This window comes from Diplotaxodon limnothrissa, linkage group LG10 (genome assembly GCF_057381915.1).
Source record: "Diplotaxodon limnothrissa isolate DT_005_m linkage group LG10, D_limnothrissa_male_GT1.1, whole genome shotgun sequence".
NCBI lineage: Eukaryota > Metazoa > Chordata > Actinopteri > Cichliformes > Cichlidae > Diplotaxodon > Diplotaxodon limnothrissa.
This window is the reverse complement of record NC_140605.1, coordinates 12,877,512-13,021,690: the sequence shown is the minus strand read 5'-3', so window position 1 is coordinate 13,021,690 and position 144,179 is coordinate 12,877,512. Positions and strand designations below refer to the sequence as shown.

The window sequence follows — 144,179 nt, the reverse complement described above, 5'->3', positions numbered from 1 at the left end:
CTGCTGTAGCCTGCCTTCCAGAGTGCAGAGAAACCCCTCTCCCTCATGCTCCAGCCATAGGTTGACTAACCTGGATACAGAGTCAATTATAACCTCCCGAAGCTCCTTGGGAGGGGCGAATGCCACTGGATCCATAATCTGGCTGGTCCGTACTGTCACGGCGAGTGAGAAGAGCTGTGAGGAAAAATAAAGGAGGATCCAAGTGCAGGCACTCACTGAGATGATTGAAAATAAAGCACACAGTGAAAAATGGCAAAACCGAATAAAAGCTAAACTAAACTGGGACAAAACTAAAACTACAAAGCAGCAAACCAGAACATGAAGGTATGTAGACAAAAGGTACACGATAGTGTGACCGCCAGTGGGCTGGCCTTGTGTTTTGCTTTTTCTTTTACCTGTTTCTTGCAGGTGGGTGGAGCTGACCCAATTATTGATGCAGCACACCTGAGAGGCCAGTCCCAGTGTATATAAAGACACCTTGACTGAACCAGCAGGGCGCTGGCTTTGGGCTCTGGCTCTCTCTGTCTGGCACCCATCATGTTCATTTGGAAGTTTCAGATATGGCTGTTATGTCCTTTAAATTGTCTTTAAGTTGCTTTACCTTATTTTCATTAAATATGTCTTAAAGCCTTTAAAAGCCTGTGTGTGGTCTCCCACTTGATTGTCACTTCCTATGAGCCGGGTTGTGACAATAGTGACAGCAGGGAAAACACACATTAGATACACAGTAGATTCACAGATGGACCAGCGACTACAACAAAAGAAGACTTAAATACACACAGAAGAACACAGGGAGATAACACACAGGTGGGGAACACAGCTGGAAGTATTAAGGGCTAACAAGACGGGGGAGAAGTAAAACTGAACACGCTGACATCACACATAAACATGAACCTTCAAAGTAAAACAGGAAACAGGACACACTTTACTAAGACACGGACTAGACAGAGAGACAGACTAGACACTGAACAAAACCTACACTAAACATGAGACACAACCCTAAGAACTAATCCCTCACCAGAATAACTAAAACATAGATTTATCATAATAATCAAAGCACCAGAGAAACCAAAAACAATTCATAATGCCAATATAAACCAAAACATAAGAACTCAAAATACTGGGTCAAAACTGACCCAGAACCGTGACAGCAAGTAGGGGTGGGGCTGGGAGCCGCTTCCTCTGCTTTGGCCTGCCTCGTATTCCAAGCCAGCTGCCTCCTCTGACTACTTGGCCAGGTGAATCCTCTGCCAATATCTCTTTATATCTCTGTTCATTGTTGCACTGTCATTATGACTGTGTGAACTTTAGCTCTGCATCTCCCTTCTCCAGGTCCCCCAGCAAATTTGTATCTCATGGAGATTTGTACTTTTTGTGATTTCCTTGTTCTTTTCGGTTTTTGTTGCTGTGTATTTTGAACTTTCAGACATAAATGCTAAATGAGATTGACTCCTGCCCCCCATAGTCCCAGACTTTCTTTAAAACTTCTCCACAACAAACATCAGAGCAAAGCCAACATTGCATCTGTAGAGCTCTTTCTCAGCATGAAGCCATACTATTGCTCACTGTTCATCACCTTTTGTCTTAACCTAGCTTCAACAACTTTCCCATATCTTCACTTATTAGTCCTTTATTAATCCAGGTAAAAATCTCATTTACATTAAAATCTCATTACCAAGAGAGACCTGGCATCAAGGCAGCAAAAGTCAAAAACACGTGCATCAGAATAACAATTAAAAAAACAACATTCTGTACAAACATGAAACATATACAATAACAGATCAGGAAGGCTGGCTCTGTGGTCAGCATAAAGCTAGACACTGATGACAATGTCAGAGAAGAGGACACTACAAAAACGGCTAGACATTATGGACAATGTTGGGTATCCTCTGCATATAGTCATAAACAACCAGAGGAGTCTCCTCAGCGAACGATTGGATCTCCCATAATCTGACCAACTGTCATGGTCCTGAGTCCGTGGACTCAGTAATTTTGTGTTTGGTGTATTTATTGTTGTTGTTGTTATTATTATTATTATTATTATTATTATTATTATTATTATTATTATTTGTGGGCTTTTTTGGGATGGTTTGTGTTTTGGGGTTTTGGATACTGGGTTTCTGAGTTTGTGCTCCCTCTGTTGGTCCCTGCTGTTAGTGTTCCCCTGTCTCGTCAGGTTAATCAGGTCCAGCTGTGTCTCCCACCTGTGTGTGATTTCCCAGTGTCCCTCTGTGTATTTAAAGTGTGTGTCTGCCTCTGTTCCTCGTCGCGTTGTCTGTATTAATCCTCTGTGTTCATTCCCTGTGTTTTTCTGCATTACTCCGTCATCTCGGTGAATCCACTGCATGTTCTCCCTGCTGTCCTCCCTTTGTGTTCAGGTTTGTTGTTCTATGGTTTAGTTTCTCACAGTTTAGTTTATCCTTAGTTCTGTTTTGCCATCCCCACTGTATTCTGTTTTCATAATAAACTACGCTCACATCTCAGTAAGTGCTGCCTTCAAGTCCTCTTTTCCACACAACACACGGCTGCTGCCCCAGTCGTGACACCAACAGACTCCTTTGTCCCACTCTGCACTCATGTGTAATTGTCCTCAGCTGTGCTCCTCGCGTGTTCCCACGTCCCTCATTGCCTTCTGTGTATTTATGTCATCCCTCATGCTGTTCCCTAGGGTGCCTCTCTGTGAAGTTTATATTTTCCCAGTCTAGTTTAGTATCTCTCCTTTGAGTTAATAAATAAATCAATCCTTACGTTGGGTGAGTGCTGAGTGTTTGTACATGTGTGCATGAGGGTGGGAATGCATGTTTGTGTCTGTGTATGCCTGTTTGTCTGTGTCTATATGTCAGGTCGGGTCTTAGACTCCACCTCTCTGGGAACTCCCAGGCCCTCCAAGGCCTATCTCCCCTCACCACACTCCCTGCCGGTGACTGATGCCCTCAGGGGTCGGTGCATTGGTGGTTCAATTCAATTCAATTCAATTTTATTTATATAGCGCCAAATCACAACAAAAGTCGCCTCAAGGCGCTTCATAGATACAGAGAAAAACCCAACAATCATATGACCCCCTATGAGCAAGCACTTTGGCGAAAGTGGGAAGGAAAAACTCCCTTTTAACAGGAAGAAACCTCCGGCAGAACCAGGCTCAGGGAGGGGCGGCCATCTGCTGCGACCGGTTGGGGTGAGAGAAGGAAGACAGGATAAAGACATGCTGTGTGTCAAAATATTTTTGCTTTTAAAGGTTTTATTATTCATATAATAATCAGCTAACAGTGTTTATATTTCTGTCTAGTACTCAAACAGATACATATTCTTGTACTCAACCAGCTGCATGTTTTAATTGCTGGCTCCCTACTCTATAACGGAAACTGTTTGCCTTCACATTATCAGTTTTTGCCTTCACATTGTCACTGTTTGCCTTCACACTAGCAGGAAACCGCCACCCAAGAGTAAGAAACAACCTTGTAGAGAACACGAAGTTTTTTGATAAACCACACCTGTTTTCTTGACAAGATAAGCATGATATTTCCTTTTTTGTATGCTTCCTGTTGTGTATAAATAAAGGCAGCGAGCTGCTCCATGGTGTGTGAGTCTCTCCCTGAGTCTCTCACCCGTGCACGTTAAACTGCTAAGTGTCTGAGTGATATTTCATTGCATCTGAGTACTTGTTAAAAGAATATCTCTAACACTGTGGAAGAGAGACAGAGGTTAATAACAGATATGATTCAATGCAGAGAGGTCTATTAATACATAGTGAGTGAGAAAGGTGACTGGAAAGGAAAAACTCAATGCATCATGGGAATCCCCCGGCAGCCTACATCTATTGCAGCATAACTAAGGGAGGATTCAGGGTCACCTGGTCCAGCCCTAACTATATGCTTTAGCAAAAAGGAAAGTTTTAAGCCTAATCTTAAAAGTAGAGATAGTGTCTGTCTCCCGAATCCAAACTGGAAGCTGGTTCCACAGAAGAGGGGCCTGAAAACTGAAGACTCTGCCTCCCATTCTACTTTTAAATACTCTAGGAACAACAAGTAGGCCTGCAGAGCGAGAGCGAAGTGCTCTAATAGGGTGATATGGTACTACAAGGTCATTAAGATAAGATGGGGCCTGATTATTTAAGACCTTGTATGTGAGGAGCAGGATTTTGAATTCTGGATTTAACAGGAAGCCAAAACAGGAGAAATCTGCTCTCTCTTTCTAGTCCCTGTCAGGACTCTTGCTGCAGCATTTTGGATTAGCTGAAGGCTTTTCAGTGAGTTTTTTGGACATCCTGATAATAATGAATTACAGTAGTCCAGCCTTTAAGTAATAAATGCATGAACTAGTTTTTCAGCGTCACTCTGAGACAGGATATTTCTAATTTTAGAGATGTTGCGCAAATGGAAGAAAGCAGTCTTACATATTTGTTTAATATGTGCATTGAAGGACATGTCCTGGTCAAAAATGACTCCAAGGTTCCTCACAGCGTTACTGGAGGCCAAGGTAATGCCATCTAGAGTAAGAATCTGGTTAGATACCATATTTCTAGGCTTTTCAGGGCCGAGTACAATAACCTCAGTTTTATCTGAATTAAGAAGCAGAAAGTTAGCGGCCATCCAGGTCTTTATGTCTTTAAGACATTCCTGCAGTTTAACTAATTGGTGTGTGTTATCTGGCTTCATGGACAGATAGAACTGGGTGTCATCTGCATAGCAGTGAAAATGTATGCTATGTCTTCTAATGATGCTGCCTAAGGGAAGCATGTATAATGTAAACAGAATTGGTCCTAGCACTGAACCCTGTGGAACTCCATAATTAACCTCAGTGTGTGAAGAGGACTCTCCATTTACATGCACAAACTGGAGTCTATTAGATAGATATGATACAAACCACTGCAGTGCAGTACCTGTAATACCTACAGCATGTTCTAATCGCTCTAATAGGATATTATGGTCAACAGTATCGAATGCTGCGCTAAGGTCTAGCACAGGGGTGGGCAATCTCAGTCCACGAGGGCCGGTGTCCCTGCAGGTTTTAGATGTGTCCTCGAACCAACACAGCTGATTTAAAGGGCTAAATTACCTCCTCAACATGTCCTGAAGTTCTCCAGAGGCCTGGTAACAAACTAATCATGCGATTCAGGTGTGTTGACCCAAGGTGAGATCGAAAACCTGCAGGGACACCGGCCCTCGTGGACTGAGATTGCCCACCCCTGGTCTAGCAGGACAAGCACAGAGATGAGTCCACTGTCAGAGGCCATAAGAAGATCATTTGTAACCTTCACTAAAGCTGTTTCTGTGCTGTGATGAGCTCGGAAACCTGACTGAAACTCTTCAAATAAACCATTCCTCTGCAGATGATCTGTTAGCTGTTTGACAACTACTCTTTCAAGGATTTTTGATATGAAAGGAAGGTTGGAGATTGGCCTATAATTAGCTAAGACTGCTGGGTCTAGAGATGGCTTTTTGAGTAAAGGTTTAACTACAGCCAGCTTGAAGGCCTGTGGTACATAGCCGATTATTAGAGATAGGTTGATCATATTTAAGATCGAAGAATTAATTAATGGCAGGACTTCTTTGAGCAGTTTTGTAGGAATGGGATCTAAAAGACACGTTGATGGTTTGGAGGAAGTAATTATTGAAGTTAACTCAGAAAGATCAATTGGAGAAAAAGAGTCTAACTTGGTACTAAGAGTAGCTGTAGATAATATTACATCTGTGGGATGATTATTGGTAATTTTTTCTCTAATGATAAAAATTTTATTTATGAAGAAGTTCATGATGTCATTACTAGTTAACGTTAAAGGGATGGTTGGCTCAAAAGAGCTCCGACTTTTTGTCAGCCTGGCTACAGAGCTGAAGAGAAACCTGGGGTTGTTCTTATTTTCTTCAATCAGTGATGAATAGTAAGATGTTCTGGCTTTGCGGAGGGCTTTCTTATAAAGCAGCAAACTATTTCTCCAGGCTAAATGATGATCCTCTAAATTTGTGACACACCATTTCCTCTCCAGATTACGAGTCATCTGCTTTAGGCTACGTGTTTGAGAATTATACCACGGAAGAGAGTGATATTATACCCCTTTCGTCAAACTGAGTGATTTATGACCCCCCTAATTGATTTATGACCCCTAATAAATTATTCATGAGCTCCGGAAGTAATTAAATTATTCATGAGCTCCGGAAGTAGGAAGTAATTAAGTAATAAAAATATGATATTCATAAAAATATGATATTCATAAAAATATGATATTCATAAAAATATAATTGATTATTTAGAAAGTTTCTTATATATCAAAAAATAGCATTCTTTTATTTCTTTAAGCAATTAAATTTTTTTTTCAATTTTTTTATGCTCAAAAAACGCCATCTGGTGGCGGGTCAGTGTGTGTGTGTGTGTGCGCGCGCCCCCGCGCGCCCGAGGCTGTGTGTCTGGGCGCGCGGGGGCGCGCCCGTGTCTCCGGACCGTGCTCTCTCGGGCTCCGTGCTCATGTGTTTAAAAATGTATTAAACCATATTAAAATTGTTTAGTTAAACTTGTGCTTTTGTAACGTTCAGTATGGCCACAAACACATGCTGCATGCCTTGGGGGAAAACTTTATTTCGATTTATATGCATTTGTAGATTTAGAATAAAACTCATACTCAGAAAAAACTCGCGATCCCCTAACCCTAACCCTCCTTAGAAACATAAGCAGGGAAAACTCCTTAAAAAACCCTCCGCGTTTTCTCCAAAACCCTACAATAACTTGTTAGGGTATCCCCTCTATTCCCAAAACCTTATATTCCATAACAGGGGAAATCCTGAAAAAATCCTTAGTCTTTTTTCTCAAATTCAGCGCCCCGCGGCTCCCTTCATGCTCAGCCAAACAAAGCCAAAACTCCTTTGAAAAAAAAATTCTCCGCGATTTCTCCAAATCCCTAGAATAACTTGTTAGCTACCCCTCTATTCCCAAAACCTTATATTCGATAACAGGGAAAATCCTTAGTCTTTTTTCTTCAAAAACTTCCCTCTTACTAGCAACCTCTAAAATTCAACGCACACTCTAAGTTCTACCTCGCTCTTAATCTCCGATCCACAACTTCTTGCAGAGCACAATTTTTTCCTGCTTGTTCGCTCCCCGCTCTGCTCCCGAATGCGCTGCTTACCTCGTTCGAAATTTGCGCCGGAGACCAACTCCCCCCCCCCTTACTGTCAGGGTTTCTGGGTCTTTGACCCAGTATTCTTAGTTCATGTTCACTGTTTATCTACTGCCTGTTCCACTTCCTGTTTTATTGTGTTAGCCTTGGTCTGTGTGCATTATGTTCAGTCCTCTTCCCATTATCATTAGTTCATTATGTTCAGCTGTGTACTCACCGGTCTCTCATTATCATCATTATCACCAGTCTGTGTATTTAAGCCCTCTGTTCTACCCATTCAATGTCGGGTCATTAATGATGTATGTCTGATGTCAATGTCGTCTGTATGTCCAGTCAGTCAGTCCTTTGTTCATTCAGTCAGCCAGCCATTTCCTCCCTCTGTACTGTTTGCTCACTCCTTCGGCAATAAACATCCACCTTCACCTACCTGCCTGTGAGTCCAGCGTTTGGGTCCTCCTTCTCTCATCCACGACACTACCCTTGACACTTACTTCGCCCCGCTGCCAATCACATAACTATTGCACCGCTCCCTTCGCACCCCGGTTAGCCAATCCGCTCCAGGTCCGATTTTTATGATCTCCCGCTCAGGTTAAGACTACCCCCGAGCTCCCAGAACACATCTGCCTTCAGCCATATCAACAACTGGAACCGCTCAGACTGCTTGCGAGTTCGCATAGGGAGCGGCCGATTTCAACAGCAACTTGCGTCTCTTTCCTTATCCGCATATCATTCGGTAAGTGTTAATCTTCCTCTCTAACTACATTTTTGCATTTTCCTTTTTACCATTCTGTCAATCCTTTCATTTAAAAAAATAAATAAATATCACAATGGTTTGTAACAGGTACAATACACCATCCATCCATCCATTCGCCTCCACTTATCCTTTTCTCAGGCTCGCGCGGTGCGCTGGAGCCTATCCCACTTACAATACACTTTAAAATATATATAAGCTCCACTTTTAACTCCCGTAAAAGTTTATACATTACATGTCTACATCACCTATCATGGCCTCATCGGGTATCTCATATCATCTTGTTGTTATGTTATGCTCCTTTGATATTTTGCTAGTTTGCGTGTTTTAAAACTCTTTTTGTTTTTCTTTATATTTTTAGACCCAGATGTGTTAACCTGATCCCTGCGAAACACCAGCTCTGCGTGGATTTTGACCGCGAGTGACCGGATGTTGTTTCCAGCCTGAGGTTGCCTGAAATGCCTTGAGGCTCGTTTGAAAGATTGCGCCCGAGACCAACTCCGCCTCCAAGGCATGCCTACCTTTAGCTGCCACCAGTGAGATATCAGAGCCGGGCTCCACATATCCAATCAGGAGCACGAGCAAGACAGCTTTTGCAGACTCTCCAGAAATATACAAGTCCTTACCAACTGCTCTGCAACCCAGTGTTTCTGGTCCCCTCACTAACATCGCTTTTTGAGATATTTTTTATGAACCACCAAAAAAGCAATTTTACCCCACAGACTGGGTCTGAGGGCAGCAGCGGGGACAAATGATTGTAATGAAGCGACGGCTGGTCTTGCATAATCGTGAGTTATTATGTCATATGGTGATAAGTACATAGTTTTGCAAGAGGCATACAAGCACTGTGGAAAAAGTAATCATAAAACTGTTTTTGTGAACACCCTACGTTATGCTTTAAAAAATGTGATACATGTAATGTGATCATCAAAGAACATGATTTTAAAAAAAAAAACTTTTATTCTTATGCTTTTAAAGTATGTCAGATTATCTTAAAACACTTATTTGTATGTTATAATGTTTTTCTTACACCATGTGTAATTTTTATAGACACCTTATTCATTGTATCAATGTGTAATTATGTATCTTTGATAAATAAATAAAATATTTAATCTTGTATTTGTGTACTTTCTGGTGATTCAATAAAAAATTAGTCACATATCGCTCTGATAAACACAGATGGCTGAAAGAAATGTTTGATGGAACAAAGGAAACAAGTGTCTTGCTGCTAAACTTTTAAGTCACCATGGTTTAAATGAGAAAGTCTGTATGTAAAACATGAAAAACTCCATATCAGTGATATCTACAAAGGTGTACTCATTTCTTTGTAATGGTACTTTACTGTTCCAATGAAACAAAAAGAAAATCTCATTTTTAAAGTACATTTTTCGGCCACCCTGACCTATTTTCAGGGGCAAGAATGTTGATGTTAGACTGTGTTTTAAATCAGGTTGTGATCTTAAACTAACTATCACAGCACTGATTTCAGTTGTAATCTCAATTAGAATCCCAATTTGGCTTTTCTCCAGTCAGTGTTATGGTGAAATTTAACTTGTTCTTTTGTGTAATTGCACATGGCCCAGCAAAGGACCCCTTAGTAAGCTGTACAGCATAAGTTTTCAATTCACTTTTGTCAGAAAACTTCACAGTATGAGAAGTTACAGCACAGTTTCTCCAAACGTGTGGTTCTTTTTCAGCCAGCGTGCTTTTAGAGCATCTACATTAGCTCATGTAGTAAAAGTACAATCAGTAAGTGTACTTTAACATTTGAGATTCCGAGTCACTCTTGCTTAGATCATGTGAACTACATCATGAACCTTTTTTTGTATAATGCATCAAACATGTTCAAATCAGTTTAGTTAAAATAAATTGAAAATAATCTAGAGACAAGCAACTCCTTTTTAGCTTCTGTTATGTATTTACCTCTCACACCTTAATCTAGATGTTAGTGTTCTCAGAGTTAACATGTCTCATGTTGCCATGTTGTATTTCTAATACCCAGCCTCAGTGTTCGCCCTGTTGACCCTCAAATCCAAACACCAATGATCTAGATATTCACAAAATTCATAAGGAGATTCTTAAGGTCTTAAGTTTTGTTGTTTTTATGTTTTACAAAAAAAAAACTTCACATTTTTTATATTTTTAAACGAAAGTGACATGCAAGGATATTTTTCTTTAGTGATGTTGCTTCAGCAATCTCAAATACTAATTATTCTGGGAATTTTTATGGTCAAACTATGTGATTTTCCAAATGTGTGTGTGTGGAGTAAAATGACCTTGTTCTTATGATGTTGTCCCCGTGAATCATTTAGGATTAACAACACAAATTTTATCGATAGCAGAAACAGTCTTATAACTTATAATTCTCACACGTTACCGCTAGTTTTACAAACGCAGTCTTCTTCAGCTCTGTTTATGTAGCTTTTATGAAACTGATTTTCCATAGTACAAGTAGAATTTAATTTTTCTTTGCTCTCCAGTATAAATGCAATAATTTGCAGGCTTTTTACTGAAACTCTCACAATGCAACACTCAATGCTCAGAGCTTCATATATCAACAGCTCTGAAAATATCTTCTTTTTTAAAGTAATGTAGGACAGGATCTCTCACTCTCTGTGTCTCAAAAAAACCCAACTAAACTGGCAATCACCACTAAACAAATGAAAGTAGTTTATGGCTTTTTTATCAGCTGCATTTCTTTCATTTATGTATTGATCCCATTGTTTATTGGTAATGCTTTTAGGTCACTGTTTTAGCATGTCTGCCTCACACTCCATTTAAACAGTTTAACAGATAGTGGGGTCTGGTAAGGAAGTTGGGGGGAAGCAGACAACTCCACAGGAAGAGTCTTTTTGTCTTTTCTCCACTGTAAAAGATAGCAAGGCAGTGTGAAACCTTTGCGGGAAAGACAAAACTGAGAGCCATGCTAGGCTCAGTGAGAGACTCTGCTCACCCCTCTGCCCCAGCGATGGCAGTCCCTCACCAAGCTTGATTTCTGTTCTTTGTCTTGATTAAAGAATGTTAGCTACCGCCCATCGCTTGTCTGCAGGCTTTATTAAATGGAAAACTTCCACAACAACCTCTAAACAGTGGTTTATGGCTTTTTGTCACCTGCAACACCATGTAACACTTGGATGTTAGATTCTTTTACCAGTCAGTGTTGTTAGCCCCAACCCCCAGGCTCCAGGTGTCTGAGCTCTAACCCTGGCTGCCAAATGTCCCCCTGAGGCCTTTGTGCCTTTTACCACCAGACTAAGTTTGTAGTCCTATCTACTAATATTATTTTATTTTTTTATTATAGCACAAGTTTCAGTTAGGTTACTACTTTGACTTCCTCAATTTGAGCACATTTCTGACCCGATACTTTATCAAGCTTTTACTCGAGTGTTTTTGACACTAGCAGCTGTACTTCTACTTAAGTGAAAATTGCCTGCAATTTTGCCACCTCAGTTGCCACTTTTCTGGAGTTTGTACACTTTTTTATATTGAAACGTTCAACGTTTTACGTGTTATCCTTGATCACAGTTCTAAACAAGTTAACTTTCTTCACTTCAAAGTAACCCAAAAAAGAAACTATATGTCCAGTTCTCTTTACTCCAAACCTGGTTTAAGGCTATGCTGTTGTTGTGATATGGCCATACAAATAATATTAAGTTTAATTAATCTTAAAAAAAAAATGGCTGCTTCATGGCTACCTGTTCAGAGAATTTGCAGACTTTTATGGAAACTGTCACAATGTAACACTCTCACTGTCAAAACATGGTTGATCCATGTTTCTATGAACACTGATTAATATATCAACAGCTCTGAAAATCCTTTTTTTTAAAGTAAAGCAGAGCAGGATCTCTGTATCTTTAAAAATCCCAACAAAACTGGCAATCACCTCTAAACAAATGGAAGTAGTTTATGGATCTTTATCACCTGCAACACCATGTAACACCTAGATGTTAGACTCTTTTACCATCACATTTGCAAGGGTTTATGTGTTATCCTTGATCACAGTTCTAAATAAGTTAACTTTGCTTGACATAAAAGTAGCCCAAAGAAGACAAATATATGTCCAGTTCTTTTTTACTCCAAACCTACTGATCGGAAAACATTATGTGATGCTGGAAGTTTTCATCCTATCCATCTGCAAAACAAGTTTACCTGTAAGCCAACACATTAGACGTAAGCAAATTTGTGAAATTCCTGAACAATGTGCTTTGTGGAGTAGCAGTAGTACTAGAACTAGTACTAGTAGTCCTAGTATTCTGCAGCAACCAGGCTTCAAGAGTGATCACTCTTCTGGCTTTCAAATGGTGAAAACATGTCACAGTCTTAACCGCAAATCAGAAATGTTGGTAAATTTAAAAAGGAATTTAAACGTCAGCTTTGACATAGACACAGACTTTATTAATGCCACACTCAGGAAATTCACATGTTACACATGATTTAGCTCACCTGCTAAATCCCCAGAGCAATAACCCCATCAGCATCATTAGCCTGAGTGTTGATCCTCCAGGTGAGTGAGTGGAGTTGAGTGTGTGTGTGTGTGTGTGTGTGTGTGTGTGTGTGTGTGTGTGTGTGTGTGTGTGTGTGTGTGTGTGTGTGTGTGTGTGTGTGTGTGTGTGTGATCAGAGGTGAAGCTGCTTTCTGCAAAGTCTCATCAACAACATCTTTAGAAACAAACATCAACAACCAGGAAGAGTCTAAAAGCACTAAATATGAAACAGACCATTTACCATACCCAACACTGAGCTCCTGCACAGTCAGATGGAGTGAAACATAATGTCCCAGTGGTGTTCTGTTGGATTTAGCAGGTGAGCGTTGTTGCCAGTCAAAACCTTTTTGGAAACTCTTTACAAGAATCAATGTAATTATTTGTTTTACTTGAATCAAATGTATTGGTTTATATACCTGAAATAAAACTTTTTTTTGGAAACCCGTTACATCAAATAAAACTTTCTTGGAAAAGCATTGCAAGAATCAATCGAGTTATTTGTTTTACCCCATTCAAATCTATTGGTTTCATTACATCAAATTAAATAATTTTGGAAACCCGTTACATCAAATAAAACTTTCTTGGAAAAACTTTACAAGAATCAATGTAATTATTTGTTTTACTTGAATCAAATGTAATGGTTTATATACCTGAAATAAAACTTTTTTGGAAACCCTGTACATGAAGTAAAAGGTTTTTGATCTTGTAAGTTCTGGCTTTAATATTTTCAGCTGATAAAGTGAACTTCATACAAACTCTGTGTTAGAAAAATCAAACTGTGTCTCGTGCGGGTGTATTGTGACTGCTCCATCACAATGTATAATTTGACTTGTGAGGTACACACAACAAGGCCAACAAGAAAAAGTGAATTAGAGATTCATTACAAAATACAAAAAATAAAAATAAATAGTGCACAAATTTAAAACAAGCAAAACACCTATGCAAGAGTAACTACTAATGATTTACAAATACTTGTCATATACAACCAATACACTCAGAGAATTTTACCATATCAGTATAAAGCTCTCTGTAATTCCTGGACAGTTCGTGAAATAATTTAAAATTAAATCTGCACTTCAGTTAACTATTCTTTTTTAACAACAGGTTTATGTCTTAGATCTACGGATACAGCTAAAACACTCTGCTTGTATAATGCTGTATTCTCTCCCAGCTTATCCTTTTCTCACAACAGGGTGATTCCCAAAGTACGAGTCAATAAAACAATCACTCTAAAAACCAGAACAGAAAGATAAAGTTGCAAAATAAAAGATTAAGGATTGTGTTTTTATAGCATGTAGTAAACTATCCCCTTTTTCTAACACAGAGTTTGTATGAAGTTCACTTTATCAGCTGAAAATATTAAAGCCAGAACTTACAAGATCAAAAACCTTTTACTTCATGTACAGGGTTTCCAAAAAAGTTTTATTTCAGGTATATAAACCATTACATTTGATTCAAGTAAAACAAATAATTACATTGATTCTTGTAAAGTTTTTCCAAGAAAGTTTTATTTGATGTAACGGGTTTCCAAAATTATTTAATTTGATGTAATGAAACCAATAGATTTGAATGGGGTAAAACAAATAACTCGATTGATTCTTGCAATGCTTTTCCAAGAAAGTTTTATTTGATGTAACGGGTTTCCAAAAAAAAGTTTTATTTCAGGTATATAAACCAATACATTTGATTCAAGTAAAACAAATAATTACATTGATTCTTGTAAAGAGTTTCCAAAAAGGTTTTGACTGGCAACAACGCTCACCTGCTAAATCCAACAGAACACCACTGGGACATTATGTTTCACTCCATCTGACTGTGCAGGAGCTCAGTGTTGGGTATGGTAAATGGTCTGTTTCATATTTAGTGCTTTTAGACTCTTCCTGGTTGTTGATGTTTGTTTCTAAAGATGTTGTTGATGAGACTTTGCAGAAAGCAGCTTCACCTCTGATCACACACACACACACACACACACACACACACACACACACACACACACACACACACACACACACTCAACTCCACTCACTCACCTGGAGGATCAACACTCAGGCTAATGATGCTGATGGGGTTATTGCTCTGGGGATTTAGCAGGTGAGCTAAATCATGTGTAACATGTGAATTTCCTGAGTGTGGCATTAATAAAGTCTGTGTCTATGTCAAAGCTGACGTTTAAATTCCTTTTTAAATTTACCAACATTTCTGATTTGCGGTTAAGACTGTGACATGTTTTCACCATTTGAAAGCCAGAAGAGTGATCACTCTTGAAGCCTGGTTGCTGCAGAATACTAGGACTACTAGTACTAGTTCTAGTACTACTGCTACTCCACAAAGCACATTGTTCAGGAATTTCACAAATTTGCTTACGTCTAATGTGTTGGCTTACAGGTAAACTTGTTTTGCAGATGGATAGGATGAAAACTTCCAGCATCACATAATGTTTTCCGATCAGTAGGTTTGGAGTAAAAAAGAACTGGACATATATTTGTCTTCTTTGGGCTACTTTTATGTCAAGCAAAGTTAACTTATTTAGAACTGTGATCAAGGATAACACATAAACCCTTGCAAATGTGATGGTAAAAGAGTCTAACATCTAGGTGTTACATGGTGTTGCAGGTGATAAAGATCCATAAACTACTTCCATTTGTTTAGAGGTGATTGCCAGTTTTGTTGGGATTTTTAAAGATACAGAGATCCTGCTCTGCTTTACTTTAAAAAAAAGGATTTTCAGAGCTGTTGATATATTAATCAGTGTTCATAGAAACATGGATCAACCATGTTTTGACAGTGAGAGTGTTACATTGTGACAGTTTCCATAAAAGTCTGCAAATTCTCTGAACAGGTAGCCATGAAGCAGCCATTTTTTTTTAAGATTAATTAAACTTAATATTATTTGTATGGCCATATCACAACAACAGCATAGCCTTAAACCAGGTTTGGAGTAAAGAGAACTGGACATATAGTTTCTTTTTTGGGTTACTTTGAAGTGAAGAAAGTTAACTTGTTTAGAACTGTGATCAAGGATAACACGTAAAACGTTGAACGTTTCAATATAAAAAGTGTACAAACTCCAGAAAAGTGGCAACTGAGGTGGCAAAATTGCAGGCAATTTTCACTTAAGTAGAAGTACAGCTGCTAGTGTCAAAAACACTCGAGTAAAAGCTTGATAAAGTATCGGGTCAGAAATGTGCTCAAATTGAGGAAGTCAAAGTAGTAACCTAACTGAAACTTGTGCTATAATAAAAAAATAAAATAATATTAGTAGATAGGACTACAAACTTAGTCTGGTGGTAAAAGGCACAAAGGCCTCAGGGGGACATTTGGCAGCCAGGGTTAGAGCTCAGACACCTGGAGCCTGGGGGTTGGGGCTAACAACACTGACTGGTAAAAGAATCTAACATCCAAGTGTTACATGGTGTTGCAGGTGACAAAAAGCCATAAACCACTGTTTAGAGGTTGTTGTGGAAGTTTTCCGTTTAATAAAGCCTGCAGACAAGCGATGGGCGGTAGCTAACATTCTTTAATCAAGACAAAGAACAGAAATCAAGCTTGGTGAGGGACTGCCATCGCTGGGGCAGAGGGGTGAGCAGAGTCTCTCACTGAGCCTAGCATGGCTCTCAGTTTTGTCTTTCCCGCAAAGGTTTCACACTGCCTTGCTATCTTTTACAGTGGAGAAAAGACAAAAAGACTCTTCCTGTGGAGTTGTCTGCTTCCCCCCAACTTCCTTACCAGACCCCACTATCTGTTAAACTGTTTAAATGGAGTGTGAGGCAGACATGCTAAAACAGTGACCTAAAAGCATTACCAATAAACAATGGGATCAATACATAAATGAAAGAAATGCAGCTGATAAAAAAGCCATAAACTACTTTCATTTGTTTAGTGGTGATTGCCAGTTTAGTTGGGTTTTTTTTTGAGACACAGAGAGTGAGAGATCCTGTCCTACATTACTTTAAAAAAGAAGATATTTTCAGAGCTGTTGATATATGAAGCTCTGAGCATTGAGTGTTGCATTGTGAGAGTTTCAGTAAAAAGCCTGCAAATTATTGCATTTATACTGGAGAGCAAAGAAAAATTAAATTCTACTTGTACTATGGAAAATCAGTTTCATAAAAGCTACATAAACAGAGCTGAAGAAGACTGCGTTTGTAAAACTAGCGGTAACGTGTGAGAATTATAAGTTATAAGACTGTTTCTGCTATCGATACAATTTGTGTTGTTAATCCTAAATGATTCACGGGGACAACATCATAAGAACAAGGTCATTTTACTCCACACACACACATTTGGAAAATCACATAGTTTGACCATAAAAATTCCCAGAATAATTAGTATTTGAGATTGCTGAAGCAACATCACTAAAGAAAAATATCCTTGCATGTCACTTTCGTTTAAAAATATAAAAAATGTGAAGTTTTTTTTTTGTAAAACATAAAAACAACAAAACTTAAGACCTTAAGAATCTCCTTATGAATTTTGTGAATATCTAGATCATTGGTGTTTGGATTTGAGGGTCAACAGGGCGAACACTGAGGCTGGGTATTAGAAATACAACATGGCAACATGAGACATGTTAACTCTGAGAACACTAACATCTAGATTAAGGTGTGAGAGGTAAATACATAACAGAAGCTAAAAAGGAGTTGCTTGTCTCTAGATTATTTTCAATTTATTTTAACTAAACTGATTTGAACATGTTTGATGCATTATACAAAAAAAGGTTCATGATGTAGTTCACATGATCTAAGCAAGAGTGACTCGGAATCTCAAATGTTAAAGTACACTTACTGATTGTACTTTTACTACATGAGCTAATGTAGATGCTCTAAAAGCACGCTGGCTGAAAAAGAACCACACGTTTGGAGAAACTGTGCTGTAACTTCTCATACTGTGAAGTTTTCTGACAAAAGTGAATTGAAAACTTATGCTGTACAGCTTACTAAGGGGTCCTTTGCTGGGCCATGTGCAATTACACAAAAGAACAAGTTAAATTTCACCATAACACTGACTGGAGAAAAGCCAAATTGGGATTCTAATTGAGATTACAACTGAAATCAGTGCTGTGATAGTTAGTTTAAGATCACAACCTGATTTAAAACACAGTCTAACATCAACATTCTTGCCCCTGAAAATAGGTCAGGGTGGCCGAAAAATGTACTTTAAAAATGAGATTTTCTTTTTGTTTCATTGGAACAGTAAAGTACCATTACAAAGAAATGAGTACACCTTTGTAGATATCACTGATATGGAGTTTTTCATGTTTTACATACAGACTTTCTCATTTAAACCATGGTGACTTAAAAGTTTAGCAGCAAGACACTTGTTTCCTTTGTTCCATCAAACATTTCTTTCAGCCATCTGTGTTTATCAGAGCGATATGTGACTAATTTTTTATTGAATCACCAGAAAGTACACAAATACAAGATTAAATATTTTATTTATTTATCAAAGATACATAATTACACATTGATACAATGAATAAGGTGTCTATAAAAATTACACATGGTGTAAGAAAAACATTATAACATACAAATAAGTGTTTCCGTTTTTTGAGCATAAAAAAATAAAAAAATTTTTTAATTGCTTAAAGAAATAAAAGAATGCTATTTTTTGATATATAAGAAACTTTCTAAATAATCAATTATATTTTTATGAATATCATATTTTTATGAATATCATATTTTTATGAATATCATATTTTTATGAATATCATATTTTTATTACTTAATTACTTCCTACTTCCGGAGCTCATGAGTAATTCAATTACTTCCGGAGCTCATGAATAATTTATTAGGGGTCATAAATCAATTAGGGGGGTCATAAATCACTCAGTTTGACGAAAGGGGTATAATATCACTCTCTCACGGAGTCAGGTACTTCTGATTAGAGACCTTAGTTTTCACAGGAGCTACAGTATCCAGAGTCGTACGTAGTGAGGAGGTGAAATTATTAACAAGATAAACGACCTCTGTTGGAGTAGCGTTCAGATAGCTGCTCTGCTCTGTGTTGGTACAGGGCATTGAAGATGATAACAGTGGGTGGATTATATTCTTAAACTTAGTTACAGCGTTTTCTTAAAGACATCTACTGTGATAAAGTCTACTCTCCACCGCTGTGTAATCAATTATTGTAAATGTAAATGTTATCAGGAAATGATCAGACAGGAGAGGGTTTTCAGGAAATACTGTTAAATGTTCAGTTTCTATGCCATATGTTAAAACAAACAGGAACCTGTTTTGTAAATTGGAATAACTTGAACAACTTTCATTGTTTGAGGAAAAAAACTTTTTTGAAAAGACAAGTTGAAAATGTATTTTAACGCTTTTCCAATACCATAAATAATCAGCAACTCTCTTACTGTTACAACATCAATGTCATTCCAATCTGTACTGGTTTTGTTCTTAAGTCCTCTAACGATGTCATATATTTCATTCTCTTCCACTGCTCTTAGAAACACTGAACTTCTATTCCTTTCAATATTTTCACCAGTGTCCCTTTCTATTCCATCGACCTTTATTTATTTATTTATTTATTTTCTATTTTATTTAGGACAGTGCATGTTAATGAACATAAATGTAAAAAAAAATTACATGAATGTAAACATACCAGATTATAGCCAAGGGCTAATTTCCATCTGTTGTCCTTAAGCATAAAAAATAGACATAATAATTCATAAAAATTCATCATTCATTCATAATAAAAACTCCATCACCAAACTTACACATACACACCATTCTGTTCCCAAATAAAACATTAAAACTGTACAACTCATACATGATCACACACTTGATTTCCTCTGCCAGTTTTGGCCCCATATTTACGAAGAATTCATTAAAACCATTTGCTTTCTCTTTCATTTTGTTAATGTTTTTTGTCCCTTCTATAAAGTACCCAGGGTAATCATTGTTCCTTGATTCATTTTTGATTGTACTGTTTATGACATTTCATATACCTTGTGTTTTCTTTATTGTGTTCTAACCTTTTAATAAAATATTATATATATATATATAAGATATAGGGTGTTCTTTTTTTTGTTGGCATTTTGCAGTCCTTTAGTCATCCATGGTCTTCCTGCATAGTTGTGTTTCCTGTTGATTTCAATCACCTGGCAGTTTTTACCAAGTAATGTGTTACTAATGTGTGTTTAATGTGTTCTTAAAAATGCTTCATAAGGTTTATTAACTTCTTCGTGTTCATAAACATGAACATGAAGAAGTTTCTTGCTTTAAAAGTTCATTTTTAAGACAGTTAAATGTCTTCTCTGTTCGAATTCTTTTGTAAATAATCTTGTGTTCATCTCTGTTAATTTTATAATGGCAATTATAAGATGCAAAGACTGGTAAATGGTCACTTATATCATTGATTATCATTGATTGATTATCATCTCCTTACAGGAAATAAAACTTACTTCCTAGCTTTCAGAAAAAAACATCTCCGATTGGCTTAGAGCAGGCATGGGCAAACTACGGCCCGGGGGCCACGTGCAGCCCGTTAAACATTTTGATCCGGCCCGCCAAACTTGAAAAAAATGTAATAAATTAACCTTGTTAATGTTTTATTTCCCCTGCAATTCTGATGTTTCCTCACTAGATGGCGCACTCTAGATATATAGGCTTTGTTGAGGTGAAGCGTAGGCCTATTAGTCCACGTTTGCACTTTACCCTGTGACCTACCGCCCCTCTGTGAAGATGAGCGGACCCAAGAAAAGGAAAGTGGCCAGAGAATGTCGAGTGTTCAAAAAGGAGTGGACAACTAAATATTTTTTCACTGAACACCGATCATCTGCTGTTTGCCTGATATGCCAAGAAACTGTGGCGGTTTTTAAAGAGTATAATATTAGCCGTCACTTTGCCACAAAGCACGCTAATTATGCTAGCAAGCTCTCAACAAAAGAACGGGAAGCAGCTGCTGAGAAGTTGGCAGCTAATTTGAAGGCTCAGCAAAGTTTTTTTTCACCGTCAAACGGCCATTCAAGAGTCAAGTACCAAGGCCGGTTTTATGCTTTCATTCAAAATAGCAAAGGCCAGCAAACCACTGTCAGAGGGTGAGTTTTTAAAAGAATGTATGGTAGAGACAGCAGGTATTTTGTGCCCGAAGACCACAGACAAATTTGAGAAAATCAGTTTATCACGGCGGACAGTGACTCGCCGTGTAGAACTAATAGATGAAGATATCACCAGCATATTAAACAAAAAGGCGAAGTCATTCACTTTTTATTCTTTAGCACTGGATGAAAGCAACGATGTCAAAGACACTGCTCAGCTCCTCATTTTTATCTGAGGACTCAACGAAACCTTTGAAATAACGGAGGAGTTTTTGAAAATGGAGTCTCTGAAAGGACAAACACGGGGAGAGGACTTGTTTGAACGGGTGTCTGCTGCCATCGAAAACATGAAGCTTCCCTGGAGTAAGCTTGTTAACGTCACCACAGATGGATCTCCCAATTTAACGGGAAAAAACGTTGGCCTGCTGAGGAGAATCCAGAATAAAGTGAAAGATGAAAACCCTGACCAGGATGTCATTTTCCTCCACTGCATCCTCCACCAGGAATCTCTATGTAAATCGGTGTTACAGCTGAATCATGTTGTGAATCCTGTGGTGAAACTTGTCAACTTCATACGCGCACGGGGACTTCAGCACCGTCAGTTCATTGCATTCCTGGAGGAAACTGATGCGGATCACCAGGACCTGCTTTATCACTCCCGTGTCCGCTGGTTGACTTTGGGCAAAGTGTTTCAACGAGTGTGGGAGCTCAAAGAGGAGATTGCCGTGTTTTTGGAGCGGCAGGGGAAGACTGATGAATTTCCTAAGCTGAGCAACAAGAGCTGGATGTGTGACTTCGCGTTTGCTACAGACGTATTTTCACACTTGAATGAGCTCAATGTGAAACTGCAGGGGAAGGAGCAGTTTGTGCATGACATGCACACAAATGTGAAAGCCTTCAAATCCAAGCTGGCTTTATTCTCCAGGCAGATTTTGAACAAGTCATTCACTCATTTTCCTACACTAGCCACGCTGAAAGAGGCCGGAGCAAAAGTAAAGAAATACAGTAAGTCACTGGATGCACTGCACAGAGAATTCTGCCGTCAGTTTTTGGATTTCGATAAAATTGACAAGTCACTTCAATTGGTGGCCTTTCCTCTGTCACAAGACCCCGAAACAGCTCCAGAGGAGCTTCAGCTCGAACTCATCGACCCATTAAAATGTGTGTCTCGCCGTGATACGCACGTTGTTAAAATGAACAGTGCGCGCAGATCAAATATAACGCTTCACAGACTGACTTGCTGCAACTGTTTCATTCTTGCACTGGTCGTTGTTGACTTTTGGCACCGGGGAAACAAATTGAATAAAAGGAACAGGACAAGTTCCGTCCATTCTATCTCCCTCGGGAATTTTCTGCCGTTTACATCTGCGCTGTTTACATTCCACCAGATGCTAATGCTAAGCTAGCGTTAGCACAATTGAGCAGCAGCATCAATAACAGCCTGGTAGCACACCCGGACAGTGTCTTTATTGCGGCTGGGGATTTTAACCACGCGGACCTGAAATCTGTACTTCACAATTTCCACCGTAATGTGAAGTGTGCTACCAGAGGAGATAGAACGTTGGACCAGGTGTACACCAACATGGCGAATGCGTACAGAGCCCAGGCTTATCCCCACCTGGGTCTGTCAGACCATCTCTCCCTTCTGCTACACCCAATATACACACAAAAGATCAAGAGCACTGGGATTACAACCAAAACCGTGAGAACATGGCCGCAGGATGCTATTCCGATGCTTCAGGACTGTTTCCACTGCACAGACTGGGATGTATTCAAGGTGCAGGACACTGACAATCGTGTCGCATTGGACAGTTACACCTCCACTGTCTTGGACTACATCTGTTTCTGTGTGGACAATGTAACAACTTGGAAACGATTCCGTGTGTTCCCTAATAATCCACCCTGGATGACACACGGAGTTCAACAACTTATTCGAACAAGGAACAACGCTTTCAAATCCGGGGACCAGGAGGCATACAGTGCTGCCAGGGCCAACCTGAGAAGAGGCATCAAGACTGCCAAGCAGCAGCACAGGAGGCGTATCGAGGCCAGGTTTGAGAACAACACAAACCCAAGGCAGGTCTGGGAGGGCATCAGGGCTATCACGGACTACAAAAGAAGAACACCATCACCCTCAGCCGACAGTTCTACTCTGGCTGAGGATCTAAATCTCTTTTATGCCCGTTTTGACAGGGAGAACACCGACCCTGTCCTGTCCCCTCTCCCCTCAACCGACCCTGCTCCGGTCCTGAGCACTCATGAGCTGAGGCATGTGTTCCGGAGCATTAACACCAGGAAGGCGGCCGGGCCGGATGGAGTGCTGGGCCGGGTGCTAAAAGACTGTGCTGCGGACCTGGCGGACGTCTTCACCTCTATATATAACACCTCGTTGTCCTGTTCACTGGTACCATCCTGTTTCAAAGCAGCAACCATCGTTCCCATCCCAAAACAGTCAAATGTCACATGTCTGAACGATTTCAGACCTGTGGCACTCACCCCCATTCCCGCCAAATGCCTGGAGAGACTGGTCATTAAACACATCAGAGCTGCTTTTCCACCATCCCTGGACTCGCACCAGTTTGCATACAGGGAGAACCGGTCAACCGAGGATGCGATCGCCACAGTGCTGCACACATTACTGAAGCACTTGGAACACAGGAACACCTATGCACGGCTCCTCTTTGTAGACTACAGCTCGGCTTTTAATACCATCCGGCCATACAAACTCCGTCCCAAACTCCACCAACTGGGACTTAACTCCTCTCTGTGCAACTGGATTGTGGACTTCCTCACTAACCGTAGACAGAGTGTCAGAGTGGGTAAGAACACCTCTTCCACCCTTGTGGTCAACACCGGTGCCCCTCAGGGGTGTGTTCTGAGCCCTCTGCTATACACTCTCTTCACCCATGACTGTATTTCCTCCTGCGCGTCCAATCTCATTGTTAAGTTTGCAGATGACACTACAGTGCTCGGACTTATATCCAACAATGATGAGACAAACTATAGGACAGAGGTGCAACAACTAGAGTCATGGTGCCACGACAATAACTTGGTCTTAAACACCAAAAAGACCAAGGAGATCATTGTAGATTTCCGGAAGAGGGGTCATAACAACCATCTGCCTCTCTTCATTGGCAGTGAGGCGGTGGAGAGGGTGAGCAGTTTTAAATTCTTGGGGGTAACTGTGACCGAGGACCTGTCCTGGGGCAACCATATCACCTCAGTTGTACGGAAGGCCCAACAGCGCCTCTACTACCTGAGGAGACTGCGGAGCGCACACATTCCCAGATCTCTGATGTTGAACTTCTACAACTGTGCCATCAGCAGCGTTCTGACGTATGGATTTCTAGTGCGGTTCCCCAGCTGCACCAAGGCCGATCAGCAAGCACTCCAGCGGGTGGTGAAAGAAGCTGGCAGAATTATTGGAACAAGTCTGCCAGAGATCAGTAATATCTTCCCCACTCGCTGTCTGAGGAGGGTGCACAGTATCCTGCGGGACCAACATCACCCTGCGCGCCACCTTTTCCATCTGCTGCCCTCAGGGAGAAGGTACAGGTCTATACAGGCCAGAACATCCAGACTGGCCAACAGCCTGTATCCACAGGCTGTGAGGCTCCTGAACTCTCTGCCCCCCTCTCCCGGACAATAACCATATCCAACTTCTTAATAGCAATGAACTGGTCTGCATTGGTGCATCATATCTTTATTCTCTTCCCCCTCCTGCCCCCCCCCCCCCTCTTTCTTAAATAGATAACTATCATATCTGATATCATATCTCACAGTACAATAATATTGAATGGGTTGCATTGTTGTATTTTGTCATGTTTCTCAGGTCTTTGTCTGAATTTCTACGAACATTATTGCTAAGGATTGTCTTATTGCATTGGAGTCACACTGGGTTAAATATGTACACTTGGATTTTAAGGGGTATTTATTATTTTCTTCTTTTTTTTGGGTTGTATGGAAGCCCCAAACGCAATTTCATTGTTCTTGACAATGACAATAAATAAGTAAATAAATAAATAAATAAATAAATAAATAAATAAATAAATAAATAAATAAATAAATAAAAATAAATAAATAAATAAATAAGTACATCTGCATCTCCTACCGTTTTTGGGAAAAAAAAAAAAAAAGAGTTAGGAGGAGAGTGATGTGATATCCTAAAGGATAACGGGACTTTCAGTGCTTTAAAATAAAATGTTCATTTATTTGATTTTCAGTGTTTAAAGACTCATTTCGAAGTCAGAGATTTTATTGTAATTCTTTTCTTCATTTTTGTTGGAGCCAAGTCCAGGCCAATATTTTACTCAGTTACATCATGCCATATTTAAGTATTTGTCATGATCTTTAAGTTTTTATTATAATCTTGATCATTTTATGTTATAATGTAATATGCTGTGCTCCATAAATTAATCCTGCTTTATTAGTCTGTTGTTGTTGTAAAGTGTTGGTAGATGTCGTAAAGGGGTGTGTATTTGGCCCGCATGCGGAGGGGTGTGGGTTAAAGGTTAGGTAAGCAAGCAGGACGTGGAGCAACAGTTTTCTGACCGTCGCCGTTTTAATGTTATTTTTTGTTGTAACATAAAGGGAATATAAACGGAGCTCCCACCAGAGGCATTTGTTTTGTACCTTTCGATTTGTATGGAAAATAAATGTTTTGCCCCTTTTTTTCCTTCGTCTCGTTTTTTGCTACCGGAAGGCATCCAAGCGACTTAACAAGAGCACGAGTCAGAAACTTTACGAAGGTTGCCGCTGTAATAGTCAGAAAACTGCTCCGAAAGTGAGAGGATTACGCACGCGTCACCGGCGCTCAGAGGTAATCGGCCCGCTGCGCGGCAAGGGAAAACTGGAAAACGGGACGTGAAAGAGGATGCGCTTCAGTCTTCCCGTGTTTTCCGGATCCTTTCGGCAGTAAGAAAACCCTGCATCTGAAAAGTAAGAGGCTGTGCCTGCTTTACGGTTTGTGAAAATTCCTGTATGGTTAAGTGGTACATGGCCTGTGTAAAGGATTAATTGCATTGAAAGGTTTATGGCAGCGCAATTAATATGGAGCAGCAGGAAAAAAGAGTTTCCAAGCCAACCTTTAAAGCACAAGAGGAAAAGCTTCAGCATCTTAAAGTGACAAGGAAAACCAAGTTGGGTTATCTTACTAGAAAGATAAAAGAGATTGAGGAGCTTATGGAAGATGATGGCAATTTTGAGGAAGTGTCTGTTAAATTAGCCACTGACTTCTCAAAAATATATATCGAGTTTTGTGAAAACAACGATGCAGTTAAAAATCACTTGACTGAGTCGGAACTTCTTCATGATCAGACACAGTGGTATGAGCCAAAGGCTAGCTATTTGAAAAGTTTTGTGGAGAAAGTTGAGAGATGGTTAAAAGGAGTGGAAATGCAAGCAGATGAAGCAAGAATGGTTGATGCTGAAGTTGAGCCTGCAGACAGTGCTTCAGCAATATCGTCCAGACACAGTAAAGCACATCGAAGCAGTCGAACCTCTTCTGTTGTGTCTTTGACCACATATTCTGCCAGGCTAAAGATTGAGGCAGAGAGGGCTGCTCTGGTAGCGCGTGCTGAGGCATTAAAGAAAAAGATGAAGATTGACAGACAAGAAGCTGTTCTTAAGGCAAAAAGGGAGGAATGGGAGTTGCAAACAGCTATTGCTGCAGCTAATGTGGCACTATGTTAAAGACAGAGACATGAAAATAGTAGCCCCCCATTTTATTTGATGCTCAGAGACATTTTCTTTTAGTAAGGCCACTGCAATGTAAGTTTTACTGTTGTATAAGTTCCGCCAGCAGAGGGCGCTCGGTCCTGTACGCATCGGTAGCTGACGCTACAGTAGAAGAAGTAGTGTCAGTGATGAAGAGGCAGCGTACGGCCTGCGCGCCAAAGATAACTGATTGCCTTATTTCTCTGTTTTTACAGGTAAGCTGGGTGGTGGATAATATAAACAGATGTTATAAAAGTGACAGACAGCAGTGGCGATTAATGATAAATGTCTTGTTTGTGGCGAATGTTAAGCTAAAGAGCTAATTTCCAAGTTGGTCCAGTTGTTAGCCTGTGCCGATCAAAGTGTTAGACTGTACCGAAACTCTGTGAGCTCGGTGCAGGTGTGTTTTTGGGTTAAAGCCACAAGATATATATTTTGCACAATAAGAGAAAGTGTGAATTGCTTTATGTTTAGTTCATGAAGAGTGAATGCTATAGAAATATGTTAAGAAAAACGTTTGTTTGAAAGAGATCTAGTTTGTTAAATGCAGTTAAGAAGACAGGTTGATGAATGGATTAAAACAGTGGCAAAAACAAGATAGAGCTGTGGTGAGTTCGCTATGTTGTTCATGTGCATAGTAAAATGTATTTGTGTAATTTAACCAGTTTACAAAGGTGGTGCATGTGAATGTGAAACTGTATAAGTTACTTGTATAAAGTAATGTCAGCTACAGTAGAAGAAGTAGTGTCAGTGATGAAGAGGCAGCGTACGGCCTGCGCGCCAAAGATAACTGATTGCCTTATTTCTCTGTTTTTACAGTTTTCTGTAAAAATAAATATGTTGCACGGGAGATGAGTTGGCCCATCATTTCAACAGTGTAACATATTTTGGCGAGCCAGCCAGGAGGTGGCGCTAGTGAGTCAACACCATCACCAACCACCTTCTTTCCCAAGAGACGAACCTTCAACCAAAAGAAATGGAATCTCTGCAACCTCTGCGTGACGAAGTGAGTGCAGCCTTGTGGCAGTTGGAGAGAGAGCATCTTGTGGATGTCTGCAGGCGACTGAAATGTTCCGGCCTGGACAGCGCAGAGTCTCACAGCAAGACCAAGAGGACACTCATCAGGTTGGCAGAGGGCATGTTTGATGATGTGGAGAAAAGTGAGGAAGAGGATCAAGTGAAACAGTTTTATAAAGACATTGCTGTATACATCCAGAGACTAAGCAAAGGGGAGAGTCAGTCAGAAAGGGAACCCCAAGGCATAGAGTCTATGCAAAAGAAAGATCTTGAGAACACCGCATGTGCTACTCCAGTACATATTGCAGATTACTCACCCAGAGCCCGACCAGAGGCAACGCGAACTCTTCAAGAGGTAACACTGAAGAGGGAGTTTAAAATCTGTGGGCAGATTGGAGAGCATGGGCAGAAGGACAAGCTATCCTATCTCAGCTTGATTCGCCAGATTGAGAATGGGAGTGAAAAAGGGCACTCGGAGACTGAAATTGTGGAAGCGGTAATTAGGGCCATTAGTCCAGGAACACCCCTAAGAGACATGTTGGAGATTAAACGTGGGTTAACACTTAGCAAACTGCTCACCATATTAAAGGGACACTATAGGGTAGACAGCCCCACTGAGCTTTACCATCAGCTCCTCAATATCTCCCAAGAGCCCAAAGAAACTGCTTTAAACTTTGTATTTCGTGCCATTGAACTTAAAGAGAAGTTGTTATGGAAAGCGGCAAATGAGGAGACAGATGAACTGTATAGCAGAGCCACCATCCAGCGCAAATTCCTCCGCTCCATTGAAACTGGGCTGCTCAGTGACTCTATCAAGTATCAGCTACTGCCCCCCCTAAACGACATAACCATAACAGATGAAGAACTGATTGAGAAAGTCAATGAAGCTTCAAAGCTAGAAAATGAAAGATTTGAGAAACGGAAAAGGTCCACTGCAGCCAAGATTCCCAGGGTCCAAGAGCTCCAAACAGAATGCCAAACAGCCCTGACATCTGCTCAGAGCCCCTCCAAACCCAGAGAATCCCCCGCTACAGTGGCCATGACAACAGTGAAAAATAAAGAGACTAAGTCAGACACGCAGCAGATTATAGAAGAACTACGTAAAGAGATGAAACAAATGTTTATGGCTGTTATGGAAACCAGTCCCCGCCCCATGGCACCAAAGCAACGAGAAAAAGGCTGTAAAAAGTGCAAAGAAGAGGGGAAAGGAGAGAACTGCCTGCACTGTTTCAAATGTGGGCGAGAGGGCCACTACTCCCGTGGATGCCGAGCACCGAGACTGCCATCGGGAAACGGGGAGGGACTACTGAGACGGGACCAACAGTAGTCCAAAGCCCACGGTCCCATAATGAACAGTCAAGCCCACCAACATCCTCCAAAGAAACTGCAACTGGTGTCCCATCAGCGATAACTGAGGTTCACTATCTACCCCCTCAACGGAAGTCACGGTTAGTAAGCCTGGTGGGAAACAGATGTACTGTGAACTGTTTTATGGACAATCACCCAGCTAAGGTGTTGTGGGATTCAGGGGCACAGTCCAGCATAGTAAATGAAAACTGGCGGCAAAACCACCTCCCTCACACAGTCGTCAGACCTGTTTCAGAACTGTTAGACAATGAGACGCTCACAGTGTTTGCTGCAAATGACACACCCATTCCCTACATTGGTTGGATAGAAGTCAGCTTCAGACTAGGCAGTGATTTGTCCCCAACCAGTGAGCTGCAAGTTCCAATATTGGTATCCAGTGACCCGGCTGTGGCCAGTGATCCCATCATTGGCTACAATGTCATTGAAGCTATCGTGAACCAGGAAGAAGTAAAGACCAAAGGAGGAAGAAAACAGCTAGCACACTATGTGAGTAAAGCATTTGAAATAACTGTACGCACTGCACATAATGTTGTCAAGCTTGTGCAGAACAGCAGTGAAGGCCCAGAGACAGGTGTGGTAAGGACTGGTGTAAGAAGAGTGCCTTTGTCAGCGAACCAAGTCACTACAGTTTATGTACGGGCACACGTTAGTTCACATGCCCGGGGCCAAGACATGCTCTTTCTACCTGATGGAGCTGACCCACAACCAGAGGGCATAATATTCAGTGATGTACTGGTGAAAATCCCAGACAGAAAAGTACCATATGTGCCCATCCCTGTGACTAACACCACAGACCACACCGTTTATCTGGAGAGCCGTAAAGTGATTGGATACCTTGAACCAGTAAAGACTGTATACACAGCTGGCATCCAGACTAAAGTAAATGAGCTGACACAAGAGAACAAAAATGGTACAGAGCTAAAGTCACACAACCCGAGTAACACACAGACACGAGAGAACCAACAGAGACCAAAGTCATGGGACCCACCAGTGGATCTCCAGCATCTGGATGAAAATCAGCGAGCGGCTGCGAGGAAGATGTTGCGAGAGGAATGTGAGGCGTTTGCATATGACAGTGACGATGTCGGCTGCATACCATCCCTGAGGATGCATATAAGCCTCCATGACACAAATCCTGTGAAAAAGACTTACATGTCCATCCCAAAACCCCTGCACAACGAAGTGAAAGAGTATTTGCAAGACCTGCTTAACAAAGGCTGGATCACACCATCACGGTCCCCCTACTCATCACCTGTGGTGTGTGTCCGCAAGAAAGACGGCACTCTCCGCCTTTGTTGTGACTTTAGGGAGCTCAACCGCAAGTCAGTCCCAGATCGCCATCCAATCCCAAGGATCCAAGACATGTTGGATGCTCTGGGCGGGAGCTCCTGGTTTTCTGTGTTAGACCAGGGTAAGGCGTACCACCAGGGTTTCTTGGATGAAGAAAGCCGCCCCTTAACCGCCTTCATCACACCCTGGGGGCTCTATCAGTGGGTACGCATTCCCTTTGGCCTGAGCTCCGCACCCGCTGAGTTCCAGAGAAGCATGGAGCACTGTATGGCAGGCCTCAGAGACACTATCTGCCTCCCATACCTGGACGACAACCTGGTGCACAGCAGCAGCTTTGATGAACACTTGGAACATATCCGCCTTGTCCTCCAGCGTTACAGAGAGCATGGTGTTAAGCTGACCCCAAAGAAATGTGAACTGTTCAGGCGAAGTGTGAAGTTTCTGGGAAAGCTGGTAACAGGTGAAGGCTACACAATGGACCCGGCAGAGTTGGCCCCGGTAATGGCGTTAAAGGAAAAGACACCTGCAACCGTCGGAGAGGTACGTCAAATGCTTGGTTTCCTCTCTTATTACAGGCCTTTCATCCCCAACTTCTCCCGTGTAGCCCATCCACTCTACAGCCTGCTCAGCCCTCCATCTTCTGAGAACTCTGGTCCAGTCTCAGCCGACAAGTGCAAAAAGGAAGTGAAGAAAAGTAAAGGCCACTTACCATCACGGGCGCCCGTTCAGTGGACGACCTCCCACCAGGAGACATTGAACCAGCTTGTAGATGCACTTACAAGACCCCCCATTCTTGGGTACCCCGACTTCACAGAGCCTTTTGTGTTACATTGTGATGCATCACAGGTTGGGCTAGGTGCTGTTTTGTATCAGCGGCAGCAAGGCAAGATGAGAGTCGTAGCATATGGCTCCCGCACCCTGAGTCCAGCAGAGAAAAAGTACCACCTGCACTCTGGCAAATTAGAGTTTTTGGCTATGAAGTGGGCGATTTGTGAACGTTTCCGGGATTATCTGTACCATGCCCCATCGTTCGTGGTGTACACTGATAATAACCCACTAACATATGTGCTCACTACTGCGAAGCTTAACGCCACAGGTCACAGATGGGTCGCGGAGCTGGCCAGCTACAACTTCACCATCCGCTACCGTCCAGGCAAGACCAACGCAGATGCTGATGGGCTGTCGCGAATGCCGCTGGACATTGACAGCTACATGAAGAGCTGTACAGCTGAAGTTGGACAGGAAGCCATAAGCGCATCAATGGAGTCTGTAACGGTGGAGGAGAGAGACCCTTGCCAAGGCGTTGGAGTTATCCAGGTGAGTGCTCTGAAATTAATCAAAGATTCTGACACTACCCAGTCTTTTACACCAGACCAGATACGCAGAGCCCAGGAAGCAGATGAAGTTCTGGCAAGAGTGCTCTGGTATAAGTCGCTGGGTAGAAGACCAAGTAGAACTGAGGTGAAGTCAGAGCATCCTGCAGTAGCTGCACTACTCAAGCAGTGGTTGAAGCTTCACGTCGACCAGAATGGTGTCCTGCGTCGCCAAACATCACGCCGAGAGCAGCTACTGGTCCCTAAAGCCTATCGTCCCCTGGTTTTTAAAGAACTCCACCAAGACATGGGCCATTTAGGGGTGGAGAGAACGCTCGACCTGATTCGAGACAGGTTCTACTGGCCGCAAATGGCGAAAGAGGTTGAACACTTTGTTACAGAAGAATGTGAGTGTCTTAAGAAGAAGAAACCGAGTAAGCAGACCCGTGCACCTTTGTCCTCGATCCAGTCCACTTACCCATTCCAGCTGGTGTCCATAGACTTCCTTCACCTGGAAAAGTGTAAGCAGGGCTACGAGTATATACTTGTTATCATGGATCACTTCACGAGGTTTGCCCAAGCCTATGCAACGAAGAACAAAGCAGCTAAAACAGTCGCTGACAAGCTCTTCAATGACTTTGCACTCAAGTTTGGCTTCCCGACCAGACTACACCACGACATGGGCAAGGAGTTTGAAAACAAACTCATGGCAAGACTGAAAGAACTCTCTGGTATCCAGGGCTCCCACACGACACCCTACCACCCACAGGGTAATGGACAGGTGGAGAGATTCAACCGCACCCTGCTGTCCATGTTGCGGACCCTGGAGGACAAGGAGAAGGATGATTGGAAAGAGTCGCTAGCTAAAGTCGTCCACGCGTACAACTGTACGAAGAATGAGGCAACAGGCTACGCCCCATATTACCTCATCTTCGGACGTTCCCCACGCCTGCCCATCGACTTGCTCTTCAACCTAAAAAGGGATGAAGCTCATGTGGACTATGATGACTATGTTAGCTGCTGGAAAAAGAGAATGCAGGAGGCGTACACAGTGGCTTCTCAAACTGCTACCAAGGAAGCTGCTCGAGGCAAAGCGTACTACGACAAGAAAGTTAAAGGGAGAGATCTTCAGCCTGGGGATAGAGTGCTCCTCCGAAATCTCACTCCTCGTGGTGGTCCCGCGAAGATCCAGTCCTTTTGGGAAAACCAAGTCTACAAAGTGAAGGAGAGGAAAGCAGATGACAGTCCAGTGTATGTCATCAGCCCTGAAAATGGCCAAGGCAGAGATAAAGTGGTGCACAGAAATCTCCTACTGCCCTGTGACTTCCTACCAAGTGAGAAGCCATCAACACAGACTGTTCAGCCCCAAAAAGACTCTCCGACTGTGACAAGGAAGAAGTTCAGACCTCCGCGTAGACAGCAGCAGCCAGGGAATGGCGACACATCGGATGATGACGACAGTGGCACCTTCCAGTGGTACCTCAGGCCGGTTCCAGGGAGACGACAGAGGCAGACTCCGCTTAACCCTTTGGCAGAGTCCTTCCAGCCTCATCTGAGTCTCCACTGTCAAGAAGAGGATTTGCCACTACAGAGCGAAGAGGATTTGCCACTACAGAGCGAAGAGGATTTGCCACTACAAACTGAAGAGACTGGGCCTGGGCAGATCCAAGGCCCTGACTCTGACAATGACAGGCCATTGAGTGGTGATGCTATGACTGACATTCTAGCTGCAACTGGTGGTGAGACTGACTCTGTGAGGCAGCGGCCTCAAAGACAAAGACAGCAACCAACGGTACTGAGCTATGACACTTTAGGTCAGCCAACTTTGGTTCAGAGGAACTGTACAGTGACTATGGCTCAGGTTATTGACTGTAATGGCTTCTGGAGACCATGGGCTGGGGGAGTGTGTTAAAACTATGGTTGAATAGATGATGCACACAGAAATGTCAGGTGACATTTAATTTTGTGGGGGAGAGTGTGGCACTATGTTAAAGACAGAGACATGAAAATAGTAGCCCCCCATTTTATTTGATGCTCAGAGACATTTTCTTTTAGTAAGGCCACTGCAATGTAAGTTTTACTGTTGTATAAGTTCCGCCAGCAGAGGGCGCTCGGTCCTGTACGCATCGGTAGCTGACGCTACAGTAGAAGAAGTAGTGTCAGTGATGAAGAGGCAGCGTACGGCCTGCGCGCCAAAGATAACTGATTGCCTTATTTCTCTGTTTTTACAGGTAAGCTGGGTGGTGGATAATATAAACAGATGTTATAAAAGTGACAGACAGCAGTGGCGATTAATGATAAATGTCTTGTTTGTGGCGAATGTTAAGCTAAAGAGCTAATTTCCAAGTTGGTCCAGTTGTTAGCCTGTGCCGATCAAAGTGTTAGACTGTACCGAAACTCTGTGAGCTCGGTGCAGGTGTGTTTTTGGGTTAAAGCCACAAGATATATATTTTGCACAATAAGAGAAAGTGTGAATTGCTTTATGTTTAGTTCATGAAGAGTGAATGCTATAGAAATATGTTAAGAAAAACGTTTGTTTGAAAGAGATCTAGTTTGTTAAATGCAGTTAAGAAGACAGGTTGATGAATGGATTAAAACAGTGGCAAAAACAAGATAGAGCTGTGGTGAGTTCGCTATGTTGTTCATGTGCATAGTAAAATGTATTTGTGTAATTTAACCAGTTTACAAAGGTGGTGCATGTGAATGTGAAACTGTATAAGTTACTTGTATAAAGTAATGTCAGCTACAGTAGAAGAAGTAGTGTCAGTGATGAAGAGGCAGCGTACGGCCTGCGCGCCAAAGATAACTGATTGCCTTATTTCTCTGTTTTTACAGTTTTCTGTAAAAATAAATATGTTGCACGGGAGATGAGTTGGCCCATCATTTCAACAGTGTAACACTAACGCAAAGCTTGAGGTGCTGACTGTGAAGGAGCCAGCCCATAACACTTCTGCTGACTTGGTCAACAAAATGGCTACCTGCCAAAGAGCTCCGGGCCAAAGTATTGGGGCCAGTTTTGGTTTGGTTCAGCCAGAACATGGAGATGTCGGTCGAGAATGTGAGTCGGAGGTAATGCAGGGCTCAGAAAGGAGTAGCAGGCTTCCTCATCCATTGAATAAGAAGGATAATAGCCAGTCTATTACTAGTCAAGGCAGGATGGCTGATGTTAAAGACTTGTTGGATGTCATGAAGCGACAAAACGAGATTACAGAGCTCCTAGTAAAACAACAGAAAGCATCCACTCTCCCTCCTTTGGATGTTCCAGTATTCAGTGGGGATCCACTGGAGTTTGGGTTTTTCATGAAAGCGTTCGAGCATGGGATTGAGGAAAGGACGGACAGCAATAGAGATAGGTTGCGCTTCCTGGAGCAGTTCACCCAAGGGAGACCCAGAGAATGCTCTGAAATTCAAGGAGAGGGAAAGCATCTTTGCTACTAATACAGCACCTATGTCAAACAGTGCAGAGCAGACAAAGAGGGAAAGGGAAAATGTAGGCTCTACAGGTGGAAGACGGTGTCTTTTCTGTCATAAGGGAGGGCATAACCTCAGTACCTGCAGACTCCTCAAGCAAAAGCCTCACAGAGAAAGGCTTGATTTCCTCAAATCAAAGAGCTTGTGTTTTGGTTGCCTGTCACAGGGGCATCTGAGCAAAGGCTGCCAGCAAAGACACACGTGTGAGACTTGTTCTCAGAAACATCCCATCATTCTGCATAAGGAGCAGTACTCTTCTCCTGATAGTGACAGTAAAAGTATCAGAGAACCAGCAGCAAGTTTTTCTCCAGCAGCAGGCAGTGAAACATGCGGTTGCACTGGGGCTGGCGAAGCAGTCTGTGCACTCTCAATTGTGCCTGTGAAGGTCAGATGTTCAAAGAGCAACACAACAGTTGAATCATACGCGTTCTTAGACCCAGGAAGCACTGGAACCTTTTGTACAAACGAGCTGATGAGGGATTTACAGGTCACAGGAAAAAAGTCCAACATTCTGCTCCGCACCATGGGAAAGGAAGCGACAATCAGTACTCATGTCGTTAAGGGTCTCGAGGTCAGTGGTTTGGATGAGGACAAATTTTTGAAGATTCCCCAGGTTTTCACACAGGCAGAGATTCCAGTAACAAAGGAGAACATTCCACAACAAAGCGATGTGGACAGATGGCCTTATTTGAAGGAGGTTCAGCTCAAGCAGATTGATGGAAAAATTGGAATGTTAATAGGGACGAATGTACCAAAGGCGCTTGAGCCCTGGAAGGTTATCAACAGTGAGGGCAACGGCCCATATGCTGTAAAAACTGCACTAGGCTGGACGATTAATGGACCTCTGCTAAGAGAAGAGGAGCTGTTGAGTGGTCACCGGTGATGGTGAACAGGATATCGGTGACAAAGCTAGAGGAGCTCTCGCAGCAGCAAATGAAGTATGACTTCCCTGAGCATGAGTTATCTGAAAAAATGGAAATGTCAGCCAGAGACAGACAATTTATGGAGTCTGTGTCACTGTCAGTGAAGCAGGTTCACGGTCACTACACCATTGGCCTTCCTTTAAAGAACAAGGGGGCTGCATTTCCAAACAACCGTGTTGTGGCGGTACAAAGAGCAGAAGGCCTGAAACGGAGGCTGTTAAGAGACAGTGAGTTTCATCAGGAGTACACAAAGTTTATGACAGAGACACTGGAAAGGGGCTATGCCGAAGAAGTTCCTGTGGCAGAAACTTGTAAAAGTGGTAGCAGAATATGGTATCTCCCGCATCATGGGGTCTACCACCCAACCAAGCACAAGTTGAGAGTGGTATTTGACTGTGCATCCACGTATCAAGGCATGTCACTGAACTCACAGCTGTTGCAGGGGCCAGACTTAACCAATTCCCTCATAGGTGTTTTGATGAGGTTCAGGCAGGAACCAGTTGCCTTCATGTCTGATATTGAAGGCATGTTTCATCAAGTCAGGGTTCCCGCTGAAGATGCTGATCTGTTGAGATTCTTGTGGTGGCCACAGGGAGATCTTGGTAAAGGCCTCAAGGAATACAGAATGGTAGTTCACTTGTTCGGTGCAACTTCTTCACCAAGCTGTGCATGCTACGCGCTGAAAAGGTGTGCTGAGGACAATCAGGAGAGGTTCAACCATATTGCAACGAACACTGTTCTAAGGAACTTTTATGTGGATGATTGCCTGAAGTCTGTCAGCACTGAAGAGCAGGCAATCTCATTGATTCGGGACCTCAGGACTTTGTGCGCTGCAGGAGGTTTCAAGCTCACTAAGTGGATTTCCAACAGCAGAGCGGTGCTTGCGTCTATACCTGAGGATGACAGGGCCAAAGAAGTCAAGGAGCTTGATCTTGAAAGGGACTGCCTCCCTATTGAAAGAGCTTTAGGGGTTCAGTGGTGCGTGGGATGATTTCATGCCAGAAGCTCTGTCTCTGCAGTGGCAACAATGGGTCGGCAGTTTGCACCACTTAGCTAGGTTTGAGGTAGACAGGTGTGTGAGACCAGTCAACCTTGGCAAGATCTCTTCAGCTCGACTTCATCACTTTGCCGATGCAAGTGAAAGGGGGTATGGCATAGCCACATACCTGGTTTCAAAAAAACAATCTGAACCAGCCACATAGTGCTTTCATTATTGGTAAAGCCAGGGTTACACCATTGAAGCCAGTTACCATACCACGACTCGAGCTTACTGCTGCAGTGGTGGCAGCAAAGATGGACAGGATGGTAAGAGCCGAACTGGAGTTGGAGTTGGAGGAGTCTGTCTTTTGGACGGACAGCACGTCGGTGATTAAGTACCTCAAGAATTAAACAGCAAGGTTTCGTACGTTTGTTGCCAATCAAGTTGCTGCCATTAAGGATAGATCAGCTGTCTCTCTCAGTGGAGATATGTGAACACCTCGGCCAATCCTGCAGACTTTGCTTCCAGAGGGCTCGGTGTTGGTGCCTTTCTCAAGGCAAAGACATGGATCATGGGTCCAGATTTCATTTTGAAACCAGAAATGGAGTGGCCAGAAATGCCAGACAGTGTATGCCAGCCAATCTGTAATGACCCAGAAGTCAAAGAAGCATCAGTATATGCTCTCGTGGTTGAAGAAGCTGCAGACGCCACCTCTCAGCTCATTCATCATTACTCAAGCTGGCGTCGGGTTAAAAGAGCCGTTGCATGGGTCCTGAGATTAAAAGGTGTGCTGAAGCATCTTGCTCGAAAGAGGAAAGATTTAAAAGCGAATCTCTATGATGGAAGGTTGGAGCAGGAGAAGCAAATGACACACTTCAAGGCTAACCTTCCCATCTTGCCACTTTCTGTGAGTGACATAGCTGAGGTGGAAGTGGAGATAGTGCGCTTCAGTCAAGGGCAGCGGTTTGGCAAAGAGATTGCCAAGCTGCAACAAGGAAAGACAGTGTCTAAGGATAGCCCTCTTTGTCAGTTGTCGCCAGTTGTACAGGATGGCATTCTGAGAGTGGGTGGCAGATTGAGCAGATCTAGCATGCAAGAGGAGTTAAAACACCCTGCAATCTTGGCTAAGGATCAGCATATAGCCACTCTCATTCTCAGATCTACTCACGAGGATCTTGGGCATTGTGGCAGGAATCATGTCCTATCAAAGGTACGGCAGAAGTACTGGATACTAAGATCTCATGCCGCTGTCCGGAAGATTTTGTCCCGGTGCGTCGCCTGCAGACGGCATCCAATGGCGTGTCCAGCGGGGTGGCCTGGGGGGGCACAGGCCACCCCCCCAACCAGACTGGCCACCCCAGGTGCCACCCCAAAGGCAAAACAATAAAATTCAATCAAATATCAAATGTCCGATTATGTTTTCACGGTGAAGCTCAGATATCCGATTGTAAGTGAATGCAGCATCGGCTTCTGCGCTATGTGCATCACGTTAGCAAAGGTAGGAGAGCCAAGCGCGAAAGATGGCACTGCAGGAAACAATTTTTCGGTGAAAGAAAATGAGGACAGAATAAATGTCCCGGTAAGTAATATTAAGTTTGTTGAGTTTAGTAAACTTCGGTGAAATTAGAATACCAAGGAAAAAAATAACACTTAAAGAATTATTGCAGCCGTGGAATATTTCAGACAGTATGCTACTGAGGGCAGCTAACATAAGAGTTATGAGTTATAAGATATAATCTAAGTCGTAACATTGCTGTATGGAGCTGCAGATTTGGTTGCAGGTTAACATCGCTGGACTGGCCATCGGGCTTATTTGACTTATTTTTTATTTTTTTTGTAACGGCATGAACAATGAGAGGTGGTGGATTGGCCAGATGCAGGTCGATGTGTAGAAATAACTCCGTTGTTTGGTGGTGGCTATGGCGGGGCTTCCACAGAGGCCAGCAGGTGGATGAGGGAAGGGGAGGCAGGAGGAGAGAGGCAGCCGCCAGTCCGAGTGTCAGGTGAACTGAACTTCAGGTAAGAAGTTATGACCTGCAGTCTCTCTGGGTCAGATATAAACCAAGTTTAGGTGGAGTTTATTTTAGTTGTGCTGACTTTTTACCGTCAGTTGCAATAACTCATACTGCGTTCTAGCCAGCTTGATGGAGTTTTTAGGTGGGTGGGTGCTATGATGTTACTGATAGTGAACTTTATTTTATTCATAAGGTTAGTTAGTAGAGTTGCCAACGGCTCCTTAAAAAAATGGAATGGTCCCTCATTCAGAGAAAATATTACACGTTTAGTATTGAGCTGAGAAGAGACACAGTTTGTCCCGAACTTCAGCTAGGATGGAAAAAGACACAAAGCTGGATTTATTCTGTCGTTATGCGGCACAGCTGCTTCTTCTCTCATTCTCTCCCCCTGCCTCTCCTGTTGCTACTTCAATCATGAAACTGATCAATGATCAGCTGATCAGCTTTTCTCTCTTGTTTGTTTATCGCCCACTTTGCGCCAGAAAGAGGAAACCAGCGGATGTCGCGCTAAACAACAGCAGCACGTTTAAGCTTGATCAGCTGTTGTTAGAATGTATTTAATATTAATTTCTATTATCAGCTGATGTTTGCTGGAGCCACAGCTGTAAAGCTGCTGGTCATGATGTCAGTTTGGATATGTGGTGAGAGGGAAACATGAAACCAGGAGATGTCCTTACTGAATCATCAGAGCTGAACAGGTGATGGAGAAACAGGTTTACCTTTTAGGTGACATGAATGAGTTGAAGTTATGAACTGTTTCTGAGAGACAAATAACACCAGGATCCTTTTTTATGTAGCTGACAGCTGGTAACTGTGCAGGGGCGGGTCTAGCAAAGTGTTGCCAGGGGGGCAGGTAGGGCATTAACAGGGAGAGGGGGGCACAAAGAAATACTTTTCTTTCTTATTCTCATTTAAAATATCTAGCTTTTATTAAATAATTATCTAAATCTTACAACCAAAGTTTTTATCTGACGTAAAATGTATAGAAATCATACATATACCAACAAGACTGTACATCACTGTCACCACAGCGTTTGTTTTCATTCAAAGGCTTTATGGCTTTAATACCTGGTGGGTCGGTCTGTAGTCAAAATGCCCGATTTTCTGTCCCAGTCCAGCCCTGCAGGTTATACTGGCAGTGTCACCATGCCAGCTGAATGTATTTCATCATCAGCCAGTGTTGTTCTTTATCAATATTACCAAAGTTTACCATAAGGCAGCATAGAAAGTATTTACTTGCTTTCAGGTTTCATTCAAATGTTAGTCTTTTCAGTTGTTTCTCCACTTTTTTCCTGTTTCAAAATCAAACACCAGTTTGTGAGAAGATTATCTTCTTTTTTTAACAGGCAGAGAAAGTTTTGCATTGGCATTGGCTAATTTGTCAATTGTTTGTTACAAATGTTCGTATTTTAATATTCAAAAATGTTTTTGCCCAAAACATATGTGCACTACATGTCAGTAAAAATGCTATGCAAATATTGCTGTCCTTGAATGCTGAGTAAACACTGACAAAGCACTGATTGTATCTCTTGTACTTTATCAACGCAGTATCTAAAAACTTTGCACCGTAGTGGTTAAAATCTCATTCTAATAAGAGTTAAAAGTGCATTTGGTTATTAGGTTTATAGGATTATTGAATTATGGTTAATGGTTGGTAGAATTTTTTTTTTTTAAAAATGTATGGAGCTGCAGATTTGGTTGCAGGTTAACATCGCTGGACTGGCCATCGGGCTTATTTGACTTATTTTTTATTTTTTTTGTAACGGCATGAACAATGAGAGGTGGTGGATTGGCCAGATGCAGGTCGATGTGTAGAAATAACTCCGTTGTTTGGTGGTGGCTATGGCGGGGCTTCCACAGAGGCCAGCAGGTGGATGAGGGAAGGGGAGGCAGGAGGAGAGAGGCAGCCGCCAGTCCGAGTGTCAGGTGAACTGAACTTCAGGTAAGAAGTTATGACCTGCAGTCTCTCTGGGTCAGATATGAACTAAGTTTAGGTGGAGTTTATTTTAGTTGTGCTGACTTTTTACCGTCAGTTGCAATAACTCATACTGCGTTCTAGCCAGCTTGATGGAGTTTTTAGGTGGGTGGGTGCTATGATGTTACTGATAGTGAACTTTATTTTATTCATAAGGTTAGTTAGTAGAGTTGCCAACGGCTCCTTAAAAAAATGGAATGGTCCCTCATTCAGAGAAAATATTACACGTTTCGTATTGAGCTGAGAAGAGACGCAGTTTGTCCCGAACTTCAGCTAGGATGGAAAAAGACACAAAGCTGGATTTATTCTGTCGTTATGCGGCACAGCTACTTCTTCTCTCATTCTCTCCCCCTCCCTCTCCTGTTGCTACTTCAATCATGAAACTGATCAATGATCAGCTGATCAGCTTTTCTCTCTTGTTTATTTATCGCCCACTTTGCGCCAGAAAGAGGAAACCAGCGGATGGCGCGCTAAACAACAGCAGCACGTTTAAGCTTGATCAGCTGTTGTTAGAATGTATTTAATATTAATTTCTAGTATCAGCTGATGTTTGCTGGAGCCACAGCTGTAAAGCTGCTGGTCATGATGTCTGTTTAGATATGTGGTGAGAGGGAAACATGAAACCAGGAGATGTCCTTACTGAATCATCAGAGCTGAACAGGTGATGGAGAAACAGGTTTACCTTTTAGGTGACATGAATGAGTTGAAGTTATGAACTGTTTCTGAGAGACAAATAACACCAGGATCCTTTTTTATGTAGCTGACAGCTGGTAACTGTGCAGGGGCGGGTCTAGCAAAGTGTTGCCAGGGGGGCAGGTAGGGCATTAACAGGGAGAGGGGGGCACAAAGAAATACTTTTCTTTCTTATTCTCATTTAAAATATCTAGCTTTTATTAAATAATTATCTAAATCTTACAACCAAAGTTTTTATCTGACGTAAAATGTATAGAAATCATACATATACCAACAAGACTGTACATCACTGTCACCACAGCGTTTGTTTTCATTCAAAGGCTTTATGGCTTTAATACCTGGTGGGTCGGTCTGTAGTCAAAATGCCCGATTTTCTGTCCCAGTCCAGCCCTGCAGGTTATACTGGCAGTGTCACCATGCCAGCTGAATGTATTTCATCATCAGCCAGTGCTGTTCTTTATCAATATTACCAAAGTTTACCATAAGGCAGCATAGAAAGTATTTACTTGCTTTCAGGTTTTATTCAAATGTTAGTCTTTTCAGTTGTTTCTCCACTTTTTTCCTGTTTCAAAATCAAACACCAGTTTGTGAGAAGATTATCTTCTTTTTTTAACAGGCAGAGAAAGTTTTGCATTGGCATTGGCTAATTTGTCAATTGTTTGTTACAAATGTTCGTATTTTAATATTCAAAAATGTTTTTGCCCAAAACATATGTGCACTACATGTCAGTAAAAATGCTATGCAAATATTGCTGTCCTTGAATGCTGAGTAAACACTGACAAAGCACTGATTGTATCTCTTGTACTTTATCAACGCAGTATCTAAAAACTTTGCACCGTAGTGGTTAAAATCTCATTCTAATAAGAGTTAAAAGTGCATTTGGTTATTAGGTTTATAGGATTATTGAATTATGGTTAATGGTTGGTAGAATTTTTTTTTTTAAAACATTATCTGCCAATTAAATCTGCCACCCTTCTCCAAATCTGTGCCCCTACCTGGCCCCCCCAACAAAAATTTTCTAGACACGCCACTGACGGCATCATGGGAAAGCAGCAAGTCAGATCATGGCAGATCTTCCTACTGAAAGGCTCACGCTCGATGAGCCACCATTCACAAGTGTCGGTGTGGACTACTTTGGTCCCTTCGAAATCAAAAGGGGTAGGTCCATGATCAAACGGTATGGCGTAGTTTTTACCTGCTTGACAGTGAGGGCTGTGCATATTGAGCTGGCAAATTCGTTGGACACGGACTCTTGTATTCATGCATTGCGGAGGTTCGTTGCTAGGAGGGGACAGGTTCAGTTGATGCGTTCTGACAATGGAACAAACTTTGTAAGTGCAGAGAGGGAGCTGCGGGAAGCAGTGCGTGCTTTGGATAATGCAAAGATTCAAGAAGCCTTGTTGGTTAAAGGCATCACATGGATATTCAACCCCCCCAGCTGCCTCGCATTTTGGAGGAGTTTGGGAGCGGCAGATACGGTCCATACGCAAAGTGCTCAGCTCCGTTGTGGAGCAGGAGATCCTTGATGAGGAGGGTCTGCACACACTGCTGTGTGAGGTAGAGGCGATTATCAATAGCCGCCCTATCTCAAGAGTCTCTACCGATCCGAACGACCTGGAGGCCTTGACGCCAAACCATTTGCTTTTGATGAAAGCCAAAACTCCGCTACCTCCTGGAGTATTCAGCAGGAGCGACTTGTACTCGAGGCGTAGATGGCGTCAAGTCCAGTACTTGGCGGATTTGTTTTGGACACGGTGGATCAAGGAGTATCTGCCAGACTTGCAAAGGCGACAAAAGTGGGCCCAGCCACAAAGAAATATCAGTCAAGGTGATATTGTCCTCATCGTGGATGATTCCGGTCCAAGAAATTCATGGCTAATGGGTCGAGTGATTCAGACGTTTGAGGATGCCAAAGGTAGGGTTCGTCAAGCCAAGGTGAAAACCAGCAAAAACATTCTCCTACGACCTGTGGCGAAGCTTTGTGTGCTGCTAGAGTGTGATATGTAGCGCCCCTTCTACATATTACTGAAGAGACAGCGGTAAAGGCTGGTCTCCTACGGTGAATCATGTGCTTGAACCTCTGACTCCATTCCCTAATCTCCCCAACATACACACATACACGCATCCGCGAAGACATGTTCCAGCTTAAGAAGAGTTCCTGCTGTGTTGAAATCTCCCAATTCTTTGAATCTTTGGGCTGAAGGAGGGACAATACTCGGTGTATCAATGCTCAATCAACAATCATTTATTTCCATACAATTCAACAGTCAGAGCATTACAACGTCCGGACGGGAGAGATGCTACCAGAGGGTCAGGCACATGTCTCAAAATGGTGACGGGTTGCTCAGCTTTTTATAGTCTCTAGTGGCCCCCAGCTAGTCGTAAAAGCCAAAACATCACATTCTTTCTCTGTTACAGCGCCTAAGTTATGACCTCGGCAGTTGTTTCTCTGCTTTCTGTAAGGTGGGGGTATGGAATGTGGTCTGTCTATCTCCCCTGTCTTAGACACAGAGTCTCCTGCTTACAATCTTCTCTTCATGATTCAACAATTAAGCATGTCAAGAAAACATTGTAACACATTCCCAGCAGATCAAGGGGTTCTCTGTTAACTCAAAAGTATAACGAGAACTAAACTACATACAGCTCACACACTCTATATTAAAGAGTATAATGTGATCTACAGCAGTATTCTAATTCAACTATTTTGATTACATATATAAGGTAACATATAATAACAGAATAATCTAACAATTCCCCCTTTTGATCTCTGAAAGAGATCACTTATAACATACACTCCAGGGTCACAAGGTCCAGGTCTTCTTGATCCTGAGGCCCTCTGTCCCCTTTAACGGGTGGACCATATGTGGGATGACCTCTGTGTTCACGCAGTTCAGATGCAAGCAAAGTTAGATTTACAACCATAACAGCAGTTACAGATGACACTCCCATCATTCCCAATTTTCCCACAGCTTTATTTTGGTGCTCCAGTTTTCCACCCCCTTTTTAATGCCCCCTTATACCTTTCAAATGTACTTAGACTAGAACCTCTGTCTAAGGAGCTTTTAACCTTTATTTTTTATGGCTGCAGCTACCAGTGTCTTCCAGTTGGGTGATTCTCAGCTTCTTTCTTCGACCTCCGGGGTTAGACCACCCTTTAGTCATTGCACAGTTCTGGGGATTATTCGGCCCTGAGTTCAAACAAAGATCTGTGTGTTTTGGGTTCACTGGCGTGTCCCCCTTTTTGCCAAGAGCCTCTTGAACCTCGTTGGTCTGGTGTTCCTGGTTTTCGCCAACCCCTTCATGGTTATTGCTGTGTTTGTGGGATCCATGTTCTCCAGGAGCCCAAACGCCATGACACTTGACCCCAGTTGCTGTCTCGGCAGTCCCTACATCTGTCCCTGCTGTGAAGGGTCCTCATATCTCCGGGTCCCCGTCTGGTGTCTGTTCCTTTCTCTGCAAGAAAACCAAAACACCTCTCTCCCTAGCCTTGATAATCTAATATTGTTATCCATTGTTCTTCTAATGATTCAAATTTGGTTCAAAATATTATGTTCAGAACCTATTCTAATCATAATCTATGTGTGTGTAAAAGAAATCAAAAATTAATGAATCCTCTCTAAGTCTAACCCATTATATGCTTAAGTTTTACCATACCTAAATTATTAAACACAAAAATAAAGTCATCAGATGTTCATAAAACCATTGTTTGATATTTGGACTCAACCCCCCTTTTTGACACACTCCCATGTGTCAATTCATTGGAGCTAGACAATTAAAAGAGAAGGTTAGTGACATCATATCTCAGAAAGTATCAGAAATTCTTCTCTCGAGTACCGTTGCTCCAGCCTTGTCATCTCAGAGGATCTTCAATCCCGAAAATTTCCCTTCTCCTCATGTAATAAAGTCTGTCATCCTTGCATGCCCAGGTAACTGGTCTATCCAGAGCCATATGATCTCAAATATACATACAACAAGCCAAACCACACCCTGGTCACACCAACCCTTTTCCGCCCCGAAGATGTCCAATGCCATCCTAGTATGGACTGTCAAAAGTGGCTTTAACGCTGACTATCCTGACAATCCATTTTATAACGTTTCCTGGTCAGATTTGCCAATCTCTGCACCAGGGTTTTAAACTTTTCGCCATTTCCATTAGTTGTTATTTTTATTTAGTTTCGACTCCAGATTTTCAATTTTTACCAGTTGTAATTAGTTTTTACCAATTCTTTGCTAGTTTAGTTTAGTTTTTATTTTCTGAAAATCCTTAGTTTCAATTTAGTTTTATTTGTGTTTTGCAAAAATTAAGTGTAACAAAATCCCAGTTCCATCATATCAGTCATGCTCTTCTGGTTGTCCTTGGGTGTTGAGACTAATAACTATTAATTCTTGCCGCACCGAGTGGTCCTAATTTTGGTTGAAGTGAATTGATAACCTTTTGAAGGCGATTGTTTCACACCTTTATTTAGATGTCCCAGTCCTGTTGTCTCGGGATACATCACGCTGCCTTATCTGGGGTTAGCTGTTTTCTGGGGATGCGGGTTGAGTGGGTGAGCTCTTCAAGGAGGGGGAGTGTGCTCCCCCTGATGAGGTCTTCTAGGTAAGCTAGGTTAACCTTCTTGTGTGAGCTTTTCAAGTGCACTTTAAGGTTAGTGGGACTTTTAGTTTTATAAATGTCCCTCATGACCCCCTGATGACCCAGTATTTCATTTTTTGCACACTGTAGTACACATTTTAGTTTTTGCTTGTAGCTCGCATACTCTACTTGCCACTCCTCTAAGTCCTGATGTTTCTTAGAGAGGGCAACAGTACCTTTAAAATTATATCACATGTGTGGGGGTGTGGCCTTGCCAATTGTTTTGCCCACCTTTTCAAAATGGCTGGCGTGCCCACAAGCACATTTCATGGAAAAAGAAAGGTAAGCTTGATATTTACATTTAAAATGTTTTGTTAAACTCAGATTTTTATTTTATTCTTTTTGCAAGTACCCCTCCTCGGTGGCGAGAAACTGTTGGTGTGGTCAAGTGGGTGCTCTGGAAACAAACGCTCAGGACAGAACAGTTATCAGTCATGTACTTCCTACAAATTTTGCATATGTTTTATTCCATATTGGTCCTCTGAGTGTAATGGTACATTTTAATTTGAATTTATCCAAACTAAACACAATATTTTCTTTATTTACTTTGCTCTTGTTCTTTTGCAGTACCACATCCTATCAAATGTCCCTGTCAATTATATTCTACATCTAATAACTTACTATTTCAAATGAGAACCTAAATCACGTGGACCAATGTTTGTTAGTGCATATCTCTATTCTGAATGTGGCAAGCCATTCATAGGTATTGTTAAGGTTTTGGCGATTTTCCTCTATAAAATTTAATTGACCTTTTACAGTGGCCTGCTGTGGTTAATAGTAACATATTCCAGTCATGAGTGATATCAATAGTTATCTCCACTGTAGCATTTGGCATTCCCAATAATATAACATGATACCTTAATCAAAACACAGCTAATATAGCACAGTTTTCTTAATGCAAACATCAGTAACTCAAAATCAGCAACCACAGTGTTAAGTCTGCAGTTCATACTTATGTGAAGCTAGAGTCTCCTCCTCCAGTCTCTCTTATCCTCCTGCTCCTGAAAAAACAAAACAAAACAAAGCGAAGCATCCACCCTTCTCTTGTCGGCTGGGTGAATTGTTTATGAATTGTTTATTGGCATTTACTAATCCTAAAGTTGGTGCAGTCATTGTCTCAGTATCAAGTCAGTCAAAACTTTTAGTCGTCAGTCCATCACAGTCCATTCACATGCATACCTCCATACACATTCATACCAGATGTTGCTGATAATGGAGTCTCACGCGCAACATATTCGAGCATCCATCACCAGCAAGATGACGTCATCATTTTAAAGGAAAACAATTCCTTGTTGTTTTTTGGGCCGGATTGACTCGGTGCAATCCTTTTAGACTCAGAACTTCTCAGTGTTCCCTATAAGTGAATTTCTCCCAAGCCAATTACAATCATGGAGAAGCACACTTTGCAACTGTTTACAGTAATAATATTTTATAGCGCTTTAAATTTCAATCTTTCAGGCCTGGTTTAAAGAGCTGATTGTTAAATCATGAACTCACAAAATATCAACATATCACCATATCACCATATCACCACCGGTGGATCACACCTCTCAGATTTTCTTATCTCAGTGCACTGTAACAAAAACGAAAACAGACATAACCAACAAAATACTACTAAAATAACACAAACTAGGGCCCGTTGCAGACATGTCCAAGCATAAAACTATCCCTCTCTCGCTTACGAGAAAGAACACAAGCCAAAGCTCACTGATAACATCAAACTAGCGCTAAACAAAACCAAACAATCAACCAGAAATTCACAGGAACATTTTGCTTCCTGCCGGGACAATATTGTGTGGGAATGAGAACCTCAGGTGCCGTAACACCTTTTGTTCCTCCTTGAATTAAAACTCAATCACAGAAAATGCCGTACTCCGACCTAAAACTTACACTATTAATTCATCATTTTCACTCTGTGCCACTGTTCCTCATCAGGGCTGTGTGAAGCACAGCAAAGAATTCAGTCAAGGCCTTGAGCCATAAACAGACATCACGCACAGACATTGTTTTCATAACCAAACTTTTTTAGACCTTATTCCTAAAATCTACATAAATGCCCTCTGGGTGACATATAACACATTCTAAGTAATCAATGGCTCCTCATAAAAATTATGCATTGGGATGTTTGTGTGCAGCATTTTGCATATCAGCATAAGCAAAGCATTCTTCATTGCATCAGCGTGTGTGTGTGTGTGTATGTGGATCACTTCTCAGTGAATCAGCATTCCAATGTGTGTGTGTGTGTATATGTGTGTGTGTGTCATTTCTCACTCACTCAACGAGTGCACGTGTTCATGTGTGTATTTCACTTCATTCTGAATCTGTGTGTTTGGAGACGTGTGTGTGTGTGTGTGTGTGTGTGTGTGTATGTGTGTGTGTGTGTTTGTTCATCACTTTCCTGTTCTGGTGTTCTGGGTAAACCACTGCCTGAAGCGTGCCCTGGGGTCCTGCCCCCCTCCTTTTCAGTTTGTTTGCGACCATTGCTGCTGCTGCTGCCCAAAGTTCTGTCCGTCCTGGTTCTGACCCCAATTGGGGCAGTCCTTTCTCCAGTGTCGATGTTCACCGCAGGTGAAACCTGCATCTTCTTCTGTGTTTTTTGTCCATTCTGAGGTGCCTTCTGACCTCAGTTACTCCTCCTGTCTCGGTCACGCCCTTTTTGCCGCCCGATCATCCGTGTTGGTCCATCACTGTCCTGCACAGTGTGAATGCAAAGTTATCAAGGTCAGCATTCTTTCGCTCGGCCTTACTTTTCATTCGGGCTTGGCGGGCGTCTCGTCACAGCTCTGTCAGCTGACGCAGTCTGGGAATTTTCCCCCGTGTAGTGAAACGGGCCTTAGGTTTAGTGCTCTCCGTCTCGGCTGCATGAGATCACATTCCTGCAGGTCTGTTGACATTCTCAGGTCGTTGTTGTGGGTCCAGCTGTTGCAGCATTTGGTCAGTGTCACGTATGGGGGAGAGCAGGAGTCCAGTCAGCCTCGGCTTTCAGGGCCGGCAAAGCAGCCTGTAATTAAATATATATAGAAAAAACAAAAACAAAACAAAAAAAACAAAAACAAAAACAAACGAACAGGAAAATGATGTTGTGTTGGCTGTGTTATTCAGAGGGGAGACAACGGGGCCAGGCCCTGTGTCAGCCTTCTCTCCCCCTTTTTTTGTTTTTTCTCTCCCGATATAATCAACTCCTAACCCACCAAGTTGACAGGACAACATGCACCTGTTAAAATTCTTAAGATCATGTTTAAAAGCCCAAAAGGAAATTTTCTTTCATTCAGTAATCACTTGTCTCAATCAATCAGCAGAAAACATGTCACAATTTGAATCTTTTAACCCCTAAATTTGTCATGTCTTCACTGGTTGGTCAGACCAGTGTCTTTTTTTTTTTAAGTTAAATTGTTGTCCTGCAACCCAGAGAGTTTATTTGTCAGTAATGTATTTATCCTTTAACACCAGATGTATGTTAAGTTTCGCTGCTGTAGCCTTGCTGGAAAATCTTCACGTGTTCATGAGTGTAAGCTGTTTCTTCATTGCGTGTATGTGCATTTGTATAAAAGCAGGTTAATTTTATCTTTTCTCAAACTAGGCGTTACCTTAAAAGGAGCCTTTCTCTCAGATTTCTCTGCTTGTGTGTTTTTGTTTCACCTTTTTGTTGTGATGCTCCGGACGCCTTCCCAACCTCCACAAGTCCGTTGGCCCCAATTTTATGTGTTAAAACTTCTCTTAATTTCTCCTCTAATTCTCTCCTCGCTGCTGTCTTTTTCACAGCTGCTGATTCGTGCTGGGTGTGGTTCCCATTACCTATAATTTTGCTTCGGCCGCTGTGCTTGTGGGGGCAGTTGGTCCAGGTCCGCAGCTTCCTGTATTAACACACTAAGAGATTTATTTTAATTTCATTTTCATCACTTTTAAACCGATAAGCAGGCAACCCGCCTACCTTGACAGCGTAAACTGTACGCCAGTCTCCCAACACATTCCTCTCTCTACTCCTCCATAATTCTCCACTGCACACCTCTTACTATCTCTCCTTTTTATTTTTATTACACCACAGAGTAATACACCCAATTATGCCCGTCTATCTCTATGTGGCTCCAAATTCCCTCTTTATTTTAATTTCACACTCGTCAGGGGACAGGCACACAACAATTTCAACCACTGAAACGAGGAATTCAACCTTTTCATATTTCTTTACTAATCTAGACTCAACCTTTGTTCGCAAAATGTGTCTTGTTCTAGTCCGGAATAAATGTGAACCCGCAATTACGCTGCGGTCCCAGTGTTATTCCGTAGCTATGCGGGGGCCCTCACCTCCCCAAGTCACCACCTCGGCACCCGGACGCCGCCGGTCCTGGCCGCGCGTCCACGAACAGGAGGGTCGCCACTCCTAGGGCAAAATTATTTCCACAGGTACACTAGGCATCAACCTTTGATCCTAAAATGTGTCTTTGCTCTAATGTCCTCCTAATCAAACACATCAACCGTCACTGTCACTGTGTTCAGACTTCACACACACACAAAAAGCACACTCAGAGCGCGCCTCACCCACGGCCAGAGCGCGCCTTACACACACAGCGCGTTACACCATCAGTGTGACACACAGAGAGCGCCTCTCATCAGCAGAAATTTGCACAGAAACCTCTGAGCTCAACTATTAGATCTTCTTAAAGCACACTGCACCATAGACCAAAATACCCCTTTCTCTGCGCTTATGACCGCCACAACGGGGCAAAGTCGCATCATAAAAGTGATGCTTGCATCCCCGAAGTTATACCTGACATCATAAACCAGGTGTTACTCTATGTACTTAAAATTTTACTTTGTATTATGACCGCAGCCCTTAAAACTCGACTGACGCCACAAACCACCGTCAAACCTCTATCCAATGTACTAAAACTAGCACCAACCACTACTGCACTTCATGGCCGCACCACCGGAACACGGCCGTATCATAAACCAAATCTACGGACGTGTTTCGCTCTCGCGTTGCCAGCGTTCAACTGCACCGTGAAGCCAGCATCTGCTTTTCCTTAAATCAACTTCTATTTCATAGCCGGCAAAAGCCAGGACGTCACTGACACCATAAACAAAATAAACAAACCTCGACTTCAATGTACTGGACTAATGGCCGCGTCTTCAGAAGAAATTCTAACGTATTATTGCTACAGAAGCCAGTATTAGACAAAATTAAATGTGGAAGGTAAAGTGGCTGCAACTAGTCCATCGTAGTATGTTATTAGTATCTCGGTAGAAGCAGTTTATTTAACACACTGGAATTCAGCCTCAACTTATGTTGTTAGTATCTTGCGCCAAAAACCAGACACCGACAAATTTACTGTGAAAATACATGTGACTCAGCGAACAGATTAATTTGGAAAGCCCAATATGCACATTTGGTATTTATAATACAACAGGCTGTGCTTATGTAACCCAGTTCCTAAAATCATCTCAAACAAAAAGAGAAGAAAAATTAAAACATTTAATGTTCATTGTTCTGTTCTTACTGTCCCTGTTAATGAAAGTGAAATGAGATCAAAATATTTATTTAAACATAGAAGGGATGCAGATTATATATGATATGCTCTGGTCAAACAAGGGTTAAGTTTTCTCAGAGGGTTGATGAGCTCTGATGAGAGCCAATTGTTTTACCCCACTCCTCACATGTCAGCCAATCGGTGAAGCTCTAGGCAGCTCTTGTCCCTCCTTAGTACCAGCTCCCAAGTTTTCAGTCTCTTGCTTCTACAGCCGAACAGAGCAGACGGACTAAAACTTTTGTTATCGGTAAGCTGGAGAAATTAACCTCTAACGAGTTAAAAGAAATACCATCTAAACTGGTATTTTTCACAAATTATGTATTTGCACTTGTTGTTGTCAAGGGCAGAGCGAAACCGGAGGGTTTACTGAGCTGTGGCTCCATGTAAATGCTGAGCATCCACTCGACGGCGGTAAGCTAAATGTGGCTAATCAGACATGTGATGTGCGGAGTGTGGGTACAGTTGTTCGATGTCTCTGAAACGCTGTTGTTATGCTAGTTAGATCGTTAACTAAGTCATTAACATGTGAAAAGCTGTAAATGGTTAAAGCAGCTAAAAATAACTTTATGAGAGATAATTGTAATCAGACTTTATCCTGCTTCCTGTTTAAATTTTGATGTCAATCAGTTGTTTTACAATACTCAGTATTGAACACTTGGAGGTAATTTTTAGTGTATTTCCACTTGTACTGGTAGGCCTATGGTACAAGCGGGATTAAGCACGTCTATTTTAATACTCCTATTTGTGGACTGAGTCCTTGTGTTTACGTGTTATTGAAATTGATTATTTGCACTTTGTTCAATTTCTGATAAGCATTTGCATATTATTCCATTTCTTAAAAGGGGTAATATACTTATTTATTTGTGATTAGATATATATGTACAGTGAGTTATTTTGATGGATGTAATTAATGTTTACAATGAAAGTGAATTATATGGTGACTATAATTCCTGCATGTTTGCAACCTTGTAGATAATCTTTAATGTTACTGCAGGTTACAAATAATTGAACCTTGATACTGTGAAATTTTGGATATTGATACTTTGACCTTTGAAACTTGATATTTTAATGTTGTACAACATGACTGAACTGATGATGATTGAATTGATGATAGCTGATCTGAATAGTAGTTACTGCACTGTGACACTACTTTAGTTTAATTTGTGAGAGTTATCCTTAAAGGGCACGTGACATATATTTGGCCATTGTTTATAGGTCAGGTTTTTATATGGGACGAATCCAAAGACCAGGTCAGCGATTCCAGAACCCAGAGTGTTCCAGTGTTCACTGGATGGCGAGCCAACCCAAGATCCTAGGAGGCGATATACATATACACGCACACTCATTTGCACATTGATGGACTACAGTCCTCTACTGTACAAGTAGTACGGTAGGACAGACAATCACACGCACACTCCTTGTCAGATGAATTCTATGGGCCCCACCGGTACCATTTGGACTTAAAAAAGACTAATTCTTTTACTTGTGCACAATTTTATTTAATTCTATTTTTTTTTTGCTACTTTGGGGGAAATTTTTATACTTGACATTCTGTTAAAACCTGTTGTAATACTGTGTTGTTTACAAATTTCTTTTACAAGGCTTAACATCACTAAAGTACTTTTAAAGCCACATAACTGTGTTTGTCTGGTTTCTCTGCCATTTGTGTACCAGAGCTCTAAGAGTCGTTCTCAGTCTTCTGACACTAGCCCAAATTGCTTATTACTTTGGTAATTATCCATCGGTACTTTATGTAACTCCACGTAAGTGCTACAAAAGTGGCGAGCCAGCCAGGAGCTCTTTGGTGCATGAATATCAGCAGTGAAACCTCCTTAAAGTGTGTATTGTCATTGAAACATCTTTTGCTATTGCCACAAGATGGATTTTGTATTGAGCTCAGGTATCAAAGTCCCCAATGCAGTAATTGTTAGTGGTACACTCAATTCATCGGATGATGAAGGGGTTCTTGACTTTTTGAAGCAGTATGGTACCTTTAGAGCCGTCCCAGTTGTAGATCCAAACTCAGAATTTTTCAAAAACCTGATCGTCGAGTACCGAAGTGGTAACGCCATTGATGCCTTAACTGATCTTTTGCCATACACATATGAAGTTGAAGGGAAGCCCGGTGTAAAATACCATGTAAGAGCTCTCTCCAGCGTTTACACTGCCAAGGTGGGTGGCAGTGCTACTAAGTCCTACTTAGATGAAATAAAGCAGGTGGCAAAACTGAGTGGCAAAAGTTTTGAAGAGGTACTGAAGTCGATGATGACAGAGATCAGTGAAATCATTGGGAGTTCAGAGACCGATGATGAATGTATGCTCTCCTCCATGCAAGTTGATGATCCAGACAGGGAGAACCAGCTTCACCCCTCTCTTAAAACTTCTGAGATTGCACGCCAGCAGTTTTCTGAAGATCCACCCCAGGTAGGATTGATTCAAGGTGGTGCGGAGCCACACCTACCTGTTGATTTCAAAAAGAGCCCATTTAGTGCGGCAAACAGTTTCAACCCACCTGAAATTCAGAAAGTCATTGTGGAACACATCGTGAAGAAAGATGACTTGATTGCACATTCATATTCTCCAATGAGACTCCGGTCATTCTCTGGCAGGATCCCCAGACCCAGCGGTGAGACAGATTATGACACATGGCGTTCACATGTCGAACTTCTCAGGAAAGACCCTGCCATGTCTGAACTTCAAAAATCTAGAAAGATCTTTGAGAGCTTGTTGTCCCCTGCAGCTGACATTGTCAACAGACTGAGCCCAGAAGCTACACCTGAGACTTACCTTCAGTTGTTGGATGCAGCTTTTGGAACAGTGGAAGATGGAGAGGAGCTTTTCGCCCAATTCATGAACACTCTTCAGGATCCTGGTGAAAAGGCCTCTGCGTACCTCTGCCGTCTTCAGGGCGCATTGAACCTTACTCTGAAGAGGGGAGGAGTCTCTGCTGGGGATGCCGATAAACACATTCTCAAGCAGTTTTGTCGTGGATGTTGGGACCACACCTTGCTCTCAGATCTTAATCTTGAAAACAAGAAAAGCCAACCCCCAACATTCTCAGAACTTCTATTAATGCTCCGGACAGAAGAAGATAGACTGGCAGCTAAAGCTACACGGATGAAGAAACACCTTGGCTCAACCCGGCAGCGGGTTGTGGCGCACTGTCAAAAGACTTGCACCTGTAGTGAGCTACAGGCAGTGACTCAATCTGATTCTGACCCGTTGACAGATCTGAGGAAGCAAGTTGCATCCCTACAGAGTCAGCTTACTAATTTGATGGCAAAGAAACAGAAGAAAAGCTCGAAGCCTAAGGACAAGGCCGAGTGTGATTTACGTGAGATGGCTATGGCAACACCTAGCATCAAGGTCACAAGTGCGAAGCCTGCCAACTTGCGGCAGAGCACCCAGCCAAAACCATGGTACTGCTTCAAGTGTGGTCAGGATGGCCACATCTCAGCAAGTTGCAGTAATGACCCAGACCCCACTCTTGTCGCTGATAAGAGGAAGCAATTGAGAGAGAAGCGTCGCATTTGGGAGATGCAAAACACTCCATCTGCTGACCAGGATTTTTAGACGCAGTCTCAGTTGTGGGGCAAACTGGGACTGAAGCAGGTCAACATCGTCCCGCTAAATCTGGAAGTCAAGCTAAACCAAGAGCACAGGCCACTTTGAGGCAATCCCATGTTGGAGAACAACCTTTCAGACTACCTAAGAGGCTCATAGGCACAAAGAGTACAGGTCAAGTCACGATCAAAGGTAAGGTGTGCAGTTGTCTCCTTGACACAGGTTCTCAAGTGACCACTGTCACCAAGTCCTACTATGACCAGTATTTGTCTGAGCAACAGATAGAGCCACTACATGACCTTCTGGAGGTTGAAGGGGCCAATGGGCAGCTTGTACCTTACCTGGGTTATGTTGAGATTGGAATCACCTTTCCTAAAGACTTTCTTGGTGCTGAACTAGAAGTCAAAACGCTAGCTCTAGTAGTCCCAGACACCGGGACATTAACGAAGTCTTGTGTATTGATAGGAACAAACACTCTTGATGTAGTGTATGAAATGTACAGAGAGGCAAACCCAGAGGGCTACCATCCCATTCCTCATGGGTACAGAACCGTACTCAAAGTACTGGAGTTGCGGCAAAAGCAAGGTTCAGATGAAAACGTTGGATTAGTGAGGATGCGTGGCAAGGATGAAGTGAACGTCCCAGCTGGGAAAACAGTCGTTCTTGAGGGGACAGTATCAATCAAGGAATTTTACACTGAGAGATCTGCCCTGTTGGAATATCCTTCAGTATCTTCCCTGCCTGGGGGGCTTTTGGTGCAAACCTGTCTCCTTGACTTGCCAAATAACCAGTTGTGCAAGCTACCTGTAGTAGTTTCCAATGAGTCAGAGCATGACATTACCATCCCAGCAAAGAGTGTGATTGCAGAACTCAGTGCAATACAGACTGTCCTATCTCACAAACAAATTGTGAGTGAGCCATCAGAGTGTGAACCATCCAGGACCTCTAGTGTGACATTTGACTTTGCCGACTCTCCCATCCCTTCTGACTGGAAAGACCGCATTACTCAAAAGCTGAGCAGTATGCCAGAGGTCTTCGCCCAGACTGATCTGGATTTTGGAAGGACGGACAAGGTCAAACACCACATTAAGCTATCAGATGAGACACCATTCAAACACAGAGCCCGACCGATTCACCCGCACGACATAGAGGCTGTTCGAAAGCATTTGCAAGAGCTTCTCGCAACTGGAGTAATCCGCGAGAGCGAGTCCCCATTCTCTTCGCCAATTGTTGTGGTCAGGAAGAAGAACGGTCAGGTACGTCTGTGTGTTGACTACCGTAAGTTAAACTTACAAACAGTGAAAGATGCATACGCCCTCCCAAGACTGGATGACACCTTCACCGCACTCTCAGGTTCCAAGTGGTTCAGTACACTCGATCTTAAATCCGGCTATTATCAGATCGAAGTTGCAGAGAGTGACAAGCCCAAGACTGCCTTTGTCTGTCCACTAGGTTTCTGGGAGTTCAACCGTATGCCACAGGGAGTGACAAACGCGCCAAGTACTTTTCAGAGGCTTATGGAGAGATGCATGGGAGACATAAATCTGAAGGAAGTTGTTGTTTTCCTGGATGATCTCATAGTTTTCTCGAAAACCCTTGAGGAGCATGAAGCCAGACTCATGAAAGTCCTGGAACGCTTAAAGGAGTATGGCTTAAAGCTGTCCCCCGAGAAGTGCAAGTTCTTCCAGTCCTCAGTTCGGTACTTGGGGCATGTTGTTTCTCAACACGGAGTAGAAACTGACCCAGAAAAGACAGCCACACTTAAAACTTGGCCAGTCCCTCAGAACCTTAAGGAGCTGAGATCCTTCCTTGGGTTCTGTGGATATTACAGACGGTTTGTTAAAGGCTACTCAAGTATTGTGAAACCGCTGAACGATCTAACGTCCGGTTATCCACCACTGAGGAAGCATTGCAAATCAAAAGGGAGGAGTAATCAGTATCATGATCCAAAGGAGCCGTTTTATGGACGGTGGACCCCTGCATGCCAGAAAGCATTTGAGACTATCATTGACAAGCTAACGTCGCCTCCAGTCCTGGCCTTTGCTGACCCAAAGCTGCCTTACATCCTTCATACGGATGCGAGCACTACGGGCCTTGGAGCAGCCTTATACCAGGAGCAGGAGGGACAGCTGCGGGTTATCGCCTATGCGAGTAGAGGTTTGTCAAGTAGTGAGTCCCGCTATCCAGCACATAAGCTCGAGTTTTTGGCTTTAAAGTGGGCTGTAACAGAGAAGCTGAGTGACTACCTCTATGGCAATCAGTTCACCGTTGTCACAGACTCAAACCCTCTGACCTACATCCTCACCTCAGCAAAACTCGATGCAACCAGTTACAGGTGGTTGGCGTCCCTCTCTACCTTCAATTTCAGACTCCAGTATCGTTCTGGAAAACAAAATGGAGATGCCGATGGACTCTCGCGTCGTCCTCATGGCAGGCTACCTGATGACCTTACATCTCAAAAAGAGAGAGACCGGATATGCCAGTTCGCAAAACAACATCTGTCAGATCCAGACAATATTGACTCAGTCGATCAGGACGTTGTTCATGCTATCTGTGAGAGACAGTTTGTTTATCATTCAACCACCTCTGAAGCTTTGGGTGATGATGCAGGTATAACCCTTGTCGAAAGTCTTGCCATTTCTGGAGATGCTATACCTGACAGCTTTGAGCAGGAAGAAACATTGGGAGGCTTACACATCATTCCCCACCTGTCACCGGCAGATCTCAGAGACAGCCAGAGATCTGATCGGTGCATCAGACATGTTATTACCCAGATGGAGAGTGGGGAGAAACCCCCTCCCACATTGAGGAAAGAACTTCCAGACGTAGTCCTGTTGCTGAGAGAGTTGAACAGGTTCGAGCTGTGCAATGACATTCTCTACAGAACACGAAGAGAAGGCGGTAATAAACATTACCAGTTGGTCTTACCTGAAGACCTGCGAGAGTCTGTGTTGACAAGCCTACATGACAATATGGGTCATATGGGAATAGAGCGCACACTCGATCTGGTCAGAGCCAGGTTCTATTGGCCAAGAATGTCCTCAGATGTGGAGAAAAAGATAAAGACCTGCCACAGGTGTGTGCGCAGGAAAACGTTACCTGAGAAGGCTGCACCTTTGGTGAATATCATGACGACAAGACCCCTCGAGCTAGTCTGCATGGATTTCCTATCCATTGAACCAGACAGCAGTGATGTGAAAGATGTTCTTGTCATCACAGATCATTTTACTAAATATGCAGTCGCTATCCCAACATCGAACCAAAAAGCTCGGACTGTCGCAAAGTGTCTGTGGGACCATTTCATAGTACACTATGGCATTCCTGAAAAATTACACAGCGATCAAGGGCCTGATTTTGAGTCTCAGTTGATCAAGGGGCTGTGTGAAGTAGCAGGCATACAGAAGATTCGGACTACGCCGTACCACCCCAGGGGCAACCCGGTGGAGCGTTTTAACCGAACACTCTTAAGTATGCTTGGAACTCTGGAGAACAAAGACAAGTCACATTGGAAGGATTTTGTAAAGCCTTTAGTTCATGCGTACAACTGTACCAAGAACGAGGTAACTGGATTCACACCGTATGAGCTGATGTTTGGGCGTCAGCCACGGTTGCCTGTCGATTTGGCTTTCGGTTTACCTGTGAGAGAACAACAAAACAAGTCACACTCCCAATATGTTAAGGACCTCAAATCCCATCTTGAGGAGAGCTATAGAATAGCTACACGGAGTGCTGCAAAGGTAGCCGAAAGGAACAAAACCAGATTTGACAAACATGTGACCACATCTACCTTGGAAATCGGGGACCGAGTGCTGGTCAGGAACATACGCATTCGAGGAAAACACAAACTCGCCGATAAATGGGAGCAGACCGTCTATGTGGTGGTGAAACGAGCTGGAGACCTCCCTGTCTACACCGTTAAACCAGAGGGCGGGGATGGCCCCATACGCACCCTACACAGAGACCTCTTACTCCCTTGTGGGTTCCTCTCTGCAGCCAAGGAAGTGAAACCTGAACAACCAGAACCCAAGAAAAGGCCCAGAACGCGACGGACCACTCAGAAAGACAATGAAAGAGCAGATCACCCCTCGGACGAGGATGATATTGTTTCAGTCCACTGGTTTGCAGATAGATCAGTGCCAAATGACTCGGCGTACATTGTCAAGCGAGATCTTCTGCTGACCCATAAATCAAGTCTTGGTCAAGATGATGTGACTGCAGATCAAGACAAGTTGGCTGGTAATGCTCCAGCTTGTGCAGACACCATCTCCGATGTTGTTCCAGCCAGTCATGCTGACCATAACCAACCTTATGACAATCAGATTGCGAGTTATGGAGAAGCCTTGTATGGGGAAGACTTAGCCGGAAATGACGAACCTGAAAAGGAAAGAGACTTACCCGGAAATGACGAACCTGAAAAGGAAAGAGACTCACCTTCTACGGATCGCCCTGACATGAGGGATGAACAAATCCTACTTCTTTCGGACATGTTAGGGAGTGATGAGGAAGGAGAGGACTTGATATTTGACAGGGAAACAGTAAACAAAGAGAGAGATGAACAAACAAGCAAAGAAATTCCTGTTCGAAGATCAGAAAGAAGTCGCCAGCCACCAAAAAGGCTAGACTATGCTGAATTGGGAAATCCCCTTGTCACTGTGGTCAAATCATTATTTCAGGGTTTAACCACAGCTTTCATTGACTCTTTAAATGCTAAAGCTGAATTATTGTTCTTAGATGATGCAGTTCACAGTAGACATGCAAAGGGACTTGCATGAATTCAAGAGGGGAGGGTGTAACCCAGTTCCTAAAATCATCTCAAACAAAAAGAGAAGAAAAATTAAAACATTTAATGTTCATTGTTCTGTTCTTACTGTCCCTGTTAATGAAAGTGAAATGAGATCAAAATATTTATTTAAACATAGAAGGGATGCAGATTATATATGATATGCTCTGGTCAAACAAGGGTTAAGTTTTCTCAGAGGGTTGATGAGCTCTGATGAGAGCCAATTGTTTTACCCCACTCCTCACATGTCAGCCAATCGGTGAAGCTCTAGGCAGCTCTTGTCCCTCCTTAGTACCAGCTCCCAAGTTTTCAGTCTCTTGCTTCTACAGCCGAACAGAGCAGACGGACTAAAACTTTTGTTATCGGTAAGCTGGAGAAATTAACCTCTAACGAGTTAAAAGAAATACCATCTAAACTGGTATTTTTCACAAATTATGTATTTGCACTTGTTGTTGTCAAGGGCAGAGCGAAACCGGAGGGTTTACTGAGCTGTGGCTCCATGTAAATGCTGAGCATCCACTCGACAGCGGTAAGCTAAATGTGGCTAATCAGACATGTGATGTGCGGAGTGTGGGTACAGTTGTTCGATGTCTCTGAAACGCTGTTGTTATGCTAGTTAGATCGTTAACTAAGTCATTAACATGTGAAAAGCTGTAAATGGTTAAAGCAGCTAAAAATAACTTTATGAGAGATAATTGTAATCAGACTTTATCCTGCTTCCTGTTTAAATTTTGATGTCAATCAGTTGTTTTACAATACTCAGTATTGAACACTTGGAGGTAATTTTTAGTGTATTTCCACTTGTACTGGTAGGCCTATGGTACAAGCGGGATTAAGCACGTCTATTTTAATACTCCTATTTGTGGACTGAGTCCTTGTGTTTACGTGTTATTGAAATTGATTATTTGCACTTTGTTCAATTTCTGATAAGCATTTGCATATTATTCCATTTCTTAAAAGGGGTAATATACTTATTTATTTGTGATTAGATATATATGTACAGTGAGTTATTTTGATGGATGTAATTAATGTTTACAATGAAAGTGAATTATATGGTGACTATAATTCCTGCATGTTTGCAACCTTGTAGATAATCTTTAATGTTACTGCAGGTTACAAATAATTGAACCTTGATACTTTGACCTTTGAAACTTGATATTTTAATGTTGTACAACATGACTGAACTGATGATGATTGAATTGATGATAGCTGATCTGAATAGTAGTTACTGCACTGTGACACTACTTTAGTTTAATTTGTGAGAGTTATCCTTAAAGGGCACGTGACATATATTTGGCCATTGTTTATAGGTCAGGTTTTTATATGGGACGAATCCAAAGACCAGGTCAGCGATTCCAGAACCCAGAGTGTTCCAGTGTTCACTGGATGGCGAGCCAACCCAAGATCCTAGGAGGCGATATACATATACACGCACACTCATTTGCACATTGATGGACTACAGTCCTCTACTGTACAAGTAGTACGGTAGGACAGACAATCACACACACACTCCTTGTCAGATGAATTCTATGGGCCCCACCGGTACCATTTGGACTTAAAAAAGACTAATTCTTTTACTTGTGCACAATTTTATTTAATTCTATTTTTTTTTGCTACTTTGGGGGAAATTTTTATACTTGACATTCTGTTAAAACCTGTTGTAATACTGTGTTGTTTACAAATTTCTTTTACAAGGCTTAACATCACTAAAGTACTTTTAAAGCCACATAACTGTGTTTGTCTGGTTTCTCTGCCATTTGTGTACCAGAGCTCTAAGAGTCGTTCTCAGTCTTCTGACACTAGCCCAAATTGCTTATTACTTTGGTAATTATCCATCGGTACTTTATGTAACTCCACGTAAGTGCTACACTTACCTTTCTGTTTTAGGCCGGCCTTCTGTTCACTTTGCCCCACGATCTCACCAAAGGCCAAATCTACACCTCCTCAGCACACCAAAGATCCGGGTCACACGGCACCAAGTTGTTGAAATCTCCCAATTCTTTGAATCTTTGGGCTGAAGGAGGGACAATACTTGGTGTATCAATGCTCAATCAACAATCATTTATTTCCATACAATTCAACAGTCAGAGCATTACAACGTCCGGACGGGAGAGATGCTACCAGAGGGTCAGGCACATGTCTCAAAATGGTGACGGGTTGCTCAGCTTTTTATAGTCTCTAGTGGCCCCCAGCTAGTCGTAAAAGCCAAAACATCACATTCTTTCTCTGTTACAGCGCCTAAGTTATGACCTCGGCAGTTGTTTCTCTGCTTTCTGTAAGGTGGGGGTATGGAATGTGGTCTGTCTATCTCCCCTGTCTTAGACACAGAGTCTCCTGCTTACAATCTTCTCTTCATGATTCAACAATTAAGCATGTCAAGAAAACATTGTAACACATTCCAAGCAGATCAAGGGGTTCTCTGTTAACTCAAAAGTATAACGAGAACTAAACTACATACAGCTCACACACTCTATATTAAAGGGTATAATGTGATCTACAGCAGTATTCTAATTCAACTATTTTGATTACATATATAAGGTAACATATAATAACAGAATAATCTAACAGCTGTAACAAGACAAAATGAAGTTTCTGTTGGAATAAGGACTTTAATGTGCCATATGAGCAGTTAAAGTACTTTGTATATTTGCCTGTTCGTTATCTGGAAGGTTTGATTTGTTGTTCTGAACAATATATAAATGTATGTATAAGAGTAATTGTTTTGTGGCTCACAAGAACAATTAGGGGCCAGGATGTTGGAGCCAAGTCCAGGCCAATATTTTACTCAGTTACATCATGCCATATTTAAGTATTTGTCATGATCTTTAAGTTTTTATTATAATCTTGATCATTTTATGTTATAATGTAATATGCTGTGCTCCATAAATTAATCCTGCTTTATTAGTCTGTTGTTGTTGTAAAGTGTTGGTAGATGTCGTAAAGGGGTGTGTATTTGGCCCGCATGCGGAGGGGTGTGGGTTAAGCACAAGGGATATTGTGTAATTGTAATTGTGTAATTTTTTTTTTTTTTGTCTTTGAACCCTTTTATAGCCGACAGGTATTGAAGACACGTTTTCTAAGAGGATGAAAGATGGCATTGTGATGGTGACAGAAGAAGACATCATCGATGTGTTGGTTGTCCTTGAGGCAGCAGTAATCCTGTCTAATCTGAGGGATGTCTCAAGTGCCATTTCCATGCTATTGGGCCTTCTTTTTGCCCTCAACATAGACTATCCAACGGAACTTAAGGACATCTTTGAAGTCATTCAGAACGTCCTAATGAACATTGGTGGAAGGCAGTGCATCTCACTAGTGCATAGTCTAAGAAACAGACTCTTGCTCACAGCATACAATTGCCTTAGTGTTCTTAAACAATTGCTCATTTGTTCATTGTTTAAGAAACTTATGTGAACAACAATATAATGGTGGACTCTGCAGATGCTTATCTCATGCAAGTCAGTAGTTTTTCCTTTGTTTTGCAATTGAGCAGACTCAAACTAATGTTTCTGAAATATTCATATTATCAAATGTTTCAGGAGCATGCACTCATTTTCAGAGATATTGGTTCTGTGGAATTTGTTGCAATTGTAAACGAAGACAAATACAAGAGTTTGATGTCTTAGTTGTTATAAACTGATCTTTACAGTCACTTATCAAAGGTTTTGTACTATTTTAATATTTCAAGTTTTATGCTAACAGGTGTGACTGAGCACAATGAAGTTTAAAAATTTTGCAAATGTAAAGAATAACTTTTCTAAAATAGCAAGTGTCCCGTTGATACATTACATTAATGCAGACTTTATGTTGTTGCTTCACAAGAATCACTACTGCTCCTAGAGTATTGGTCAGAATTTAATCTTCACCCAAACTGGGCTCAAGACCAAGTTCAAATTTATTGTTTCACAGCGAGCAACTTTTGAGTTTTGATGGATTGTGAGCCTGATGAGCTACGTCACTGATTTTTCTGTTTCTCAGATGACTAAGATGGCACAATAAATGGTGAATGTTGGGTGCTCATGAGTAATTGTCTTGTCATGTTCTTAAAACAAACTTTCTGCCTGAAATGATCAGAGACACTTTAATGGAATCTGTGGGTTTTTATTTTTTTTCTGTAAACAACAGAAAATTAATTTAAAGGAATGTAGATATTTAAAGCTGAGATCTAAGATAAACCTAACAGGTAGTTTTGCTGAAATGGATGTTAGAAAGCTAAAAAAAAACCCCAAAAAAACTTAAGATGTTCAATACACATTTTTCTTTACATCCAGTCAATCAACTCTGATAATTAAAATGAAACTGATTTACAAGTTTACTCAGCTACCTTAAGGAGCTCAGTTAATTAATAAACTTAAATCAACTTAGCTAACAGATTATGTTAGTTAAGCTAAAATAGATTCCTAAGTTAAAAGAAGTACTAAAGTATTTGAATTAACTAAAAAACCCAAGTCAACTGAACTTTGACAAGAGTTTAAACAATAGATTATTTTAATTTATCTGAAAGGGTTTTCCCAAGTAAAAATTACAATTAAAGGAGTTGAACTGACTAACAAATCTCAGTCAACTAAACTAAGACGAAAGTTTAGACAACGTGATTTTTCATTAAGATAACAATTGGTTGTGTTACAAGAACAAACTCTATAATTATTTCTTGACTTAAAATTTTAAGGCAGCCCTTGATATTTTTAAGTTGAAACAACAAGTTATATTTTACAGTGCACTTTTGTCAGGCAGTTAGCAAGCTGCTCTTTGGTAGATGTCCATATGATGTGCTGAATAGTCCCTGTGTGCATAAGTTCTTTGTTGCTACTGATGTTGAGCCACAGCCTCTTCTCAGTTACAGATTTTGTGGACTTGACAGCATCAAGAAGGGAATGGTTGTCTGTTACACAGACGATAGGGAAGATGTTGTGTGTACCATCACCAGTGGTGAGCTCAGAATAGAGTGCAGCCAGAAAAACAGCTGTTAGTTCCCAGTTACCCCTGTACAGGTGGTCTGGACCGGCTCTCCATCCTTCGGGTCAGAGTCCCTTAATCTCTACGGGTACCCTACCTGACAGGTGAAGTTGAGACTAGTTTAAGCCGGCGGCGAGGAGACTTGCCCAGCCTCTAACTGCCTTCGTCTATGGGCTCAAAATGTGGTCATAAATATTTTGTACTTGTAAATCAGTATTTGTATGTGTAAAAAGAATTTGTGTGTGCGTACAAAAGATTAGTGTGTGGACTTAGCCAAAACAAACGTGTGAATCTCTGCAAGTTACAAGTACGAATTTTGACCCTATTTTTCTTCCTTTCATCTGATTGGTCAATGTCATGTGAATCACAAATGTAACAATCCAATCAGAGAACAGATGGGTTTGGCTGTCGGAAGGGAGCTTTTTTGAACTGCAGGTCCTTGAAGGTCCCTCTGACTCTATGATCTCATTGGCAACCTTAATGAAACATATTTGTCAGCCACACTTATTAACCTCTTAAGCCCCAACGCCCCCTGATACGGGGGCAAAAGGCAGGAGATCAGGTAGGCTTGGGGCTTAAGAGGTTACCGGCAGCTCTCTAATGATCTATGGCACTTGCTGAGTAAAATTTAGTGACCTGGACAGTAGGTCCCAAGGATGTGTTATAACGATTTACTAGAATATCCTATTTATCACACTATAAACTCTAACTATTCTGTTGCTAAGTGACTACAACCGTTGTTGAGGTGGGTCTTCTTTTAGGAGGGAAGGAGGATCATCGTGCGCAGTGATAGAATCCAGTTCCCCGCTGTGTTGGCAGAAGTCCAAAGGAAAGATAAAGTGTAGCCCAGTACAAAGCTCCAGGACTTCACCTTCTTGACTCCGATCCTAACTCAGCATACGATGAGTAGGCAGTTCAAAATTCATAATCCAATCAGTCGATCCACGGTGAAGGGTTATGACTTCTCCTCTGTCGTCCCTCGCTCTAAGTCTTTTCACTGCAGATCTTCAGTCTTCTCGCATCCTACTCACTGGCTCAGGACTAGAGTAAAAAAACCCCTCTCTGCTTCTGCCTCTCATTTTTATACACCTCTACGGACTTATCTAGACATGTCTAGACATCTACCGGTGGAAACAACATCTACGGACATGTCATGTTCCTCTTTAGGCCCACCCTTTTACAGTGGGGCAAAAAAGTATTTAGTCAGCCACCGATTGTGCAAGTTCCCCCACTTAAAATGATGACAGAGGTCAATAATTTGCACCAGAGGTACACTTCAACTGTGAGAGACAGAATGTGAAAAGAAAATCCATGAATTCACATGGTAGGATTTGTAAAGAATTTATCCGTAAATCAGAATCAGAATCAGAAAGGGTTTATTGCCAAATGTTGAGCAGGTTTACAACATTAGGAAATTGCTGCGGTGCTTCAGTGCAAACATACTGTCATAAAAATATAAAATAAGAATAAGAATTAAAAGTGCTAAGTAGATAGATATATACATGAGTGCAGGTGGTGATCAGTGCTAAACATGGAATGATGCAGTGAACACAGCGTAGGGTCATGTGTTAGTGGTGGGAACAGTCGTACGTTTATTGTTCATGTGTCCGACAGCAGAGGGGAAGAAACTGTTCTTATGGCGAGAGGTTCTGGTGCGAATGGACCGGAGCCTCCTGCCTGAGGGGAGCAGGTCAAACAGACTGTGTCCAGGGTGAGAAGGGTCAGCTGAGATCCGAGCTGCACGCCCCAAATCAGGGTGGCAAATAAGTATTTGGTCACCTCAAACATGGAAAATCTCTGGCTCTCACAGACCTGTAACGTCTTCTGTAAGACGCTTTTCTGTCCCCCACTCGTTACCTGTATGAATGGCACCTGTTTGAACTCATCATCTGTATAAAAGACACCTGTCCACAGCCTCAAACAGTCAGACTCCAAACTCCGCCATGGCCAAGACCAAAGAGCTTTCGAAGGACACCAGGAAAAGTATTGTAGACCTGCACCAGACTGGGAAGAGTGAATCTACAATAGGCAAGCAGCTTGGTGTGAAAAAATCAACTGTGGGAGCAATCATCAGAAAATGGAAGACATACAAGACCACTGATAATCTCCCTCGATCTGGGGCTCCACGCAAGATCTCATCCCGTGGGGTCAAAATGATGATGAGAACGGTGAGCAAAGATCCCAGAACCACACGGGGGGACCTGGTGAATGACCTGCAGAGAGCTGGGACCAAAGTAACAAAGGTCACCATCAGTAACACACTAAAACGGCAGGGAATCAAATCCCGCAGTGCCAGACGTGTTCCGCTGCTGAAGCCAGTGCATGTCCAGGCCCGTCTGAAGTTTGCCAGAGAGCACATGGATGATACAGCAGAGGATTGGGAGAATGTCATGTGGTCAGATGAAACCAAAGTAGAACTTTTTGGTATAAACTCAACTCGTCGTGTTTGGAGGACGAAGAATACTGAGTTGCATCCCAAGAACACCATACCTACTGTGAAGCATGGGGGTGGAAACATCATGCTATGGGGCTGTTTTTCTGCCAAGGGGACAGGACGACTGATCCGTGTTAAGGACAGAATGAATGGGGCCATGTATCGTGAGATTTTGAGCCATAACCTCCTTCCATCAGTGAGAACTTTGAAGATGAAACGAGGCTGGGTCTTCCAACATGACAATGATCCAAAACACACCGCCCGAGCAACAAAGGAGTGGCTCCGTAAGAAGCATTTGAAAGTCCTGGAGTGGCCTAGCCAGTCTCCAGACCTCAACCCCATAGAAAATCTGTGGCGGGAGTTGAAAGTCCGTGTTGCTCGGCGACAGCCCCAAAACATCACTGCTCTCGAGAAGATCTGCATGGAGGAATGGGCCAAAATACCAGCTACTGTGTGTGCAAACCTGGTAAAGACCTATAGTAAACGTTTGACCTCTGTTATTGCCAACAAAGGTTATGTTACAAAGTATTGAGTTGTATTTTTGTTATTGACCAAATACTTATTTTCCACCCTGATTTACGAATAAATTCTTTACAAATCCTACCATGTGGATTCATGGATTTTTTTTTCACATTCTGTCTCTCACAGTTGAAGTGTACCTCTGGTGCAAATTACTGACCTCTGTCATCATTTTAGGTGGGGGAACTTGCACAATCGGTGGCTGACTAAATACTTTTTTACCCCACTGTATCTTTAACGCACTGGCATGACTTGCAGTTTTAGTGCATTTCCTTTCTTCCACTCCACCCAACAATGCTGCAGCTCAACTTCCCTAAAAACTCTTAAGTTTCATACAAACAAAAATCACTTCTCCTTTTTCTCATGTCTTAAGGACCGTTTAATTCATGCACACCCATTATGATTTATTATTAATCTTTTATCAATGCAATGCATACATAACTCTTTTTATTTGATTCTGTGCTTTAACAGACACAACAATTCCTTATTTCCATCCCCCCCCCTCATTCCATTTGTGACGAACATGCTGGAGATTCTCACACTGTTCTGACATAGCACTGTCGATCCCACCTGCAAGGGCCAAAGTCTCTCCTGCTAGTGTACTCTGTACCACTCTCCTGATCCGTTTCGACTGACAACATATGGGCAAAAACTTTCCACCTTCTCCCATCAACATGATAAAATATCCACCTTGTGTGCCTCCATCTGAGAGGTTTTCCATCAAGAAATGACTAAACACCACTAATTTGACGGATTTGCTTTCACCCAAGAACTGAAACCTGGGATCAATAGGAATAGGCTGTAGGTTCTTTATGTACGTATCTTGTTGTACTTGTATTTCATTCTGAAGAGAATAAACCTCCATCCCGATGTAGTTAAAGGGTTAGGGTTAGGGGTTAGATGTGTCAATTATCCAATGACACATCTGCTTACCTGTATCTTTGGCTCGTTTCTCCTCCTCTTCTTTTCTCATTTTTAAAAATTGAGCACCTAATGGCTTTGAACTTTTCTTGTCCATCTTCCATTGGTTTTAATTTTGCACTCCAGTATGAAAACCCATCCCCCAACTCAGGGATCACCACTACATAACCTAATAGACCTACACCTTAGTTCACAGATTAACTTTGCCTAAGGTGTATTTCTGGGATTTCACACAACCCAGGATTCAAATTATGAATACATAATTTACAACATTATGAATGAAATGTGCTCTATTTGGAAGCAGCCGCCCCCCTCCCCTTTCGACGGCTTGTGTGTGAGACTTTAAATCATCAGACTGTAAATTATAAATTTTCAATTGTTATTGCTCCCTTTACCCCGAGTCCTAAAGCGTATATTTATTTTCTTACTGTTCTTATATTTATTGTTGTTTACTTGCACTGCTGTAACTGGAGCCTCGTCGTCTCGTCGTACTGGACTGTATGTAGCGGAGATGACAATAAAGTTTACTTTGACTTCAGCAGCAAGTAGGCGCACTGAGGGCTCTCGCGCTCACTTTTTGCATATAGAATTTTGAAAAAACATTGGTGCAAATTATAAGTCTGTATTATAATGTCTGGTGTTTTCGTGTTTGTTGTTTTGTTTTTATTTTGCAAGTTGGTTATTAGATGCTGCTCCAGCCAGCCAGAGAATCCCCCGCCGCCCCGCCCTCTCCTCTCTGCGCCGCAAGCAGCAGGCGCACCTCGCAAACAGAGGGCGCCCTTGCTCTCAGCAAATGGGCGATAGAAAACCGATCGGTGCCTGTACCATTCCCAATATGCGCTGGCTGACGTCGGGGCAGCATGACTACGAGCAATTATTATTTTTTTGCCGATGTCCGTGATGCCGCCCCCCACCACGATGCCGCCCCGGGCAACTGCCCGTATCGCCCATATCAAAAACTGCTACTGTACATGACATGCAAGTACCCCGTCACCTTACAAAGATCATCTAGCCAGTAGAAGACAGCTGGATCGACTTTTGACACTGTGCCCCCCAGCTTCTGCACGGTGTATTTCACCTTGGTGTACCAGAATAATGAAGCATCTGCCAGGCCATAAACACATTTATTCAACTTCCATATAGTTCCTTTGCTCTGTGCTTCTTCAGGTGGTCGGATGTACATGTCTCAGGTTAAATCTTTACGTTGTAGAAAAGCTGCTTTAATGTCCATAGAGTTCGGTTTCCATTGATTTTGACATATGACTGCTATGACCATCTTCAGGGACTCGGAAGAACATGTTGGTGAGTCTTTGGAAAGTTCTTGAGTGTTTATTTCTTCAAAGCCTCTTGCAACCAGTCTAGCTTGGGTACAATGCCCCCTGGTGTTTCCTTGAGTGTGCACACACACCTTGTTGATAGAAATTTCTGACTTTTATCTTTCTCCACTTCAAACACATTTTTTCTTTTCCAGTTGTCAGTTGTCAGTTCAGTTTGTTTGGCTTGCGAGAAGATATCTTCCTTTACCACTAATATTTCATCTCTGTTTTTGTCTGTGCATGACTTGGCATCTTCAGACCGTGTCACTTGAAGGTTGTTTACTTGCTCCACATCAATGGAACCCATGGATCCAGCAATTTCCTCTGACCTACTGTATTCCACGTTGTACCACTTTCTGTTTTTCCCAGTGGCTTTTCCTGCTCGACTAATTATTTCCAGTCACTTTCAGTTCAAGCTGCTTAGCATGATCTCACATTTGCCAATTTCTCTATCTCTTTCCCCTCTGTTGTGTGTGTTTGTCCCACATATTGCATACTCTGCTTTTGTCCTCAAATCAGGTAGGAAGTGTCTGTGTGGTTGAGCTGGTCTGGTCTGTCTAGACTTCCACTAGATAGATCAGGCTGCACCCACCTGTGAAACAGGTGGAGGGTCACCAGGACATGCAGAACTCTTGCCTCCTTAGTAGAAAGGGCCACTGCCAGAGGCGGAGGGCAGTGAGGCATCCAACCCCCATCTCATCAATAGGGGGGCATGATCTGAAATAACAATAGATTGATAATTGCAAGTTTCAATAAGTGGAAGAGGACATTTATCAGTGACAAATGAATTTATCCAATAGAACATTTTGTGGACAGGAATATAGTCGGAGCATGCCCTGGATGAGTATCCTTATTAGAGCTTCTTTCTAGGTTAGAGAGCACACAGCTTGTACCTCCGGCTAAAATGAGATTGTGTGTTGTCATATCCAGAATTCACGAGAATTAATAGACAATTAAGGTTTCATCATCCCATTTGGGGGCGTAAATGTTGGCTTAAATCAGTTCATAAAGTTGGCCAACCACAGTAATGACCCATAGGGACCCATAGGATCAGATAAAATGGTTGATACAGGAAATGGGACGTTTTTACCAATAAGGATGGCCACCCCTCTGTCTTAGAGTTAAAGTTGGAATGGACTATTTGGCCAACCGAACCAGTCTTCAATCTATATCGGTCTGCTATACAAAGGTGAGTCCCCTGTGGAAAAGACATATCAGATTTTTTCAGTTGTGTAAGCACCTTTTTGTGCTTAACAGGGTGATTCATAGACTTAATGATCCAACTTACAAAGTTGGCTGCATAACCCGTAAGCTTCGCCTGTATATTGACAGCAGCCATAGAGTTATCTAATCAAAGAGCAACAGTATGAATGTGTGTGTGTGTGATAGCCACTAATGTCTAATCACATTTATGTGAATTAACTTATATTTAAGCTATTTTACTTTAAATGTAAGTGATATTTTCTTTTGAAAATCCTCTAAATTAACTAGTTTTAACTATAGACCTGGTAACTAGTCTGGGATATTTGTAGCTGATGCTCCATTTTTGTACCAGTAGGTGGCAGTGTGAGACCATGGTTTGGCCTGTTGTTAGTAGTCAGAAGCATGCTCAGCACTGTTTTCTCATAATGTTACATGTACTCCCTGCCTTATCATTTCTTTCCTGCTTGCAGGCTAGTATTGTACCAGAAATAGAAAATAAAAGCAGTCACACCCGATATATTGCATAGATTTAATTGTAATACTTATTACTTGTTATTCTGTTTTCTTTTTATTCTGTTTCTTCGTTACTCTGTTTCTTTCGCTGCACGTAATTTTCGTTCCACCTCATGTAAACATGTGATGCGAATGACAATAAAGAATCCATGAATTCTTTTGGACCTAATACTGATCTTTGAGGTATGTCACAAGCAAGATCCATCAATTTAGATTCCTACTCATTTATTTGTACATATTGTTGCTTATTCACTACATAGCTTTTTATCAGTCAAAAACCACTCCCCTAAACCCATACTTTCCATTTTTTTTATTAGAATTTCATGATTGACAGTATCGAATAGGGCTGCCACAAACGTTTATTTTGATAGTCGACTAGTCACCCGATTATTTTTGCGATTAGTCCACTAATCAGATCATGCAACACAGAGCTTACTGCACCAGCATGCATCTGCTCTAATATAACTATCATTAGCTTACAGCTTTAAGTGTATGTGCTAACTAAAAAATAAAGACAAGATGATAGTTTATTAAATTTTAATTAAATTTGCAGATTGTTTCGGTGAAGTTTAATAAACTCAGCCGTCTGCTCCTTGCTATCTAAAATATAACAGGGCACCGGAGTATATTCTCGAGCATCTCACACTTCTGATGATCAGTTGTCTGCTTGACGTTTATTCAGCTGTGTAAAAACCAATGACTGTATAAACTATAACTTTAATCTCAGCCAAACCGATTTACTCAGGAACAAATAAAATACTGAAAAAACCCAAACAATAACATTTTTAAGTTATCTAAGTGACTTATATATCATGTTTAACCTGAGTAGCGAAAGACGGCGGTGGGTTTGAAAACGATTTGCCAGGAGTCCGGTGTTCTCACGGCTCTAGTGAGCCTTGAACCCCAGCTAGCTATCGAGCTAGTGGGTAACAGACGTCTCCGAAAATGTCGGGGCGCTTTTGAAAATATGTGGTGTCTTGATAAACTGAGCAGATATTTGAAGTTTACACAGCTACATTCTCTCCTGAAATATGTTAAACATTTATTTTGTGACCCAGAAAGAATAATAAGAGTAATATTAAAACTAACTAGCTGCTGCCATTTTTGGAAACTGAGCAGGGCCGCGCTATGAATTCTGGGACACTGCTTCTTCTTCTTCGGGGTTTAACGGCAGCTGGCATCGTTGTACATGCAGTGCTGCCATCTTCTGTTTCAGTCCGTTATTACACTCTCAAATCCTACTACTTATTCCTGCGTCTTTTGGGATCTTACAAAGCTTCAAACGACGCGTCGACTATTAAATTAGTCTTCGACGATTTTGATAGTTGACGTAATCGTGACTAGTCGACTAATCGTGGCAGCCCTAGTATCGAACAGTTTTTTTAATTTAAAAAAAAACTCCAAGTGTGTACTTCTTATTATGTAGGCCAGGGGTGTCCAAACTTTTTGCAAAGAGGGCCAAATTTTATAAAGTGAAGACGCCTGGGGGCCAATGGTTCCTTTTGACTTTTTTTTTCATAACAAAGTTACATGAAAATATAATGAAGAACAATTTTAATAGTCACAATTACCCGTTATTTTTAAAATAGAAATGTACCTAAATAAAAAGACACTCAGGCAAGCATTTACAACTCTAAAGACACAATTCTGCCTTTCATTTATATCTGGAGAGTCAGACAACATTGAACAAACTGTATAGAATACCCTAAATTTCCATGAGTTTGCAATATCTTTGCCTAATGAACATTTAAACAGGCGTTATAAGTAATGAAAAGTGTTCTGTTATCAATAAAGTTTTTTTTAAAGTGAATTTCGCCCTTTGACTTTTACAAGACCTTTCAGGAAGCCAAAGTTTTTCACATACTGGAAGATTGCACAACTGGAAGTTCACTTGCTGCAAGAAATAAACACATTTGTAAATTTACACAATATGTACACAACACACTCAACTATGAATTAAGAGCATAACATCAACAGTTAAAACCAAATCTAAGATAAGATAAGATAAGATAAGATAGAACTTTATTAATCCCTCGGGTGGGTTCCTCTGGGAAATTCGACTTCCAAAAAAAAAAAAAGCACAGCAACGACCGAAGTTACAGTTACAGAATTGTTATATATATATACACACACACACACACACACACACACACACACACACACACACACACACACACACATATAAATACAGAGACAATATAAATAAAATATACAAAGGGGATAAATAGAATAAATAGGAATAAAAAATAAAAATACAAGTGAATTGCACATTTCAAGTATTGAGTCTATTGCACTGTTGACTATTTACAAAAAGTATTGCACAAGGTATTGTACAGTGAGGTGAAGAGGCACTACAGCTTAGTTGTTCCCCCCTCCTTTGTCCTCCTGTTTCCCCTCCCTCTCCCCTCCAGAGAGGAGTTAAACAGTCTGATGGTGTGTGGGACAAAGGAGTTTTTAAGTCTGTTAGTTCTTGTCTTGGGGAGAAGCAACCTGTCACTGAACAGACTCTTCTGATTGTTTATGGCCGTGTGCAGAGGATGCCCAGCATTGTTCATAATGTCCATCAGTTTCTTTAATGTCCTTTTCTCTGCCACTGTCACCAGAGTGTCCAGCTTCATGCCGACCACAGAGCTAGCCTTCCTGATCAGTTTCTCCAGCCTGGATGAGTCTTAAGAGTTTAACAAAATACGTTTCCTTTTGTGTATTGCATTAGCATGCTTTATGCTTTTTACTGTTCAGAAACACATGAGTAATGCAGGGATGTCACTCCTGGAGGCCTGCTCTTCATTTGATTCAACTGTGCTAAACCAGAAAGAACTAAAACATGCATAGCAGCTCTCCAGTACAGAATTTGGGCATCCCTGGACTAATGAGAGGGGTGATACTGAGATCTAGATTTTAGTAAAGCAATTAGGTCTGCTTTGAGGGCAGTGGTTGAGATGCATAAAATATCACGCAAGTGGGAGTCACTCATCCTTGATCTCAATCGGTTCTTGTTTAAGTTCATGACAGAGAATGTTTGCTCACACAAATATGTGGAACCAAATTGACCCTGTGTACGAGAAAATGCTAAATTCCTGGTTTGAGACCGGATGTGGGGTTGTACATTTCCGGTAGCTTGACTTTGCGGTCAATCGCTACTGCAAAGATATACTCCAAAATCATGTCCAAAACTCAAAAACGGAAAGATCGCGTTAAGTTACAAAGAGCAGAAGGTGGGAACACTCACCGCTGTTGTGTCATAAAAAATCTAATGATCAATTTTTACGTTTAAAGAGTTTAGATCGATCAGTTGTTTACATCACTCAACACAAGCAGAACTGCATTACTGCATGCAGAAGACACATCGTCCACATTCAGAAGCACATCTCTGTATAGTGACTGGTCTCGTGATTTAAACAGGCAGATGTTCAGCATTCAAACTACAGGTGAAGAATAGTCAAACCAGATGTTTCCCCCATTATGTCGAGATCAGCTAGTCAAGTACACACCTACACAGTAGGGCTGCACGATTAATCATTAGAAAATCACAATCTCGATTCATATTTATGTGCGATCTCATTTCCAAATGACAACGATTTTAAAAAAAAAAAAAAAAAGAAAAAAAAAAAAGACGACGATTGTACCGCATTTTGATCCGGGACGTAATCTGCATGAAAACAAGCGCTCACTCTTTCTGCTCAACAAATGACAAGGGCGGAGCCTTATACCACGTGATACAGAAGCTGTGCCGTGGGATGCTAAAATTAGCAGGGGAAAAACAACGGAGAGCACGTCAGGGATGACGAGAAAGTGACAGGAGAAAATCCGCCCCGGTCAACCACCCAAACATCAATAACGGGAACCTTATACAGCGCTTCCCTATACACGCTGAACTTCCGCAGGCACAAAGAAATTACGAAGGCTATCACTTATCACCTGACCAAAGATATGGCTCCCATCAACACTGTGCAAAACGAGGGATTTAGGAAAATGATCAACACCCTAGACAAACGCTGTCCCGCAACTATTTTTCTATTGTTGCACTACCTGCTCTATACACGCAGTGTCGAGCAATGGTGGAGACGGAATTTCAAGCAGTACAACATTTTGCGGCAACAACAAAACGTGAGACATTTGTTGTTTTTATGTTTATTTATTGTTTTTATGTTCAGTCTCAACTGTTACGAAGTTGATGTGCAGTTAATAAGTGCAATAAATATTTATACTGGAAAAGAGAATCGTGATCTCAATTCTAAGCCAAAAAATCGTGATTCTCATTTTATGCAAAATCGTGCAGCCCTACTGCAGACGATCTCCTCCGTGACGTCTCTCCTGTACAGTGCAGAATCGCTGCATCGATTGCTAGCAGGGTGACTCTGAAGTGCACTACTGGATGTCCACGAAACGTTTTGCAGCGTCAAAAAATAAAATTGGCTACTTGATTTCACCTATCGCTGGTTAGTTTTAGAACATAACACCCGCTGTAAACGAGGGACAGCTGAGAAATATAACATTTGAATCCCTTTTCTCTTTTGCCCTGAGGTGCAGGGAAAAATATTAACAAGTCGATGAACATCATTTACAGATATATTGGGTAAATGCCCAAGACATCTATAGAAATGTAAATCGCTGCTTGATTAATTCATTTGCTTAACTTGTTTTGGACCGTAAACCAGGCGCGAATAGGACACCGGAAACAAAGCTCCCCAAAGGCGTTTCCGCACCGGAAGTAGCATATGCTAACGTGCACACAGTCAATTAACGGAATGATGCACTATGATTTTCAAATATAAACAGAGTAGTGACACTTTCCAGGCAGCATAAGTTAACGTAATCAGTAATTTAGACAAAGTACCTCACAAACTGTAGGCGGCTCTCTAAAGGAAAACACTAAACAGGAGATTTTTTAGAAGTTTAAACATCTTGAGTAACATCTGAATAATGACCAGCGCCCGTAGTACCGTCTTTAGGGAGCTTTTTCTGGATGGACAGGTTTGTGACTCTGTGATCCGAGCTGGAGATGTTGAGTTTAAAATTCACAGGATCATCCTCTGTAACTGCAGTGCATACTTCAGGTGAGCAGGCCTGTGTTGTTTGGCTGTGGTTTGGTTCTGCATTTATCCTACTTCAAAGTTTTCATGTAACACAGTGCAGCAGGTATTGGGAGGTTTCAATGTTACACTGTACTTTTTGATCACTAGAAATGTTCTGGAGCAATTTTTAGGGGGGAAAAAAAATCAGTCCTGTATTTTTATTTAGTTATTTATTTTGGGAGGTTTGTTGGGATACATATATAGTGTAGGTTTGTGTTTGACTCCACAATGAGCCGTTAAGAGGTAGTTTGAAAGATTACAGACGCTATAAACTGGCTTTCTGATTATATTTCATCAGCACGACAACAGCAGCAGCAGTTCTAATAAATTTGTGCACAAACTGGCCTGCACCAAAAGGACCACATCAGTGGTGATATTAGCTGTGCCTTCACCAGTTTAGCTGAAATTGTATGTCTAAATAGGCAGGTAATCAATTTAGGGCCAGACTGAGAGGTGGCCAATGATATGCCATTTCTGTTGCAGTGGGACATGTCCGCTCTTTCCAATTCTGTCTAGTCAGTAAATTTGATAATGTGAAATTCAGTTATTATATTTGCAGCTATTTAATGCCTGCTGTCCCCTGTCGCCCTAACCCTGTTACTGTATAGGAATATTTGCTACAATGCCTAGACAACTCTATATCTTTCTGTCTGTCTAAACATAGCAGCAATGCTGAATGTTTTTCTGCACATGTCTGAATAGATGACCTTAAATAGGAGATTGCCCATTTGAAATCAAGTCATTTTAGATTTTTGTTACTTTAATTTCATATCTCTTTGATCACAGCTTGCTCAAGTAAGCATGCAGCTGAAAAATTATACAAATGCTATTTAACTATGAGCTGCACGACATCAGGTACTTTTTAAGTTCCATGACAGAGAGACAATGTGAAAATGCTGATCTGAATCTGCACAGGGATCTCTTCTGCTACAAACCACTACCATCAAACAAGGTCTACAACTTCCCCACTGTGTCTCCAAAAGCAATGAGCCTCATTTTGGAATATGCCTATACCCAATCTGTTGTGGTGACGGAGGACAATGTACTGGAGCTGTTGGCGGAAGCAGACCACTTTATCGTGACTGGCATCATTCAAGCCTGCTGCGACTTCCTGGAGAGGAAGCTTTGTGTAAATAACTGCGTCAGTATCTACAATCTGGCACACTTACACAACTGTCCTGACCTCAGGGGAAAGGCCTTTCTCTACATCCTCCATCACTTTGAAGAGGTTGGTGCACTCTCCTTGGAGTTCCTTCAGCTCTCTGTGCAGCAACTATCAGATCTTATCGAGAATGATGAGCTCAATGTGAAGCAGGAGAGCACTGTGTTTGAGGCCATTCTCAGATGGATCAACTATTCCCCTGTGGAACGTGGGTGTGACATGCCCGCACTGCTCAAGCAGGTAACTGAAAATGGGATATCAATTTAATTGCTCCTCTAAGTGCATTTATTTTGTTTATTACTCAGTGAGGGGCTGTTGAATGAATGGTACAGTTTGAAAGTATAGAAAGCAACTTCCGCTGTAGCAATTTGAATTGGGAATAAAAAATAAAACATAAGCTTGATGCCTGATGCAAAAAAAAAAGAAGTTTGATTGTACACTATTGTGTTTACAGAGTTGGGTGTCCAGGCCGCCCACCTGCTCGCCCATCAGCCTTTTATGGCTGACGTGTAAAAAGCTAAAATTGCAATGGCAGAATTACTCAAACTTAAGGCTTGGTAATAGAGTTAATGTAGGGGAATCATTCTTCTTCATTCTTAATCACATTGGGGGGTGGTGGGGGGGGGGGGGGGTGTTTCTAATTCACTTGGGAGTGTGCATCAGAAGGTGCTCATCATTTAGTCCTTAATAAATTGTAAAAGTATTATTTACACTTGCGTCCAGATAAAACTGGCCGTTGATTTGTAGTTTCAGAAGTGCATTATTGATAATGTGTCTGAACTGCACTTTAGCTTTTCTGACAGAAAAGTTGACTATGCCCATCGTGTTCTGCCAGAACTTACTGACTGGACCTTAGGCATTTACAACAGGACAAACCCTCATTGTGGGACTTGTTTCTACAGCAGGAGGTTACTCAGTGCTCAGATAATGGCATTGAAACTTGACTGTGGCACCACTGCTTGTTTGGAGGTAATGCCATGACCTGCCTTTGTTGTTTGGCAGGTGATGCTGTGGCTCTTTACAGGTAATGTTAGGGTCTTTAAGGGCAATGCCACAGCTGATTGGAGGCAATGCCAGGAGCTACCATAGCTATCTGGGTGATTCCATGACATTTTGATTATAGGGATAGTGCTATACTTCACTAATGGGTGGTGGCATGGTGGCTACATCCAACTCTTATATACAGTCTAATGTTGTATTTCTTGCCTTTTCCCCTTATGATTCTTGTTTTCATCCAGGTCCGCCTACTATTAATACCCACTGAGTACTTGGTTGGCACTGTGAGCAGAAATGATGTGGTGAGTAGTAGTCCGGCATGCATGGATATGGTAACCACTGCCATGAAGATGCTAAATGAGTCCATTGTGGAGAGACCTATACCCCAAACACGCCTGCCGTCTGAAGTCTTATTGGCCATTGGTGGTCCTTTACCATTTGACAAGATTGAGATGTACAATGTTCGAGCTGACTACTGGGTGCCGCTGAGCTTGACACCGTGTCTGGGATTCTACGGTTATGCTTACCTCAATGGATGTGTCTATTGCATCGGAGGTTTTGATTTCACAAGCTATTCACGTCATGTGAGAAGGTTCAGCCTCACCAGCCAAACCTGGACAGAGGTGGGGCCGATGCATGAAGAGCGGGGCTTTCTCAGTGTGGCCACACTGAATGGCTGCATATATGCTATGGGCGGGTGCCAAAAGCAAAAGAAACTGAAAAATGCAGAACGATATGAGCCTGACACCAACCAGTGGACTATGATTGCATCGATGCACAAGCGCAGGTCAGATGCTGGTGCTGCAACACTACACGGCAAGGTAAGTGGAATTGAGGTAGTGGAAGATCTCTGCCATGTTGGTTTTGTGGAGAAAGTGGTGGACAAAGTTAACTGGTAATGCTAACAACCTTGGTTAACAAGCTGCGTCAATAAAATGTACAGTCAAATAATTCCATTAGAAATGCACCAAAAGATGCCAATGCCTTAATCTGTCAGTAATAATAGATTAATAATAATGGATTGGATTTATATAGCGCTTTTCAAGGCACCCAAAGCACTTTACAATTCCACTATTCATTCACTCTCACATTCACACACTGGTGGAGGCAGCTACAGTTGTAGCCACAGCTGCCCTGGGGCAGACTGACAGAAGCGAGGCTGCCATATCGCGCCATCGGCCCCTCTGGCCATCACCAGTAGGCGGTAGGGTAAAATGTCTTGCCCAAGGACACAACGATCAGGACAGAGAGCCCAGGGATCAAACCAGCGACCTTCCGGTTACAGATACGCTTCCCAACCCCCCTGAGCCAAGGTCGCCCCACAAACGGGGTGACCTTGGCTCAGGGGGGTTGGGAAGTACACTTCCCAAAGCAGTCACAAACCCAAATTTTAGCCAGGACGCTATCCATATGGATTAGGTTTTTTTTGGTCTTTTGTGTCTGGCTGTAAAAATGATTTTTAAGGCTATGTAGTTGGATTTACAACATATGGGGATTTATTATCTTTTGGAGCCAGCCAACCAACGCATTTATGCACTGGAACATGAGCCCACAGTAAAATATTACTTTTCTGTGAGCTTCTGTGCAAAAAACATTTTTTTAATAGTCTTATAAAGCTGGCCAATGGGAGTAATTTTTAAAAAGTGAATATTTTTTTTTAGATTTATGTCTTTCCAAGCTCCTTAGAATACGATGACCTGGATGACTGAGAACCTTCACAGACATTTTTAGTGTTTGTAAGTTTTTTCTGGAAGCTGAAACATTTAATTCTAGTAAGGCAAGGCAAATTTATTTGTATAGCACAATTCAACAACAAGGTGATTCAAAGTGCTTTACAGAGACATTAGAAACAAAAACAGATAAAAGGCATGATTTAAAATTGATTAAAACAAGCAAGCAAACAAACTAACTAGTAATTTTGACTTAAACTTGATTTTAATTTCTAGGTGTACATTTTTGGTGGTGTTACTGAAGATGAACCTCTGTCATGTGCTGAGTCCTACAACCCTGACACCAACCAGTGGACACTGATCACACCCATGGAAACCGGGAGGAATGGGGGAGCCGTGGTCGCCTACAATAACGAAATCTTTGTAGTAAGAAGAGCTTAAAACATAATCTTATTACGGACAGAAATTCAAACATGGAATGTTTACTGTACCTGTATTTGGGAGTCTGTATTATTTTCCAAGTACCATGTACTGGGTTATTGGAATGTGATTTCTATAATTACCCTAGAATCAGATATTTTGGAATCTGGAGACCTATTTACTTTTTTACAACAGAACATTTTTACGTTACAGACTGTAACAAGTCCTTTGTCTGCACAGGTTGGTGGCTTTAACGGTATCACTCAGTTGCGTAGTGTCATCGCATATGACCCAAGAACAAGACGCTGGCGCAACGTTGCTCCCATGTTACACCCTCGTAAAAACTTCGGCATTGCAGTGCTGGAGGACCAGCTGTATGTGGTTGGAGGTTCCGACAATGGCGGCTTATTCTGCAATCTGGAGTGCTATGATGAAAAGACCAACAGGTGGTACATTGTCAGCGACAAAGGGATGACCCAAGGTGCTGTCAGTTGTTGCGTTCTGAAGCGACACCCCGATCTGACTGCTTATCTTCCATAATTATTTCACATAAAGAAATAAAGAAATACATTTTTCATCAATAAAAAACTGGCTGTTTCTCTGCTTAAGATCCTGAGGTCTGACATCCCAGTGAAAAAGTCTCTTTTAGCTGAACAGAGAACTTGAACTTTCTTTTCAACATGATGGGCATTGCAGCTTCCACATTTTATGGCCACAAGGGAGGTTAACAGCTATGATATTAAGATCCCATTGGTAAAAGTCAAATCGTTTCTTCACTAATAGGTGATCCATTCAAGCCGCCATCTTCATCTCTACCACCAGCGTTTAGCCAGCTCAACCATCTTCAATGTAGTTTTCTTGCCTACTTTAATGTCCAATTAAAGTAGATGAAATCCAATTAGAGTCACAAATTAGAGTTACTAAGGCTGACTGTAATCGGATCCACAGTTTATGAAGTGAATGCATCGTGTCACATCAGTAAGACTTGAAACTAGCAATGGGACATAAATTCTTCATAAACTGTTGAATTAGGTTATATATCACTTTACAGAAAGAACTTTTTTCCATGTAAATTTTACACAGATGTCATTTTGAATCTCTGCTGGCCTTAAGATATGAGGAAAGTTAAAGTTACTCCAGCTGTGGCGTCAACTTTCAGACGTCAGGCGTCAATTACCTTTTATCTTTTTTTTTTAAGACACTGTTTGAGAGAAATATTCATCATGTGTTTATTTCGATAGCAGAAACTTTTTTTTTTTTTTTTGTAATTACTGGTTGATTCTAAACAACAGGGCAGCTTCCGTATACTCTGTATAATGTGTTTAAATATGATTGAGCTTCTTTTAGTAGTAGAAAGGGATGTCATTCATGCAGAAGTCAGGTTGCAGGCTCTCAAAGGTGCAGTCAGATGTGTCCATGGCACAGCGACCGCAGTGGCAACTCAAAGCCACAGGGTAGGTGACGATCGGGTCTACACCAGGTGGGCAGGCGGGAAGCTCAAATGTTTTATAGTACAGGTCCCGGTATGTGCACACATGCTGGTACACATTGCTGAATGGTATCTTGATGACAGGGTCCTAAAGGGAGGGGAAATGAAAACAGTGTCCTTACAAAAATGTTGTTATAACACTACAGAAGCAACTGTTTTTAAACAAGAAATTCACCTAAAATGTTAAATGAAGTTTCAAAGTCCTGGTTTTAGGCATAAAGTCTTACTGTTAAACTGTTGTGCATCACAGTGAGGGAAAGTTGATGCTTTCAATGAACCATGTGCCAACACAGTGCAGGGGAGCTACCTAAACGCTACTCCCACAGAGGTTGATTATCTTGTTAATAGTGTTACATCTTCAGTGCGTTCAAGTCTGCATACTGTGCTCCTCAAATTTAGAGCTAATGGACTCCCTGGTATAACTCACAAATGTACACCATAAAGTCATCAAATATACTTTTGGTTCTGAGGGATTTTTAAAAGTAGAAAGGGAGGCAGAGCCTTCAGCTTTCGGGGCCCTCTTCTGTGCAACCAGAGTCAGACACACTCTACTGTTAAGGCTTAAACCTTTTGGGGTTTTTTTTCATAAAACATATAGTTGGGCTGGATCAGGTGACTGAATCCTCCCTTAGTTACACTACAATAGGTCTAGCCTGCCGGAGGCTTCCCATGATGTGGTTTTATTGGATTTATTTTCTTATGCTCCACTCTGCTTTTAATCATTATTTATTATTAATCTTTGGCTCTTTTCCACAGTGTGTCTTTTTTCCCGTCTTCCTCCCCTCACCCAAAATGATATGTTCTTGTTTCACTTGAACAATACCACCTATGTTTGCACTTATGTAAGAACAAGTATCACTGCTATGGAGTTTTCATGTTTTGCATGCAGACTCAGGGCTGCTAGTCTCCTCTTGGCATTTTCTTATTTAAACATTGGTGACTTAGAACCTCAAAGTTTAGCAGCACTCTTTAGCAGCACTCTTTTTCCTTTTTCCATCAAACATTTCTTTCAGCCATCTGTTTTTATCAGTTTATATGTGGCTGTAATTAATCTACGGCAGACCCGACCATGTTTCCATGCTTTTCAGCATGCACTTTATTCACGCTTGTCGTTCACACACTGGCTGCAGCTTTCCAGCTTGCAGCCACAAACTCCAACATGAACAAACAGTCAGGACTGAATTCAGACTTTAAGCCAGCGAGGTGTGATTGTCGTCCACATGCGTCCGCCTACCTTGCAGCCGCACCGCAGACCACACCCCACCACAGTGGCTAATATTTATTCAATAACCACAAAGTACAAAAGATAAGATTAGATATTTTATTTTTCAAAGATACATGATTATACATAGAATAAAGAAAGGTTCTATAAAAATTACACATGGTGTAGAAAAACATTATAACATACAAATGAATGTTTTATGAAAATCTGACATGTTTATTCAAAGCATAAGAATAAAAGTTTTATACAGGGAGTGCAGAATTATTAGGCAAGTTGTATTTTTGAGGAATAATTTTATTATTGAACAACAACCATGTTCTCAATGAACCCAAAAAACTCATTAATATCAAAGCTGAATGTTTTTGGAAGTAGTTTTTAGTTTGTTTTTAGTTTTAGCTATTTTAGGGGGATATCTGTGTGTGCAGGTGACTATAACTGTGCATAATTATTAGGCAACTTAACAAAAAACAAATATATACCCATTTCAATTATTTATTTTTACCAGTGACACCAATATAACATCTCCACATTCACAAATAGACATTTCTGACATTCAAAAACAAAACAAAAACAAATCAGCGACCAATATAGCCACCTTTCTTTGCAAGGACACTCAAAAGCCTGCCATCCATGGATTCTGTCAGTGTTTGGATCTGTTCACCATCAACATTGCGTGCAGCAGCAACCACAGCCTCCCAGACACTGTTCAGAGAGGTGTACTGTTTTCCCTCCTTGTAAATCTCACATTTGATGATGGACCACAGGTTCTCAATGGGGTTCAGATCAGGTGAACAAGGAGGCCATGTCATTAGTTTTTCTTCTTTTATACCCTTTCAAATTCAAATTTTATTTGTCACGTACACAGTCATACACAGTACGATATGTAGTGAAATGCTTGGACAACTGCTCGTGACCTAAAGAAAACAAAAAAGGAAAAGGCTATGAATAAGACAGGAAATAAATATGAAAAATTAAAAAGGGTAAATTTAACTAGGAAGGAATAAAATATAAATTAAGGTTAAAAATGAAATAACTGTACAACACAAATTAGAATGAAGGGTAAATTTAACTGGGAAAGAATAAGATAAAAAAAAAAAATATATATATATATATATATATATATATATCTCTTGCCAGCCACGCTGTGGAGTACTTGGACGCGTGTGATGGAGCATTGTCCTGCATGAAAATCATGTTTTTCTTGAAGGATGCAGACTTCTTCCTGTACCACTGCTTGAAGAAGGTGTCTTCCAGAAACTGGCAGTAGGACTGGAAGTTGAGCTTGACTCCATCCTCAACCCGAAAAAGCCCCACAAGCTCATCTTTGATGATACCAGCCCAAACCAGTACTCCACCTCCACCTTGCTGGCGTCTGAGTCGGACTGGAGCTCTCTGCCCTTTACCAATCCAGCCACGGGCCCATCCATCTGGCCCATCAAGACTCACTCTCATTTCATCAGTCCATAAAACCTTAGAAAAACCAGTCTTGAGATATTTCTTGGCCCAGTCTTGACGTTTCAGCTTGTGTGTCTTGTTCAGTGGTGGTCGTCTTTCAGCCTTTCTTACCTTGGCCATGTCTCTGAGTATTGCACACCTTGTGCTTTTGGGCACTCCAGTGATGTTGCAGCTCTGAAATATGGCCAAACTGGTGGCAAGTGGCATCTTGGCAGCTGCACGCTTGACTTTTCTCAGTTCATGGGCAGTTATTTTGCACCTTGGTTTTTCCACACGCTTCTTGCGACCCTGTTGACTATTTTGAATGAAACGCTTGATTGTTCGATGATCACGCTTCAGAAGCTTTGCAATTTTGAGACTGCAAGATATCTCACTATTTTTGACTTTTCTGCACCTGTCAAGTCCTTCTTTTGACCCATTTTGCCAAAGGAAAGGACGTTGCCTAATAATTATGCACACCTGATATAGGGTGTTGATGTCATTAGACCACACCCCTTCTCATTACAGAGATGCACATCACCTAATATGCTTAATTGGTAGTAGGCTTTCGAGCCTATACAGCTTGGAGTAAGACAACATGCATGAAGAGGATGATGTGGACAAAATACTCATTTGCCTAATAATTCTGCACTCCCTGTAAAAATCATGTTCTTTGATGATCATGTCAATAAAATCATGTTTCACATTTTAAAACATACGGTACTTAGAAAAGTGTTCACAAAAATGGTTTTAGAGAACTCACACACATTTTTACTTTTTCCACAGTGCCTGTATGCCTCTTCCAAAACTTTGGGCTTTTCACCCTCACACACAATAATAATATTAAAATAATATTTGTACATAAAAATAAAAATGTTCAAATCTAAATTCTGATTCTAATGAATGAGAATACTTTATCAAATCCTAAGGAAATTATAAGGTTACAGTTGCTCCAAGACAATGAGAACAGTAACAGACTGCATATGTTGTTTTTTAATTTAGTACAAAGTTTACAAAATATAAGAAATAGATGTAATATGTACAAATAGCTCAATTATAAATATCCAGTTTTATGATTATAAGTTTCTGCTGCGCTATATACATATGGACAGTATTTTTTTTTTAAATATCCATGGAGGAGAGAAAAAGAGAACTTATCTCAGACTGAGCTTCTAGTAGGAGATCAGTATGAGAACAGAAAACAAAAAAACCATGTGGTGGGTATGTGGTAAGAGTTTCCCGGTGTAGACAGCAGCATCCAGTCCTGCAGCATCTCTGCGCTGGAGGCAAGTATCTGAGGTGTTTGGAGGGAGGAGGGGGATGAGGGTATGTCTGTGTCTGTATACGTGTGTGTGTGCGCATGTGTATCCTGTGTTCAGCTGAGAGAGTGTCCCTTCACCCGGTTGGGCAGAAGTAAACAGTCCTACAGCCAACCTTTTAGGCTCTCTGCGCCTTGAAGGGTGTAGCGCAGAGAGCCATAACACAGTCTCGTTATAAGGGAGAAGAATTTGTTGTTTTCAGCCACCCTCGGCCTTGAGGTCCTTCTAGCAGCAACTTGGGTAGTTAGATGAGAGAAATGGTGGTTGTTTGGGTTTAGTGCGATCGAGCTGCATCCAATTTTAGAGCAGATCTAAATGTCCGTCAATGATCTGTGTTCAATAAGAACAGTCTGGGTACTCAGAGCCCATCTTTAGGTTTTATAGAACATGACTGAGAGACTCTCTGAGGGTTAAAGTTAGACAAAACTAGACAAGGACATAAGAAACCAAGCAGGAAAGATAAGATGAGGCAACCGCCTCCGTTAGAGCCAAAGAGAAGAAGTCAGTGAACGTGTGAGTTCTGGGTGGTTATAGCTTTTTGGGAAGAAACTATTTTTGAGTCTGTCAGTCTTTGTGCCGATGCACCTGTAGCACTTTCTTGAGGGAAGCAGGTTGAACAGGTCAAAACCAGGGTGGGAGCTGTCCTTGATGTTTGTTGCTCTGTTGAGGCAGCAGAAGGAATAGATGTCCATCAGGGAGGGGAAAGGGCCACAGGTCATCATATGTGTTGCCTTGACTACTCCTCTATCCACCTTAGTGCAACTGTCATAACATGCTGTGATGCAGTATGTCAGCTGGCTCTCAATAGACGAGCAGTAGAAGGTCAGCAGCAGGTTGGAGTCCAGTTTGTGCTTCCTGAGGACCCCTACAATCAATTCTTTGGTCTTTGTCACATTGAGCTGCAAAGGATTCTGCTTGCACCATGTGACAAAGGACTTACTCACAGCCTCACTCTCATCACCCATGTATCCAACCACCACAGAGTCATCAGAAAACTTCTGAAGATGGCAGGTCTCTGTGCAGTGGATGAAGTCTGTGGTGTAGAGGGTAGAGAGCTGGTCCAGATGGGCGTAGACATGATTGAGCAGGTACATGATGGCGTCCTCAGCTCCGAGGCGGGGCTGGTGGGGGAACTGAAGGGGATCCTGTTGTGGCATGACAATAGGCTGGAGCTGGATGAATTTTTCCAGTGTCTTCATGACGTGTAAGTCACAGGCCTGTAATTCTGGGGGCCACTGGGACATGGCGTACCAGTCGGGGGACGAAGGAGGAACTGTATGCATCCTTAACATTAGCATACAGTAGGTCTACAATTCTCTCCCTGTGTGAAAGTTAGCAGTATAGTCAAAGCTGACATGGTTGAAGTCACCCATACATAGCAATGAAGGCACTCGGGTGCTGAGTCTATAACCAGGCTATGGCAGAGTGGATAGAATAGAATAATCCTTTAATTGTCCCACAAGGGGAAATTTGGTGGATAATGTCACAAGCAGCCTCGCCTGTCTAAAGTGTTATGTCCCATGCAGTCCTTGCTATAACTTGTGTCCGTCGTTGGAGCTAACTCTGATAGCTTAGTCAGCTAGCCGCTAACTGGCTTTCTGGGCAGAGATACAATGGCTTGTCCGAGCTGCACTAACCCACCTCTCTTGGATGGACATGGGATGGGTCACAAGTGAGCCCTCAAATATATCTCTGGGTAACATTACTACATTTACTATAATAGCCACACAGGTTTACAGTTGGTTTTGAGCTCGGTCTGCTTTATTTTTTGATCACAGTATGTGAATATACGGTTGTAGTGAGGAAGATATTTTTAATGAGATATTTTTAAGAGTTTGCAGCTCTGTGTGCCACTCTCTCTCTGCTTATACAAGTGCATATATGAGCTCACCCAGCAGTATCTTGCCTTCTCACATCTCTATGCCAGTAATTATTCGAGTAGAATATTTATCTATATAATATTTATTTGATTACACTTTAAATCCAGGTCAGAGAGAGGGTATTGTTTTCTTTTACACATGCACATTTAATAAATTAAAGCGGTACTATCTAAAACAAATCTTTATTACAAATCACTCCGGTTGATAAAAATGTGAATTCTGGCGCCTGGCAGTACCTTGAAGCAGCAGGTACGCCACGTGTTGGAACTGGGGTGAAGTGCACCAAAACTTCAGATTTTGTCACAGTCACATGACCCGTGTGTTTTGAAAGCAATTGTTTTCTATAAGCTTCTGTCTCTTCTGCAGAACATAAAGTTTCTGACTCGTGATTTCCAAAAGGCAGCTTAAATGTAATCCAATAATGAAAACAAGGCAGGCATTAAACACTGAAGAAAGGAATTTATTGTACACAAAACTGTCAGTTTGAAAATAAAACATTTTCAGTTCAAGTCCGGGTTATCTATTCCTGTCAATAAAACACATTAAACAGCTATAAAAAGAAAACTGTTGCTTTTCAAACTCCTTTTCTGATTAACTTTAACCCTGAGCACATCAGCAGAATTACCTACACTTTATAACAGCAAAACAATAACAGGATGAACTGTGCAAAAAAATCTTAATATGCAAACTGAAGGAAAAAAAAAACTAATATTGAAAAGCATTTAAATGTGACTTAGAATATTCAGATAAAAAAACTGACATTTCTATTTGGCTCTAACAGTGTGTGAGATCTAGCTTTGTTGATACTGACATGCCAGTAACAGTAACTGCTAGGGATGGGTATCGTTTAGGTTTTATCCGATACCGGTGCCAAATCGGTACTTTTGAAACGGTGCCGGTGCTCAAACGGTGCTCAAACCGGTGCTTAAAGAATGGAGAACACAAAATTGGTCCAAAAACCTCTCATGTTCAGCTGTTTTTTGTAAAAAGATAACAATGTTAGCCTTTTCTGCAGCTATGGGGCATATATGGTATCACTCTTGGCTGGAAGCAGTGCTTAAACAATGGAAAAAACACAAACTTTGTCCAAAAACCTCTCATGTTTAACTGTTTTCCACTTTTTCTTTGATCATTTTAGCCTTTTTAGCCAGGGTGAAGGGAGCATCTGCCATCAAACAAGAAGACAGCCGCATGTAGCTATGATGATGTTTGCTAGTTTATGGAACGCCAGGACTGCCATAATGAATTAATTAAATACACCATTAAATAATTAATTAAATGTGTCAATAATTAATTAAAATTGGAATTAATTAATTAAATAAATAGTTATGATATATGTAATTAATTAATTATTGACACATTAAATTAATTATTTATGTATTTCACATTTTAATTAATTATTGACACATTTCATTAATTATTGACACATTTAATTAATTATTGAATGATATATTTATTTATTTCATTTTGGCAGTCCTGGCGCCTGGCTCTCATCATGAAATAATTTTATCTGTCAGCCTCACCCATCAAACTCAGGGGGCGGGGTTAACGCTGATCGAGTCAAAACCATTGCTTTGGCCTGGTGGCCATTGTTTCTAGCACACAACCGGCATGTGGAAGCTAACAGAACTGAGCTTTGAAAAACCCTGTTTGTGTGTCACCAAATACCGTTTTAATATTTTTTTTAGCCGAGAATGTAGTGGTTTAATCTTCATGTGTCTGGTCGGTTTGTCAAGATACAGCCTCTTTGCAAAAGTGCTTCGATGATGTCGGAGATGTCTGCCCAGTCTCACGGCAAAGCGTGGGATAGACCCGCTCGCCTCGCAAGCAATCCCACCGACAAAGCGCAGGCCCCGGTACACAGCTGTAGTAACCCCCGCTGACTTCTTTTACTGAGGTTATATTTATCGGTGGTTTTTTTCCTGAAGTTCTTATGTGTCCTACGTGTTTCAGTCGCCAATTCTGAATTATAACTAACATTAAAAACATGTTTAAGGAGGAGAGAGAGCAAATAAATCTGTTTAACATCTGATCTTTGGGTTTTTGTTCAGTAATCAGCGTGACCTGTGTATAAACGCATAAAAGAGATAACGTTGGTGTTTCCGTCATGTAGTAACTGCTGGCTTTAACTGTACAAAGGTTGTTCGACACTATGAAACACATACAGACTTCATGATGTTCGGCTAATATTTTTATTGTGAATATTAATCATGAGGGTAAACGGCCCTGTACACCACGGAGCGAGGTCAGCATATCCACGATATCCTCAGCTCCATGAGTTAACACAAAGTTTCCCAGCTGACTATCTAACTGCCAACTATTCCAGAGACGTGAAAATATACAGCATAAAGAAAAGTGTAAGAGACTCAGCAGCAGATTAGAATAACAGTTATACATTTAATAAATCACCAAATGAATCCAAGAAACGAGCAAACCTGTTCCGACAATTTGAGTTTGTATTCCCTCAGCTGCAGACTCGCTGCTGTTTAAATGTTTGAAAAGGAAGATTAGATATAAACAAACCTCAAACATAGACTCAGTCTGCCTTCACATTTGATATGAGGCCAGCACGTATAGTGGCTGTGTCCTGTTTTAAGATCATACATGTAAAATTGTCGTCTGACCTCCGTCGATCCAGCCGCTCAGAGTCCGTGGTTACCATGGTTACTGCATAAGCAGCTATAATGTTAACAGCTGGCACTGAGGAAACCTACCGGCAGCATGGGTGTTTATGTTTTTCATTGCAAAAGAACCGTCTGAATGGTTAACTGAAGTTAACTTGGATAAATTATAGTTAAGGAGTATCACAGATAACCCCTATGTGAGCTGTGTGACTGGTCACCACTACACTGAAATCAGCAGGTTATTACTGAAATACACGTGCTATATCATAAACTATGATATAAACAGGGAGGTCCTATTGACATGTTTAGTTTTAAAGGACACCTTCCTGCCTTTAGTCTCATTCATGAGCAGTATTAGTTTTCTTCTAACATCCAGAAGTCTGCACGATGTGTTTCATAGTTTGTAACAAGCCTTTGACAGGTAAACATAACATGACCGAAAAAGCAGAGGGAGAGAGTGTTGACATAAGAAGAGAAAATTCTCTCAATTATGGAGACAGGCAAATGGTTCATTTATGTTTGATGTGTGTTTATTCCTCCCTAAATATCGTCGGTGAAGTTCGCCATGCATGTCAGATTTTCCTGCGCATTTTTATACCTCTGCCAACAGAGGGAGAAAAAAAATCACATTCTAACAGACAGCTGGTGCTTAGAATACAGTTGAATAACTATTAAAAAACAGATGATATTTAGATGATAGTTCAGTCTAACACATGTGCCAGTGAACCATTAAACGTCTGTGAAACTATGTAGTTATGAGAAACTTTAACCTCAGCCAAACCGATTTGCTCAGTTGTAAATAAAACAGCGAAGTAAACGTGACCCGACAGACAGAACCTGAGTGAATGAAGTCCAGCGTTTAACCACTGAGAGCTAAAACTCAGCTGAGGTTTCAAAGCTGTGTGCCGGTGATTGGACATCAGCCGCTGATGAAGCTGTTCGCCTATAAAGTGCTCTGTAAGGAAACAAGCTCCAGCAGCTCTGCGCTCGGGGAAAACACTATATTTACTTATCTTGTGCAGAAAAATGCGCTGACATTGCTTTATATCGAGCACCGGCTGCCCAGTTAAACTGTGACTATCACCAGGTAACGTAGGCGTGTTTCTTGAATTAGCAGCAGGTGTTAAACAGCTGACAGATGAGGAGGAGGATGCATGCAGGTAAACTGAGGGTCTGTTGAGCTGATCGCTGGTTTCGTGAGAAAAATGTCAGCTCGTTCTTTATGTTACAGAAGCACAGAGACACAAGACCAGGCGGAAAGAGACGATCGTTCGGTGAAAATGAGAATCTGCGAATGCAACATGTGGAACACGGAGAGTGGAATATGTAAACAAACCGGTTAACGTAACCCCCTGGGTGCGCTCTGCATGCTAATTGTTAGCAGAGCTAGTGAAATCTCTGAAAACATCTGAGCACTTTTGCAAACATGTTCTATGTTGACAACCTGACCAGACATACGTCGCGACATTCGCGGCTAAAACACTGTTAAAAGTGTAGCTGGTGACAGAAAAACGGGGTATTTTAAAACTACACCACCACCATTGCTGCCTGTGATTTGATCTGCATTCTGGGATACCTGGCTGCCCCAAGTCTACACAAGCAATCGATTATCTAGGATCGACCTGTTTTGACTTACTTTGCACGGCAACCAATCAAATGTTAGAGAAGCTGCATGGGCAGCGTTAACCCCGCCCCCTGAGTTTGATGGGTGAGGCTGACAGATAAAATTATTTCATGATGAGAGCCAGGCGCCAGGACTGCCAAAATGAAATAAATAAATATATCATTAAATAATTAATTAAATGTGTCAATAATTAATTAAAATGTGAAATACATAAATAATTAATTAAATGTGTCAATAATTAATTAATTACATGTGTCATAACAATTTATTTAATTAATTAATTCCAATTTTAATTAATTATTGACAAATTTAATTAATTATTTAATGGTGTATTTAATTATTTCATTATGGCAGTCCTGGCGTTATACTAGTTCACCTTACATGCATTAATGTAATAACGTGGTTAGCCTACTCAACGAAAATTACACACGGACAACATTAAGCTACTCACGCAGAGAAGAACGGCTGCTGCTGCATCATCATCCGTCATCATTTCTGCTACACTGGCAGGGCTAGGGGCCAAGACTCCATTCTTCGGGTTTTTGGGGGATATTGCTCCGGGTCCGATAACAGGCAACCCACCTGCAGTAGATGTGCACGGTGTGAGGTCTCGCAGCAAGCTATCAAATACGGCGCATTTCTCGGCTTTTTAAAAAAACGCTATGCGTCGCCAGGTGTTACCTCCTTTGCACAGTATCACAGTATCAGCTTAAAGCACTTGTTGCAGGCTGCTGAGTTTGCATATTTTGCTGTGAAGTACAGTCAGACTTTTGACCGCTTCGTCTTGGGCATTTTTAATCTGTAGCTCTGCTCTAAAAGAACGTACGTACCTGGCCCCGCCTACCATTCTCGGAAACGTAAAATGATTGGCTAGAATCGAAAAAAAAAGCACCGAAATAAAGCACCGAAATGTGCGCTGCTTTTCGGTCTGGTTACTACCGTTTATGTCAGACCACCGGACACCGGTACCCATCCCTAGTAACTGCACTTGTGTAGTAGGACTCCTAATGTTTTTGGTTTTGTTTATACTACAAATCAATTGATAGATAACTTAGGGCTGCCATAAAGTGGACCTTACTTTCTCTCACTTCTGGACAATTCAGTGGGCTAAAATTTACAAAGTAAACATAAATTTGATGAGACTTGAAAATATGAATTGTTTACTGGTGGAATGGAACATGAAGTCTGTAGCTCATTTTCCAACAATCTTTTATATAACCAAAGATTTCTGCAGTCAGTCTCTTCCTGCTGGCCTGATGCAGGTTGAAGAAACATCGTCATAGGCTTCACATTTCAACCTGAAAGCTGTGTCCTTGTTTTTTTATATTCTATGATTTATGATGAACAAATATTTAAAACGTCATATTGATCGTATAAAATTGAGGCAGATATATAAATCCCTAACATTTTTCAAAAACATTCTAGTTTACAATGCTGTCTTTGCACTATTTTGCATTAAATTTGGGATTTAAATAATCTGATCATCACATTATGTTTTCAATATTACAAACTTTTTTTTAGACACAAGCAGTGACGTGAATAACGGCGTTAAAAGTACTTTTATCAGTAACTAGTAATCTAATTACTATTCAGTCTTTACAACGCAGTTACCCTTACTAACAAGAAAATGCGGTGCGGACGCGTTACTATTTTTCAACACTCAGACAGTTGAAGCTGTCCTCAGGGCGAAACAATCGCAAAAGTGCTGCTGATTTGCTGAGGAAAAATAGCCACAATAAACCAATCACATGACCAATTTAAGATGCTATAGCAACAACCCAAGACAACCCTGAGTCTTCACTTTTGTGTTAAAAGTGTGTTGATAGGCCATGTAAAACTAGAGTCATGATAAATAAATATATATTTAATGTTTTTTCCTGAATACTATCGTTGTTTATGTTTACTGAGGGAAGAAACAGTAAAAACTTCACCTCTGCTTGTCAGCAAAAATTTAAAAAACAAAAAACAAAACCATCCTTTCCTATTGGTGTTCTGTAAATAGTTTGAAATAGTTATCAGGTCTTTAAGTTTGATGTCATTAACTGTTTCTGGGTCCCACAGTCAAACGATCACTGTGGCATCATTGAGAGTTACAAACTGTCTAAATTTATGAAATTTAACAGAGTTAGAAGTTAGCAGGAAGTTAGCTCGCTAGCTTCCACTTAAACATAATACACCATGTTCTGACTGAGAGATTTCGAAAAAATGAAAACAAACAGCTCTGCTATCATAACCTTAAGACCATACTCTATAACTAACATCACTGATTCTTGGTCTCAGTAACCAGCTGCTTTGCCTTTTTTCCTTTCATCAGACCATGCAGAGATACAGCTGCCCGCCTTTTCCACAGCATTAACTGTGTTGTAGAATTTTGCTATTTTATGTCCCTTAGCTTCAAGACCATCAACTACATCCTGCAGGGCAAAGAGGAGAGAGACTCAGATGGAACAAGAGAAGTAGAACTTATTAATTTATCATTTAAATACATTGAATAAATTACCTTTTCAAGCTTGGGTTCAGGTTTTACTTCACTTTTAGAGTCTACAAGAACAACCAGAGTATCAATTGCCTCCTTAAGACTCTTTCTAAACCAAAGGTGGTTCATGAGCGCCTTGGAGAGAAAAAATAAATCTATGAGGTGAGAATGTGATGATTACAGGATAAATTAGGTCGAAGAATCTTGTTGCTATGATGCAGCAAAGACGGGCATCAGTCCGTATCAATTTATTTTATTTAATATATAATGGCACCTTTGTGTGTGTACCATGCATACATACCGAGGCCACTGCCGGTGGAATCATTTCAGCACCAGACCCTCCAATCACCAGCGTCTTCGACGGAGACTTCAGCACAGAAGGGGCCATATTGGAGGGAGGCCGCTCCCCTGAGAAATACAACAAAGACCTTGAATAGCAGGACAAAACTACAGTCCAAAATGTCTCCATGAATCTCGGAATGATGAGATCAAGCTAAAGCCATTCTGTTATACCTGTGTGCAAAAAATGCACTGCACCCGAAATATTTCATAGTTCAGCAAAACTGATCAATCTAATAAACATGAACCTACACCATCCTCCCTATTCTGATATGTTAAAAAGTACTTAGCAGCAATTTTAAAGAACCAAACTAATAGGGTTACCAATTCCCAACAAAAAAAAGAAATAAAAATAATAAAAGGGAATCACCCTCCACCTCATGATGCTTAATAGTTACTATATACAATAATGGATTTCTATACATTTTTGCATCAGATGAAAACTTTGGTTGTAAGATTCAGATAATTTTTTTTAAACTAGACATTAGAATAAGAAAGAAAAGTATGTCTTTGTGCCCCCTCTCCCTGTTCATGCCCTACCTGGCCCTGTGGCAAAACTTTGCTCATCCAGACTGCTGATCGGTACTGCACGCTACATCCACTCTATCACGTGACGCATACTACTCCGATGTGCTACAAGGTTATAAGCTGGGTTACGCTATGTCGCAATTTTTGTGAGGTGCTTTTGTGATATTCAATGGATTGGATTACATTTTTTATTTCTCTCCGATATCCGATTCAGTAATTTAGGTCAGTATCGGACCGATACGTAATATCAGATCGGCCCATCTCTAAGGTTAACCCACTTCAATGGAGACAAAACCCAACAATAAGATGAGCCCCTATTTGGTGACAGTGGGAAGGAAAAACTCCCTTTTAACAGCAAGAAACCTCCAACAGCAACAGGCTCACAGAGGGGCAGTCATCTGCTGTGACCAGCTGAGGACAGATTTAGAGAGTTTATGTAATTTGTGTTTATAGAAGTTCACTCAGAGCTCAACTGTGCCTGTTCTTAAACATTCAAAACATTTCAGCAGGCTATGACATTAAATGAAAAATGCCATTTTAATTCAAATTTACCTGATGTGCTTTGGTTTGGCAGTTTTGTTGACCATTTTCATGATCAACAAAACATGATGCGCCACAATGAATTATGAAATGACATTTTCTCCGCAAATTTCCTCAGTGGTGCTTTTTTTGGTACTATTAGATTAAAAATTCATGGTGTGCAGTTTCCCCAGGTGTTGTTGTATTTTCTTTCAAATTTCTTATGTTGCGACACGCTAATATGTACAAACATGCATATTTATCAAGTATATGTTATATTAACCACGCTTAACACATTAGTTTAGAAGATGAATTAAAATTGCAAATTAGTACTATCAGAACTCAGAGGTCCAGAATATTTGTTATTAAATATTAAATTTAGAAGGAATCCTGCTGATCCCTTACCATGAAAGATGTTATCAGCTCTACCACAGAAGTCATTTAGGTGGTTGTTGAGGATGATTCCAGTGCTTGAAGAGAGGACATTGGACCCAAATCTGTAAAGAGTAAACATTAAATGAACTAGGTCTAAACCCTGTGACACTGTTGTGGAAAAGTCAGCTGGTTTCTAACAGTGAAACAGAATGATGCAGGTACTGACTCATCATTGATGCTGCTGGTGACAGACACAGCAGATCCATCTTCAGCCAGCACAGATACATGTGTGGTGCCGATGCTGTCCAGATATGAGTTTTTGCCGTAATACTGGGGATCGTGAGTCTTGTCGCTGCTGATCAAGCTCCGTATGTGGTTGGCAAAGCTATCCTCTGTCAAATTCTTTGCCATCTGTGTGAAATACAGAGCATCGGAATTACACAAAATTAACAATAATCATAATATGAATAATAATACATACTAAAATACTTTGAGACAAATATAAAAGTAATTTAGGTTTATCTGCTTTAAAAACATTTATTTATACTTATAGGTTTTAAAAGTTACATCACTGCTCAGAATTGTGCTGAAATAAAAATGCAGAGTTACTGGGAAAGGCTGAGACACAAAGCATTTTTTCAGAGTACTCTATGCAGTAAAATGCATAGAGTACTCGACCCGCTCCAGTTTGCATACAGAGCTAACAGATCAACTGAAGATGCCATTGCTACAACGCTCCACACCACCATCTCTCACCTGGAAGTGCAGGGCCGTTACGCCAGGCTGCTCTTTGTTGACTTTAGCTCTGCTTTCAATACGATACTCCCGGACAGACTAATAGATAAACTGCTGGAAATTGGACTTCCTTCCACCACCTGCCGCTGGATCAGAGACTTCCTCTCAGACCGTGTACAGAGAGTTAGAGTGGGGCCTCATCTTTCCTCAGCCCTCAGCCTCAACACCGGCTCTCCACAAGGCTGTGTACTGAGTCCCCTACTGTACACTCTGTACACACATGACTGTGTTAGTTCCCACCCAGACAACACAGTCATCAAGTTTGCAGATGATACCACTGTGGTGGGGCTCATCTCAGGGGGAGATGAGACTGCATACAGAGCTGAAGTTCAGAGGCTGTCAGATTGGTGTGCAGACAACAACCTGGACCTCAATACCACCAAAACAAAAGAACTGGTAGTTGACTTCAGAAGGAGGAAGTCCGAGCTGCAGCCTGTCAGCATCAACGGGGAGTGCGTGGAAAGGGTCTCCAGTTTCAAGTTTCTGGGTGTGCACATAGACACAGACCTCCAATGGAGCTCTAACACCTCTGCGGTCTTAAAGAAGGCCCAACAGCGTCTCCACTTTCTGAGAATCCTCAGAAAAATGGACCTGAAGAAGGAGCTGCTGACCGTCTTCTACCGCTGCTCCATTGAAAGTGTGCTGACATATTGCATCGGTGTGTGGTTCTCCAGCTGCACCACAGCACACTCCAGAGGGTCATCAACATGGCCCAAAAAATCATTGGACATCCTCTTCCCTCCCTGAAGGACCTGTACAGCACTTGCTGTCTCAAGAGGGCACGCAGCATCCTACGGGACTGCACACACCCAGGACACCGGGTGTTTAAGCTGCTGCCGTCTGGCAGGAGGTTCAGGCTGCTGAGGTCCCGAACAAATAGACTCAAGGACAGCTTTTACAACAGGGCAATAGCCCTGATCAATGTAAATAGCTGACCTGACTGGATACCTCCCTGGACTTTTTAGGGGGAGGTAACAATGTTTAAAACGATAACAATAATATTTATATTTATAACAAGGTGCAATAATAATTAATGTGCAATAATAACAGTGTGCAATACACATACACTTATTCTTCTTTTTTATACTAAGTTAATATACTGTGTTGTGTTGTTTGTTACGTTGTGATGTGTCATATCGTGTCGTGTTGTGTTATATGTAGTGCCGACGTAGGACAGTTTTTCCAATTTCATTGTACTACTGTACTATGTATGACTGTGCAATGACAATAAAGAGTTATCTTATCTTATCTTAAAATAATAAGTACATCCTCAGTGCTTCTATAAGAGCTTATAGAAGAGGGTAAGTACCGGTAGTGATATGCAAATGCCCTTGATAAACTGATCATTAACACAAAGTCACAATCTCACCGCAGCAAATTAACCCAAAGTCCGACTGTGCAATGCTCAGAGATATTACAAAAAACAAAACAAAAACAAAAAAACAACACTTCAGACCACAACTCATTATCAGTGTGCATAAACCGACTGTGGTGGGATGTGGTTTGTGGATGAGCTGCAGGCGGGGGTGGAGCAGTGGGTTCAGGCAGAGCAGAGGCTGATGTGGTATTGCTCCTTTTACCCATTTAGTCACTTAAATATAATCATACTATATGCAACAAAGCAGGTGCAAATCTGTAGGATTTTCAGATACTTACTTTATCTGAGCTGAAGTTTGGATCTCTGATATGTTTCTTTAATCCATTGGCAAATTTTAAAGCTTCAATATAACGGTGATAAAACAAAATCTTTTCATCAGTCGTCTTAGGTTCTGAATTCATTTTGTATCCTGAAAATATAAATAATTGTTATTTATTTCATTTAAAACATCATTTCTTAGTGTATCACATTTGTAAAGATTGTTTCATATAAGAAAATGATCCTTATTAAACACTCTACATGCTAGAAGCAACAATCAGGAACCTTTCATGATGTTGAGGATGAGGCTGAGTATGGCTCCCCCTGCAGGGGGCGGAGGGAAGTACATCCGGTACTCTTCCAAAGAAATATTCCAAGCATCAGTCACATTAGCTTGATACAATGCCAAGTCCTCCAGTGTGAGTTTTCCTCCTGAGCAAAACCAGTGAAACAAATGATTTTGTTGAGCAAAAATGAACACAATGCATTTCATAATCAAGACTTTGAATGGATCCAGACAGATCACAGTGTGGCCTTTGAGAGATGACAGATTTTTATAGAGCCAATTAATTTTCTAATTTGTAATTAGAACATTGTGCCTGGCAGACATAGAAAACGGTCAGAAAGAGAGCAGGATGAAACCCGTCTGATAATACCTGCATCCTGAATGTCACTGATTAAATTCTTTGCTATTGTTCCGTTGTAAAACACATCTGGTCCCTCGTTTGCGATCGTCTCCAAAGTGTCAGCCAGTTTCTCAAATTTCACAGTATCCCCGGTCTTAAGCAGGTTCCCATTTTTATCTAAATATAACTCCCTAAAAGACAAAGACAGTGAAATAAAGCTGAACCATTCATTGTTTGCTCTTTGTATTTTTGAAATCACATTGTGGGTGTTTTTCATACCGTATTGACGTATTATTAATGCGTGGGATGTGTTGACCTTGGTAGTAAGGAATAGGGAATCCTTCTCTGGCTAATTTGATGGTCGGCTGAAAGAGGTCGGCCCACGGCAACTTCCCATAAAGCCGGTGTGCCGCTTCATAACCTCGAATTTCCCCAGGAACCCCAATCCATCTGCTATCTGGTTAGACAGATAATGGATAGTCAGTGCTGGAAAGTCCCACATACATTTGCTCGTGTTTTAAGTAAACTGTAAGGTCCTGACCTTTAAATCTGAGATGATGTCTGTTATAATTTGGTGTAAATAACTAACATATAAACTAACTAACATACATATAAATAACATTTTGCATCCTGCACTTACTTTTAGTTTATTTCACTATATTTACACTATTTCTGGCTCAAAGAAGCATTTAGCATATCTTATATTTACTTTTCTTACTGTTTATGCAGCCTGTGTGCAGGAGTGTAGCACAGAACTCTGGGCCCCATAAATAAATGGTGTCTGTAGCCCCCTTTTTTTTCTTGATTCATCTTTCTCACACATATTCTAATGTCTAATTTCTATTTTCTTAATTTTTTTTATGTCTGCCACAAGTGAACTGCTCCAACTACTCCCAGTTCTTATTGCTGTCCATCCCATACTCAAATGCTGTCAAAAGACGCTTCTTAACAGAGACTATGCTGATTCTACATATGGATCCACAGCTTCCCTTCAAAGTCAACACACTATAGACAATCAGGGAGTAATGAATGAAGGTCATTTGTACTCTGCTGACAGGAACATATGGGACAGGGACATGTGCATCCACAGCAGCCTGTGTCTCTGGCCCCACTTTAGCATCTCACAACATTTCCAGCTTCACCTCCACAGACAGATAATCTGCCAGGGAACGAGTGGAGATTAGCCAAATTAGAAACAATGACTGATAAAGATGGACTTGTGAGGAGAGTTAAGATTGGTCTTGGGGAGGAATTTACATTAATTGAAGACCAGAAAATGGGAAAGATGGGACAGCATTCTGGCAAGAAAGCTTTAATGTTAGCTTATCACCAGCTGTTGTACTTTAGCTGGTTTGTTGACTGCCTGGAGTTGGAAGCGCTGATTGTCCAGTCTGTTTACAGTAATTAAATAATAATGCTTATGCACTCCTTAGTGTGTTAGAGTCCTGACTTTTGTTCAGTAGATGAGGTTTGAGGTGAGGAGGAGGATGACATTTTAACGAGATACCTGTCATGCTGTCTTTTTCCTTCGCTTCTTTGATGACAAGAACCCTCTCAGGTGATAAAACAAAGGTATGATCCTTCATATCTTGAGTTTGTCTTGCAGACTAAAGTGCTGAATTAAAAAAAAAAACCTCTACAGATAACTGACTACAGCTTTAACATTTTTGTGTTACATCTTGTGCATGATTTGGAGAAAGACCTGTTAAGACCTGTTTGGAGAAAGATCTAACTACTCCAATCTCTCTGGCTTTTTCTGAAACTAATTAGCATGTGTTTCATTGTGTTTATGTTCGATTACTCTGACAGATGTCATATAGGAAACTGACTCGCTGTCTTTAATAAATGCCAACGGCCAAACCCTCTGTAGTGGTTTGCTCTCTTTTTTATCATTTCTGTTTTGCTTTCTTGAGGAAAGAGGAATGACTCAGTGTGCATTAGCAGCCACCTGTACAGAATAAATTAACTGTGGCATAAAGGTGAGTCCAAGAGCAGATTAGACTAAAACATTATAAATATTAGCATTATGGCAGAAAAACAGCCCACCTTGTAGCCACTCCGTGGTCTGCTCTGTGGTTTTACGACACAACTTAAGCAGGTCAGAGTTCACATTTCTGGGGACAGTCTCTCTGGAGTTGATGATTTTCACTTTACCTTTGAAAAGATGACATATTATTATGTTATTCCCCAGCAGGGCTGAGCTAAGAGGAGCGAGGGTGTTTTGTTACCAGAGCTGTCCATCACAGTGAATATGACCCCGCCTCCGATCCCTGCGCACTGTGGGTTGATGATGGAGGTGCACAGCAGCGCAGCAATGGCAGCATCTACTGCAGAGCCGCCTCTCCGAAGAATGTCCCTGAAACAGTTCATTGTTATCACTTTAGTGTTATTGTTATCATGTGTGCACAATTAAATTTTAATCTTTATTAAAATTATAATGTCCCACAATTAAATTGCCATGACTGAATAACACGACGATGTGTTGTCTTCGTTGATGCATGTGCTAGGGACGCACAGTTCACTGAATTTTAATCTCAATCACGTCCCACAATCAAATTAACCTAATTAACCAACCTATTGCACGCAATGGCAGCGTCATCTTACCCTCCGACCATACATACATTACACAAAACATCAAATGGGAAAGACAGGTCAGAGAGGTATAACAATGGAAAATGCACCACATGAGGAAAGATAAGGAGAAAAAAAATAACTCCCCCCAGACTGAGCTCCAACAGGGAGATCAGTTTGAGAACAGAAAAAAACCACCTCTGCACAAAGATCATGAAACAACCCTTAATACGCCAAAGAAACACATGACAAGCAACAGGAGTGGGTAAAGGGTGAGAGACAGCCGAATTAGACAGTACATCCGAGCCTGCAGCCTGCAGCCTGTGCGCTGGTCTCCTTGATCCCCGTCAGCATCGGAAGGGAATAAGCATCGAAGGCGTTTGGAAAGGGAGGGGGGATGAGTGTGTGCATATCAGTGTATATGTATGTGTGTGCGTGTCCAGAGTTCAGCTGAGACAGTGTCCTTCGCCCTGCCAGGCTAAGTAAACAGTCTTCCAGCCAACCCAGGTGGCCTTGCATGGAATGGGAAAGAACAGACTCAACAGTCGTTATCAGGGTGTTGTTCAGCTCCAGCCTTGAGACCACTGCAGCTGGGGCCAAAGGGGTATCCGCGTGAAGTGATGGTGGTTTTTACTTTAGTGCGAACAGCTCACATGAATTTCAAAGCAGTTCTACAGTCCAACACTGGTCTCTCAATCTCCCGTTGGAGAGCCGCGAGCTTCACCATACTTGCGTTCTGTGATGTTGCCATTTCTTGTGCTCAAGGAGCCGATTCTGAGAACTCACGGCAGTGAGCCTCCCCGAGATGTCATCCAATTTGCGCCCAGAGATGTTATTCCGAGCTAGCCCTTCCGAGATGTATCCAGTGTGCAGTCAGAGATCTTATTCTGAGTATTCACAGCAGCCGTCAGCCTCTCCAAGATCTTATCCGTGCTGACTCAATGAGCCCATTTTGAGAAAATCACGCCTCTCCCATCGTTCCAATCCCAGCGGGCAGCCTTGTGGGGGTTTGAACAGCCCGTTCCGCTTTCTTAATCCTTCGATAAGTCAGGGCCAAGCCAGCTCCGATCAGCCAGAACCCTGTTACCATGGTTCCGAATAGGTAGATATCTTCAGCACTCAGGCTCACCCGAGCCCAAACATCTTGTTGAGAAAGGGGTGTCAATTGCATTTAGGGACCAGTTGATCAAATCCATAATTCCTCTTTTAGGTTTTAGAGAACAGACTGTGAGAGAGTGTTCCAGGGAAAAGTAATACACGAGACTAGACAAGGACATAAGAGGCTAAGCAGGGAAGCTAAGGGAGAGGAGGAGAGGAGAAAAGTGCGACCGCCTTCGTCAAGAGCAGAAAAAAAAGAAAGTGATGCAAGAATACTACACTGGCCAGCATATGACACAAAATTCACCCCCGCAAAAACTGATAGTAGGTTTAAATATTGGTGAAACTTTGGTATTACCGCATACTGAAAAATATCATCTCAATAAGGTGTCGATACCTTTCAACAAATGTCAGACAGTTACAACCTTCTTTAGATATCTCCAATTAAGACATAATTTTAATACAGATATTGTGTCCAAGGAGAAATAGCCATTAGTGCAAATATTTATAAATGCATGTAAAGGGAAACTGACAAAACAAATCTCTATGATCTACTCAATACTACAGACAGAAAGGAAACTGTCTACCACCTACATTAAACTCAGATGGGAGAAAGAGGCTGGAATAAATCCATCTGAAGAAGATTGGTCTAAAATATGTAAAACCACAGCCACTACTTCAAGCTCCGATCCATGGAGAGAGTTCACCTGGAAACAAAACTCTGAGGTTTTTTTAATCACCCCTAAGATTAAAGAACTCCATAAACTTCAGTAGGCCACTTCCATATTTTTGGAGAATGTCCTAAAATCGCCCCCTACTGGACAGAAGTGGTCTAAAGAACCAAGCAGATAACTGGGTTACATCTTGAGAGGAGTTTCAGTGTCTTTTACTTAGCCAACATCCCAATTGGACTGAAGAAACAAGACAGATACCTGCTACAGGTATTTCAGGTGGTCAGCCAAAAAGCTATAACACACAAGTGGTTGAAAAAGGAACCTCCAACTGTTTCGGACTGGACAGAAATACTACAAGAAATTCACGTTATGGAGCGACTAACCTTCTCCTTGAGACTGTCCTCAGAAAAATGTGAGCAATACTTGAAGAAATGGAAACATTTTCTTTCTGAGAAATTACTCTCTAGTCTTGTGGTATTCCTTTATATTATCTCTGGTAATAATATGTATCCAGGTTGTACATAATTTTCAACTTGTAACCTTGTGTATGTCAAACTTATACCTAAATGGCCTAATCTCCCTGATTTATTTATTTTTGTTTGGTTGGTCCTCCTTTTGTTGTTTATGTTCAAATGTTATTGTCTATAAAAATGGAAGAAAAAAAACACTCGATAAACAAAAAGTTGTTTTTTTTTAATTAACGTGATCATTTCCAGACAAACAGGTGGGTCTTAAATTGTATAAATCCTAAATCCACTTTTTCGGGTGTCTGTGAGGAGCCTAGCATCAGGACTGTGGACAAGCTGGAGACAGGGCAGAGAGGACTGACTGAGACCAGTGTAAAGTCAGTTGCAATCGTCCAAGTGGGAGGAAATAAGAGCATGAATTCCAATTTAACCATCTATCACAGAAAGAAGAGTCCTCATTTCAGTATTTAACCACCAAGTTAAATATGTCAAATATCACACACAAGATTTTTTCCATAGGGTTTGATGCTGGACAGATGAAGCTGACCACAAAGCTCTCTGATGGAACTAAGCACTTTGAGCGCTCAGTTTCAGTAGAAACGCAATTTAAACAGCAGTTTAAAAGTGAAAGGATTTAATCCTGTGTTAGGTTTTGGTAATTGCACTGAACCTGCACTGAATTTAGGTGAATAAGGAGGACCAACTTTATTTTGATCCAAAGACTTATACATTAGTGAGAAAGTTAAAATTTGTATGCAGAAAATGCAGAAAAGACAGTAGCATTGTGTTTGCAGATAAAAAAAAAGTGGAAGTAAATTATTACATACTGTTTCAAACAAAAAAACTGAGAAAAATATTAAAAGTTGTAGCAAAAAAAGCTTAAATAAGACTGAAGATTACAAGGTTTAAATTAACTGAATTGAACGCTACACGAGAAAAAGCTGAGTAATTAAAAAAAGAAATGACAGAATCAGAAAAATGGTGAATGTAAGCTGATATTCTTTAGGGGACTGGGAAGACTTGATACTAGAATTGTGACCTAAACAAGTTGATACCAAGGGTTATGCTAGTTAGCTGATATGCATTTACATGTAAATGTTTTCGTAATATAGTAAATGGCTTTTCTACTAGCAAAGGGCTTTATACAACTTGTTCATTCACCCAGGTTTTCAGTGCTACCTAACTACCATCCAAACCATTCACACTCCGATGGATGCATGGGAGAGCAACCTGGGGTTAGTATCTCGCCCAAGGATATTTGGCATGCAGACTGGGATCGAACCAACAACCGGTTAAGAGGTGACCCGCTCTACTACCTAAGCTACAGCCACCCCATATGCCACTAATCATTCGAATAAGATACACTCCAGATACATTCCAGTGTTTAACTGACTGAATAGTATGCATTGTTCTTCACAATCTGCAGCAAAAAAATCTTTAAAAATTTCTTTTCATGTTGGCTTGAAATAAAATATCACTATTGGTACTGCAGCTTACTGCAACACAAGTATGCGTTTAAATTAGGAGAGGCAAAGTGTGATATCCACATGTTGGACCAGCATGTCTACACGCTTTACCCTGATATTGTACTGATATTATTCCCTATGTGCCTCTATGTTGTCAGTACAGACGATGTCAGTAACAATACTGATTTTTCAGTTGGGAACAAAACAGGTCTTAGATCCGGGTCTTTGAAGTTAATGATGGGATCTGATCACACACACACACACACACACACACACACACACACACACACACACACACACACACACGTAAACAACAGTGGGTGCAATCAGCACTGGGTTCCTTGACACACTCACTTTTACCCTTCAAATAAAGGATAAAAGCTGGTAGACCAACTACTAGAGCACCTACAATTAGACAAACTGCACCTACAACTAATAGGGGGTGAACTTTGGGCGGGCAAGTACAAGTCGTTTTTGCGCTCTCAACATCCTCGTCCTTAACGTCCTCGTTGGGGGGACACATAGGAGTCGTATTTGCCCCCCCAACGTCCTCGTCCTCAGTGTCCTCGTTGAGGGGGGAAATGGGAGACATATTTCCTCCCTCAACGTGCTCGGTTGATTCAGGCATCGCTGCTTTCTTCTCTGCATAAACGTCGGTAATTCACTTCCTCTGACAGTTAACCGCCTGATTTCCCAGAACCACGTATTGCGCACATATATCCGCTGTGTGAGTACTGACAGGTACAACGTGGCAGAGAAGTGTGTTTGTGGTAAGCAGAGGTAGCTGCTACGACGTTTGATTGATTGATTGATTGATTGAATCTTTATTTTGAACATGTTGAAAAAGTACAAACACATAGAATTAAAAAGAGACAAACAAACAAAGCAAAACAAAAGGAAAACGAGCAACCACATCTACAAATAACTGTCATGTTCAAAAAGGAGCAGGAAGAAGCATAAGCTTATTTAATCCCACCCCTTATCTAGTAATCAATAGACTACAGAAATACCTCCTTGCAATTATATTATATGTTATGTGTGTTTGTGTTTTGTTTTATATATATATATATAGATATAATCCATCAACACTACAATGAGCGGGTGGAGGGAGGTTTGGAGTCTTCTCTCACCCCCATTCTCTGCGACCTGCTGGAGCGGGGGGGGGGGGGGGGGGGCTAGGAGGAGGAGTTGGCCGTCCGACTGCGGTCTGGGGTGTGGGGCCTCCCTGCTGCTGCGGAGTCGGGGCGGTCTGCCTCCCCCCACCGCAGGGAAAAGGGTAATACCACCTGGGTCTGGGTGCAGTTCCCCCTCCAGGGGCAAGGGTACCTAGACCCGGTTTGTAGGGTACGCTTGGGGAGTGTGATCGTGTGTACAGCGTCTCTTTATGTCTGTCTCCACGTTGGTTGAGTGTGGAGTAAGTGCATATGAGAGCATGAGGGTGGGAATGGATGTTTGTATATGTGTGTGCCTGTATTTCTGTGTCTATATGTCAGGTTGGGTGTCAGGCGCCACCTCTCTGGGGACATCTCAGGCCCTCCAAGGTTTGGAGGCCTATCTCCCCCTACCACCACTTCCCCTGCCAGTGGCGGACTCCCTCAGACATCGGTGCGTTGGTGGTTCTTTGTGTCCGGGGATGGGCGTCCAGGTACACACCGGCTCACTCCTTGGCGGCCGCTTATCGGGGCCTGGAGCCTGGGGCTCGCTCGGGCCACTTCGGAGGTGGGGTGCCCCCGGCCTCTCGGCCTGGGGCTCGGTCACTCAGGCACGGCTGGCTGCCGGCGGAGCTCACGGGCGCGTCACTGCAACTCCCCCTGGCTTCTGCTCCGCGGCTGCTGAGTGAGCCCTCATCTGGGACTCTCCTCAGCTCTTTCTGGGACAGTGGCGCGGCTGCCCCTCTGTTGGTCTTCCTTGGTCTCTTGTGTTCTGGGGGCCTCTGGATGTCTGGAGTTTTGATCTCCTCCATACCTGCTTCATGCCCTGGAGGACGGGGCTGTGGCCCCCCCACACCCTCTAGCAGATCATTACATGAAGGAACCTTTTTAAAAAAAACAAGCGCATCCATGCTCACAGGTGTACACATGGGTGATCACACCCACAAACTACACCCTTTTTGGCTCCTACCTCAAAGCACACTGTGTTCTGTTGATCTTATGTGCTGCACAATAATGTTTAATATTTAGTATTTACTGTCATATTCCCATATATCATTGTGATGCTGTTTATTCTATTACTCTTGTTCTCTTCTGCTTGTTTTCTTTTTTCTTTCTCAGCAGGTGATCCAGGTGATTGATATATGCATTTTTTATTTCTTTTTTTTTTTCTGCTCATTCTGTTGGTTTTTGTTTTTTGCCCTTCTCCCCCGTCCCTCTTCTCAGCTGTTTCTCTTTCCCTCTTTCTTTCTCCCCTTCTTTCCCCCAGTCAAGTCTGTCCCGTATTCAGCAAGTGAAAATAAAATAAACAATAAAAGGTGAATCAAATGGACCATTACGGCAAGGCTGGGATGGTCAATTTGGTAAAGTAAATCCGTTGGGCATCTTTCTTTGCCTTTAGACAACAATTCTGATGGCAAAAGAGCCAAACGGGACAGGCAAAAAAAAAAGAAAAAAAAAAGAAGTGGCTTTAGATCTGACTCTTACAGACAGGCATGCATGTCTCAGGGTGATTACACACTAACACATTGTGATTAATCACACACATTTGTATACATTTTATTAACAAGATTAAAAAAAAAACACTATACAAAATGTGTTTTTGTGACAGGCCGCTAGTAACAAAGTGCTTAAAGATTTCAAATTGGTTCTTTCCCAAGTTTTCTGTTATGTGTACACATATTCCTTGAATTAGGTGCTTTTTAATTCTCCAATAATGGTCAGTGCAAAGTGTTTACACAAACAAACAAACAAACAAACAAACAAGTGTTTACACAAACAAACAAACAAAAAACATTACTCAGAAAATGGTCAGGTACAAGAACTGGATTAAAAAGGATTGGAAAAAACAGATAATGTCCAATGAAATACTTCAGCGTGTGGCTCATGACTTTTGCACAGTACTGTAAATGTTATTAATAATGAAAGATATAAAGATGTAGCTTTCCCATTTTTAAAAAATTCCCATACACATTATTCTTTTCTTCTAGTGAAGGTGCCTCCTCCTTCAGACCTTAGGATAACTAATTTCTCAGACAGTGACATCACGGTGCGCTGGGAAGCTGCAGATGATGATGATGTTTCTTACCTCATTAAGTGGATCTCCCTAAGTGGAGGCGACCTGAGGCAGGTGGGGAAGAACTATTGAGTTGTTGGAGTACATATTATGAAATAAAAAATACAATATCTCAATAAACTGTTGTCCTGTGTCTTAAGGAGTATCAGATATCACTGTCTGCACTCTATGGAGATGGAGCTCAGAGTGAAGCTGTGGCCGTACGCTATAGCACCTGTGAGTCACACATTTTAACTATATCAGCTGCTGGTGGGAGCAGGCTCTCATGGATCTTTCTGGATATTTGCAGCGGGGACATGCTGGGGTCATTTTGGAGCAGGTTAATTTGTGTGCGCCACGTGTCATAATCAGTTTTGTTGTTAGGTCTGGGAACCTTACCGGAGAAGGTACGGAGTCTAACCTGGGACTGGATGTGTTTGACATCTTGCCTTCGTACGATATGCTCTACCACGACCTTCTGAATGTCAGGTGGATTCAAATCACTTACTGAAAGGGACGCACAGGCTTAAGCAGACAAAGAAGGAAATCGGGTAAACCCTCCAGCACTCATTTCTGTGTCCATTCTGGGCTAAAAACAAAAACACCTCATAACTACCTGTGGATGCTGGCTGAGCCTCTGAAGGTTGAGTGATATGTCATTAAGCAGGTAGTCAGAGTTCTCATTGATCAGTTCCTTGAGGGAAGTGTATCCACAGGCCTTACTGATGTCCTACATGGAGCTCAGCGCCGCCTGGCTCACCAGCAGTGTCTCCTCACCAGCTTTCTCCAGCACAGGATACAGCGAGGCCATTAACAAGGCACAGAAATTGCGGCCCACTGGCTGAGCACAGCAGGCGATTCCCCCGAGTTGGATGCACAGCTGACAGATGTTGCTGTTGAGCTAATGGATCATGGATGCAGATGTTGATGATGAAGGAATCACTTGGAGAGAGCTTGTATTTGAGTTGCTGGCATCACTGTTGTATATCGAGGGGAGTCTGGATGGACCGAGCAGCTACGCAAAGAGACAAAACCTGTGTTAAAGCACTGCTTTCTAACCACTTTTACACATGCACTGCAGCTCTGAAGTTTTCAAGATATTGTCCATGCACGTGAGAACGCAAATGTCTGACACAGTTAGATCAAACATTAAACAGCCTTTAGCCTTCCTGCTCCTGAGTGAAAGCCTGTATTATATCTGACTGTGCTCATGTGGGGATAAGACAGATTAGCCTTTTCTCAAAGTGAAGAGTGGGGGCCAATTTAGGATCTTCACTCAAATTTAAAATACAAGGGAAACTGATGTATTTCCTTAAATAAACAAAAACCACACAAGCGCTTATAAAATGCTCATCCTACCCAGTCATATGCAAAGTGTTAGAATCAACGTGTGATCCACCTGCCACTAAGAGATATTATTTCTCTTTGGTAGATGGAAAAAATGGAATCAAACTCACTGTCAGTAGCTACAACAGCACATTTGTTATAATATGATGAATCAAGCATTTAGATATTAAATAGTATTGAGGGAGACAGGATCAAATACAGTGGGGCAAAAAAGTATTTAGTCAGCCACCAATTGTGGAAGTTCTCCCACTTAAAAATATGAGAGAGGCCTGTCATTTTCATCATAGGTATACCTCTAACTTGTCCGAGTTTTAAAGAACTGATTTGCAAATTATGGTGGAAAAGAAGTATTTGGTCACCTCATTTTTTGCCCCACTGCGTAATATACAAAGATATTTGTGGCAACTCGATGTGCTTTGTCCACTTTTATTATCGGATTGCTCTGTTAACCAAAGGGAATACCTCAGTTTATTGTATGTTTGACTATAATTTACAAAAAGACTAAAGCATCATTTCTTATCTTTTCTACAATAACTATCAAATGAACAAATGGAGAGTGCTCGCTCAAGTCATGGATCAAGTGACTTAAAGGGCCGTTTTCAAAGAAAACTAAAAGTGTATAAGCAACCAAGGAAGTGAGTCCTACCTGGCCACTGGACAACATTCAGTGACAGTGCACTTGCTGGCATCTCCGGTGATTCAGTAGGGTGAATAAGGGATCTTGTCTCCTCCGTACTTAATGAGAGTGGTGTATCTGTCAGTCATGTCTGGCACATAAAACACCAGGTAGGTCCCATCATGGCTGTCACAGATATCTGCTTCTTGGGCTTCCCCTCTGGGTCCTTCAGGAGAAAACAAAAACTGTTACCTAAATATCAATGCTTTGAATACATTATTGTGTGGTCCACGTTCATGCACTCACAGTGATCTGCACTGCCAGCAGTCCCTCACCTGCATCTTTGGCATCAATGGTGACCTTCACTGGCAGAGAGGTGGGCGCTCCAGTGGTGTTAAGGCCGGATCCACTTGCACGCACCTTGCTGGTATCATGGGTGGGCAGCACCTTCACCTTGTAAGGGCGGACCAAAGGGGAGAGAAGACAACTGGCTGTGGAATACAGTCTCACAAATGAAAGGAGCCTTATTTACAGAACCGAGTAAACCACGCAAAGAGTTTTCCATTTTCAAAGCTGGCCAGAGTGGAACACTGTAACATGTAACACCTAGAAGGTTCAGATGGCTGCAGTACTTTGCTAATTTGGATCAAAAGTTTGGGGGGAAAATGTAATTAAATCAAGTGATTGTAATGCTGTTACTTCCGTTGTGTAGTTAACCATCTATCATTTTAGATGTTTCATTAGCAGCCTGATGAAATTAGCTGTGTAGTTAGCCGACTTCTGCCATCCAAACAGATGAGGTGAATTATGCAGATCACTAGCACAGTACACAGATTACCACTTCTTATTCCAGCCAGACTTCAGGTACTTCATTCGAATCATGCAGTAACAACAAAGGTTTATTACTACTGGCTTTTTAAATTGTGCTTCTTCTGTTCTAGAAAAACAGAAACATGTGATCACAGGGTTTTGTTTTTTTCAATGACATTTGTGTTGGTTGTGTCGGTTGCAGGCAAACATTGATCATAATGGTTAGATATTAGGAAATAGCTTAAAATGTGTGCATATTTAACTTGTTGCACTGCCGTAGTGTTACCTGCGTGGGATCTCCTCATGAGCATATGACTGTACCCTGGATGATGATATGTGAGGAGCTTGAACTTGATTCGCTAACAGAAACTAATTTGGCTAGCTTAGCGCACATGTCTTGTGGCAAGATATATGCACTTAAATGTTTTAAGTCATTGGCTGTTCTGCCAAATTGCCACCAACCTGCAACTTTGTGAGCTGACTGTTTCGCGATTTTTGTGTTTTAGACAACAAAAATAAAAGAAAAAGATGTACAGATCCAGGCTTTTCCTTTACTGTGGTAGTCGCATAGAATGACGTCACTGACACTGGTTTAATATGAAAACAAACTTTGCAAAAAAAAGAAAGAAGAAGAAGTGAGTCGGCGTGTCATCTTTATCGAGCACCATACATGTTTTGCCTCACATTAAAATTATTACTTTTCCTTTTCAAAAATAATTTATATTCAGAGAAGTCAAATATAGCAAATTTGCACGGCTTCCACGCGGGCAGGTGGCGCAGAACACTTGCCGGCCCCTGGCAACTTGAAGCACAGACAGGCCCTGGTTCGAGCCTCGGCTCGAACACACTCACTGAGTTCAGGTCCTATCTGTGTCTTCAGTCTGCTAGGGGGATTCCTGTGCTGCGCAGGGAATCCCAATCCTTTTTTTTTCTTTTCTTTTTTGGGGTGTTGGGGCCTGTATTTACAAAGCTGGGACTATCTCCGTTGTCATGGCTACCAAGAACAACGCCAGCTTGGGGGAGAGCGGAGAGCCGATAAGCAAACACTCATTCATCCTTTCTCCTCTTTCGTTTCACAGCTGCTGCGGTGGGAAACGCTGGGACTTGTGTGGCTATGCAGTTTTTGCATTGTTGGGAACTTTTAAGGACCAGCCTTGAATTTTACAGATTTGATAAGTGAAGCCTGGATATATAGTGAAGAGAGCTGGGATAATCTGGACAGAATCTGCAGGCTGCATCTCCAAATCACAAGTGGCTTTAGATCTGACTCTTACAGACAGGCATGCATGTCTCAGGGTGATTACACACTAACACATTGTGATTAATCACACACATTTGTATACATTTTATTAACAAGATAATAAAAAAACACTATACAAAATGTGTTTTTGTGACAGGCCGCTAGTAACAAAGTGCTCTCAAGGTTAAATACACATACCGGTAGACATTGAGGGCTAGCAGGAGGGACCATGCGCTTACCTGCTGCTCTCTGGCAGGTAGCTCCATGCCCTCCTGGGTTTTAAATGCACCTTAGAACACACATGCATCAACACTACAATGAGCGGGTGGAGGGAGGTTTGGAGTCTTCTCTCACCCCCATTCTCTGCGACCTGCTGGAGCGGGGGAGGGGGGGGGGGGGGGGGGGGGGCTAGGAGGAGGAGTTGACCGTCCGACTGCGGTCTGGGGTGTGGGGCCTCCCTGCTGCCGCGGAGTCGGGGCGGTCTGCCTCCCCCCACCGCAGGGAAAAGGGTAATACCACCTGGGTCTGGGTGCAGTTCCCCCTCCAGGGGCAAGGGTACCTAGACCCGGTTTGTAGGGTACGCTTGGGGAGTGTGATCGTGTGTACAGCGTCTCTTTATGTCTGTCTCCACGTTGGTTGAGTGTGGAGTAAGTGCATATGAGAGCATGAGGGTGGGAATGGATGTTTGTATATGTGTGTGCCTGTATTTCTGTGTCTATATGTCAGGTTGGGTGTCAGGCGCCACCTCTCTGGGGACATCTCAGGCCCTCCAAGGTTTGGAGGCCTATCTCCCCCTACCACCACTTCCCCTGCCAGTGGCGGACTCCCTCAGACATCGGTGCGTTGGTGGTTCTTTGTGTCCGGGGATGGGCGTCCAGGTACACACCGGCTCACTCCTTGGCGGCCGCTTATCGGGGCCTGGAGCCTGGGGCTCGCTCGGGCCACTTCGGAGGTGGGGTGCCCCCGGCCTCTCGGCCTGGGGCTCGGTCACTCAGGCACGGCTGGCTGCCGGCGGAGCTCACGGGCGCGTCACTGCAACTCCCCCTGGCTTCTGCTCCGCGGCTGCTGAGTGAGCCCTCATCTGGGACTCTCCTCAGCTCTTTCTGGGACAGTGGCGCGGCTGCCCCTCTGTTGGTCTTCCTTGGTCTCTTGTGTTCTGGGGGCCTCTGGATGTCTGGAGTTTTGATCTCCTCCATACCTGCTTCATGCCCTGGAGGACGGGGCTGTGGCCCCCCCACACCCTCTAGCAGATCATTACATGAAGGAACCTTTTTAAAAAAAACAAGCGCATCCATGCTCACAGGTGTACACATGGGTGATCACACCCACAAACTACACCCTTTTTGGCTCCTACCTCAAAGCACACTGTGTTCTGTTGATCTTATGTGCTGCACAATAATGTTTAATATTTAGTATTTACTGTCATATTCCCATATATCATTGTGATGCTGTTTATTCTATTACTCTTGTTCTCTTCTGCTTGTTTTCTTTTTTCTTTCTCAGCAGGTGATCCAGGTGATCGATATATGCATTTTTTATTTCTTTTTTTTTTCTGCTCATTCTGTTGGTTTTTGTTTTTTGCCCTTCTCCCCCGTCCCTCTTCTCAGCTGTTTCTCTTTCCCTCTTTCTTTCTCCCCTTCTTTCCCCCAGTCAAGTCTGTCCCGTATTCAGCAAGTGAAAATAAAATAAACAATAAAAGGTGAATCAAATGGACCATTACGGCAAGGCTGGGATGGTCAATTTGGTAAAGTAAATCCGTTGGGCATCTTTCTTTGCCTTTAGACAACAATTCTGATGGCAAAAGAGCCAAACGGGACAGGCAAAAAAAAAAAGAAAAAAAAAAAAAAAAGAAGTGGCTTTAGATCTGACTCTTACAGACAGGCATGCATGTCTCAGGGTGATTACACACTAACACATTGTGATTAATCACACACATTTGTATACATTTTATTAACAAGATTAAAAAAAAACACTATACAAAATGTGTTTTTGTGACAGGCCGCTAGTAACAAAGTGCTTAAAGATTTCAAATTGGTTCTTTCCCAAGTTTTCTGTTATGTGTACACATATTCCTTGAATTAGGTGCTTTTTAATTCTCCAATAATGGTCAGTGCAAAGTGTTTACACAAACAAACAAACAAGTGTTTACACAAACAAACAAACAAAAAACATTACTCAGAAAATGGTCAGGTACAAGAACTGGATTAAAAAGGATTGGAAAAAACAGATAATGTCCAATGAAATACTTCAGCGTGTGGCTCATGACTTTTGCACAGTACTGTAAATGTTATTAATAATGAAAGATATAAAGATGTAGCTTTCCCATTTTTAAAAAATTCCCATACACATTATTCTTTTCTTCTAGTGAAGGTGCCTCCTCCTTCAGACCTTAGGATAACTAATTTCTCAGACAGTGACATCACGGTGCGCTGGGAAGCTGCAGATGATGATGATGTTTCTTACCTCATTAAGTGGATCTCCCTAAGTGGAGGCGACCTGAGGCAGGTGGGGAAGAACTATTGAGTTGTTGGAGTACATATTATGAAATAAAAAATACAATATCTCAATAAACTGTTGTCCTGTGTCTTAAGGAGTATCAGATATCACTGTCTGCACTCTATGGAGATGGAGCTCAGAGTGAAGCTGTGGCCGTACGCTATAGCACCTGTGAGTCACACATTTTAACTATATCAGCTGCTGGTGGGAGCAGGCTCTCATGGATCTTTCTGGATATTTGCAGCGGGGACATGCTGGGGTCATTTTGGAGCAGGTTAATTTGTGTGCGCCACGTGTCATAATCAGTTTTGTTGTTAGGTCTGGGAACCTTACCGGAGAAGGTACGGAGTCTAACCTGGGACTGGATGTGTTTGACATCTTGCCTTCGTACGATATGCTCTACCACGACCTTCTGAATGTCAGGTGGATTCAAATCACTTACTGAAAGGGACGCACAGGCTTAAGCAGACAAAGAAGGAAATCGGGTAAACCCTCCAGCACTCATTTCTGTGTCCATTCTGGGCTAAAAACAAAAACACCTCATAACTACCTGTGGATGCTGGCTGAGCCTCTGAAGGTTGAGTGATATGTCATTAAGCAGGTAGTCAGAGTTCTCATTGATCAGTTCCTTGAGGGAAGTGTATCCACAGGCCTTACTGATGTCCTACATGGAGCTCAGCGCCGCCTGGCTCACCAGCAGTGTCTCCTCACCAGCTTTCTCCAGCACAGGATACAGCGAGGCCATCAACAAGGCACAGAAATTGCGGCCCACTGGCTGAGCACAGCAGGCGATTCCCCCGAGTTGGATGCACAGCTGACAGATGTTGCTGTTGAGCTAATGGATCATGGATGCAGATGTTGATGATGAAGGAATCACTTGGAGAGAGCTTGTATTTGAGTTGCTGGCATCACTGTTGTATATCGAGGGGAGTCTGGATGGACCGAGCAGCTACGCAAAGAGACAAAACCTGTGTTAAAGCACTGCTTTCTAACCACTTTTACACATGCACTGCAGCTCTGAAGTTTTCAAGATATTGTCCATGCACGTGAGAACGCAAATGTCTGACACAGTTAGATCAAACATTAAACAGCCTTTAGCCTTCCTGCTCCTGAGTGAAAGCCTGTATTATATCTGACTGTGCTCATGTGGGGATAAGACAGATTAGCCTTTTCTCAAAGTGAAGAGTGGGGGCCAATTTAGGATCTTCACTCAAATTTAAAATACAAGGGAAACTGATGTATTTCCTTAAATAAACAAAAACCACACAAGCGCTTATAAAATGCTCATCCTACCCAGTCATATGCAAAGTGTTAGAATCAACGTGTGATCCACCTGCCACTAAGAGATATTATTTCTCTTTGGTAGATGGAAAAAATGGAATCAAACTCACTGTCAGTAGCTACAACAGCACATTTGTTATAATATGATGAATCAAGCATTTAGATATTAAATAGTATTGAGGGAGACAGGATCAAATACAGTGGGGCAAAAAAGTATTTAGTCAGCCACCAATTGTGCAAGTTCTCCCACTTAAAAATATGAGAGAGGCCTGTCATTTTCATCATAGGTATACCTCTAACTTGTCCGAGTTTTAAAGAACTGATTTGCAAATTATGGTGGAAAAGAAGTATTTGGTCACCTCATTTTTTGCCCCACTGCGTAATATACAAAGATATTTGTGGCAACTCGATGTGCTTTGTCCACTTTTATTATCGGATTGCTCTGTTAACCAAAGGGAATACCTCAGTTTATTGTATGTTTGACTATAATTTACAAAAAGACTAAAGCATCATTTCTTATCTTTTCTACAATAACTATCAAATGAACAAATGGAGAGTGCTCGCTCAAGTCATGGATCAAGTGACTTAAAGGGCCGTTTTCAAAGAAAACTAAAAGTGTATAAGCAACCAAGGAAGTGAGTCCTACCTGGCCACTGGACAACATTCAGTGACAGTGCACTTGCTGGCATCTCCGGTGATTCAGTAGGGTGAATAAGGGATCTTGTCTCCTCCGTACTTAATGAGAGTGGTGTATCTGTCAGTCATGTCTGGCACATAAAACACCAGGTAGGTCCCATCATGGCTGTCACAGATATCTGCTTCTTGGGCTTCCCCTCTGGGTCCTTCAGGAGAAAACAAAAACTGTTACCTAAATATCAATGCTTTGAATACATTATTGTGTGGTCCACGTTCATGCACTCACAGTGATCTGCACTGCCAGCAGTCCCTCACCTGCATCTTTGGCATCAATGGTGACCTTCACTGGCAGAGAGGTGGGCGCTCCAGTGGTGTTAAGGCCGGATCCACTTGCACGCACCTTGCTGGTATCATGGGTGGGCAGCACCTTCACCTTGTAAGGGCGGACCAAAGGGGAGAGAAGACAACTGGCTGTGGAATACAGTCTCACAAATGAAAGGAGCCTTATTTACAGAACCGAGTAAACCACGCAAAGAGTTTTCCATTTTCAAAGCTGGCCAGAGTGGAACACTGTAACATGTAACACCTAGAAGGTTCAGATGGCTGCAGTACTTTGCTAATTTGGATCAAAAGTTTGGGGGGAAAATGTAATTAAATCAAGTGATTGTAATGCTGTTACTTCCGTTGTGTAGTTAACCATCTATCATTTTAGATGTTTCATTAGCAGCCTGATGAAATTAGCTGTGTAGTTAGCCGACTTCTGCCATCCAAACAGATGAGGTGAATTATGCAGATCACTAGCACAGTACACAGATTACCACTTCTTATTCCAGCCAGACTTCAGGTACTTCATTCGAATCATGCAGTAACAACAAAGGTTTATTACTACTGGCTTTTTAAATTGTGCTTCTTCTGTTCTAGAAAAACAGAAACATGTGATCACAGGGTTTTGTTTTTTTCAATGACATTTGTGTTGGTTGTGTCGGTTGCAGGCAAACATTGATCATAATGGTTAGATATTAGGAAATAGCTTAAAATGTGTGCATATTTAACTTGTTGCACTGCCGTAGTGTTACCTGCGTGGGATCTCCTCATGAGCATATGACTGTACCCTGGATGATGATATGTGAGGAGCTTGAACTTGATTCGCTAACAGAAACTAATTTGGCTAGCTTAGCGCACATGTCTTGTGGCAAGATATATGCACTTAAATGTTTTAAGTCATTGGCTGTTCTGCCAAATTGCCACCAACCTGCAACTTTGTGAGCTGACTGTTTCGCGATTTTTGTGTTTTAGACAACAAAAATAAAAGAAAAAGATGTACAGATCCAGGCTTTTCCTTTACTGTGGTAGTCGCATAGAATGACGTCACTGACACTGGTTTAATATGAAAACAAACTTTGCAAAAAAAAGAAAGAAGAAGAAGTGAGTCGGCGTGTCATCTTTATCGAGCACCATACATGTTTTGCCTCACATTAAAATTATTACTTTTCCTTTTCAAAAATAATTTATATTCAGAGAAGTCAAATATAGCAAATTTGCACGGCTTCCACGCGGGCAGGTGGCGCAGAACACTTGCCGGCCCCTGGCAACTTGAAGCACAGACAGGCCCTGGTTCGAGCCTCGGCTCGAACACACTCACTGAGTTCAGGTCCTATCTGTGTCTTCAGTCTGCTAGGGGGATTCCTGGGCTGCGCAGGGAATCCCAATCCTTTTTTTTTCTTTTCTTTTTTGGGGTGTTGGGGCCTGTATTTACAAAGCTGGGACTATCTCCGTTGTCATGGCTACCAAGAACAACGCCAGCTTGGGGGAGAGCGGAGAGCCGATAAGCAAACACTCATTCATCCTTTCTCCTCTTTCGTTTCACAGCTGCTGCGGTGGGAAACGCTGGGACTTGTGTGGCTATGCAGTTTTTGCATTGTTGGGAACTTTTAAGGACCAGCCTTGAATTTTACAGATTTGATAAGTGAAGCCTGGATATATAGTGAAGAGAGCTGGGATAATCTGGACAGAATCTGCAGGCTGCATCTCCAAATCACAAGTGGCTTTAGATCTGACTCTTACAGACAGGCATGCATGTCTCAGGGTGATTACACACTAACACATTGTGATTAATCACACACATTTGTATACATTTTATTAACAAGATAATAAAAAAACACTATACAAAATGTGTTTTTGTGACAGGCCGCTAGTAACAAAGTGCTCTCAAGGTTAAATACACATACCGGTAGACATTGAGGGCTAGCAGGAGGGACCATGCGCTTACCTGCTGCTCTCTGGCAGGTAGCTCCATGCCCTCCTGGGTTTTAAATGCACCTTAGAACACACATGCATCAACACTACAATGAGCGGGTGGAGGGAGGTTTGGAGTCTTCTCTCACCCCCATTCTCTGCGACCTGCTGGAGCGGGGGAGGGGGCTAGGAGGAGGAGTTGACCGTCCGACTGCGATCTGGGGTGTGGGGCCTCCCTGCTGCTGCGGAGTCGGGGCGGTCTGCCTCCCCCCACCGCAGGGAAAAGGGTAATACCACCTGGGTCTGGGTGCAGTTCCCCCTCCAGGGGCAAGGGTACCTAGACCCGGTTTGTAGGGTACGCTTGGGGAGTGTGATCGTGTGTACAGCGTCTCTTTATGTCTGTCTCCACGTTGGTTGAGTGTGGAGTAAGTGCATATGAGAGCATGAGGGTGGGAATGGATGTTTGTATATGTGTGTGCCTGTATTTCTGTGTCTATATGTCAGGTTGGGTGTCAGGCGCCACCTCTCTGGGGACATCTCAGGCCCTCCAAGGTTTGGAGGCCTATCTCCCCCTACCACCACTTCCCCTGCCAGTGGCGGACTCCCTCAGACATCGGTGCGTTGGTGGTTCTTTGTGTCCGGGGATGGGCGTCCAGGTACACACCGGCTCACTCCTTGGCGGCCGCTTATCGGGGCCTGGAGCCTGGGGCTCGCTCGGGCCACTTCGGAGGTGGGGTGCCCCCGGCCTCTCGGCCTGGGGCTCGGTCACTCAGGCACGGCTGGCTGCCGGCGGAGCTCACGGGCGCGTCACTGCAACTCCCCCTGGCTTCTGCTCCGCGGCTGCTGAGTGAGCCCTCATCTGGGACTCTCCTCAGCTCTTTCTGGGACAGTGGCGCGGCTGCCCCTCTGTTGGTCTTCCTTGGTCTCTTGTGTTCTGGGGGCCTCTGGATGTCTGGAGTTTTGATCTCCTCCATACCTGCTTCATGCCCTGGAGGACGGGGCTGTGGCCCCCCCACACCCTCTAGCAGATCATTACATGAAGGAACCTTTTTAAAAAAAACAAGCGCATCCATGCTCACAGGTGTACACATGGGTGATCACACCCACAAACTACACCCTTTTTGGCTCCTACCTCAAAGCACACTGTGTTCTGTTGATCTTATGTGCTGCACAATAATGTTTAATATTTAGTATTTACTGTCATATTCCCATATATCATTGTGATGCTGTTTATTCTATTACTCTTGTTCTCTTCTGCTTGTTTTCTTTTTTCTTTCTCAGCAGGTGATCCAGGTGATCGATATATGCATTTTTTATTTCTTTTTTTTTTCTGCTCATTCTGTTGGTTTTTGTTTTTTGCCCTTCTCCCCCGTCCCTCTTCTCAGCTGTTTCTCTTTCCCTCTTTCTTTCTCCCCTTCTTTCCCCCAGTCAAGTCTGTCCCGTATTCAGCAAGTGAAAATAAAATAAACAATAAAAGGTGAATCAAATGGACCATTACGGCAAGGCTGGGATGGTCAATTTGGTAAAGTAAATCCGTTGGGCATCTTTCTTTGCCTTTAGACAACAATTCTGATGGCAAAAGAGCCAAACGGGACAGGCAAAAAAAAAAAGAAAAAAAGAAAAAAAAAAGAAGTGGCTTTAGATCTGACTCTTACAGACAGGCATGCATGTCTCAGGGTGATTACACACTAACACATTGTGATTAATCACACACATTTGTATACATTTTATTAACAAGATTAAAAAAAAACACTATACAAAATGTGTTTTTGTGACAGGCCGCTAGTAACAAAGTGCTTAAAGATTTCAAATTGGTTCTTTCCCAAGTTTTCTGTTATGTGTACACATATTCCTTGAATTAGGTGCTTTTTAATTCTCCAATAATGGTCAGTGCAAAGTGTTTACACAAACAAACAAACAAACAAACAAACAAACAAGTGTTTACACAAACAAACAAACAAAAAACATTACTCAGAAAATGGTGAGGTACAAGAACTGGATTAAAAAGGATTGGAAAAAACAGATAATGTCCAATGAAATACTTCAGCGTGTGGCTCATGACTTTTGCACAGTACTGTAAATGTTATTAATAATGAAAGATATAAAGATGTAGCTTTCCCATTTTTAAAAAATTCCCATACACATTATTCTTTTCTTCTAGTGAAGGTGCCTCCTCCTTCAGACCTTAGGATAACTAATTTCTCAGACAGTGACATCACGGTGCGCTGGGAAGCTGCAGATGATGATGATGTTTCTTACCTCATTAAGTGGATCTCCCTAAGTGGAGGCGACCTGAGGCAGGTGGGGAAGAACTATTGAGTTGTTGGAGTACATATTATGAAATAAAAAATACAATATCTCAATAAACTGTTGTCCTGTGTCTTAAGGAGTATCAGATATCACTGTCTGCACTCTATGGAGATGGAGCTCAGAGTGAAGCTGTGGCCGTACGCTATAGCACCTGTGAGTCACACATTTTAACTATATCAGCTGCTGGTGGGAGCAGGCTCTCATGGATCTTTCTGGATATTTGCAGCGGGGACATGCTGGGGTCATTTTGGAGCAGGTTAATTTGTGTGCGCCACGTGTCATAATCAGTTTTGTTGTTAGGTCTGGGAACCTTACCGGAGAAGGTACGGAGTCTAACCTGGGACTGGATGTGTTTGACATCTTGCCTTCGTACGATATGCTCTACCACGACCTTCTGAATGTCAGGTGGATTCAAATCACTTACTGAAAGGGACGCACAGGCTTAAGCAGACAAAGAAGGAAATCGGGTAAACCCTCCAGCACTCATTTCTGTGTCCATTCTGGGCTAAAAACAAAAACACCTCATAACTACCTGTGGATGCTGGCTGAGCCTCTGAAGGTTGAGTGATATGTCATTAAGCAGGTAGTCAGAGTTCTCATTGATCAGTTCCTTGAGGGAAGTGTATCCACAGGCCTTACTGATGTCCTACATGGAGCTCAGCGCCGCCTGGCTCACCAGCAGTGTCTCCTCACCAGCTTTCTCCAGCACAGGATACAGCGAGGCCATCAACAAGGCACAGAAATTGCGGCCCACTGGCTGAGCACAGCAGGCGATTCCCCCGAGTTGGATGCACAGCTGACAGATGTTGCTGTTGAGCTAATGGATCATGGATGCAGATGTTGATGATGAAGGAATCACTTGGAGAGAGCTTGTATTTGAGTTGCTGGCATCACTGTTGTATATCGAGGGGAGTCTGGATGGACCGAGCAGCTACGCAAAGAGACAAAACCTGTGTTAAAGCACTGCTTTCTAACCACTTTTACACATGCACTGCAGCTCTGAAGTTTTCAAGATATTGTCCATGCACGTGAGAACGCAAATGTCTGACACAGTTAGATCAAACATTAAACAGCCTTTAGCCTTCCTGCTCCTGAGTGAAAGCCTGTATTATATCTGACTGTGCTCATGTGGGGATAAGACAGATTAGCCTTTTCTCAAAGTGAAGAGTGGGGGCCAATTTAGGATCTTCACTCAAATTTAAAATACAAGGGAAACTGATGTATTTCCTTAAATAAACAAAAACCACACAAGCGCTTATAAAATGCTCATCCTACCCAGTCATATGCAAAGTGTTAGAATCAACGTGTGATCCACCTGCCACTAAGAGATATTATTTCTCTTTGGTAGATGGAAAAAATGGAATCAAACTCACTGTCAGTAGCTACAACAGCACATTTGTTATAATATGATGAATCAAGCATTTAGATATTAAATAGTATTGAGGGAGACAGGATCAAATACAGTGGGGCAAAAAAGTATTTAGTCAGCCACCAATTGTGCACGTTCTCCCACTTAAAAATATGAGAGAGGCCTGTCATTTTCATCATAGGTATACCTCTAACTTGTCCGAGTTTTAAAGAACTGATTTGCAAATTATGGTGGAAAAGAAGTATTTGGTCACCTCATTTTTTGCCCCACTGCGTAATATACAAAGATATTTGTGGCAACTCGATGTGCTTTGTCCACTTTTATTATCGGATTGCTCTGTTAACCAAAGGGAATACCTCAGTTTATTGTATGTTTGACTATAATTTACAAAAAGACTAAAGCATCATTTCTTATCTTTTCTACAATAACTATCAAATGAACAAATGGAGAGTGCTCGCTCAAGTCATGGATCAAGTGACTTAAAGGGCCGTTTTCAAAGAAAACTACAAGTGTATAAGCAACCAAGGAAGTGAGTCCTACCTGGCCACTGGACAACATTCAGTGACAGTGCACTTGCTGGCATCTCCGGTGATTCAGTAGGGTGAATAAGGGATCTTGTCTCCTCCGTACTTAATGAGAGTGGTGTATCTGTCAGTCATGTCTGGCACATAAAACACCAGGTAGGTCCCATCATGGCTGTCACAGATATCTGCTTCTTGGGCTTCCCCTCTGGGTCCTTCAGGAGAAAACAAAAACTGTTACCTAAATATCAATGCTTTGAATACATTATTGTGTGGTCCACGTTCATGCACTCACAGTGATCTGCACTGCCAGCAGTCCCTCACCTGCATCTTTGGCATCAATGGTGACCTTCACTGGCAGAGAGGTGGGCGCTCCAGTGGTGTTAAGGCCGGATCCACTTGCACGCACCTTGCTGGTATCATGGGTGGGCAGCACCTTCACCTTGTAAGGGCGGACCAAAGGGGAGAGAAGACAACTGGCTGTGGAATACAGTCTCACAAATGAAAGGAGCCTTATTTACAGAACCGAGTAAACCACGCAAAGAGTTTTCCATTTTCAAAGCTGGCCAGAGTGGAACACTGTAACATGTAACACCTAGAAGGTTCAGATGGCTGCAGTACTTTGCTAATTTGGATCAAAAGTTTGGGGGGGAAATGTAATTAAATCAAGTGATTGTAATGCTGTTACTTCCGTTGTGTAGTTAACCATCTATCATTTTAGATGTTTCATTAGCAGCCTGATGAAATTAGCTGTGTAGTTAGCCGACTTCTGCCATCCAAACAGATGAGGTGAATTATGCAGATCACTAGCACAGTACACAGATTACCACTTCTTATTCCAGCCAGACTTCAGGTACTTCATTCGAATCATGCAGTAACAACAAAGATTTATTACTACTGGCTTTTTAAATTGTGCTTCTTCTGTTCTAGAAAAACAGAAACATGTGATCACAGGGTTTTGTTTTTTTCAATGACATTTGTGTTGGTTGTGTCGGTTGCAGGCAAACATTTATCATAATGGTTACATATTAGGAAATAGCTTAAAATGTGTGCATATTTAACTTGTTGCACTGCCGTAGTGTTACCTGCGTGGGATCTCCTCATGAGCATATGACTGTACCCTGGATGATGATATGTGAGGAGCTTGAACTTGATTCGCTAACAGAAACTAATTTGGCTAGCTTAGCGCACATGTCTTGTGGCAAGATATATGCACTTAAATGTTTTAAGTCATTGGCTGTTCTGCCAAATTGCCACCAACCTGCAACTTTGTGAGCTGACTGTTTCGCGATTTTTGTGTTTTAGACAACAAAAATAAAAGAAAAAGATGTACAGATCCAGGCTTTTCCTTTACTGTGGTAGTCGCATAGAATGACGTCACTGACACTGGTTTAATATGAAAACAAACTTTGCAAAAAAAAGAAAGAAGAAGAAGTGAGTCGGCGTGTCATCTTTATCGAGCACCATACATGTTTTGCCTCACATTAAAATTATTATTTTGCCTTTTCAAAAATAATTTATATTCAGAGAAGTCAAATATAGCAAATTTGTACAGCTTACACGGCGGGCAGGTGGCGCAGAACACTTGCCGGCCCCTGGCAACTTGAAGCACAGACAGGCCCTGGTTCGAGCCTCGGCTCGAACACACTCACTGAGTTCAGGTCCTATCTGTGTCTTCAGTCTGCTAGGGGGATTCCTGGGCTGCGCAGGGAATCCCAATCCTTTTTTTTTCTTTTCTTTTTTGGGCTGTTGGGGCCTGTATTTACAAAGCTGGGACTATCTCCGTTGTCATGGCTACCAAGAACAACGCCAGCTTGGGGGAGAGCGGAGAGCCGATAAGCAAACACTCATTCATCCTTTCTCCTCTTTCGTTTCACAGCTGCTGCGGTGGGAAACGCTGGGACTTGTGTGGCTATGCAGTTTTTGCATTGTTGGGAACTTTTAAGGACCAGCCTTGAATTTTACAGATTTGATAAGTGAAGCCTGGATATATAGTGAAGAGAGCTGGGATAATCTGGACAGAATCTGCAGGCTGCATCTCCAAATCACAAGTGGCTTTAGATCTGACTCTTACAGACAGGCATGCATGTCTCAGGGTGATTACACACTAACACATTGTGATTAATCACACACATTTGTATACATTTTATTAACAAGATTAAAAAAAAAACACTATACAAAATGAGTTTTTGTGACAGGCCGCTAGTAACAAAGTGCTTAAAGATTTCAAATTGGTTCTTTCCCAAGTTTTCTGTTATGTGTACACATATTCCTTGAATTAGGTGCTTTTTAATTCTCCAATAATGGTCAGTGCAAAGTGTTTACACAAACAAACAAACAAACAAACAAACAAACAAACAAACAAACAAGTGTTTACACAAACAAACAAACAAAAAACATTACTCAGAAAATGGTCAGGTACAAGAACTGGATTAAAAAGGATTGGAAAAAACAGATAATGTCCAATGAAATACTTCAGCGTGTGGCTCATGACTTTTGCACAGTACTGTAAATGTTATTAATAATGAAAGATATAAAGATGTAGCTTTCCCATTTTTAAAAAATTCCCATACACATTATTCTTTTCTTCTAGTGAAGGTGCCTCCTCCTTCAGACCTTAGGATAACTAATTTCTCAGACAGTGACATCACGGTGCGCTGGGAAGCTGCAGATGATGATGATGTTTCTTACCTCATTAAGTGGATCTCCCTAAGTGGAGGCGACCTGAGGCAGGTGGGGAAGAACTATTGAGTTGTTGGAGTACATATTATGAAATAAAAAATACAACATCTCAATAAACTGTTGTCCTGTGTCTTAAGGAGTATCAGATATCACTGTCTGCACTCTATGGAGATGGAGCTCAGAGTGAAGCTGTGGCCGTACGCTATAGCACCTGTGAGTCACACATTTTAACTATATCAGCTGCTGGTGGGAGCAGGCTCTCATGGATCTTTCTGGATATTTGCAGCGGGGACATGCTGGGGTCATTTTGGAGCAGGTTAATTTGTGTGCGCCACGTGTCATAATCAGTTTTGTTGTTAGGTCTGGGAACCTTACCGGAGAAGGTACGGAGTCTAACCTGGGACTGGATGTGTTTGACATCTTGCCTTCGTACGATATGCTCTACCACGACCTTCTGAATGTCAGGTGGATTCAAATCACTTACTGAAAGGGACGCACAGGCTTAAGCAGACAAAGAAGGAAATCGGGTAAACCCTCCAGCACTCATTTCTGTGTCCATTCTGGGCTAAAAACAAAAACACCTCATAACTACCTGTGGATGCTGGCTGAGCCTCTGAAGGTTGAGTGATATGTCATTAAGCAGGTAGTCAGAGTTCTCATTGATCAGTTCCTTGAGGGAAGTGTATCCACAGGCCTTACTGATGTCCTACATGGAGCTCAGCGCCGCCTGGCTCACCAGCAGTGTCTCCTCACCAGCTTTCTCCAGCACAGGATACAGCGAGGCCATCAACAAGGCACAGAAATTGCGGCCCACTGGCTGAGCACAGCAGGCGATTCCCCCGAGTTGGATGCACAGCTGACAGATGTTGCTGTTGAGCTAATGGATCATGGATGCAGATGTTGATGATGAAGGAATCACTTGGAGAGAGCTTGTATTTGAGTTGCTGGCATCACTGTTGTATATCGAGGGGAGTCTGGATGGACCGAGCAGCTACGCAAAGAGACAAAACCTGTGTTAAAGCACTGCTTTCTAACCACTTTTACACATGCACTGCAGCTCTGAAGTTTTCAAGATATTGTCCATGCACGTGAGAACGCAAATGTCTGACACAGTTAGATCAAACATTAAACAGCCTTTAGCCTTCCTGCTCCTGAGTGAAAGCCTGTATTATATCTGACTGTGCTCATGTGGGGATAAGACAGATTAGCCTTTTCTCAAAGTGAAGAGTGGGGGCCAATTTAGGATCTTCACTCAAATTTAAAATACAAGGGAAACTGATGTATTTCCTTAAATAAACAAAAACCACACAAGCGCTTATAAAATGCTCATCCTACCCAGTCATATGCAAAGTGTTAGAATCAACGTGTGATCCACCTGCCACTAAGAGATATTATTTCTCTTTGGTAGATGGAAAAAATGGAATCAAACTCACTGTCAGTAGCTACAACAGCACATTTGTTATAATATGATGAATCAAGCATTTAGATATTAAATAGTATTGAGGGAGACAGGATCAAATACAGTGGGGCAAAAAAGTATTTAGTCAGCCACCAATTGTGCAAGTTCTCCCACTTAAAAATATGAGAGAGGCCTGTCATTTTCATCATAGGTATACCTCTAACTTGTCCGAGTTTTAAAGAACTGATTTGCAAATTATGGTGGAAAAGAAGTATTTGGTCACCTCATTTTTTGCCCCACTGCGTAATATACAAAGATATTTGTGGCAACTCGATGTGCTTTGTCCACTTTTATTATCGGATTGCTCTGTTAACCAAAGGGAATACCTCAGTTTATTGTATGTTTGACTATAATTTACAAAAAGACTAAAGCATCATTTCTTATCTTTTCTACAATAACTATCAAATGAACAAATGGAGAGTGCTCGCTCAAGTCATGGATCAAGTGACTTAAAGGGCCGTTTTCAAAGAAAACTAAAAGTGTATAAGCAACCAAGGAAGTGAGTCCTACCTGGCCACTGGACAACATTCAGTGACAGTGCACTTGCTGGCATCTCCGGTGATTCAGTAGGGTGAATAAGGGATCTTGTCTCCTCCGTACTTAATGAGAGTGGTGTATCTGTCAGTCATGTCTGGCACATAAAACACCAGGTAGGTCCCATCATGGCTGTCACAGATATCTGCTTCTTGGGCTTCCCCTCTGGGTCCTTCAGGAGAAAACAAAAACTGTTACCTAAATATCAATGCTTTGAATACATTATTGTGTGGTCCACGTTCATGCACTCACAGTGATCTGCACTGCCAGCAGTCCCTCACCTGCATCTTTGGCATCAATGGTGACCTTCACTGGCAGAGAGGTGGGCGCTCCAGTGGTGTTAAGGCCGGATCCACTTGCACGCACCTTGCTGGTATCATGGGTGGGCAGCACCTTCACCTTGTAAGGGCGGACCAAAGGGGAGAGAAGACAACTGGCTGTGGAATACAGTCTCACAAATGAAAGGAGCCTTATTTACAGAACCGAGTAAACCACGCAAAGAGTTTTCCATTTTCAAAGCTGGCCAGAGTGGAACACTGTAACATGTAACACCTAGAAGGTTCAGATGGCTGCAGTACTTTGCTAATTTGGATCAAAAGTTTGGGGGGAAAATGTAATTAAATCAAGTGATTGTAATGCTGTTACTTCCGTTGTGTAGTTAACCATCTATCATTTTAGATGTTTCATTAGCAGCCTGATGAAATTAGCTGTGTAGTTAGCCGACTTCTGCCATCCAAACAGATGAGGTGAATTATGCAGATCACTAGCACAGTACACAGATTACCACTTCTTATTCCAGCCAGACTTCAGGTACTTCATTCGAATCATGCAGTAACAACAAAGGTTTATTACTACTGGCTTTTTAAATTGTGCTTCTTCTGTTCTAGAAAAACAGAAACATGTGATCACAGGGTTTTGTTTTTTTCAATGACATTTGTGTTGGTTGTGTCGGTTGCAGGCAAACATTGATCATAATGGTTAGATATTAGGAAATAGCTTAAAATGTGTGCATATTTAACTTGTTGCACTGCCGTAGTGTTACCTGCGTGGGATCTCCTCATGAGCATATGACTGTACCCTGGATGATGATATGTGAGGAGCTTGAACTTGATTCGCTAACAGAAACTAATTTGGCTAGCTTAGCGCACATGTCTTGTGGCAAGATATATGCACTTAAATGTTTTAAGTCATTGGCTGTTCTGCCAAATTGCCACCAACCTGCAACTTTGTGAGCTGACTGTTTCGCGATTTTTGTGTTTTAGACAACAAAAATAAAAGAAAAAGATGTACAGATCCAGGCTTTTCCTTTACTGTGGTAGTCGCATAGAATGACGTCACTGACACTGGTTTAATATGAAAACAAACTTTGCAAAAAAAAGAAAGAAGAAGAAGTGAGTCGGCGTGTCATCTTTATCGAGCACCATACATGTTTTGCCTCACATTAAAATTATTACTTTTCCTTTTCAAAAATAATTTATATTCAGAGAAGTCAAATATAGCAAATTTGCACGGCTTCCACGCGGGCAGGTGGCGCAGAACACTTGCCGGCCCCTGGCAACTTGAAGCACAGACAGGCCCTGGTTCGAGCCTCGGCTCGAACACACTCACTGAGTTCAGGTCCTATCTGTGTCTTCAGTCTGCTAGGGGGATTCCTGGGCTGCGCAGGGAATCCCAATCCTTTTTTTTTCTTTTCTTTTTTGGGGTGTTGGGGCCTGTATTTACAAAGCTGGGACTATCTCCGTTGTCATGGCTACCAAGAACAACGCCAGCTTGGGGGAGAGCGGAGAGCCGATAAGCAAACACTCATTCATCCTTTCTCCTCTTTCGTTTCACAGCTGCTGCGGTGGGAAACGCTGGGACTTGTGTGGCTATGCAGTTTTTGCATTGTTGGGAACTTTTAAGGACCAGCCTTGAATTTTACAGATTTGATAAGTGAAGCCTGGATATATAGTGAAGAGAGCTGGGATAATCTGGACAGAATCTGCAGGCTGCATCTCCAAATCACAAGTGGCTTTAGATCTGACTCTTACAGACAGGCATGCATGTCTCAGGGTGATTACACACTAACACATTGTGATTAATCACACACATTTGTATACATTTTATTAACAAGATAATAAAAAAACACTATACAAAATGTGTTTTTGTGACAGGCCGCTAGTAACAAAGTGCTCTCAAGGTTAAATACACATACCGGTAGACATTGAGGGCTAGCAGGAGGGACCATGCGCTTACCTGCTGCTCTCTGGCAGGTAGCTCCATGCCCTCCTGGGTTTTAAATGCACCTTAGAACACACATGCATCAACACTACAATGAGCGGGTGGAGGGAGGTTTGGAGTCTTCTCTCACCCCCATTCTCTGCGACCTGCTGGAGCGGGGGAGGGGGGGGGGCTAGGAGGAGGAGTTGACCGTCCGACTGCGGTCTGGGGTGTGGGGCCTCCCTGCTGCCGCGGAGTCGGGGCGGTCTGCCTCCCCCCACCGCAGGGAAAAGGGTAATACCACCTGGGTCTGGGTGCAGTTCCCCCTCCAGGGGCAAGGGTACCTAGACCCGGTTTGTAGGGTACGCTTGGGGAGTGTGATCGTGTGTACAGCGTCTCTTTATGTCTGTCTCCACGTTGGTTGAGTGTGGAGTAAGTGCATATGAGAGCATGAGGGTGGGAATGGATGTTTGTATATGTGTGTGCCTGTATTTCTGTGTCTATATGTCAGGTTGGGTGTCAGGCGCCACCTCTCTGGGGACATCTCAGGCCCTCCAAGGTTTGGAGGCCTATCTCCCCCTACCACCACTTCCCCTGCCAGTGGCGGACTCCCTCAGACATCGGTGCGTTGGTGGTTCTTTGTGTCCGGGGATGGGCGTCCAGGTACACACCGGCTCACTCCTTGGCGGCCGCTTATCGGGGCCTGGAGCCTGGGGCTCGCTCGGGCCACTTCGGAGGTGGGGTGCCCCCGGCCTCTCGGCCTGGGGCTCGGTCACTCAGGCACGGCTGGCTGCCAGCGGAGCTCACGGGCGCGTCACTGCAACTCCCCCTGGCTTCTGCTCCGCGGCTGCTGAGTGAGCCCTCATCTGGGACTCTCCTCAGCTCTTTCTGGGACAGTGGCGCGGCTGCCCCTCTGTTGGTCTTCCTTGGTCTCTTGTGTTCTGGGGGCCTCTGGATGTCTGGAGTTTTGATCTCCTCCATACCTGCTTCATGCCCTGGAGGACGGGGCTGTGGCCCCCCCACACCCTCTAGCAGATCATTACATGAAGGAACCTTTTTAAAAAAAACAAGCGCATCCATGCTCACAGGTGTACACATGGGTGATCACACCCACAAACTACACCCTTTTTGGCTCCTACCTCAAAGCACACTGTGTTCTGTTGATCTTATGTGCTGCACAATAATGTTTAATATTTAGTATTTACTGTCATATTCCCATATATCATTGTGATGCTGTTTATTCTATTACTCTTGTTCTCTTCTGCTTGTTTTCTTTTTTCTTTCTCAGCAGGTGATCCAGGTGATCGATATATGCATTTTTTATTTCTTTTTTTTTTCTGCTCATTCTGTTGGTTTTTGTTTTTTGCCCTTCTCCCCCGTCCCTCTTCTCAGCTGTTTCTCTTTCCCTCTTTCTTTCTCCCCTTCTTTCCCCCAGTCAAGTCTGTCCCGTATTCAGCAAGTGAAAATAAAATAAACAATAAAAGGTGAATCAAATGGACCATTACGGCAAGGCTGGGATGGTCAATTTGGTAAAGTAAATCCGTTGGGCATCTTTCTTTGCCTTTAGACAACAATTCTGATGGCAAAAGAGCCAAACGGGACAGGCAAAAAAAAAAGAAAAAAAGAAAAAAAAAAGAAGTGGCTTTAGATCTGACTCTTACAGACAGGCATGCATGTCTCAGGGTGATTACACACTAACACATTGTGATTAATCACACACATTTGTATACATTTTATTAACAAGATTAAAAAAAAACACTATACAAAATGTGTTTTTGTGACAGGCCGCTAGTAACAAAGTGCTTAAAGATTTCAAATTGGTTCTTTCCCAAGTTTTCTGTTATGTGTACACATATTCCTTGAATTAGGTGCTTTTTAATTCTCCAATAATGGTCAGTGCAAAGTGTTTACACAAACAAACAAACAAGTGTTTACACAAACAAACAAACAAAAAACATTACTCAGAAAATGGTCAGGTACAAGAACTGGATTAAAAAGGATTGGAAAAAACAGATAATGTCCAATGAAATACTTCAGCGTGTGGCTCATGACTTTTGCACAGTACTGTAAATGTTATTAATAATGAAAGATATAAAGATGTAGCTTTCCCATTTTTAAAAAATTCCCATACACATTATTCTTTTCTTCTAGTGAAGGTGCCTCCTCCTTCAGACCTTAGGATAACTAATTTCTCAGACAGTGACATCACGGTGCGCTGGGAAGCTGCAGATGATGATGATGTTTCTTACCTCATTAAGTGGATCTCCCTAAGTGGAGGCGACCTGAGGCAGGTGGGGAAGAACTATTGAGTTGTTGGAGTACATATTATGAAATAAAAAATACAATATCTCAATAAACTGTTGTCCTGTGTCTTAAGGAGTATCAGATATCACTGTCTGCACTCTATGGAGATGGAGCTCAGAGTGAAGCTGTGGCCGTACGCTATAGCACCTGTGAGTCACACATTTTAACTATATCAGCTGCTGGTGGGAGCAGGCTCTCATGGATCTTTCTGGATATTTGCAGCGGGGACATGCTGGGGTCATTTTGGAGCAGGTTAATTTGTGTGCGCCACGTGTCATAATCAGTTTTGTTGTTAGGTCTGGGAACCTTACCGGAGAAGGTACGGAGTCTAACCTGGGACTGGATGTGTTTGACATCTTGCCTTCGTACGATATGCTCTACCACGACCTTCTGAATGTCAGGTGGATTCAAATCACTTACTGAAAGGGACGCACAGGCTTAAGCAGACAAAGAAGGAAATCGGGTAAACCCTCCAGCACTCATTTCTGTGTCCATTCTGGGCTAAAAACAAAAACACCTCATAACTACCTGTGGATGCTGGCTGAGCCTCTGAAGGTTGAGTGATATGTCATTAAGCAGGTAGTCAGAGTTCTCATTGATCAGTTCCTTGAGGGAAGTGTATCCACAGGCCTTACTGATGTCCTACATGGAGCTCAGCGCCGCCTGGCTCACCAGCAGTGTCTCCTCACCAGCTTTCTCCAGCACAGGATACAGCGAGGCCATCAACAAGGCACAGAAATTGCGGCCCACTGGCTGAGCACAGCAGGCGATTCCCCCGAGTTGGATGCACAGCTGACAGATGTTGCTGTTGAGCTAATGGATCATGGATGCAGATGTTGATGATGAAGGAATCACTTGGAGAGAGCTTGTATTTGAGTTGCTGGCATCACTGTTGTATATCGAGGGGAGTCTGGATGGACCGAGCAGCTACGCAAAGAGACAAAACCTGTGTTAAAGCACTGCTTTCTAACCACTTTTACACATGCACTGCAGCTCTGAAGTTTTCAAGATATTGTCCATGCACGTGAGAACGCAAATGTCTGACACAGTTAGATCAAACATTAAACAGCCTTTAGCCTTCCTGCTCCTGAGTGAAAGCCTGTATTATATCTGACTGTGCTCATGTGGGGATAAGACAGATTAGCCTTTTCTCAAAGTGAAGAGTGGGGGCCAATTTAGGATCTTCACTCAAATTTAAAATACAAGGGAAACTGATGTATTTCCTTAAATAAACAAAAACCACACAAGCGCTTATAAAATGCTCATCCTACCCAGTCATATGCAAAGTGTTAGAATCAACGTGTGATCCACCTGCCACTAAGAGATATTATTTCTCTTTGGTAGATGGAAAAAATGGAATCAAACTCACTGTCAGTAGCTACAACAGCACATTTGTTATAATATGATGAATCAAGCATTTAGATATTAAATAGTATTGAGGGAGACAGGATCAAATACAGTGGGGCAAAAAAGTATTTAGTCAGCCACCAATTGTGCAAGTTCTCCCACTTAAAAATATGAGAGAGGCCTGTCATTTTCATCATAGGTATACCTCTAACTTGTCCGAGTTTTAAAGAACTGATTTGCAAATTATGGTGGAAAAGAAGTATTTGGTCACCTCATTTTTTGCCCCACTGCGTAATATACAAAGATATTTGTGGCAACTCGATGTGCTTTGTCCACTTTTATTATCGGATTGCTCTGTTAACCAAAGGGAATACCTCAGTTTATTGTATGTTTGACTATAATTTACAAAAAGACTAAAGCATCATTTCTTATCTTTTCTACAATAACTATCAAATGAACAAATGGAGAGTGCTCGCTCAAGTCATGGATCAAGTGACTTAAAGGGCCGTTTTCAAAGAAAACTACAAGTGTATAAGCAACCAAGGAAGTGAGTCCTACCTGGCCACTGGACAACATTCAGTGACAGTGCACTTGCTGGCATCTCCGGTGATTCAGTAGGGTGAATAAGGGATCTTGTCTCCTCCGTACTTAATGAGAGTGGTGTATCTGTCAGTCATGTCTGGCACATAAAACACCAGGTAGGTCCCATCATGGCTGTCACAGATATCTGCTTCTTGGGCTTCCCCTCTGGGTCCTTCAGGAGAAAACAAAAACTGTTACCTAAATATCAATGCTTTGAATACATTATTGTGTGGTCCACGTTCATGCACTCACAGTGATCTGCACTGCCAGCAGTCCCTCACCTGCATCTTTGGCATCAATGGTGACCTTCACTGGCAGAGAGGTGGGCGCTCCAGTGGTGTTAAGGCCGGATCCACTTGCACGCACCTTGCTGGTATCATGGGTGGGCAGCACCTTCACCTTGTAAGGGCGGACCAAAGGGGAGAGAAGACAACTGGCTGTGGAATACAGTCTCACAAATGAAAGGAGCCTTATTTACAGAACCGAGTAAACCACGCAAAGAGTTTTCCATTTTCAAAGCTGGCCAGAGTGGAACACTGTAACATGTAACACCTAGAAGGTTCAGATGGCTGCAGTACTTTGCTAATTTGGATCAAAAGTTTGGGGGGGAAATGTAATTAAATCAAGTGATTGTAATGCTGTTACTTCCGTTGTGTAGTTAACCATCTATCATTTTAGATGTTTCATTAGCAGCCTGATGAAATTAGCTGTGTAGTTAGCCGACTTCTGCCATCCAAACAGATGAGGTGAATTATGCAGATCACTAGCACAGTACACAGATTACCACTTCTTATTCCAGCCAGACTTCAGGTACTTCATTCGAATCATGCAGTAACAACAAAGATTTATTACTACTGGCTTTTTAAATTGTGCTTCTTCTGTTCTAGAAAAACAGAAACATGTGATCACAGGGTTTTGTTTTTTTCAATGACATTTGTGTTGGTTGTGTCGGTTGCAGGCAAACATTTATCATAATGGTTACATATTAGGAAATAGCTTAAAATGTGTGCATATTTAACTTGTTGCACTGCCGTAGTGTTACCTGCGTGGGATCTCCTCATGAGCATATGACTGTACCCTGGATGATGATATGTGAGGAGCTTGAACTTGATTCGCTAACAGAAACTAATTTGGCTAGCTTAGCGCACATGTCTTGTGGCAAGATATATGCACTTAAATGTTTTAAGTCATTGGCTGTTCTGCCAAATTGCCACCAACCTGCAACTTTGTGAGCTGACTGTTTCGCGATTTTTGTGTTTTAGACAACAAAAATAAAAGAAAAAGATGTACAGATCCAGGCTTTTCCTTTACTGTGGTAGTCGCATAGAATGACGTCACTGACACTGGTTTAATATGAAAACAAACTTTGCAAAAAAAAGAAAGAAGAAGAAGTGAGTCGGCGTGTCATCTTTATCGAGCACCATACATGTTTTGCCTCACATTAAAATTATTACTTTTCCTTTTCAAAAATAATTTATATTCAGAGAAGTCAAATATAGCAAATTTGCACGGCTTCCACGCGGGCAGGTGGCGCAGAACACTTGCCGGCCCCTGGCAACTTGAAGCACAGACAGGCCCTGGTTCGAGCCTCGGCTCGAACACACTCACTGAGTTCAGGTCCTATCTGTGTCTTCAGTCTGCTAGGGGGATTCCTGGGCTGCGCAGGGAATCCCAATCCTTTTTTTTTCTTTTCTTTTTTGGGCTGTTGGGGCCTGTATTTACAAAGCTGGGACTATCTCCGTTGTCATGGCTACCAAGAACAACGCCAGCTTGGGGGAGAGCGGAGAGCCGATAAGCAAACACTCATTCATCCTTTCTCCTCTTTCGTTTCACAGCTGCTGCGGTGGGAAACGCTGGGACTTGTGTGGCTATGCAGTTTTTGCATTGTTGGGAACTTTTAAGGACCAGCCTTGAATTTTACAGATTTGATAAGTGAAGCCTGGATATATAGTGAAGAGAGCTGGGATAATCTGGACAGAATCTGCAGGCTGCATCTCCAAATCACAAGTGGCTTTAGATCTGACTCTTACAGACAGGCATGCATGTCTCAGGGTGATTACACACTAACACATTGTGATTAATCACACACATTTGTATACATTTTATTAACAAGATAATAAAAAAACACTATACAAAATGTGTTTTTGTGACAGGCCGCTAGTAACAAAGTGCTCTCAAGGTTAAATACACATACCGGTAGACATTGAGGGCTAGCAGGAGGGACCATGCGCTTACCTGCTGCTCTCTGGCAGGTAGCTCCATGCCCTCCTGGGTTTTAAATGCACCTTAGAACACACATGCATCAACACTACAATGAGCGGGTGGAGGGAGGTTTGGAGTCTTCTCTCACCCCCATTCTCTGCGACCTGCTGGAGCGGGGGAGGGGGCTAGGAGGAGGAGTTGACCGTCCGACTGCGATCTGGGGTGTGGGGCCTCCCTGCTGCTGCGGAGTCGGGGCGGTCTGCCTCCCCCCACCGCAGGGAAAAGGGTAATACCACCTGGGTCTGGGTGCAGTTCCCCCTCCAGGGGCAAGGGTACCTAGACCCGGTTTGTAGGGTACGCTTGGGGAGTGTGATCGTGTGTACAGCGTCTCTTTATGTCTGTCTCCACGTTGGTTGAGTGTGGAGTAAGTGCATATGAGAGCATGAGGGTGGGAATGGATGTTTGTATATGTGTGTGCCTGTATTTCTGTGTCTATATGTCAGGTTGGGTGTCAGGCGCCACCTCTCTGGGGACATCTCAGGCCCTCCAAGGTTTGGAGGCCTATCTCCCCCTACCACCACTTCCCCTGCCAGTGGCGGACTCCCTCAGACATCGGTGCGTTGGTGGTTCTTTGTGTCCGGGGATGGGCGTCCAGGTACACACCGGCTCACTCCTTGGCGGCCGCTTATCGGGGCCTGGAGCCTGGGGCTCGCTCGGGCCACTTCGGAGGTGGGGTGCCCCCGGCCTCTCGGCCTGGGGCTCGGTCACTCAGGCACGGCTGGCTGCCGGCGGAGCTCACGGGCGCGTCACTGCAACTCCCCCTGGCTTCTGCTCCGCGGCTGCTGAGTGAGCCCTCATCTGGGACTCTCCTCAGCTCTTTCTGGGACAGTGGCGCGGCTGCCCCTCTGTTGGTCTTCCTTGGTCTCTTGTGTTCTGGGGGCCTCTGGATGTCTGGAGTTTTGATCTCCTCCATACCTGCTTCATGCCCTGGAGGACGGGGCTGTGGCCCCCCCACACCCTCTAGCAGATCATTACATGAAGGAACCTTTTTAAAAAAAACAAGCGCATCCATGCTCACAGGTGTACACATGGGTGATCACACCCACAAACTACACCCTTTTTGGCTCCTACCTCAAAGCACACTGTGTTCTGTTGATCTTATGTGCTGCACAATAATGTTTAATATTTAGTATTTACTGTCATATTCCCATATATCATTGTGATGCTGTTTATTCTATTACTCTTGTTCTCTTCTGCTTGTTTTCTTTTTTCTTTCTCAGCAGGTGATCCAGGTGATCGATATATGCATTTTTTATTTCTTTTTTTTTTCTGCTCATTCTGTTGGTTTTTGTTTTTTGCCCTTCTCCCCCGTCCCTCTTCTCAGCTGTTTCTCTTTCCCTCTTTCTTTCTCCCCTTCTTTCCCCCAGTCAAGTCTGTCCCGTATTCAGCAAGTGAAAATAAAATAAACAATAAAAGGTGAATCAAATGGACCATTACGGCAAGGCTGGGATGGTCAATTTGGTAAAGTAAATCCGTTGGGCATCTTTCTTTGCCTTTAGACAACAATTCTGATGGCAAAAGAGCCAAACGGGACAGGCAAAAAAAAAAAGAAAAAAAGAAAAAAAAAAGAAGTGGCTTTAGATCTGACTCTTACAGACAGGCATGCATGTCTCAGGGTGATTACACACTAACACATTGTGATTAATCACACACATTTGTATACATTTTATTAACAAGATTAAAAAAAAACACTATACAAAATGTGTTTTTGTGACAGGCCGCTAGTAACAAAGTGCTTAAAGATTTCAAATTGGTTCTTTCCCAAGTTTTCTGTTATGTGTACACATATTCCTTGAATTAGGTGCTTTTTAATTCTCCAATAATGGTCAGTGCAAAGTGTTTACACAAACAAACAAACAAACAAACAAACAAACAAACAAGTGTTTACACAAACAAACAAACAAAAAACATTACTCAGAAAATGGTGAGGTACAAGAACTGGATTAAAAAGGATTGGAAAAAACAGATAATGTCCAATGAAATACTTCAGCGTGTGGCTCATGACTTTTGCACAGTACTGTAAATGTTATTAATAATGAAAGATATAAAGATGTAGCTTTCCCATTTTTAAAAAATTCCCATACACATTATTCTTTTCTTCTAGTGAAGGTGCCTCCTCCTTCAGACCTTAGGATAACTAATTTCTCAGACAGTGACATCACGGTGCGCTGGGAAGCTGCAGATGATGATGATGTTTCTTACCTCATTAAGTGGATCTCCCTAAGTGGAGGCGACCTGAGGCAGGTGGGGAAGAACTATTGAGTTGTTGGAGTACATATTATGAAATAAAAAATACAATATCTCAATAAACTGTTGTCCTGTGTCTTAAGGAGTATCAGATATCACTGTCTGCACTCTATGGAGATGGAGCTCAGAGTGAAGCTGTGGCCGTACGCTATAGCACCTGTGAGTCACACATTTTAACTATATCAGCTGCTGGTGGGAGCAGGCTCTCATGGATCTTTCTGGATATTTGCAGCGGGGACATGCTGGGGTCATTTTGGAGCAGGTTAATTTGTGTGCGCCACGTGTCATAATCAGTTTTGTTGTTAGGTCTGGGAACCTTACCGGAGAAGGTACGGAGTCTAACCTGGGACTGGATGTGTTTGACATCTTGCCTTCGTACGATATGCTCTACCACGACCTTCTGAATGTCAGGTGGATTCAAATCACTTACTGAAAGGGACGCACAGGCTTAAGCAGACAAAGAAGGAAATCGGGTAAACCCTCCAGCACTCATTTCTGTGTCCATTCTGGGCTAAAAACAAAAACACCTCATAACTACCTGTGGATGCTGGCTGAGCCTCTGAAGGTTGAGTGATATGTCATTAAGCAGGTAGTCAGAGTTCTCATTGATCAGTTCCTTGAGGGAAGTGTATCCACAGGCCTTACTGATGTCCTACATGGAGCTCAGCGCCGCCTGGCTCACCAGCAGTGTCTCCTCACCAGCTTTCTCCAGCACAGGATACAGCGAGGCCATCAACAAGGCACAGAAATTGCGGCCCACTGGCTGAGCACAGCAGGCGATTCCCCCGAGTTGGATGCACAGCTGACAGATGTTGCTGTTGAGCTAATGGATCATGGATGCAGATGTTGATGATGAAGGAATCACTTGGAGAGAGCTTGTATTTGAGTTGCTGGCATCACTGTTGTATATCGAGGGGAGTCTGGATGGACCGAGCAGCTACGCAAAGAGACAAAACCTGTGTTAAAGCACTGCTTTCTAACCACTTTTACACATGCACTGCAGCTCTGAAGTTTTCAAGATATTGTCCATGCACGTGAGAACGCAAATGTCTGACACAGTTAGATCAAACATTAAACAGCCTTTAGCCTTCCTGCTCCTGAGTGAAAGCCTGTATTATATCTGACTGTGCTCATGTGGGGATAAGACAGATTAGCCTTTTCTCAAAGTGAAGAGTGGGGGCCAATTTAGGATCTTCACTCAAATTTAAAATACAAGGGAAACTGATGTATTTCCTTAAATAAACAAAAACCACACAAGCGCTTATAAAATGCTCATCCTACCCAGTCATATGCAAAGTGTTAGAATCAACGTGTGATCCACCTGCCACTAAGAGATATTATTTCTCTTTGGTAGATGGAAAAAATGGAATCAAACTCACTGTCAGTAGCTACAACAGCACATTTGTTATAATATGATGAATCAAGCATTTAGATATTAAATAGTATTGAGGGAGACAGGATCAAATACAGTGGGGCAAAAAAGTATTTAGTCAGCCACCAATTGTGCACGTTCTCCCACTTAAAAATATGAGAGAGGCCTGTCATTTTCATCATAGGTATACCTCTAACTTGTCCGAGTTTTAAAGAACTGATTTGCAAATTATGGTGGAAAAGAAGTATTTGGTCACCTCATTTTTTGCCCCACTGCGTAATATACAAAGATATTTGTGGCAACTCGATGTGCTTTGTCCACTTTTATTATCGGATTGCTCTGTTAACCAAAGGGAATACCTCAGTTTATTGTATGTTTGACTATAATTTACAAAAAGACTAAAGCATCATTTCTTATCTTTTCTACAATAACTATCAAATGAACAAATGGAGAGTGCTCGCTCAAGTCATGGATCAAGTGACTTAAAGGGCCGTTTTCAAAGAAAACTAAAAGTGTATAAGCAACCAAGGAAGTGAGTCCTACCTGGCCACTGGACAACATTCAGTGACAGTGCACTTGCTGGCATCTCCGGTGATTCAGTAGGGTGAATAAGGGATCTTGTCTCCTCCGTACTTAATGAGAGTGGTGTATCTGTCAGTCATGTCTGGCACATAAAACACCAGGTAGGTCCCATCATGGCTGTCACAGATATCTGCTTCTTGGGCTTCCCCTCTGGGTCCTTCAGGAGAAAACAAAAACTGTTACCTAAATATCAATGCTTTGAATACATTATTGTGTGGTCCACGTTCATGCACTCACAGTGATCTGCACTGCCAGCAGTCCCTCACCTGCATCTTTGGCATCAATGGTGACCTTCACTGGCAGAGAGGTGGGCGCTCCAGTGGTGTTAAGGCCGGATCCACTTGCACGCACCTTGCTGGTATCATGGGTGGGCAGCACCTTCACCTTGTAAGGGCGGACCAAAGGGGAGAGAAGACAACTGGCTGTGGAATACAGTCTCACAAATGAAAGGAGCCTTATTTACAGAACCGAGTAAACCACGCAAAGAGTTTTCCATTTTCAAAGCTGGCCAGAGTGGAACACTGTAACATGTAACACCTAGAAGGTTCAGATGGCTGCAGTACTTTGCTAATTTGGATCAAAAGTTTGGGGGGAAAATGTAATTAAATCAAGTGATTGTAATGCTGTTACTTCCGTTGTGTAGTTAACCATCTATCATTTTAGATGTTTCATTAGCAGCCTGATGAAATTAGCTGTGTAGTTAGCCGACTTCTGCCATCCAAACAGATGAGGTGAATTATGCAGATCACTAGCACAGTACACAGATTACCACTTCTTATTCCAGCCAGACTTCAGGTACTTCATTCGAATCATGCAGTAACAACAAAGGTTTATTACTACTGGCTTTTTAAATTGTGCTTCTTCTGTTCTAGAAAAACAGAAACATGTGATCACAGGGTTTTGTTTTTTTCAATGACATTTGTGTTGGTTGTGTCGGTTGCAGGCAAACATTGATCATAATGGTTACATATTAGGAAATAGCTTAAAATGTGTGCATATTTAACTTGTTGCACTGCCGTAGTGTTACCTGCGTGGGATCTCCTCATGAGCATATGACTGTACCCTGGATGATGATATGTGAGGAGCTTGAACTTGATTCGCTAACAGAAACTAATTTGGCTAGCTTAGCGCACATGTCTTGTGGCAAGATATATGCACTTAAATGTTTTAAGTCATTGGCTGTTCTGCCAAATTGCCACCAACCTGCAACTTTGTGAGCTGACTGTTTCGCGATTTTTGTGTTTTAGACAACAAAAATAAAAGAAAAAGATGTACAGATCCAGGCTTTTCCTTTACTGTGGTAGTCGCATAGAATGACGTCACTGACACTGGTTTAATATGAAAACAAACTTTGCAAAAAAAAGAAAGAAGAAGAAGTGAGTCGGCGTGTCATCTTTATCGAGCACCATACATGTTTTGCCTCACATTAAAATTATTACTTTTCCTTTTCAAAAATAATTTATATTCAGAGAAGTCAAATATAGCAAATTTGCACGGCTTCCACGGCGGGCAGATGGCGTAGAACACTTGCCGGCCCCTGGCAACTTGAAGCACAGACAGGCCCTGGTTCGAGCCTCGGCTCGAACACACTCACTGAGTTCAGGTCCTATCTGTGTCTTCAGTCTGCTAGGGGGATTCCTGGTCTGCGCAGGGAATCCCAATCCTTTTTTTTTTCTTTTCTTTTTTGGGGTGTTGGGGCCTGTATTTACAAAGCTGGGACTATCTCCGTTGTCATGGCTACCAAGAACAACGCCAGCTTGGGGGAGAGCGGAGAGCCGATAAGCAAACACTCATTCATCCTTTCTCCTCTTTCGTTTCACAGCTGCTGCGGTGGGAAACGCTGGGACTTGTGTGGCTATGCAGTTTTTGCATTGTTGGGAACTTTTAAGGACCAGCCTTGAATTTTACAGATTTGATAAGTGAAGCCTGGATATATAGTGAAGAGAGCTGGGATAATCTGGACAGAATCTGCAGGCTGCATCTCCAAATCACAAGTGGCTTTAGATCTGACTCTTACAGACAGGCATGCATGTCTCAGGGTGATTACACACTAACACATTGTGATTAATCACACACATTTGTATACATTTTATTAACAAGATAATAAAAAAACACTATACAAAATGTGTTTTTGTGACAGGCCGCTAGTAACAAAGTGCTCTCAAGGTTAAATACACATACCGGTAGACATTGAGGGCTAGCAGGAGGGACCATGCGCTTACCTGCTGCTCTCTGGCAGGTAGCTCCATGCCCTCCTGGGTTTTAAATGCACCTTAGAACACACATGCATCAACACTACAATGAGCGGGTGGAGGGAGGTTTGGAGTCTTCTCTCACCCCCATTCTCTGCGACCTGCTGGAGCGGGGGGGGGGGGGGGGGCTAGGAGGAGGAGTTGGCCGTCCGACTGCGGTCTGGGGTGTGGGGCCTCCCTGCTGCTGCGGAGTCGGGGCGGTCTGCCTCCCCCCACCGCAGGGAAAAGGGTAATACCACCTGGGTCTGGGTGCAGTTCCCCCTCCAGGGGCAAGGGTACCTAGACCCGGTTTGTAGGGTACGCT

At 42.2% G+C, this 144,179-nt stretch overlaps 2 protein-coding genes and 1 long non-coding RNA gene across 4 annotated transcripts; 2 read left to right on the top strand and 1 right to left on the bottom strand.

The window, feature by feature from the left end:
• The first annotated feature begins 51,508 nt into the window (after window positions 1-51,508).
• On the top strand, window positions 51,509-53,656 carry LOC146623964 (uncharacterized). The gene is made up of 3 exons (XR_014906533.1): window positions 51,509-51,547; window positions 51,643-51,711; window positions 52,516-53,656. It is a non-coding gene; the product is annotated as an uncharacterized LOC146623964 (long non-coding RNA).
• A 21,676-nt stretch (window positions 53,657-75,332) lies between these two features.
• Window positions 75,333-81,370, top strand: LOC146623963 (kelch-like protein 10). 2 transcript variants are annotated; one of them, XM_085363549.1, is made up of 5 exons: window positions 75,333-75,610; window positions 77,494-77,980; window positions 78,979-79,557; window positions 80,683-80,832; window positions 81,067-81,370. In XM_085363549.1, the coding sequence occupies exons 2-5, from the start codon at window positions 77,564-77,566 to the stop codon at window positions 81,364-81,366; spliced, it is 1,446 nt and encodes a 481-aa protein (XP_085219675.1). In that variant the 5' UTR covers window positions 75,333-75,610; window positions 77,494-77,563; the 3' UTR covers window positions 81,367-81,370. The 2 variants fall into 2 exon arrangements, with proteins under 2 accessions (XP_085219675.1, XP_085219674.1); XM_085363548.1 differs by lacking the exon at window positions 75,333-75,610 and adding an exon at window positions 76,157-76,560.
• Window positions 81,371-94,694: 13,324 nt separating this feature from the next.
• LOC146623962 (glutathione hydrolase 5 proenzyme-like) lies at window positions 94,695-106,619 on the bottom strand. Its single transcript, XM_085363547.1, has 13 exons — window positions 106,304-106,619; window positions 102,294-102,311; window positions 101,941-102,090; window positions 101,759-101,866; window positions 99,992-100,169; window positions 99,743-99,903; window positions 99,372-99,518; window positions 99,107-99,237; window positions 96,882-97,066; window positions 96,686-96,777; window positions 95,196-95,302; window positions 94,919-95,029; window positions 94,695-94,832 (listed from the first exon to the last, which is right to left on the bottom strand). Exons 1-13 carry the CDS (start codon window positions 106,614-106,616, stop codon window positions 94,695-94,697), a joined length of 1,839 nt encoding a protein of 612 aa, XP_085219673.1. The 5' UTR covers window positions 106,617-106,619.
• Window positions 106,620-144,179: the final 37,560 nt, after the last annotated feature.

Excerpts from the sequence above, each read along its gene's own strand:
- LOC146623962 (XM_085363547.1), bottom strand. The coding sequence starts at position 106,616 with ATGCCTGAATCAACCGAGCACGTTGAGGGAGGAAATATGTCTCCCATT. Across the intron at positions 99,238-99,371 it reads CATCCTCAACATCATGAAAG|GATACAAAATGAATTCAGAA; the intron begins GTTCCTGATTGT and ends TTATATTTTCAG. Across the intron at positions 94,833-94,918 it reads CTGAACCCAAGCTTGAAAAG|GATGTAGTTGATGGTCTTGA; the intron begins GTAATTTATTCA and ends TTTGCCCTGCAG.
- LOC146623963 (XM_085363548.1), top strand. The coding sequence starts at position 76,427 with ATGACCAGCGCCCGTAGTACCGTCTTTAGGGAGCTTTTTCTGGATGGA. Across the intron at positions 76,561-77,493 it reads AACTGCAGTGCATACTTCAG|GGATCTCTTCTGCTACAAAC; the intron begins GTGAGCAGGCCT and ends GAATCTGCACAG. Across the intron at positions 80,833-81,066 it reads ACAATAACGAAATCTTTGTA|GTTGGTGGCTTTAACGGTAT; the intron begins GTAAGAAGAGCT and ends TTGTCTGCACAG.